The sequence below is a fragment of the Danio aesculapii genome, chromosome 14, assembly GCF_903798145.1.
Source record: "Danio aesculapii chromosome 14, fDanAes4.1, whole genome shotgun sequence".
NCBI lineage: Eukaryota > Metazoa > Chordata > Actinopteri > Cypriniformes > Danionidae > Danio > Danio aesculapii.
In genome coordinates this window covers 32,881,257-32,989,394 of record NC_079448.1, presented here as the reverse complement: position 1 = coordinate 32,989,394, position 108,138 = coordinate 32,881,257, and the positions used below count along the sequence as shown (strand labels likewise).

General features: G+C 36.2%; 4 protein-coding genes across 6 annotated transcripts; 3 read left to right on the top strand and 1 right to left on the bottom strand.

The window, feature by feature from the left end:
• Positions 1 to 1,578: 1,578 nt before the first annotated feature.
• On the bottom strand, positions 1,579 to 10,790 carry foxo4 (forkhead box O4). The gene is made up of 3 exons (XM_056471709.1): positions 8,883 to 10,790; positions 6,032 to 7,501; positions 1,579 to 4,865 (listed from the first exon to the last, which is right to left on the bottom strand). The coding sequence occupies exons 1-2, from the start codon at positions 9,312 to 9,314 to the stop codon at positions 6,056 to 6,058; spliced, it is 1,878 nt and encodes a 625-aa protein (XP_056327684.1). The 5' UTR covers positions 9,315 to 10,790; the 3' UTR covers positions 1,579 to 4,865; positions 6,032 to 6,055.
• A 3,077-nt stretch (positions 10,791 to 13,867) lies between these two features.
• On the top strand, positions 13,868 to 20,650 carry si:ch211-126c2.4 (uncharacterized). Of its 3 annotated transcripts, XM_056472793.1 has the most exons (9): positions 13,870 to 14,014; positions 14,635 to 16,939; positions 17,036 to 17,078; positions 17,466 to 17,621; positions 17,830 to 17,919; positions 19,993 to 20,064; positions 20,138 to 20,209; positions 20,302 to 20,369; positions 20,514 to 20,650. In XM_056472793.1, exons 2-8 carry the CDS (start codon positions 14,654 to 14,656, stop codon positions 20,367 to 20,369), a joined length of 2,787 nt encoding a protein of 928 aa, XP_056328768.1. In that variant the 5' UTR covers positions 13,870 to 14,014; positions 14,635 to 14,653; the 3' UTR covers positions 20,514 to 20,650. The 3 variants fall into 3 exon arrangements, with proteins under 3 accessions (XP_056328770.1, XP_056328768.1, XP_056328769.1); XM_056472794.1 differs by lacking the exon at positions 20,514 to 20,650 and having other exon boundaries at positions 19,993 to 20,058; positions 20,302 to 20,501; XM_056472795.1 differs by lacking the exons at positions 17,830 to 17,919; positions 20,514 to 20,650 and having other exon boundaries at positions 13,868 to 14,014; positions 20,302 to 20,501.
• A 2,428-nt stretch (positions 20,651 to 23,078) lies between these two features.
• On the top strand, positions 23,079 to 41,613 carry slc7a3b (solute carrier family 7 member 3b). The gene is made up of 12 exons (XM_056472269.1): positions 23,079 to 23,171; positions 28,813 to 29,225; positions 30,967 to 31,128; positions 31,920 to 32,091; positions 33,153 to 33,271; positions 33,355 to 33,577; positions 34,919 to 35,058; positions 35,141 to 35,243; positions 37,665 to 37,897; positions 37,983 to 38,149; positions 38,235 to 38,343; positions 39,211 to 41,613. Exons 2-12 carry the CDS (start codon positions 28,856 to 28,858, stop codon positions 39,354 to 39,356), a joined length of 1,944 nt encoding a protein of 647 aa, XP_056328244.1. The 5' UTR covers positions 23,079 to 23,171; positions 28,813 to 28,855; the 3' UTR covers positions 39,357 to 41,613.
• A 2,289-nt stretch (positions 41,614 to 43,902) lies between these two features.
• ubl3b (ubiquitin-like 3b) lies at positions 43,903 to 64,443 on the top strand. The gene is made up of 7 exons (XM_056472330.1): positions 43,903 to 44,198; positions 44,289 to 44,388; positions 44,709 to 44,865; positions 52,945 to 53,053; positions 55,101 to 55,187; positions 57,120 to 57,197; positions 62,854 to 64,443. Exons 3-7 carry the CDS (start codon positions 44,839 to 44,841, stop codon positions 62,904 to 62,906), a joined length of 354 nt encoding a protein of 117 aa, XP_056328305.1. The 5' UTR covers positions 43,903 to 44,198; positions 44,289 to 44,388; positions 44,709 to 44,838; the 3' UTR covers positions 62,907 to 64,443.
• Positions 64,444 to 108,138: the final 43,695 nt, after the last annotated feature.

Genomic DNA, 108,138 nt, shown 5'->3' with positions numbered 1-108,138 from the left:
GCTTATTTAACAAAATAACTTACAGTAACGATCCAAAATCTAGTACACCCAAATTTATATGTTATTGAAAAATATTTAAAAAAAGAAAAATTAACAGAAGCAAAAAAATCGAAACATTTAGTTAAAAATTTTGTAGTTTATAACGCTTGAATTTAATTGTATTGTCTTTCAATTTCTTTATTTGTTTGGTGACTAAAATCCTATTTTAATAAATATGTCTGTTTAATAAATCTATTTTGTTTAAATGTACCAAAATACATTGCCTATATTCACTGAGAAATGGATAAAAATAAATGGGGTGTCCTCAATTATGCTGAGCACTGTACATCTTCAATGTTAGTGAGAACTGTAATACTGAGATAGACAATTTTGCCAGTAGGCTATTATTATTGTTATATTATTATGTTTTTGTTGTTATTGCTGTATTTAAAGACATAACATTTTTATCTCAGATTTAAGCCGTTACACTTTTTAAGCCCTTAAGGTGTAAAAATATCAAACGTACAATTTAAAACTTGCAGAAAATCAAACTAGCAATTCAGACAGAACATGTAAACATTCCTAGTTCAATAAAACAATTTAGAGGTGTTTTAAACGCAGAAATATGAGCCTTATACAAAACCGCTTACATAAAGACTTCTCATATCAGACAGTTTGCCTGTTTTAGTTTTCGGCAGACTTGATTTCATGTTTCTGTGGGGCTGTTCAAATACGCCCCCTAGAGGTCGACTAGAGTTTAGAGCCAAACACCTGATCAAGCTCATGAAAATCTGAGATGGCCAATCAAATTTCTCTACAGGCGGAATTCACGGTTGAGTAGCAGAGCGCGAATCCAAGTGAAGCGTGAGAGAAACGTTGAAGATAAAATTAAGGTAAAGAAAAATATCGAACATTTAAACGACTACAGTTTTATAGTCGAAATGTTTAAATGACTGACAGTCACGGCAAATATGCTGTTTTCCCCTCTAACTTAAAATCGATTTTCCATTACTGACTGAATGTGAGAAGACGCCAAACGTTTTGTGCTTTCGACGTAGCTATTGGACGTGCACATGTTTGCAAATAATGCTTGAAATTAATTATTTCTTAACTAGAATTGCACCTTAAATGTATTTCACTGTTGTTTTTCTTAATATTAATGTAGTATTGTAGTTCGGTTATATTTTAACAGTATTGTTTAAAAAATAAGTTGAATTTATGTGAACAGATGTTTACAGCAAAAGTGTACAATCAATTTACAACCTTAGGGATTAGGCCTTTCTACAAATGTTTATCAGTTATTGTTAAAAAAAATCAATATCCTTATAAAGAAAATTAGGCTAATCGAGTGTTTAGTTCCAGAACCTGGCTGCACTCTTGTTTCTTAAAGCTGTGGTGTGGCCTTTGCATTTCTCATATAGCATCTATGCCTACTTGAAACAATTATTCCAACGTTTTGGGTTTCACAGGAGTGTAGTTTGGCTAGAAAAGAGAGATTGAAATGAATTAATCCACATTATGCAAAAGCTGATGTCTTATTCTGAACCTAAAACATTAATTAAAATGGGCCATTGACAAAATGAATGTAACAAAACAGTCTGCGTTAAACAGATTAGGTTTATTTCTATTATGCTGAACTGCTTTCAATGACCTCTGACTAACAAAATATGGGGGCAGACAAAATAAATTGATTAAAAAAAAGCAATCAAGTACATATACAGTATTGGCTATGCACAACTCGTCAGTCTTACATCCCGCCATAACCCAAAACAAAAGAGAAAAAACCCAACCCAGACCATAAACAAATGTCCTGTGTTATCAACTGGGATATTTAGCAAACTGTTGGAAAAAAATTATAGGAACTAAAAAAATGAGTACTATAGAAGGATAATATCAAACAAGGAAGGTGAGAGTGATTTGGAAAAGGGAAGGTGTGGAATTCCTGCATTTCATGCAGCAGCCCTGTGATGTCTGTCTGATGGGGCAGATACATTACTCATCATTTGTATGAAGCCACAGTGTTAACTATGAAAATTCAAATGACATTAGAAAAAGTTAAAGGTGACTGTCAGCTTTGAAGCTTTCTAGAAGATGTACCATGCAGGCATGACGATCACCTCAGACTTCAAGGAGCTGTTTTACATGTACAAACATAACATGAAAAAAGATGCCCCAAAAGACAAGCACATCGATGTAAACAGTTGATTGAAATAACTCATCAATCGCTGTATTAATCTACACACCACGCTGACACCATTCTTGAGGTGCACTGTTACACAATATGTGGTGAGACGGCCAAACCCCCTCCCTCCCCATTCACAGCTTCTTTAAAAATATACAAAAACTGAGATTCAGGGAATTAAAACACAGGTTAATTTCTCCTACTATGTTCTACATTAAGAAATTAACTCAATATGTCTTGCATAAAATTATCACAGGCCCGGATATCTACATATGCACCAATCAAATATGGCCCTCATTAATTCTCATGTTTAATATCTAGCACCGATGAATAGGATACGAAGTTATTCCTCTGTAAGAAAAGAGCGCTTTAATAGTTAATCTAACGCACTCGGACCATTAAAACGACGTCATGGTTGCTGATGACAAGCTCTCCAATTGAAGCCAATTCATACATCAAATAAAAGTCTTCAGAAAGCTGGCTTTAAATGAACCTACAATTTAATAAGTCAACCCTTCTGTTACAAAATCGGTACAAGTTGAATAAAAAGGGCATTAAAAACGGTATGGTTTGCTCTGGAGCGACATGCTATAGTGTTCATTGGCAGTTTACAAGATTGTGTAGGAGTTCTACAAATGCATACATTAGATAAATCTCTCATAATAAACTGCAGCATTAGATATATGTCTTCAAGGTTAAACTACATATGTGACATTGGCTTGCATAATGACTTCTATAATTTAGAAAAGGCCATGAGCATTGAAGTCAGAACATGATTATCTCATTACTTCCTTACAGAAGTTGTTTTAATTATTATTTTCCATAACCCTGAGTGAAAAATGCATTAATTGCTTTCGATTGGACCAGTCTTTTGTTCTGAGATGAAATCATTGCCTAGACATAGAGAAAAGCTCACGTCGCAACTATTAAAAACAACTTATTCTTATATCTTTTTTCTTTTCCACACAATTATAGTCAATTTCAACTTTTAAAGCCTATTCGGATAAATGTACCATGCAATCAATCAGTCAAATTAAGTTAATGATTCTTTTCCTTTTCATAAAGCTTATCCACCCCTGCAATGTGTCCATCCACCCAACATGTAGTTCTTAGTGTTCCTTTGGTTATTGTATAAAATCTATATGCATCTCATCTTTTACAAAAATAAAAGATTACATAGAAAATGACCGTTAAAAATGATCTGAGATAGCATCTGCTCGGATTAAAAAAAGCGAATTAACAGCATGTTTTTCCTCATATTAGTCTCTGTTAAGGATAACGATCCGATCTAAATTAGAATTACACTTGAGATATATACTATATATATATATATATATATATATATATATTCAACTGTTTTTGATCTTTTACAAAATACGAGTAGTGCTGGTTATGAAAAACTGTTCAGTGAGAAAAAATTTCCTTTCGTGCCTCTGTAGGCACAGTCAATCATGCCAGAGGAACAATAACATCTCAATATATCCACGTTTCTTCAAGAATCGCTTCAAGCTCACATATAACAAACTTTCACCTGCACTAAAATGAAATGATTCAGCATAACCTTGAATTCTGTTGTCAGTGTGTTGGAATCAAGTTTCGGGAGCATTAAACATATTTGCACGCACACAAATGTACACACGTACACACCCTCCTTTACACACACACACACACACACACTAAAGAAAAAACTTCAGGTATTGCATTCGGCAAAAGGGCACAAGTTTCCAACAATAACACTATACCATTTAACCTGTTGGCAGGAATATAAATGCATCAAAATGCCCTGTGGAAAATCACATTTCTTCATACTGTTGTTATCACTAACAAACACTTAAGAGCAGACAGTTAAATCATCATTCAGCTATCAGCCTCTTCAGCACGTCACAGGAAAAACACCTTCTTGAGAGCAGAGGTCATAAAAGCCAAATTAATTGCACATTGATCAACACAGCGCCGCCAAACCACTTTGAAACGTTCAACAACGCTTTGCTGCATTCGCAATACGCATGTGCTTCATACCACTAAGATAGCAAAAGCCATACAGTTCAGCTGTGCACTGGGGCTGGTGATACCATCGCCACTCAATGTTGTTCTCAACTTAACATTCCTGTGGTACCATGTTGTTTTCGTCCTCGGATGGGGGCTGAGAGCAACATCGGGTCAGCGCTGGAAGTAACACCATCTGTGCAGAATCGTGGCTGCTCGGTTCTTAACTTGCTGTTTAATAAACAACAAGTAATTTTTTTTTTTAAAGCTGCAAAGTTTGATCCTCCTGGCTGAAAGAGTTCCATTTTGAGGGTGAAGGAGATCAAGGAGTACCAACGTCTCCATCTTACACTACACATCATAGTCATCAATGTAATAAACATGATTAGCTGTTTATTAGTTGTGCTTCTTTAGTCCATGATTGGCCGAAAACGAAATATGCTGCATATACAAGACAAAAGAAAAAAAAAATGTTTCAAGACCATGTTTTCTGTGTCCAATAGCACACTCTTAAGTTGACATTGGCACTTGACATGTATGAGGTCGGATTTCATCGTCTAATTGAAAATTCTGACTTGAGGCTTCTTGGCCAAGTGTGTTCTTAGCTGAAGCCGTTTCTGTATTTGAGGTACAATGGCAAATGCAGAGGCAAGAAAATGAGAATATGTTCAGACATTTTGCCACATCGGTTTTGAAGTGTTAAGGATGGGGGACAATCCTGTAAACAAATGAATAAAGAGAAAAAGCAATTAACATGATGTAAAGCAATAAATGAAACAATGAGTATGTGAATATGATGGAAACAGGGTATCCGCAGGGTCTAAAAATGTCTTAAATCTTAAGAGATATTTTAGGCCCTAAAAAGTCCTTAAATCTACTGAAATATTGTGTTGTAGGTCTTAAATAACTTCTAACAATTCTTAATTTGTCTTTGTTCATGTGTAGCTACCCAATCTGGCCATTAACACCCATACAATCACCAACAATCCCAATCTCAGTTACACTTAACGTGCTATTTAAAAATAGCATTTTATTACTTTCTTTACAGTAACATTTGCTTAAAAGTTCTCCATTTATTTACCGCTGAGGATACTGACCTGACCTATATTTTTTATTATTAAATTATTATTATTATTGCATTAGTAAGTTATAATCACTTAAGTTATAATCACAAGTGAAGTTGTAATAGTAATTTTTTGATCGGTCAAGTGAAAATCTTTTCTAACTGGAATATTAGAAAAATACTAAGCATTTAGCCCTGTAGAAGTCTAAAATTTCATTCATAATGGTCTTAAAATGTCTTTAAAAATCTTACATTTAACTTGGTGAAACCCTGAAGAATGTACTAAAAGCTGAAAGGTTTTCCTTTGTGTTTTAGAAGATTTTCTCATGCATATGACAAACTTGTTTGACAAACAATCCCTATTTTGCGTGGATCCACAAAAACTTAAAAATGCTGTGTAATTCATATCAAACCAATAGTTGGCAATGCCATTATATAATTTCAGCAGTACAATCAAGTCTACCATTGATGTTTTGGTTGTCAAGAACACATAATGTCACGTTTTTCACAAAATAGATTTTCTGCTGTTTACATGCTGACAAAAACAACATAATTTCAAAGATTTTCAAGCCCGCAAAATGCCACTGATGACTTTAATTTTCCATTTTGAGTGTAAATGACAAGTAAAGGAATAGTTCATGCTAAAATGAAAATTCTAAGCATCAGTTACCCTCAAGCTGTTTCCAACATGTATGTTTACTCTCTAATGAAGATCACAAAAGATATGTTGAAGGATGGTTCAAACATGTAAATTTACAAAAAAAAACAAAATGGACCCTACTGTATTCCTTCTAAAACAAAACAAACTTCCGATACACTACCTGTACTCATCTTCAACAGTGGAGTTAGCTGGGCACCCAGTTGTGGGAAGAGCTCTGCGTGGTCGCTGGCCCAGTATAGCCCTGTCCCCCCTGTATGATGGGGTCAAAGTTGAAGTCAACCAAGTCTCCATCCATGAGATCACTGTTGATAATATATTCCACATCACAGTCCAGGTTTTCGGTGAACATGTCAATATCCAAGTCTGTAGGCAGACGGTCCTGTGAGGGCATGAAGCACGGCATTGTTGCAAATTGGCCCAAACCTTGCAGTCCCCCATTTCCAGCAGGTGAAGGGACCACTCCATGGTGCAGAAGCCCAGAACCTGGCACCTGATGCTGGGTCTTTACAGTTGAGAGCTGAGGTGGTTCCTGGCTCATGGCCACGTGCATCATTCCAAAGCCCATCTGTGAGTGCTGGAGTTGGGGTGGACGCTGGAGGCTCATCTGTCCCACCGTGCTTGTGTCAATGCCTTTGCTCAACATCATCTGCCCTGCTTTAGCTTGGCTGCTAGACATAGATCCTCCGAGCCCCAAAAGGCCACCACCTCCTTGACTCGGCATTAGAGGATCCATCTGGGTCATCATGACATCACTGGGTGGGGGTGAATCAGAGGTCAAGAGAGCTTCGAGACTGGAGGGCACATGAGTGCTAAAACCACTGTGACCTGGACCAGGCAGAGGGCTGAAAAGGGAGTTTCCGAAGTTTGATGGGCTTGTGCTGGATCCTGCATTGGGTTGAACTGAGCTCTGCGGCCCAGGTGGAGTGGATCCTTGAGAAGCCTTCGTTGGCTGGAGTTGCCTAAATGAGGGAAAGCTGGATCCTCGAGGCAGCAGAGTGGACGCTGAGGGCAGAGGCTGCGGTGGGGCAGGAGGAGCCATGCTTGGGCTTGCACCCCCTTGTGGACCCGTCATTAAAGTGAGCCCATCAATCAAATCCAGTTCTTCCATGAGGGTTTCAGGTAGTGTTGAAGGAAGATTCCCTGATGAATAGCCACCAAGAAGTCCATCCTCAGGTAGATCATCTTCATCCTCCTGCCCTGTAGCAATTGGAGAAAGCCTACCGCTCAGTGTACTGGCATTGGAGCTTGTCCGTGGCCTGATACTTGTCCAAATGTCCGGGTCATCCAGGCTGCCACGGGAGGAAGGGCTGCTGCTGTTCACTCCCCATTTTCCAAACTGACCCGGAGGCCCAGGACTGTCTGCACCACCAGTGCCAGAGGCCCCCTCACCCTGCAGGCCACCTCCTGTGCCACCAATCCCAGCTGCTCCAGCCTGCTTTTTAGTCTGCTTTGCCCGTATGCGACTTTTAAGCAGTTTGCTGCTGTTGTCCATAGAAGTGGCACGACGCCGATGGGCTTTGCCAGTCTTGCCCCCCTCAGGGTTAAGCATCCACCAAGAGCTCTTTCCTGTGGATTCATTGTGCACTCGCAGGAACTTGTTGTGGAGCGATAAATTATGACGAATAGAGTTCTAAATAGGATGACAAAAAATACATGACTAAAAATTTAACATGAAATGGAAACCATGCATAAAAAGGTGACAATATAAGTGTTTGAAATTAAACTAAACAAATCCCAAAACAACCCCTGTCATCTTTATTGCAGTGTTGCCTAAAAAATCTGTTATTTTCAGCTTGAAACTTTATCAGTACACTGATGCAAAGAACAAAATTACATTATTTGGTAACCATTATATTTTGTGGCATGATTATCATTATTGACAAGGCATTATTAAAGAAAGTCAACAAAAAAGATGCTTGAATTCTCTGTATATAATGTTGGTCAGGCTTGTAGCCAAAGGGAGGTTCGGGTGGTTTGAAAGACCCACCCCTTACTGACAAGGGTCCAGAATTTGTCCCACACATGAGCTCATTTATCCTATTCTGTTTGCTATGCCATGATAAAAAAAAATTGAAAAAGACCGAGTAAAGTCATCTTTCGCTACTGTATTGTTTTTAAATAGAGAAAACATTTTACTTTTTATTCTAAATCTTAGACCTTATTCTTGAAACAAACTGATCAATAAAAGTTGAGAGGTGCCAAAAGCAGCTCATATTACAATTAATTTAAATACTAATTTGTACAAATGTACTTTTTTACTAAATAAATATGGCTGGAAGAGCATGCACTGCGTAAAACATATGCCGGAATAGCTGGCGGTTCATTCCGTTGTGACAATCCCTGATGAATAAGGACTAAGCTAAAGAAAAATTAATAGATTATTAATATTATTATGTTTTAATTATTTTTTTACTCAAATGGCAAAATCCTAACCGAGGAAAGTTGAATGTGCTGGCCAGTTTGCTATTTGCCTAATAAATGACAATAGGTTACAGTTTTTAATTCAAAACTTTAACAGCTTCCTATTTTTTTCTAATGACATATATATTGTGATAAATTTGTAATTAAAAAAATAAGTATTGTTTACTTTTTTATTCTAAATCTTTAGGAAATGTTTTTGGTACATCAAAAAGTGTGGTTATGATAACCATCCAACAAGCTAATCCAGCAAAAAATAGTGCTTAAAATGTCACTAAAATGCAGTATTTAAACCTCATAATTAAATAGAAAATGAGGCGAAAAATGTCCATATTTTGAGAAAAAAAACAACCACTATGGGCCTGCTGGTACAAAATTATTAAATAAAAAATATATAATATTTAATCTATTCAAATTGTTCATTTGCTTTATTTTTTTTTTCCTACTACTTCTGTTTTGACTCCTTTAAGTCCTGATTGGTCATTAACTCAAACTTTGAACAACCAAAATAGCTGGAGAGTGAAAAGTTGATTTCAAATCCTTATTATTATCATCTTCAGAAAGGCTCTCAGTCAGTACTTCCTCAGACTTACCTTCCACCCAGCAGAACTGTTACTATCTCCTTTGTCCTTAAAATACGGCACCGTTTTTACCATCCAATCGTAGATCTGCGCCAGAGTAAGTCGCTTTTCTGGCGAGTTTTCAATCGCCTGGCTGATCAGATCTGCGTAGGACTGATTACCCCAGGCATTACGCCGGGAAGAGCCTTTCCGAGGCGTAGCTCCGCCCACTCCAGCGACGAGCCCGCCCTCCGAGACCGCGATTTTCTCAGGATCGCAGATGATTGGCTGAGGGTCGTGTTTATCTTCCTCGGCGGGCGGGGTCCCAGCAGCAGACTCGGAGCCGTCTGTCCCCCCAGCTTTGACAGCTGAGATGTCGGGTCTGGGCAGCGGCCATGTACATGACCTCGGTCTGCTCTGCGGCTCAAAATCTGGGTCAATCGGGGGTACGTTTTCTTCCTCCATTGTGCGATGCAATCCAGATAATTTTAATGGAAAGCTGGATTTAAGTGAACCAGTTTTTAGGCGATGTTAAAATACCAACGCCAACAGACTAGGAAATGACTAACACACGAGTTTAATAATCCTGTTTAGGAATCAGATAATTTCTTATGCTCTGCTTGATCTATTAGATCAGTGTAAATTATCCAGACTAAATTTAACCGTGTTTGTCTAGAGGGTAACGAAGCACATTCGTAATAATCTGAACACACCAATATAGCGTCAGTTAATCCTCAGATTGGAGATTAAAGGGGTCAAATAATCTCCTTAATAGTAACTACCATAAACCTTCTGATTTACATAGAGCAAACGAGGATAGAATGGGGGTCTCTTTGTTATCTATTGAGAACAAAGGAAATTCACTACACATCAAAACAGCTGGACTGTCAAGAGCCACTGCTGCAATAATCCACGCGCTGGAGTGACGGGGAGAGCCTCTCTTAAAATACAAACTACGAGACAGTTAAATTAGGGAAAACCAATCATAACACGCGCCTTAATTGCTATTTCTCAACAAGAAAACAAAATGAGTATATAGGAAAAATCTACCATTAACAAAAACATCGAATCACCCTAATAGTACACGTCGTACACCAACTCCTTTTGTAAACCGAGTGTGTTTCAATGCAAGAATACTGTAAACAAATTCAAGTGAATGGGGATTACTTGTTAGAGCTGCCTTCGAAAAGTCAACAAAGCCATGTTATTTTATTAGTTGGGATTCATTGTGGGTTTAAAACAAAGTCGAAAACAAAAATAAACCCAATTCAAATCCCCTAAAAACTGCCCAACAAAAATGCTATATTACTAAACTCAAAAACTGACTATTAATAAAAACCCTAAATAATATCTGACAGGAGTGCTCGCGCATTACGGCTTGTTTTATGGGGTTTTACCATAAAATAAACTATATTTGTGTCGCTATGGTTCAAGTTTGCTCGGTCCTCCACGCTGTGTGCTGGCGCGTGTCACCATCTGCCATGTTCCTCGAGACGCAGCTACACACGATGCTCGAGCGGGCACATCTGAGCCCAAAGCGTCCGTCCCGTCGAAGCCTTCCAAAATCTCCCCACAGTCGATGCTTTCCTTGATAAAAACCGAAAAGTTGTAGTCCGTCAGCGTCTCGAATTCAATCGCCGGCGCTTCGGCCTTCGGGACAAAACTCGAAAGCGTAGTTTTACTACTGGGAGAGTAAGTAGATGGCCACCTAGTTAGCCAACTCCAGTTTTTATGAGTTAAATTCCCTCCGGTAAAAGTCGAAGAAAGCTGCTTCTCCCTAACAACTCGGTCGTCCGTTGAAGTTAACGCGAAATAAATTCCCTCCTGCTGTTAATGGAGATGGACAACAGCTATTCATCGTAGATCTTTCTTGTTTTGTTTTGTTTTGTTTTGACTCGAGGCGAAGACTCCCTTCTGACGTCTGTTTACCACTGCCAGACAACGCGTCGTGCGCATGCGTCAAAGGGGTTGATGGGAATTGCAGTCAGTCATGTGATGAAGTTCTACACCGTAAACACTACCAGAGGAAACCGGGATCCCGAAAAAAGACCGAGCTCGCAGTCAGTTATGTAATAGTTTCTAAAGATGTGTGTGTGCGTGCCTGCGTGTGTGAATCCTAGCCGGGGCTAAACGGTTTTGTCATTTTAGGATCTCCAGGTTGTTATGGAGCGTGTCAACAATAATCCCCGAAGGATCTCCAGCAGAGCGCGGTGCGCGAGACCCCCGGTCTCACTGTCCCCATGGTGCCCGTTAAAACCACAATCTCTTTTTTTAATTACTAACAAGTGGATAGAAGCTATTCATACAGTGTATAATGTTTATGCCATAATAGTTTTTTATCATGTCGCGTCATTATTTGAAATCGTGCGTTTAGGGTTCAGATATAGTCAATAGCCTATAAAATAAATGGACATTTTGTAGACCCCGTCCAACAATGTTGTCCACTGAATTGATATTTTAAACGGACTTCAATGTCAGCTTGTTGTTCTTTCTAGGTCAGTTGGTCAGCTTGTGTATGTATATATCTATATCTATATATTTAAGTGAATGTGTCTCAAATACTGACAAGAACTACAATACCCAAAGGACCTTCCCAAGGCCATTACCCTTTTCCCAGAATTGCGGTGGGCGGTAGAGGATACAGTGTATGATGCAACTCCTCTCCAGGCTTCAGTACAGTAGGCTATAATAGTGAAAGCCAAGATAAAAGTTAAGTAATGAATGTATTTATATTCCAGTATTTAACAGAGCATGTATAATAACTTGGGTTTTAAAAGTAATAAAATGTCTTTGTGATAATTGATTTGGACTTTAAATCAGTGCTAAAGACCACCAAAAAAATCACTTCACATAAAAAATACTATGGTCTCTGTCCTTATTACCCTATGTCACAAACAATCAGAAACCAATGTGATTTAATACACTTAAAAAGGTTAAATTTTAAATTAATGAAATTTAACAAAAGTATTTTGGCATATTGAACTGTATCTTTGTATGACAACAAATCAATTTTAATTTGCATGGCTAAAGGGTTTTAAACTTTTAAAATGGTGCACAATGGAGTACTAGGGGGTCTGTGGAAATGTTTGGGGAAAATTATAAAAATGTAAATAACATAATGAGCCAATTTAGGGAGCAGCACGGTCAACTCACAGCAAGAAGGTCGCTGGTTTGAGTTGAGCATTCCTGTGTGGAGTTTGCATGTTCCCCCGTGTTGGTGTGGGTTTCCTCCGGGTCCCCTGGTTTTCCCCCACTGTTCAAAGACATAAGGTATGGGTGAATTTGCTAAACAAAATTGGCAATAGTGTATGAGTGTGTGTGAATCCGAGAATGTATTGGTGTTGCGACTGGAAGGGCATACGCTGCGTTAAATACAGTTGAAGTCAGAATTTTTAGCCCCCCTGAATTATTAGCCTCCCTGTTTATATTTTTCCACGATTTCTGTTAAATGGAGAGAAGATTTTTTCAACACATTTCTAAACATAATAGTTTTAATAACTCATTTCCAATAACTGATTTCTTTTATCTTTGCTATGATGACAGTAAATAATATTTGACTAGATATTTTTTTAAGATATACAGCTTAAAGTGACATTTAAAGGCTTAACTAGGTTAATTAGGTTAAATAGGCAGGTTAGGATAATTAGGCTAGTTATTATATAATGATGGTTTGTTCTGTAGACTATCGAAAAAATATATAGCTTAAAGGGGCTAATAATTTTGACCTTAAAATAGTTTTTTAAAAAATTAAAAACTGCTTTTATTCTAGTGGAAATAAAACAAATAAGACTTTCTCCAGAAGAAAAAAATATTATCAGACATACTGGGAAAATTCCCTTGCTCTGTTAAACATCATTTGGGAAATAATTAAAAAAGAAAAAATAATTCAAAGAGGGGCTAATAACTCTGACTTCAACTGTATATGACGCAGTAGTTGGCGATTCATTCCGCTAGTGGTAACCCCTGAAAAAAATAAGGGAATAAGCCGAAGAAAGTTAAATGAATAAATTTATTAACACATGAGTTGATAATAAAATAAAACATATTCGTAATAAACAAATATATATGAACAAGATTAAAATAATGTAATATAGAATAAAAATAGTTTGCAAATAATGTTGAATAAAATAAATTCTACATTTGATTAAATTACATGAATACAAATTAATCAACAATAAATATTTTTGTCAATAAATAATAGAAATAAATCCATTACTAAAAAACTTAATTTTAATAATATTTTACACCTATTTATAGCATTAATTAATAATTACAATTTCACAGGTTTAAAAAAAATGTATTAGATAGCCATATTTGGGTGTCTGTGCCATACAAAATATTAAAAATCTTTAGCCTAGAGCACACTTTTGACAGCTATTTATAAAGATTTTAAATGAAATCAAAACAGTACAGTGTGTGATTACACTGTAAAACATTATGTGATCGATTAGTCCTGATAGCATATGTTTTAGGTCATTGTAAATCATAATATGAAATTAACAATGTTCTAACTTAATTTTATAAGTTGCGCAAGTAGTTTTAAGTCAGTTTAACAAAATATAAGTTCAGTGGACTCAAAGTTAATTTAATTCAGCTTAAAAATTTTAGCCAACCAGCATTTTTTTTTTACAGTGAATGCGTTTTTTTAGTCCACATTGCTAGTTTTATGATGAATATTTCATCCGTGCTTGTCATTAATTCCTAATTAGTTATTCAAAAACAATTACAGAAATTACCATACGATATGATGAACTGAGAAAACATCACTGAGTTGTGTGTCATACAAATTGCCAGCACTTGGGGGCGCTGTGATATCTAAAATTTACCATAGAAGACCATCGCTCTGATAAAAGTAAGCAGTCATGCAGGAAATCTACATTAGAAAGACGAGATGGTATAGCACGGTACAATATAAATGTTTAATAAAATATCGGAAGTTGAATAAAGAAATCTTTGTTTAGATTCATAAAGAGGACTGGATTGACGAATATATTCAACAAGTGCTAGACAGCAGATGGCAGTAACGCGACGATTTGGATGACAACTGCCATTAACGGCGAAGAAGAAGATGAACTCTCTGATAGGCGAAGAGCCGAGAGTCCCGTCCAATGACTCTGTTGTTCCCGTTTAAAACTGACACGCAAAAACCAAATACTCAAGAGCTGGTAAGAAAGTCATAATACTTATTAAAGATTAGCATCTCTTTACTTGTTTACACATTATACAGTTTTTTGGTTTATTTTCGCATGTCGCCGTTCATATATATCGTTTTTTTCGCCCTGTTATCGTAACAAAACATCCGCTACAGTTGTCAGTTAGGCAAGGCAAGTTTATTTATATAGCACATTTCATCCACACTGGCTGTCTAATGTGCTTTACATAAACAGTAATAAAAGAGGCAAATAAATAAAAATAGATTAAAATGGGTTAAAACGGGTTATGAAAGAATGAAAAAGAAGAGAGACATAATAGTGCGATCTGTCGTACATGGCACAATGCTCATTTAGTTACAAAACGAGATTATTCTAGTATGTTTAGTTGTGTAATGTTATACACCCTAAGCTATTATCAGACGAGTTTATATAACATTTCTAGATAATATCTCTGCTTAATTATTAGTTGTGTGTTTAAAAATAGATAAATATTTAAAGAATTTGGTTTCAAACAGATTCTTCCTTTTGTAAACTCATGCCATCTTCTGTTAGATAATCTTCTTCCTCATTAATCACGGAGGTTCAAGGAAGGATTCAGGAAGTCACTACATATTTTTTGTTATTACTTTCAGGGACCCGCCTGCTATTGAAATGGAGAGCTTTTTTAGGCGGAAGCTTGGATCGTCTCTTCAGAAACCTGTTTCTTCGTACCAGTTCAAACTGCCAGAACTGTCCTCTAGTTTCTATTCAATTGCAGATGAACCTTTTCCACAAGTGTCTGGATTTCTTGATGAAACCGTCAGCCCATCTTTTATTTCAAACGAAACTGCGTTAAGCACCCCTGCTTGTACACCCTCTGAAAATCAAAGAAAAAGCAAGCAAGAAAATGTTACTAATGACTCTGGACTGAATGGCTCTTTTGCAGTGCCGTGTCATTTGGCAAGTGGAAATGCATCGAATAGATCAGTACAGAATGAGAAAGACATGACCAGTGTAAAAGATGGCAAAGTAGATGTGGATGCTGTGCCTTCACTTCAGGCTCTTGCATCTGCAGATACATCAGATCTCATGAGTGAGGACTTGAAGAACAGCACGTTTGATGTGACCCAAGACTTGAAAGAGCCATCTGACAATGGTATAATTGTGACAGTTGATCTACAAAACATTAAGGAGAGGAACGGCACATTTGATTTAACCCACAATGTAAAAGAGCCGTCTGACAGTGGCACTACTGCGACTGCTGATCTACCAAATATCAAGGAGAATAACAGCATCTTTAATTTGACCCAAGACTCGAAAGAACAACCTGATACTGGTGCAAATAAGACTGTAGATCTGCAAAACATCAAGGAGAAAAACAGCACCTTCGATTTCTCCAAAGATTCTAAAGTGCAATCAGAGGGTAATGCTGCTGTAACTGTTGATCTCCAAAACATCAAGGAAAAGAACGGCACCTTTAATTTGACCCAAGACTTGAAAGAACTATCTGATACTGGTACAAATAGGACTGTAGATCAGCAAAACATCAATGTAAAGAACGGCACCTTTAATTTCATTCAAGACTCAAAAGAGCAGTCTGACACTAACACAAATACATCCGAAGATCTACAAAACATCAAGGACAAGAACGGCACCTTTAATTTGACCCAAGACTTGAAAGAACTATCTGATACTGGTACAAATAGGACTGTATATCTTCAAAACATCAAGGAGAAGAACAGCACATTTGACTTGACTCAGGACTCGAAAGATCAATGTAACCCTGGTACAAATACGACTGTAGATTTGCAAATCAAGGACAACACTTTTAATGTGACTCCAGACTCCAAAGAACCATCTGACAATGGTATTAGTAGGATTAATGGTCTACAAAACGTAAAGGAGAAGAACAACACTGTTGATTTGACTCATGATTCTGGTACTAATGGGAATGTTGATCTACACAAGGGGAAAAACAGCACTTTGGAATCTCAAGAGCCAAAGGTGAGCTGTGACGCTAATTCAACGGTGGATATTGATGTCCCTAATTTAAATACTGAGTCAGGAAATGCCACTGTTGATCTGGTCCAGTCACATGACCCTAAAGAGGGACACAAAACCACTGTGGATATTCCTAATATAGAAATCACACACGCTAAAACCGCTTCGTCCTCTTTTAACAGTGCACCCTTAAACACTACTACAGAACAGCCAAATGAAAAGCTTGATGGAACTGTAGATATTCAAGATATTCAGCAAAACAAAAAACAAGATGGTAGTCTGCACTCCGAGGATGACAAAGGAAAAAACTCAGAGGAAGCTCATTTTAAAGTCGACATCACTGTTGAAGAGGAGCAAACAGGTAGTGCTGCTTTTCAACCCTCTGGCGACATCAGCAGAAACAGTATTTTTAGTTTGGATGAAACGCTAAACATGAAGACAAACTTCATGTTTACATCCACACCTATAGTTTTTGGCAAAGAGTCCAGATTTGAAGTTCTTAGAGATACAAAGCCCACCCCTATGAGAAAGAGGCTGTCTGTGATCAACAGCATTGAGGCCCAGTCGAATGATGAGCTCGTCTGTACCAGCAATCATGATGGAACTGACGCCATTCAGACGGCTGAATGCTCAAATCAGAAGGTCTTGACGACCTGCCCTCCAAATCACACTACATCAGAGTCAGCAAATGAGAACAAGCCTCCCGCTAAACCTCCCATGAAAAGAAGACTACCTCAGCTTTCATCTAAGATCAGCTATGCGAAGTCCAGCTTTCTTCCACCGCCTTCATCTATTAACTCCTCAGTGGTGGTCAAACCAAAGACTGTCAGAGGCCCACAGGCCCCGCATCCACCTAACACATCAACCACACCACTGCGTGGCAACAGGAGGACTATACAGATGAAGACAAGGAACATAGCACCTGTCAAAAACACAGCGCCAGTTTGCACTGTTAAGGTAAGAAGCGTAAGATTGTTTTCTCTATGAAAGATGTTGATCATGTGTCGGGTTTAATTATATTATTGGATTTTTCTTTTTTATTATTTAAAACAGACTTCTGTGGTATCATCTGTCCCCGGATATAACTTCACTGCTAGTGAGTGGCTTATATACTTTCTTTTGTCCCACAATTTATACATGTGCATAATTGTTACATTGCTGTTGGAATAATTGAGGTCAGAAAGATTCTTTTTGAATAAGTTACTCCGATGCATTCAGTTATTCAAGTCACAGTAAATTACAGTTGTTTTCAAAATGAGCATCAAATCGGGCTTTTTGTATGATGTGAAGGAACACCTGACACTTAAAATTACAGTTTATGTATTTAAATTTACAACAATATCAAAATATTACTGTTTTTAAATTCTATCAGATTTAACTACTGTGAACATATCTTTAAAGTGGTAATATACATTACTATATATATATATATAGTTGTATGTATTATGCGCATTTTGTAAACTGTCATGTGACGTGGTTGCAGTTGCAAAACCTTCAAACTCTGGTATACCACAAATGAAACCATCTGGGCTACAGCCACCGACCCGTAAAAGACTGGCTCTTAAGACACCACAGACTGCACTATCCTCTGTGGAATCTGCTCCATCTCAGCCCAGTAATAAATCAGCTGCAGTACCAGGTAAAGTTCACAGTGATTGTTTTTTTTTTTTCTTTCTATTTTCTTTCTCAATGTGTACCTTCAGATTTTGTCATGGTCAGGTTTGCTTATCTCACACTTATGCAACATTCATACCTAGAAAATAAATAAGAAAATGATTGTGTAATTGAAGGGCTCTGACATTATGTAATGCTTTGTTATTATTCAAATCATGTTTCCTCTATGAAAGGTATGAGGACGAGGAATTCACTGCTTTCCAGTGTGGGCCAAAAGCACTCGATCAATGATGGTTTGCCTTCGGCAAAAAGAAAACGAATTGGTGCGATTTAATTATTATTCTTACTATTTTTTTTTTTACACCAACTAGAGTAATGCTAAGTGTAAAAGTGAGACTTGATAAATAACAGTAGGGCTTTTCACCCTGCACTTAAGATATTGTCAATCTAAAAACAAATTGTAACCATTGTAAGGAATATTTCCTGCATGTAATTTTAGCAGCAGGGTTACTCTGGTCTGTTAACCCTGATCTGATTTTTCTGCTGGAATTCTTCATTGCTGTCCCAATTGTGCATTTTGAAAAAAATTGGTGTTGAATTTGTAATATTACCGCTAAATGCTTAGAAACTGATAACCACTCATGTGCTTAATATTCACAAGATTTGGATTGTCCCTGAAACGCCATTTATGCAAAAAAGAGCATCAGTTTTACTAAAGATATAATTTTATTCTTGCCTTTTAAAGTCTAAAAATTATATCAGTTGACAATATATAATATGAGAATTCAAATTAAAGACGTAAGCAAGGTAGCACAGGATGACACTGCGAATTAAGGGTTTCAAATGAAAGGGGGTTAATTATTGCAAATGTGAAAAGCGCTACTGTGTCTATTGTACTCTCAGATGGTCTGCAACACATTTAGACACACACATACGGTACTCAACTTTTGAAGTTGATCAAAGTTTTCAAAATTCTCCTAAGACAAAAAATGGATATTGTTCAATAATATTGTATGTGTGTGTACACACACACACACACACACGTATGCACAAACAATAATTGCTTATAGGGAAATCTTATTTTCTCTTGTGCTGGTAGGCACGAACAATAGTACAGTAATAATTGAAGGTTGTATAACATACTGCACTTACGAATGCTCACCAATTACTGTACATCACTTCTCAGACATTATACTACTCTACAAGCCCTGACCAAGCCAAAATATGCTGACATGCATGGTTAACAACATGTTGGGTCCACAACATGTCTGTTGCCGTTGGTGTGGTTTTTAGGTGAATTGGCTATTATACTTCTTAAGTCTAGGATTATTGTAACTGATGGTGGTTTAAGTATAATAGACATAATGTACAAAACACTGGGTGTATCAAAGTGATATTTCAGAAGATTATAGACTCTAAAATATGGGGAAATGCCACCCTTTCCCTCAAGCGCAACAGACACATCCCAACAGGATGGCTCCTGATATCTCATTATTGTAAAATATAGTTTTTGCTGTAATCCAGGTCAAATTGATATGATTCAGAAAATAAATTGGCATCTGTGCCACCTCGTGAATTGACTGTATAAATCTGAAATGAAAACATGATTATTATACCACAAACATTACATGTATACTACCATTTGGGTTGCAGGAAATTGATTAGATGCAGCTTATTTAATGCCTGAAACATATTTATTTGCTCATTAAAAAGTCTCGACCATCTGATGTTTTTGGTGGTTAATGAAGCTGCTAAATTAGTTCCTCAAAAGAGTCAGTTTCTCAACCTTTGATGTTCTTGTCCTCTTTTGTAAACTACTCTCTCTGTACCCTGGTTTGGTCAAGTTTGCGTTTTCCCAAGAACCAATTAAGAGCCACTTTTAACTGCCAATTTTTAAGGGGGGAAAAAATCCTTCCTTATCCAAATTAATGCAGGGTAACAGTAGCTAAATGTGTTTTGTGTTTTCTTGGTAGACCGGGATATTGGCAGTGGATATATATATATATATATATAGATATATAGATAGATAGATAGATAGATAGATAGATAGATAGATATATATAGATATATATAGATATATATATATATAGATATATATAGATATAGATATATATATATATATATAGATATATATATATATATATATATATATATAGATATATATAGATATATATATATATATATATATATATATATATATATATATATATATATATATATATATATATATATATATATAGATATAGATATATAGATAGATATGGAAGAGCAGGTGTTAAGAATGAGCAAACATTAGACACTGGTTTATCACCTCATAAAACAAACACTATGTAGTAAGTTTGTGATATGATCATTGATTCTCCATTCTGATGTATTTATTGTGTTTGTATTCATAGGACCTGCTGCTTCATCTACAGTAGAGTGTGATGGTGTTCATCCAACTGAAGGAGAGCATCAATCTGGTGAATGTATGTTTGTAATCATTGTAGAATCATTGTGGATAGGATAGTACTAAACGTTCATTTTAATCCTCAATCCTAGGCTGTGTAAATTGTTTGCAACATGAAGAAAAACTTGAAAGCGTCCTGCGAGAACTAAAGGTCTTGCGTTCAGGTATTTATTTATTTTTAGCTATTTTTTATGCAATGACTTTACTGTTGTTAGTCATCATGAGAAAATGTTTTGTCTTTTGTCTTTTTTCACAGATTGTAAAAACTGGGGACCACTGCATGAAAAACTGGAGTTGTGTATAAAGGAAATGAAGAGAATTTAAGTAGGTCTTCAAAATTTAGAGTCATTTGTTAAATCTTCATATCTTAATTGTTGGGATAAATGTAAGTTGTATTACGTTTAAAGTAATATAAGCTGAATTGTTTACTTCTGGCTGATTCTCTTTTTTTGTCTTTCATATTTACAGGAGTAAAAAAAATGAAGTTTTAACCTTTCTAGCAAATATTTAAATGCTTCTAAAATGTGACGCTGTTTGTTAATAAATTGTAATTTTTTATGATATATTGTCTGGATTGTCCTAATAAATTACAGTGCAACATTACACTCTAATTTTGTTGTGTGTATTTGTTTTTGAGGGAATGGGAGATTTGAAAGGTTAAATGATTTACATTTTCCCCTCATAAATTGCCTTGTTCATTATGTCACCATTATGTGTAAGTGCAATGCAGCAATAATTCTATCATGATTTTCAAAAATACAGCATCAAATCAATGCCAGTTGTCATTGGAAACAGTTTTTATTGTTATTACCATTAATTAAAATACAAAATGGCGACGCGGTGGCATAGTAGGTGGTGCTGTCGCCTTTCTGTGTGGAGTTTGCATGTTCTCCCTGCGTTTCCGTGGGTTTCCTTCGGGTGCTCCAGTTTCCCCCTACAAGTCCAAAGACATGCGGTACAGGTGAATTGTGTAAGCTGAATTGTCCGCAGTGTATGTGTGAACGAGTGTATGGGTGTTTCCCAGTGATTAGTTGCAGCTGGAAGCGCATCAGCTGTGTAAAACATATGCTGGATAAGTTAGCGATTTATTTCACTGTGGCAACACCAGATTAATAAAGGGACTAAGCCGAAAAGAAAATGAATGAATGAAAATTCAAAATGGCATACAAATAAAGATGACCATTGTTTAAACATTGCAGCATTGAGGTAAACATTGCAGCAGTGTTTAACTTATTTAAAACAATATTCTTTCTATTATAGCTTTATATATTTAAATATTTTTATTTTTAAATGCTTCAAATAAAGGGAGATCCCAATTGGTTACTTTTGTCGGATTGCTTTATTTATTCAGTGCCACAAGAATAAAAGACATTACATTTTTTGTTTTGTTAACGTTTATCTGTCAGAGACAGGGGAAAGAGGAAGACGTATAAGCAATTCCATACAAATGTCAACCATGCCATGAAAAAAAAAAAGTTTTCACCAAAATAGCGAAACCCTTTCTAGGTTTTTGTGTAGGCTTGTGTTTTACAGTACTTTAAAAATACTTCATGTTTCTGTCTGTTTTTAAACTATTATATTTGATTTACTAAAGTCACACAAGTGCTCATTTCACATCTGTCACATCGATAACGAAGCTTTTCCATCATAAATGAAATCAATAATATTTGTTCTATGTTTAGCCAACACTTATCCTTTGGATTAGCATGATTGATTATGCATTTTAAATTACAGAATTTCTTAGGGTTGCATGGTTTACTGATACTATGGTAGTATTGTGAGACTATGGCTCCAAAATGCTGCTGATGGCACTGTACTTTGTAAACGGTAGTATCGTCATTAACCATCTATCTGCAATACATAATGTTGCTTGTGGAAAAGTCACTAAATGCTCACACGTTTGTACAACAATAGACCATTTTATTTTAATAGTCTTCTAAGGTTGCAAAACTGTGTAGAATTTGCACCCTTTATGGTAGCCTATTGCATATTTTCTGATGCTTCAGTTTGAATCTGACTCCATTAATTTCTGCTCCTGTCAATATGATTTAATAGCTACAACACTTTGAATGACTGGATTCTTGCCTGATAAGACTGAAAGAAAAAAAAAACATTAGATGAAAAACCCAAAATAGCAACAGGAAAGATTAAAACTTCATATAGGTTTGTTGGAATTTTTTTCTTTTTGTAACTAATTTCGTTTGGTATAATTAGTATCTTTATTTGAATGTATTTTTTTGTTGGTACAAAAACATTTTAGGTAAAGAGACATGCAAATACTTTTGTCAATAATAAGGGAATTATTAATTCAAATAAAGTAGGCCTATTATAACTAATAAAATATAGTATTACTGACATTTTTACTTTATTTCAAGTATTTGAGTTATCAATTACAGTATCGCAATACTACTTGCTATCATGATACTTTAGCTGATATAGTATGGTGACCTGTATCAATATAACCCTAAAATTTCTACAGAGTATGTTGTATACCGTAAACTCAGTCATATCCATAACATACGTTTATTTCCATAACATATGTTACATATACATAACGTTTAGTTAAAATGTATAAAAAAAGTTTACAGATTGATATTTTTCTGATCCCACAACTCTGGTTAGTTCTTTTGGCAAATATAAAGAGATGATCTAATATAATGTTAACATTTTCTTTCTCTGTGCATTTATGTTTTAAGTTTTTACTGAAAATGTCACATCCATAAAGCTGGAATTGCTCATATTCAGAGTTTTATAATCTACAATCTTGAGCACACTTTTTATGTAATGATGTATTAATAAACCAAACATGTAAAAGGTTGTTCTTTATGTTTTTAATCTATATAATTAAAAATATTCACTTTAAATATACATGAAAACAAATGCAAACTAGTTCAGTTCAATGGAACACGTTTCTGTACAATGGGCTTTGTTTTTGACGTCAGAGAAACCCTACCCGGAGGGGGAAAAGTATTTTCCTTAAAAGGTTGGTATTTCCGGGTGACTTTAGTATCGCATGTCCTGCTCTATTGCTCATTTCTCTCGTCTGCTCCGTGAACGCTGCTCAGCTCGTCTGCCGTCTGTCTGTGTGCGAGCCGCTGGATCTTCAGCACATCATCTCAGTAGAGGGTAAGCTCTTTAACCTTTATTCTCCTAATAGTTCCTTCTAAGTCGTCAAATGTCTGAGGTAGAGATGTAAGAAATATTCATAAACTGAACGGTCTGGATTAATGTAGGTGCTTTATCTTAAGAGATTCGTTGTAACGTTGACTGTGAAGCGGAAATCCCGTATGTTTATCATCTTCCTCGTGGCAGAAATGGCGCGCGTGCTTGTAGATTTTGATTATAAATGAACGCTTGTTTGTAGTTATTTATTAATAGCCGCTTTTATTTAGAACACGACTATAGAAATAATATGTATGATTGACATTTTAGAATGTTTAAAAAGGAATATATTTACACTTCTAAATTATTGCTTGTTTTTTCTTCTCAAAATGAAATAAACTTGTCTCAGGGAATGTTTCGGTGTTTCTAAATTTGAACATGATTTCAGGCATGACATTACAGGTGAATTGTCGAAAAAACTATTAATACCAGTGCAAATAACTAATACTATACTCCAGTTATTTATGTTACATATTAATATACATCAATTTTTACATAAATCGAGTTTCTTGCATAAATATCTGAAGTCCGGTTGAAAATTCTTGTTTAATCTTTGTGACACATGAGTAAAAGGTTTTAACGCGGGGAATTTGGGGAATCTTTTTTAAATCAACACAATTTTTTGAAATATTGCAAATATATTCAGGAAAATAAAAAGGTTTAGGTACATTAGAAAGTTTTGTATATAACCAGCAAATTGTGTATGGATTTCCATCTGTAAATACAGCAAAACTGGCAGGTGCATATAAACTTTTGTTGTTGCCTGTAGTTATTACAGGGTGTCCGCGGGCACTTAAAAAGTATTAGAGTTTGATAAATCAATTTAGAGAAATTGAAGGGCCTTGAAAAGTATTAAAAAGTCTTAAATGCTATTTTACAAGGTAATCCATTTTGTATCAATATGCTAAAGCTTGCCTGAATTTAATCTTTCAGTATTGGGATGCTGTGTAGTTTATCAAACCAAACAAATCCTGATAGATTTGACATCACTCTGCTTTGTTTACTGCAGTAAACCAGATAAACACTGTTATTCCTGCTGTTGTAAAGGCTAGATTAACATTTTTATTCAGTATATAAATATAATTTTAGTTTAGGATTTGTTTCTTGCAATCAGTATTTATAGTCAGTAAATATATTGCAAGTTAAAATGTCGGCAATGTTACTGGTTGAAACCTGAAGTGGTGATGAGGTCTTAAAATGTATATTAAGAGTCTTAAAAAAGGTCTTAAAGGTATTCTATTTTAATCTCTGATTCCTGTATATACCATGTATTAGCCCTAAGTAAAATCGACTTGGATCCTCATTGAGCTCAAAATGAGTTGAGTAAATTATCATAGGCTGAACAAATATTATGTGATGTTTATCAAAACAATTTCATAAAAAAAAAAGACTGATCTGTAAGTGTGGTGTCGTGAAGACATAATGAAATCTCATTCATGTAAATATAGGTGTGTCATGACAGGTGCTGCCTTGTGCATTCCATTCCATGTGAATAGTAATCTCTAAATACCAACAGTCTGTAGTATTTTCAGGTCAACATTTCTCTTTCATAAAGAGCACAGCAATATTGCTAAGCCTCAATTAAAATGTCACTTAAGTTAAAAAAAACATGGGCTTTTAGTCATCATCTTGAATTTTTAATTGAGATTCTTGACCCAGCAAGCTTTCAATTGAATGAAGCAGACAATCCTGTTCACACTGCTGCCTGTGAATGGATCACATCCAACCTGTTTAAGTAGCTAGTTTATTTAATCTTTGAAATGGTTTTCAGGTGAATCGCTCATGGCAGTGGAATGTTTAGGGCATGACCACATCAACTGCATGAGTGCTGCTGTTTCCTCTTCCAGGAAGTGTTATTTAACATAACATCTCCTAGTCTGATGTACTGGAAAATAATGAATAATGAATCCTCTACGCTCATGATTGTTCAATGATATCAGTGTCCAAACGCAGTGCTTTACATGGGCTTAGGGGTAACCATCAGACTATTTTAGTGTGATAATAAGCCACTATTTAACGTTTTCATGGATTAGATTTTCTGTTTCTTAGTTATTAAGTAAATGTTAACGCCTTTATGCAACACCCATGAGAGGAAGTAAATATTTTCTGTGATCTTAATCATAAAGAGTAGACCCAACATAATCAGAAAATTCTAAAAGCATCCTTGTACTTTGAGGAAATGTTTTGAATTATCTGTTAAAATACATACAGGAATAGTTCATCCAGAAATACTAATTGCTTACCCTCAAGTGGTTTCACACCCAACCCAAACACAATCTCAAAAGAAGATACTTTAAAGAATGATGGAGGTCAGTGCCTCCCGATGTTCAACATTCTACAAAATATCTTCTTCTGTGTACAGAAGAAAAACTCTTTGAACCAAGTTGATGGTGAGTAGATGATGAGAGAATTTCATTTTTGATGAGAAGGATTGAGATGTTAACACTGTTAACCAAGTAAGCACGTCCAGGTTTACTTTACTGGTTAGTGCTATACACAGCATCTGATGAAACATGTATGACTACTCAAGCTACCAGACAGAAAACACACTAGAAAACCTTCCCTGCAAGTGATCCGTTTCCTTAGAAAAGCGTGTGATGGTTCTGCAGCTCATTAATATTAATTGCTAATATTTGTTGTTACGTGAACATTGTATTTAAATACTCTGGCTGACCTTTTGGAAATACTCACCAATCTGAATTAGCATTGCTATAATATTTTGACATCAGTACTTACTCCATTTCACCCAGCCCGCTCTTTTCATCCAGCCTGTACATTGTGATGAATCGCTTTGGTCTTGCCTGAAAATTGTTTCCGTCCACACAAACGTCAGCGCTCTTTAGCTGGGCTTTAGAGCGGTTGTGCTTCATGAATTATGTGTCTGTATTGAAAGGGCAATAAAAAGCTCTTAGATATGAATCTTTTTAATTCTCCTGATGGATTGAGCTGCCCTGTGGTCAAATGAGTTGTTCATAATGTGCTAAGTGAACGCTCTGTCTGTGTCTTTGGGTGTGATGGGAAACAGGCGCCCTTATTTTTGTCCTTTACATGCAATAACTTGTCTGAAGGGCTGTTCACATCAGGGATGATAACTATTAATGTTTTATAATCACCGTAATTCTACGTGAATTAAAATGTCCACCCCAACTATAATGATCACCAAGTAATTAAATCACTTTCAGAATTATTTATTTAAGGTGGTGAATGATTAAAAACTACAGCAAACTAGAAATTATAGCTTTCAAAATGCTTTTGTAAATGCAGATGCAATAGGATATACAGAACAGTTACCTGCCCGTTGTTTTTCTTTGTATTTTTCTAAAGATGTTGGACCCAATCACATACTTGGTGCAATAAGGCGCAAGATGTGTTTGGTGCAATTTGTTGCTATTTTCAGACCAGCGCAACCTTAATTTTCATGTTTTGCGCCACGTTGTTTAAATAGCAAATCTATTTGCACCACTTTATGGACTCATGGGTGTTTTGGTCTATAAAGGACGTATGTTAAGGTGCATTGTTGGAGCGTTGCTATTTTGAGGAACTGAAACAGACCATTGACCTACTGAAAGCTGTCCTAAAGTCCAGTGCAGAGCGCTTTAGTGATGTGCCTATGCAGGTCCAAGTGCTTACACATTGCTTAACTAACACACACAGGATGTACAGCAATATGCAAATATCTTTACACGTTAAAACAAATTAAAGGATTAAAATGGTACAAAAATTATTATTTTCTACACATAAAAACCACTACCTCCACTTCCTCTCGGGGGGCTTTTTTCAGTTTATTCGTGGCAATTTACATTTTTATTATAATGTTGTTGTTATTATTAGCAGTGTTATTTAATATATGTATATTCATATTTGTTTTAATACAAACAAGTTTACATTTGGAGACGTCTGCATCACCTTATGGGGCATAAGAATAGGACGAGTGTTTGATTATAACTCAGTTTTTTTGACTTCATTATTATTTGTTTGCTGGAAATTAGAACTGAATTTAGAAATAGTTTTGAAACAAATCTTTATGCATCACAAATTAAATGAAATCTGTAGGCTAATGGATGTCTTTAGTGGAGTGCGTACAAAACCGTTCCCTTATCCACGAAAGTAAAGGAGTAAAAAATAAAAGTAAAATATAGAGAAAGTAAAGAGGCCGAATGAAGGAGGCTATTTCTTTATGCAGATGGTTATGAAGCGTTTAGTTTTTGCACTTACAAAGTCCGCCATATAAATAGCGAATGTGCCATGGCGTGGCGTGACGCAACTGACTCTTAAAGGGAATGAGAGATGAGACTCTGGTTGGTATAATGCACATTATGCTCAAAACACACCCACCATAACTCATTAAGAGAAGCACAACCCTGTTAGACCATGCGCCAGGGCGCAGAGTGTATTTTTCTGTCCTTAAAATGGCAAAAGTGTATTCAGACAAGCCACACCATGTGCTTTAGGCATTTGTGCCTTGATCGTTTAAATAGAGCCCGTAGTCTTTAATTCAGATTTTTTTTATGATTTGCACTTAATGCAAGCTGTTACTACATTTTGTTTGTTTAAACACTGTCTTTATTAATTTTTAAGAAACTTTTAACATGTACTAACATGCCGGCACCTTTCTGCAACTCTGTCATGGTTACCCACTGAAGCTAAGCAGGGCTGTGCCCGGTCAGTACCTGGATAGGAGATCACATAGGAAAGCTAGGTTGCTGCCTGAAGTGGAGTTAGTGAGGCCAGCGGGGGGCACCCAACCTGCAGTCTGTGTGGGTTCTAAAGCTCCAGTATAGTGATGGTGACTTTATACTGCTCAGCAAGCGCCGTCTTTCAGATGAGACATTAAACCGAGGTCCCAACTCTCTTTGGTCGTTAAAAATGCCAGGATGTTCTTCGAAAAAGAGTAGGGTTTAACCCCAGCATCCTGGCCAAATTCGCCCACTGGCCTCTGTCCATCATGGCCTCCTAACCATCCCCATATCATAATTGGCTTTATCACTTTCTCACAATTGGTGTCCTCTCCACAATTCAGCTGGTGTGTGATGTGCGGTCTGGCGCAATATGGCTGCTGTCACGTCATCCAGGTGGATGCTGCACACTGGTGGTGGATGAGGAGATTCCCCCCAATGTGTAAAGCGCTTTGAGTGTCCAGAAAAGCGCTATATAAAATGTAAGGAATTATTATTATTATTATTATTTGCATGTTCTCCATGTGTTTGCGTGGGTTTCCTTCAAGTGCTCCGGTTTCCCCCACAGTCCAAAGACATGTGCTGTAGGTGAATTAGGTAAGCTAAAATTGTCCGTAATGTATGTGTGTGAATGAGTGTGTATGGATGTTTCCCAGTGATGGGTTACAGCTGGAAAGGCATCCGCTGCATATAACATATGCTGGATAAGTTGGCGGTTCATTCTGCTGTATATATATATAAAAATAAATAAATAAATAAATGCATACAAACACATACAATATAAAGGTATCCACACAATGGTAAGTCAACAGCAGGTGATACAAGATACTAAATTTATCCCTTAGGATATTTTCCACTCTCATTTTAATAAAGAAATGAATATTGTATTATGGTTTTTAAAAAATGTTTTGGTTTCCTCTCTCCTTTAGTGCCTTCATCTTTATCCCGGTCTCTTAAACATCATCATCCATCATGACCCAGAATAAACTGGCCTCCTTTGGGAAGATGCTGCTGAGGCGTCGCGTGCTGGATGACACTCCAGCGGAAAGCCATTTCTCTCGATGTCTCACCACTCTAGACCTCATAGCCCTCGGTGTGGGGGCGACGCTGGGCGCGGGGGTTTATGTACTGGCTGGTGAAGTGGCCAGAGAAAAGGCTGGACCTGCCATCGTGCTCTCTTTCCTCATTGCGGCCTTGTCTTCAGTCCTTGCTGGCCTTTGCTACGCTGAATTTGGTGCACGCGTTCCCAAGACTGGATCCGCTTATGTGTACAGCTACGTGACAGTAGGGGAAATATGGGCCTTCATAACGGGATGGAACCTCATTCTGTCTTATGTGATTGGTAAGTGGATAGATGTTATCTTTTGGATTGTATTTTACGAACATCTACTGTAAGTAGGGCTGGAAAATGGGATACATATCTCACATCATATGTCATCTCATATCACAATAACTATCTTAAACTTAATAAATTTTAGGCTTTAAATGTATTAAAGTCACTGACATTGTGTTGTAGGTCTTAAATCATTTTAAACAGGTCTTAATTTTGCTTTGTCCAAGTAAAGCTACTCAATTTGGGCCGACATCCATCCAATGACCAATAGTTATTTAACCTTATTTTTTAGATTTAATTTTTATTTATTGTAAAGACATACAATTCACAACAGCCCCCCCAAATAAAAAACAATTACACGCTTCCTCATAATACCAGGCCATTATAAAAAATCGTAACCCCTGTGTAACTGTGCGTTCACACTGAAGGCGGCAAGAGCATCAAAGTAGCCAGAAGTCATTCATTTTTAATGGGAGCTGGCAGCGAGAAACGGCATGGCCTGTCTTCGCCGGTGCGGGCATTGAGGAGAGTTGAAATCAAGTCAACTTTATGGTAATGAGCTATGATGCAGTTCGGCGGCAAGCAATCGGAATGTAGAAGTCCACCGCTTGAGAGGAGTCCAGAGAACACAGTCTTGTTGTTCCCAAGGGTTTTAGTATTGCAGTCTCTGGATTTCGAATTATTGAAATATAATTTACGATTTTTTTACAGACTTAAAAAAAGGCACTGGCGAGTAACTGATGTGCAGTAATGTACATCACAGTATTGCTGCTTCAGCGACTCATATTTCAGACATAGGGACACATTGGATAAGTGGAGCAAAGCCACACCACAAGCAACAACTGGATATTCTGTAGTTAAATGAATTTAATAAAAGGAACGCAACATTTTCACACTACTTGATGAAATCTGCAGAAACACTGTACATAAATATCATGATATAGTACAATTTGTCAATTAAATAAATTAATAGGTTATATATATTGATATTGATTGTAAAGGACTATTAATTTTATTATATGTACTCAATTTAAAGTTTTAAAGTAAAGAAACACTTTTGAAAAACGAATGATTACAGCTGAAAAAATATAGCTGCAAGCAGCGATTACGGGGCCCAGCATATAATGAACATCTTTTGCTTATTTTGGATTGTTTTAGGAAACTTTTTGAGCGTCGCACAATTTTATACAATTCAAAACTTTAAAAAAATAATAATTATAATTAAATTGTAAAATTAATTAATTAAATTAATAATTAAAATGAGCTTTAAATTAAGTGCAGAGCCTGGTGAGTTTTAAACGCAGTGCAGAGCCTAATGAGCATCAAGCGCAGTGTAGAGCCTGATGAGCTTCAAATGCTGTGCAGAGCCTGATGAGCTTCAAATGCTGTGCAGAGCCTGATGAGCTTCAAATGCACTGCTTTATTTTGTGGCACCACAAAATAAACAATAGAGTATAACATGAAATGACTTGTCTATACAATATATGTATTGTCATATCGCACAGCCCTACATTTAAGTGTAATTCAGGCTAAAAAGACGTTTGAATCCAAATATACTCATTAATCATCAACTCCCTAGTGTTAATTCTGAATGCAATTGAGCTGAAGTGGGTTTCAAATGGCTTGAAGTGTTTACTCCTCTGGTCTGAAGGGCTTTGGAGTGTCTGCTTAAGTTTAACACAACAACTGGATATTCTGAAGTCTTTTGCATCTGCTCATAGTGTCATATATTTCTTTCTCCAATTTAAAGGCACAGCTAGTGTGGCACGAGCTTGGAGCGCCACTTTTGACAGTCTTGTGGCAAAAAAGATCTCCACTTTCTTCACAGCCTTCATGTCCATTCCAGACACCGGAAAAGTGTTGGCACAGTATCCAGATGTGTTTGCCCTGATCCTAGTCATGTTGCTCACTGGTGAGAACCATTTTGTTTCTGTTTAAGACCCTGTTTACAACTCTTATTGAGATTGATTTTTCGTCAGTCCAGTCACAGTTTGATGACGGGTAATTGGTGGCCAAAATGTTTTGAGTTTGTTCATTGAATTTCTTCATTTGTTCATCAATGGCATTCAGAGTAAGTCAAGGTGCATTTCACCACATTACTTTTGTAGTGTAGACTCTTATTTGATTAAATAAATTGAGACTGCAACTTAAGACCACAACTTTCAGCCTCTGACCTCATTCTGAAACATCAGGGACTAAAAAACTAAACCAACAGTATTCTGTGTAGTTTTGCGGCTGATAAACCGAGCTGAAGCTAAAGCTGCAGCTCTCAGAATTGCTTTGCAATGTTTCCTTTTGCATTCGTATATTAATTTTGTATGTTTATTTCGCAATATTACATCAGAAAAAGCCAATACACATAAACCCTACCATAAAAAAATGAGGGAAATGGTTAATAGTGTTTAGCTCATTCTTAGCCAACAAAATGTTTCCAAAAATTCCATTATTTCAATTGAAGATTGTGTATCTTCGTTCTGAAATGATTCTTGTGGACTCTGCTTTATATCAAACACCTGGCTTTTGTGCATTTCACAACAATAGTTTCTTTGGTATTACCACATCAACTATAATTGAAAGTTTTTTTTATGCTTCAACGCCGCATGCATTAGTCAAAAGACTGTAACTCACACTTTCCTTTCCCCATTGCCGTGCAAATGACCATTAATGGTGTGAAATTGCTACCTTTCACCTCCCACTCTACAGGACTATTGGCATTTGGAGTGAGTGAGTCTGCACTTGTCAACAAGATCTTCACAGGAATCAACCTGGTGGTTTTGACATTTGTCATCATATCAGGCTTTGTGAAAGGCGACACTGCCAACTGGAACCTCACTGTGGAGGATTACATTAACAGCACCAACATATCAGGAGCACAGTAAGTTACACTGCATCAACTTTTATATTTGTGTATACATTATCATTATTATTATTATTAAAGCATTGAAAAGATGTGTGTATGTATAAGTGCTGTTTCATGATTAATCACATGCAAAATAAAAGTTTGTTTTGACATAATTTAGGTGTATGTATTTAGGTATATATAAATACACACATGCATATATTTGAGAAAATGTTTATTGATATTTAGATATGAAATGTATGTGTATATGACACAACTTGTATGTAAATTAAAATATCTATGCAACAAATGTTGTGTGTGTGTGTATATATATTTATTTATATATATATATATATATATATATATATATATATATATATATATATATATATTTATATATTTATATATACATACACACACAGTTGAAGTCAGAATTATTAGCACCTGTTTATTTTGTTTAACGGAGAGATTTTTTTTTAACACACTTCTACACATTATAGTTTTAATAACTCTCTTTTGTAATAACTGATTTATTTTATCTTTGCCATGATGACAGTAAATAACTAGGTTAATTAGGTTAACTAGGCAGATTAGGGTAATTAGGCAAGTTATTGTATAACGATGGTTTGTTCTGTAACTTTAAGGGTTAAATGGTTTGTTCTGTAGCCAAAAAAATATAGCTTAAAGCGGCTAATAATTTTGACCTTAAAATAGTATGAACATAGTCCTCCAAGCTCATGGGAGTCCTATTAATTCTTTTTCCACTGCTCCATGACTTTATATTCTTTACTGTAAATTATTTCTGTTAAGTAACAAGACTTTTTTCTACGCAAAGTCAGAGCTTACTGTCCTAATTCAATAATTAAAAATCAAGGCATGATCATGTTTTATTTTGGTAATCTAGAGGCCTTTGCCTTTCATATAAACCACTTTTGATACCAAATTATCAACCAGAAGTAGAGTTATTATTTGTTGTTCCTAAAACTTGGATAGGCAACAGATATAATAAATTGTAAATCTGTTTTTTTTTAATGATAACAGACTGTACATAAATAGTTGTCCATAAATGTAAATATTTAATCTCTTGTGCTTCCTAGGAAAATTGAAAAAGAGTTCGGTTCGGGTGGCTTTGCTCCGTTTGGCTTGAACGGAGTTCTCACTGGCGCTGCTACATGCTTTTACGCATTTGTGGGTTTTGACTGCATTGCAACCACAAGTAGGTTCAGCTAAATGCCTTCGGTAAAACTAGCATGTCCTACTTTTAAAATCAGTCTTACCTCAGCTCGTTTGATGTCACAGGTGAGGAGGCCAAAAACCCCATGCGTTCCATCCCGATCGGCATTGTGGCATCTTTGCTCATCTGCTTTTTTGCCTACTTCGGAGTGTCCGCAGCTCTTACGCTCATGATGCCCTATTACATGCTGGACAAGGACAGTCCACTACCTCAGGCTTTTGATTATGTGGGCTGGGGCCCTGCTCGCTATATTGTGTCCGTGGGCTCTCTGTGCGCACTTTCCACCAGGTATGTTAATGGAGCCTAATATGATGATTGTTTTTGTCTTGAAAAATGTTAAAATGATTCTTAGAGCAGATCTGGATATGAAATTTGCAGATACATGGATTGCTAATGGCAGTTTTGTTTACCACACAAATAATCAATTACACATGATGCTCTTTTCAAAGACATGCAGATTTAAACAGACAGGCTTACTCATAGACTCTAGTCTACATTACGTTTTTGTTAAGGTTTGTATAACTAATTTTGAAGTATTCATCAAAAACTTGCCAAAATATGCCTGAAATATTGATTTTTATTCATAGTTTTACACATCTTGGAATCCTAGAGGCCTTAAACTGTGTTAATTACTTTATAAAAGTGTGTGTTCCTTTCCATTGTCAACCTCCATTGCCACATCAACAACTTATGGCAAGATCAATATAAATAAAAACATTACTTGATAATAACAATTTCATAGTTTTTAATACACAGCTTTTGTGAATTTTATTTATTTATTTATTTCTACTTATATATTTGCTTGTGTATTATCTCTTATTGAAATATGAAGTTGTTCTTATCATGTAATGTTTTTATGTATATTGGTCTTGCTATGAAATAGCCATAAGCTGCTAATGTGGTAATAAATAATAATCTGCAGTAACATGAACACTTATTCTAGTTGTCTAATACTTTAAAGGAGTTTTATAATACTTAAATGAGGACCACAATGGAAACAAGCCCAGCGCTTTGTGTTTTTATCCTCGACAGTTTTTATTTCAAAATGTATGGGATACTTGTATTTTTGTACAGCTTGTCTAAAATCTGTCAAAAAAAATTCAATTCAATAAATAATGAGCTAAATAATGACACTTGTCTTCCTACAACTGCTTTAATGCAGAATTTGGATTCCCCTAATTTTTGCATTATTGATTTTAATTGTGTTAAGTGCTAAAAATAAGAGTCTCTTTTTAAACAAAAGGCAAGGCAAGTTTATTTATATAGCACATTTCATACACAGTGGCAATTCAAAGTGCTTTACATAAACAGGAATAAAAGAGATAAGTATAAGAGAAATAAAAAAAACAATACAAATGATAAAAATAAATAAAATAAGTATAAAAACAGATAAAATGTGTTAAAAGAATGAAAAAGAAGAGAAAAACATAATAGTGCGATCTGTCGGACGTAGCACAGTAAGGGCACAGCTAAACAGATGTGTTTTCAGTCTTGATTTGAATGTGCCTAATGTTGGAGCACATCTGATCATTTCTGGAAGCTGATTCCCGTAGCGAGGGGCGTAGTAGCTGAAAGCCGATTTACCCTGCTTTGACTGAACAAAAGAATTGTTTTGTTGTTATTCTTTAGTTTGCTGGGCTCCATGTTCCCTATGCCTCGTGTGATTTACGCCATGGCTGAAGACGGTCTACTCTTTCGATTCCTCTCTCGCATACATAAGAAAACCAAAACTCCTGCCCTGGCAACACTTGTGTCTGGTATTGTAGCAGGTGAGACTGCACTCTCATTAATTTGTTCATGCAATTAATGTCAATGGATAATTATTTTAATCTAAATTCTCCTTCGCTGTAGCTCTGATGGCCTTCCTGTTTGATCTCGACGCCTTGGTAGATTTGATGTCGATTGGGACCCTGCTGGCATACACTCTGGTGGCTGTGTGTGTTCTTATTCTCCGGTGTGTATATGTACAGTACTGTCCTTTCAAAAGTTAGGGCTAGAATAGAATATACTCATTTTTTGGACACCAATTGTCTGGTGGTCAGTGTGCCGCGCAACTGTCAAGTTTGAGTCTTTCACTGTTCCAGATGACATCTCTCTTCCACTTCAAAAGCAAAATATCAAAAATTAATCTTTAAAAGAATTTACTCCCTTTTTAGAGTGTTCGTATGTTGCTGGGTCAGTGTTAGTAGAATATGTTTGCCAAATTTCATGACATTCACATCTAGATGTTTATTTTTTTTATTTAATTTATCATTTTTTATTACATTTTATTTTTTTATTTTTTTTATAACCTTTATTTATTGAACACAAGTGGATAGCATTTGTTGTATACAAATGTCCAATTTCTGCTTTTTTTTTTTCTTTTTGAACACCTTTGTAAACATTTAACCCCGACACCCCCCGCCCATCCCACCCATACATAAACACAACCACTTTTCTTGTAAAACGTATAACAGAAGACGGAGTAATAGAAGGAAAAAAAAAAAAAACATTTAAATAAAATATTAACGATAAAACAAAAATAATGATAATGGTACAATTTGAAATAAATATATAAATCATTTCAAATAAATAAATAAAATAAATACATTAGCTTGTTACATCAATAATAATAATGTGCTACCTACTTCTTGGTTATTATAGCTTTAGTTGTGCTGGGGTTGAACTGATGCGTCTAGTTTAGGGCATGACCGTTCCGGAGAAAAAAAAAAAAAATGATAATTCCAACCATAACATGATTTCTTAAATAATCACCTCCAGAGGTGTTAAATCATCAAAATAATCTAGTAATGGCCTCCAATGAGTATAAAACTTATGAGACGAGCCTCTGAGAGAGAACTTAATCTTCTCCAATTTCAAAAGACTTAAGATGTCGTGTAGCCAAACTTTGATTGAGGGTGTTTGGTGCGATTTCCACATCAAAAGAATTCTTTTGCGAGCAACAAGGGAGGAAAAGGCGATGACATTATTTTGAATGTTTGTGACATGAAAATCATCTGGGGGTTTTCCAAAAATAGCGATGTAAGGGTTTGGGTTTAGATTAATGTCTAAGATATCTGAGATTGCCTTGAAAAATAACCGCCAGAATTCAGACAATTTGGGGCACGACCAGAACATGTGAGTGAGATTGCATGGGGTCTGTGAGCACCTATTACATTTATTATCTAATTTGTCCGGATAGAGCTTTGAGAGTTTCTCTTTGCTATAGTGTAGTCTGTGGAGGACCTTAAATTGTATTAGTGACAATGGCGCAACTACAGTAGATGATGAACTTACATTTTATTGTTGTTTCAAAATTGTATGAGCACCAAACATGTTGAAAAGCAATCAGCATACCACATTGACCATACAAAGAAAATACACTTAAGAAACAAATACAGGAATACAAGAAATATTTGTAAAAAAGAAAGGAAAAACTAGCCTGTTGGACTTAGAGTAAATGACAGAAATATTTAAAACAATTATATAAAAATAGTTTTATTTATATCTAATTGTAAAGGTTATGTAAATGTAATATTATTAGCCATAAATAAAAAGCTAACAATTGATATGAGACATTTAGAACAGTGCTGAAATAGGTCCACGTCAATTACAGAAGAGTCAATAAAAATCCCAACAAGGAACTTTAAACACAACTCAGAGAAAAAAACTTGTTTTACATGACTGGATTCAGCATTTCTATCCAAATTTTATAGAGCCTCATATTAATACGACAAGAAATGCATGTTTTTAATCATCAAATCAGCATTTTAGAATGATTTCTGAAGGATCATGTGACATTGAAGACTGCAATGTCTTTTAAAATACACCATCTATCACATTTCATTAACATAATCAAAATATAGTAGGTATTTAAAATTGGAATACACTGCAAAAATACTCTTCATATATATATATATATATGTGTGTGTGTGTGTGTGTGTGTGTGTGTGTGTGTGTGTGTGTGTGTGTGTGTGTGTGTGTGTGTGTGTTTATATATATATATATATATATATATATATATATATATATATATATATATATATATATATATATATATGTATATGTTTTTCTAGACAAGCAAAATATACAGTCTTAATTTAAGAAATAATAGGTCAAAATTAAGTGAGTTTTTCCATAAAACAAGCAAAACAATCTCCCAATAGGGTTAGAAAAATAATCTTATGTCAAAATGAAAAACAAGATTATTTTGCTTGATTTAAGGAAAAAACTGACTTAATTTTAGCATTTTATTTCTCTTTGTTGTTTTTTGCTATCTTGCTAATATTTACTTCACAATTGTACTATTATTTGTATCAAAGAAGTGCAGTCTTAGGACTTCAAAAACATGAATAGTTTTTATCTCAATTTAAGATTATTGTTGTTTAATCCACAGGTATCAGCCGAGCAGGCTTGGCTCCAGCAGCGCAAATGTGAAGCCAGTGGAGCTCCAGAGGCTGGAGGCTAAAGCAGCCATGATGGATGTGGATAGTGGAGATGAGTACAGTCAGGAGATGGAGACGATACCCCTTAAAAAAAGGTTTTCCATAAGGATGCTTGTGCAGCCCCTCTGTGATGTACCCACCAAGGTTTCAGGCATCATTGTTTACTCCGCGTGTGGCACCATATGTAAGCATTTCATTAGTTCAATTGAGACTTTAAAATGTTGTTGTTCAGGAAGTGAAAAGAGTGATGGTTCTCTTCTGCTCCTCAGCCATCTTGTTCACGCTGCTGTGTTTGGTGCTGTCGGTGTGCTTGGAGCAGGTGGCCATGGGTCACCCTCTTTATATCATTTTGGTTGTTCTCCTTTCGGTTCTGTCCACTGTCTGCATCGTCGTCATTTGGCAGCAGCCCCAGAGCAAAGAGGCTCTCACTTTCAAGGTACAGACTTAAATGTGAGGCTTTGTAAAATCAACAATGTGAGATCTTTAGGTGGTTATAATAATCCTCTCTCTGCATTTTGTAGGTCCCATTGCTTCCCATTCTGCCATTGATCAGTATCTTTGTAAATATTTACCTCATGATGCAAATGAATGGAGCGACGTGGATTCGTTTTGCAGTATGGATGGCAATTGGTGAGTTAATGCTAGTGGTGTAGCGGATCACAAATCTGTGGTTCAGATCACACTACGGTTTTTGAGTCACGGATCAGACCATTTTTCGACAAATGTCATTTGCTTTCCATTTAAACAAAAATATTACTGCAAAAACCATTGGTTTTAAAAACTGACCTGAGAACTAACATCTTGTGCAACATATCATATTTATTTGCATTTAATGAGTCAACAATTCACACATAAAACTTCATGTTTCATTATAGGTGTTTCATTTTTAAAAACCTATTCAGTGACATATTTTTGATGGTTGTTTGTCGCCACCTGTTGGTTACACAATGTAATTACTACAACATTCACCAGCATCAAGTTCCATTAAATGGTGATTTTAATCTTTACCATAAACATCAGTGTTTATATCTGAACTATAAACTGTCCTCCCAGTACTTCTGTGTAATTTAATTGTTTGTAACTAAATAGCAAAGTGTTAAAACTGAATCTCTCTCGATAAAACGCAGATTTTAATGCAGCGCTTTGAAGAATTAATAAACATGCAAATCATTAGATTGTTTTACTGTTGACATGAGAGGAAATTCAAATGATTGAAGTGATAGTGAGAACTTTTCTAAGGTTGTAACTTGTAAAATATTTCAAACAGTTGGCTTTTTTCAAAAAAAAATTCTGAGAAATATTTCTTGAGCTGCACATCAGTATAATAAAATAAAATATTGTTTCACAGTATTATGTTTTTTACTGTATTTTTCATCTCATACATGTAGTTCTCTTTTTTAAATAGTTGTGTATTTATATACTTCTAATAAGAATATCTCTTCAGTATCTTGTAATGTTACGATTGAAGGTTTGACTTTATTACTGTGTCTCTTTTAGGTTTCATTATTTATTTTGCGTATGGAATACATCACAGCTCCGAGGGCAAAAATAATTCTCCTCAGAAATTTGAGCCCATCCTTCAGGGAAAGAAGCCGATTTACCTTGCTGAAGATGGTAGTGAGAATGAGGGAGCCACACCTTAAGAACAGCAACTGGATTGGTATGGCAGCCACTTTACAACTGGTTTTGTAAAATGCTGCAGGCACTTTCATTTTTGCACCTTAAGATTTTGTTTCCATCAAATAATGCTTTAAACGAACCATTTTTATTCAGTAGGCAAACTGTGTATTTCTATGTGTAATGGTACAGTGACTGTGTCTCTGGGCTACAGTCTGAAAAGGTATGATCTAGTACTTCATGTACTTTTCTCACACCAGAACTAGGTCAGAACTGTTACACAAAAGTGTCTCGGCCTGTTTCTGGTCATTCAGCGTGATTCAGTCATTTTCAAACATGTTATTTGCAGGTTTTGTTCTGACAGGCTGGACAAATCTTATTGGGTGTTTCCAACTTAATTTTTTAGTCATGATGCAACATGAATGTCCAAATTTGCTCATTTTAGGCTTCCTATAGCACAATGTGTGACTTAGTAGGGAGTGTGACTGATTGCACAATGTCCTCTGATGTGCCTCATGAGTTCAGCACTGCAGTAAATTATCAAAATGAATCTAAACAAAGGTAAAAGTTTACTTTTCTGTCCACCTTTTTCACCTAGCATCCTGTTGTGTTGAGCATGAGTTCTTTTATGCTTTACATTAGCACAAACAGATTTTCTATATAAACCAATGTAGATAGTGACCATAGATGTATATACATAAGATGCCTCATTAACAGCTGTTTCTATGAGAACAAACTGGAATGGTCAAACTCTGTCCTTGACAGTGCATCTGCAACTGCAGTTCACAAGCAGTGATTTCAACATCTGCAATTGAGTTCAGATGATGATTGTTAAATTAACACAAGACATGACACTCTCAGTGGCAAACATTTTACATTTATAAACCCCAGGAAATGGTTTGAAATGTAAATGTTTTCATTCGAGATTTGATGTGATCTCAACTTAAAACTGAAGAGAGGCGGGGCATAAAGTAGCCACTCCCCTTTAAAAAAACAGCCAATAGCGTTTTTTATCACAGCTATGGCAGTGAGAGTGGTTGAGCTCAAGCGGATCAAATGAAAAGCAAATGAGAAGCGTCTTGAAGGGGGCGGGGCATGACAGACACTAGAAAGTATTTGATTGGTCAAGATTTGATGAGAAACTGAAGTATGAAGTGATGTGAAAAAAATGTTGATTCATTTAGGCGGTTACAAACTACAAGCTTTACATGTTTATATCTTCTACATGCAAATTTTGTCACTGTTTTGGTACCACACTATCAACACTTAAAGATTTTATTAAGGATTAACATACTGATACTAACTTCTAAAACACATTATTTTAATTTCACTGGATCTTTAACTATTTAAAGACACAAACTAAATCATTCTCACATGTGAATTGTTTGTATATTTCTTTGGTAATTAAAATCTATGCATAGTTTACAATTAGATGCTGCACATTGTTGTCACGTCTTGCAAAGTGACGACACATTGACTGTTTTAAGATAGTGGATTTCTGGAGGCATCTATGTACACACATCTATGGTATTGAATATTCTAGGTATTTGTAAATACTGTCAGTCCTACATGTGGTTTGTATGCAGTGTGAACCTACTCAAAATAGGCCAGAGACAACTGGGAGAGTATATTAAGTCAAAATGTTTTGAAATCAGACTGCCCTTGTAGCACTTCATTTTATGAAGTTGATACAACTGAAAAACGATAGTGGATTACAGCAGTAATTTTATATTTGTAAATGTATATTTTTGTAAATTGATGGATGTATTTATGTACCTGTAGGAAGAAGTGTATTTATTGTTAATGATATTTTTGGCTTTTTTTAGTAAGAGTTTAAGTTTTCTCTATTGAGCTGTACAGTAAATGTAAAAACTTAAGTGTGCTTAATTGGTAAATTGTTATTATCCAATTGTCTTTGTGAAAATGAGTGTTGTTTTTTTTACTTGTGTGGCTAAATTAGTAATTTCTCATCAGCATCAAAGTGCTCTTATTTGTCATGCAATTTTTGCCAGTGTCATCTTCTAAAGATGACCTATTTTCAGCTGTTTTCAGAATGTTTTTTGTAAAAACATTGCAATGTAAATGTTTTTTCTTTAAGGAAAATTATTTTTATTTGTTGCTGGGACGTTCTGTATGTATTTGTGAAGGTCAGAACGACGTATGACCTTTACACACACTGAACACAGATGCTTATCAGTATATTTTTAAAAGTCATTACCTTTTGCTGCAACTGTTAAGTCCCTACAGTGTGTTTTAATGTTTACACAATGCTGCTTTGTAGTGCGTCTGTTTCCTTCGCTTTATTGAAAGTCGTATTTTACAAAGTTTGAGCAGACACTGCCTTCTCTTATAGTACATGTAATATTGGTGACTAAATGTCCTCGGCAGTAAAGGCTTTACGTGGCTCAGTGCTGTGTCCTCAGTCTTTCAGAAGAAGAAAAAACTTTTTTGAAGAAGAGACTTTTTATAGCATAAATGTATTTCTGATCAGAGTTGTGTGAGGTTTGATTTAGAAGTAAAATGTGTTTGTTGTTTACAGTACTTGTGTGCTCAGGTTCATTTAACAATATTAACATTTATAAATTTAAAAGTGTTGAAATATCACAGAGGTATTTTTTAGTAATTACATTACCAAACATTTTAACTGTTACCATGTAAATGATACCTCAAATGTAAGATTTGAAGCTGCTATGAAAAAAACAACAACTTGAGGATTAGCCCCTTAGATTACGACAGCTCTGTTGCCATATATTGCTACTGTTATTGAAAAGACATCACTGTTTACAGTATAAAGTATCATATTCATGTACATATTTTCTGTTTAAAGCTGAAGTGTGAAAATGTCGTGCCCCCATTGTTACCAAATTAAACTCTTTTAGTTTAAGGTTTTATCATTTATATGTTAAATTTGTATTTATTTATGTATTAAAATGTGTTTCACGAAAACACCTCAATCTGTCAATAGTCAAAAAAGAGAGAGAATAAGCAAACAAATTTGGATAAGCCGCGTGTGGCTGATTGGTCTTGTTATCACTGTGAATTAGGATTTGATGGAAATATTTTATCAATAAGCAAACAACACACTTCAGCTTTATTTTTCCCATGTAAAAAGCCTACTTAAATGTGCCTTTATTATGTGCAATGCTGTTATCAAATAAAAGTGTCCTGTATTGTCATTCAGTTGTGCATGACTTTCTTTTGAAATGAAAGGAAAATGTGATATTATTATGTATTCGAAACAGAAGAGCAGTGGTGTAAGATAAACAAATTACAAATACTCAAACTACTGTAATTGAGAAGTTTTTCTCAGAAATTGTAATTTACTAAGTAGTTTTAGAAATGTGTACTTTACCTTGAGCACATTTTTAGTGCTGTATCAGTACTTTTATTCCATTACTTTTCTTCAAACTTCATTACTTTATTTTTTTCTTGTCTATGGGAATTGGCTGAGTAGTCCTGTGATTCCAGTCCAATCAAATCGCACATAGAAGGTAAATCGCATTATACTGAACTACCGGAAGACATGGGCGATTTATAATTGCAGCAAACTGTTTGGAAGCATTAAAAGTGTCCAAGAAGATGTCCAAAATCTTTACAGGCATTGACCCAGATACTGTTTAGATGCTTATCACTGATGAGACGAATGTTTACTGTCTGATGACTGAAATGGCCTTAAACACTCAGCAGGCACAAGATGTCAACATGACATCAGATTGACGTTGTACCCCAACGTCGTGGGGACATTGCATTTTGTTTGGAAATGAAAATCAGGTTGACATTAGAACCAACCTAAAATCAACTAAATATCAACGTCTAATGATGTTACAGCTTGACGTTGTGTGGACATTACCACTATGACGTCTATCAGATGTTGTATTTTGGTTGCCATACCTGATGAATAAATGTCAGTATTTGGCGTCAATATGACGTTAGATTTTGGTCACTTTCCAGCACAACCTATCCTTAGACGCTGGCTAAACATTGAATTTTGATCACCAGACATCACGACCTAAATCTAACCTAATATTAACATCTTATGATGTTGTGTGCCTGCAAGGCAATAACTAAATGCACTACAGAATATTACGTTTACACACATCCACAAATTACATGTAAATGTATCAGCTTTTTACAACGCAATACTCATTACTCGAGTCCTTTTGAAAGGGCTACTTTTTACTCATACTTTGGGTAATATTTACAACAGATACTTTTACTCTACTTGCACTACATTTTTAGTCAAGTAATGGTACTTTTACTTGAGTATGATTTTTCAGTACTTTTTCCAGCACTGCAGAAGAGTATTGTCATTCTAAAAGTTAAGTTGGCTTGCATGAGATTTAATATTTAGAGAAAGTTTAATGTTTACATTTGTCTATAAATTTAAGACAAATTAAAGCGAAAAAAATATATATATAAAGAACCCCCACACACACATTCCATCACTCAGCATGTGAAATGACTGCCGTTCCGCAAGGTGCGATCAAAATGGAGATCCGCCACAACACTTCAAGTCCCAGAAACCCTTGCGCTCAGTTTCCTGCATATATGGCCAGCTGACTTCCGGTGTCTTTAAATTCTCAGCCATTAATCTGCTCGAACGCTGTGAGTGATTTTTTTTAAGCTACATCTGATGTGATTGAACGATGGATATACCCGTCAGTTAATGTACGAGGAAAGTCCTGGGTCACCAAACGACCGCTCCGGATCCGACAGCCGCCCGCGACTCGATCAAAACGGTCGTTTTAGTTCCTCTTTATTTTGCCGCAGTCAAAAATTATTCCAGCTCAAGGCCAGCGGTCGCGCGCACTGTCTTCTCTGCTCCTGCTGCCGTAACCTCATAAACGAGACATATAGCTTGTTTTATGGTATGTGTATTATCGTTTTGATGTTGGACTCGTTCATGTTTTTCTGTGGGCAGTTGTCGAGCTTATACTGCTTTGGTGTCTGGTTCGCAGGCAGATCTGGATTTCTGACACAGATTCGCTCTCAAGCTGGTATATAATGCTGATCCAGTAACACAAACACCAGTTTGGCTTGAAGTCAAGTAGAGCAAAGGTATGTAATGTTTGTCGTTGTTGCATTTTTCAGCATTTTCAGCAGCCTCAGTCTGTTTGTTTATTAAGAGACTATTGTTTTTAAAGGCTGCATATGCTTTACTTTGTCACTTAGACAAGAGTTTTCTGTCTTAATTGCTAAATATCAAGCAGGATGTTGTGAATCAGCCTTTGAAGGAATGTCTTCTCATGCATGTTGTAATACTATGCAGTGTCACTTAAGATGTTGATTAATAATCTCGTGTTAATGTGGTGTTGACCACTGAACTGTATGGTAAACAAATCTGTGTGGCTTGTTGTGAATGGGTGACTTGGTGTTAGGCTGTGCGAGCCAGAGAAAGGCCAGTGGGAGAAGACATAGACTGAGTCTTTGTGTGCCAGGGGTTGTGCCCCCCTCTTGACTGCTGGCCACCCATCGATCTGTGGCTGCCCTCAACCTCTGACCACAGCCATGACCTCTCAGAGAGACCTCGACACGGTGAGTACATCAGGCCACATCTACACCCTTACACACCGTGTTTTTGGTTTCAGTGTGCAAAAGATGCTATCGGAATAATGAAATGAAACATGAAGAGGCATCACTTTGGCTGTGTGCGCAATATAAAGTTACTGGAATGAGAACTGCATTTAAATATGCAAGTGAATGCTTTAATTTATCTATCTCTGTGTGTATGAAATGACTCAATTTTAATATAGAGATGACTGACACCATGGTAACCATAGCAATGTGTGTTTCAAGTTTGGCATCTGCTATTTTTGACTAAAGTAATATTACAGTGACCAAAGACTTGCAGTTATACCCAAACCACTGTCAGGGCATCATGTTTTATTTATATTTGGATAGCATGTTAATGTATTGTATTGCTCATTTATTACAAGTGACGCTTATGAAGCATTTTTTGGCTTAACCGCTGTAGTTTGAGGTAATAAAGTAGTTTAAACCCAAATATTTTCTGGCAAAACTGAATAATAAAGACATGCATAATTGCCTGCAATTCATTGTAGAGTGTTTACAGAAAAATTATAAACTGGTAAACTAAAATATGCCACCAATGACTAGTTATTCTGTTTGTTTAACACCCACTGCATTGAATTGTGATAAATGCAGTTGCCACTACCTCTATTTTTCTAGAATTCAGTTGTTAAATAAATGTAATTGAGACTGCTGTAAGTTACAGATATAGATTAAACACTAACAGGTCTTACAGTTAGGTATGGGCCGGTATAAGTTTCTGACAGTATGATAACCGTGGCTAAAATTATCATGGTTTCACAGAATCGCGATATTGTGTTTACTGGTGTAAAATAATTTCTTTTTAAATGTCTTATAAAAAAAACTACTATTTCCCCATGTAACACAGTATATTACATTTAAGGGAACATTTATTATATTTTGGAAAAGTAAACATGTCAGGCTACATAAAGTAAACCATTGACTTCTGCTATCTTCATTAGCTTCAAAAACACTGATTTTCTTACAACACATAAACACTTAAAAAATAAACCTTTAGAAACAGTATAACAAAACATTTTTGTGCTTTTAATACCTTGATTTTTTTTATTTATTTTTTTTTTTTTTATCAAGGTATTATGAGTTATCGTCCCGTGCCTAGTTACAATCTTTTGTCATTGTCAAAATCATCTTTTTCGTCATTTTAATTTGGAGCCATTCTATATCTTTCGGTGACTAGATGCTGGCCGCATCTGTGATCCATTTGATTTATTGGCTTCTCTCAAAATCTTCTGAACCTTTTTTATGTCTTTATCTGTAATTCACATCTTTATTTGTTGGAAACATTCTGCCCTAGTTTTTGTTTACATCCTGCATTTTTAATGCACATTGTGAATTCCCTTTTTTAAGCTGTAACTATGTGCATTTGTTGGGAGACCGCATTGCATCTTTTTTCTCTGTGAAATGGAACAAATTTGTTAAAGCCCCAAAATGATTAAATCTGTAATTGTTGTAAGCTAATATTGAAGCTAATGGTGTATTCACACTTTTGGCAGATTTGGTTTGATTGAAACAAACTCTGCTCAGAGAGAGAGGCTCATTTAGCGCAAGTGTGAATAGTCTTGGCCCATTTCCTCTAAATATAAATGCAACAGGGACCAAAGATATCTAAACAAACGAAAGCAAGATATAGTGTCATAACATGAGCATACTTCTTTTGAGCGAAGCTTTGTTTATGTGTGCGACAGACCTTGTGACATTTTGATGAGTTCTTATCTAATTGGAGTTTTACACATACAAACATATGAGCATTATCAGCCAAGCAAACAGCATAGATTTTAATGTACGGTGACACAAATGTCATACATGTGGCTTTTTCTTAAGTTTTGTGTCTTTTTTGGTATTAAAAATGGATGCTAAGATGTGACGGTGTATCTCGTTCAGCACTAATCTTTAATTTTCTGCTCAAAACAAATCAAGAGAGAACCAACTACTAATGTCAGCACCTTATGCCGAGTTCAGACTGCGTGATTTTCAAAGTTGTCATGTCACAGATGTTTTTACACTGCGTGACTATCTGAGGTAGCGTTTCGTCACTGGTTTGTTTACACTGCAAGAAGGATCGGCGACATGGGGTTTCACACTGCATGACTTTACAATAGGAGAATCCCAGAACTTTGTCTCAGTTAGCAAACTATATCTCACAACCAAAAACAGGCGAGAAGTGACATGGAAACAACGTGACCTCACTAGAGCTGTAAACCTGCGATTATCATGCCAACGATTTGGTTCAATTCCATATCTCGGTGCGTCACGGTGTATTCCATACACAGTTTTATATTTTCTTCACAGCAGCAATTCTTGTATTAAAATGTATATTTATATTTATATACTATTTGTAATACAATTTTGTCATTTAATACATACAGTCAGATATATAAACTGTACCTTTAAACAACACAAGCCTTTAAAGAAAATAATATAAACAAATATATCCAGCTCTCTTACTGAGCCTTGTCTACCAAATTCTCCTACACCCCTTTGATTGGTCACACGCTCAACAAAAAGGGCTGCGATTGGCTCTTGCGCGCTGCGCTCTTCACAGATGAGTGACACTGATAAGCGATCACAGCTGATCCATGATAGACACGGTGGAGAAAACTCTGCAGACACGTGCTCATGTCTGTATCCAGAAGTATCACTGTAAAACAGCCGAAAGGAAAGGAAAAGTCACGCCAGCAGGTCAAATGGGCCACAGTGAGAGAGAGAGAGAGAGAGAGAGAGAGAGAGAGAGAGAGAGAGAGAGAAAGAAAGAAATGGAGAACTTTCTTTCTCTCAATCGCAGTGAAATAGGGGCTTCTGCTGTAAGTGTCAGTGAAAGTCTGATCCAGCAAACACACACGCAGTAAAATTGTGCACAGATTCTGAGTTTTTAAGTAGTTGGAGCATTGCAAATACTCGCGCTTGCCTCCCTCGCCATAGTAAGCTACGGCGACATGGCGCATATGAGATAAATGACGTCAGTACACTATAACCGGTTATGATTATTACTGAACCGATACCGAATTGTCCGCGTCTGCATCGCGGTGCACCAAAGAAACAATTAATTTTGACACTCCTTGAGGTCACATAGTATATATTTTGTTACTAAATATAAAGACACTTTTAGTAGGGTAGACAATGTACTTATTTTGCTCACCTGGATTTTGAAGGGAATTGGCAATTTCTTCTCAACTTTTTTCTTTTTGGATCTGGTTCTGATATTACTCAGATGACACGTCAAATGTACACCGGTGCTCCTCCCAAATTTACACTAGTTTTTTCCTCCATTTCTTGGGTCCAAATAGACTGAAAATGAGTGCTTTTAACTTCTCCCCAACCTCCCGCTGGCCTGCAGATGTCCATACTAATGGATGTTGCTCTCTCATTGGCTGTAGGTGATCGGCTATGTTATTTTCAATCAGGGCATGATTTCACAGGGCATGATTTTGAATCACAGACAGCTTTAGATATTTAGCATGGCAAAAATCTGACGGGTGTTGGCGACTCATCAGCGATTCTCTCAGGTCGCGTCTTTATACTGTGTGATTGTTGCTCACGTGACTTTCCTGTGATTTCAGGCATTTGTCTGCGATTTTTCAAAACCTGTCAACGAGTCAAAATCGGGGCTAAAATCACACAGTCTGAACTCCGCATTCGAAATATGAAACATTATCTGTGTTGTAATTTCAGTTTTTATTTGAGACTGGGGTATTTTACAAACGCACACAGACACATTCCTACTGTTGCTATAAAGTTTGTTGTTCTCTGATGTTGTTTGGATTGGATTTAATGCCGTTATTTGGAGATGGGCAAATGGTGATGGCTTTTGATTTGGGATGAAAGCTGTAAGATTAAAGATATTGCAGAAAATGTATAAGCCATGAGATTATAGAGGTGTTTACGCTCTGGTTTGGGGCATTTAGACAGATTTGGTGTTTTGTATTTGTCGAGGCTTTAAAAACTGGGACAGCAGGGAGTGTTATTTGTGCTTATTACCAATCACAGATTTTCTGATAACACCATTAATCCAGCAGAGAAGGCCGGGGAGGGGCTTTCTATGCCTCTGTCGGGGGCTTGGTGTTTGTAAACAGTCTGTTAGCGTGACGTCACAAATCAAGAGTTGACCTCTTTTGTTCTCGCTGCAGGTCCCCATAGGTGAAAGCCGAATATTTTCAAGTGTGTCTGAATGGGGGTGGGGTGCCCTACATTACTGATGCCCTCGGCACAGGCCTGATTTCACAATAGGTTAGGGCACTAGGGGGCCCTTCGCAGGGATTTAGGTGGCACGTGTTGTGTGTGAGGATGAATGCAGCTTTGTGGCGGGAAGAGGTCATCCTTTTCCTGTCATGTTAGTTGATTGCTGCCATTATTTGGGTCATGACCTGAACTCCCATCACGGTGGGATTGAAGGAAAACTCAGGGCCTCATGTTGCGACATGATTAGCTTGCGTTTATATTATGATTTAATGATTGTTTGATATAAATTGAGCATTTCTGCTGAACTGGACTTGCACTTAGGGGAAACGCAGAGGAACTGAGCATTTTTTCACTTCCACTTTTTCAGAAACATGTCACAAGTTGTTCTGTTTAGCTGATTGGCTGCAGTGTTTCTATGAAGCTTGTTTTCCTAGTTTGTGTGCTTTGTGTTGTGTGTGGCTTTAAACATGGCAGTGCCAAGACCAACTGGCTCACCTTCTTATGCCCCCTCCTCTTTCTCCATCTGATTCTGAACGAAGGCATTATGGCCCGGCCAAGCTCCACACACTGGCTGAGGGTGATGTAATGTTTAAATTGCAGTCATTGAAAGCCATGAAATGGAGAAAAAGGACTTTTAAACGCTTTGAATAAGAGCCCTTTTGGAATCTCGAAGTTACTCTCAAAATTCGTGGTTTGGAGCATATATAGTGGCTCTCTGCATTTTCACTGCACCCTATGAGTCTTATGATGTTCATTTGTAAAAAGAATGCTGCCAAATGTGTTGCCTCCTTTTTCCTGTTTTTTTGGGAAGTGTGGCAATTGTCTTAATATGCTGTGCTAATTGATCAAGGAATTTATTACTTTGCTCTAATAACGGCTATTAAAAATAGATTTTATACTATAATATAGGGATGTCCCGATCAGTTTTTTGCCTCTGAGTAAGAGTCATTTGATTGTGTATCTTCCAACACCGAAACTCGATTCGATACTTCTATAACACTTAATAAAAAGAATAAAGAAAAATTAAGAAACAGATCCAGGATGTTCCTTTTAACAAACAGAACACTTCTGTGAGGTAGTTTGAACAATCAAGTAATAAATAACATCAGTTTTTCACTTTTGGATTCGGGAGACCGCAAGAACACAGAACGCGTCCTGTGAGAAATGAGATGCTGCATTCTTCCTGATGGTCGCATGACCTTCACGCATTTTTAACGGAAAATTATTTAAACATTACAGCATTCATACAACGATTTATTATTGTCCCCTTTTTCAATATATATATATATATATATATATATATATATATATATATATATATATATATATATATATAACATGCACAAAAGCCTTACAAAAATACTTTGCACAATACAAATAACACAGATTTTAATACGAATTTCTGCAAATAAACACCCTTAATGTTTTTATGCCCTTATTAAGATTTTCATTGTGAATGTTTACTTTCAACGTCTAATTTAGGGAAACTCCTGAGGTAAATAAGTTATATCTCTGAACTTTTATAATAAACGGGTATAAAATGCTGTTTCCCACCTGCTTTTTTCAGAATCAGTCACAATAACTTCTGAGACTTCTCAACCGAGCTTTGCACTGAAGTCAGTAAAGTCTAGATTGGATATGCGGCTGCCTGGAAGTGCGATTATGCACATCAACATAGCAGCATTTTTTTATGATGCTGTATAACAATAATTAATATTTTTACAGCACTGTGACTGTTGGGGTGGGGGTAGGCATAAAAAAAAAATACAATTTATTGGGTAATTTAATTGATAACACAATACTATTTACAACTACTGTTTTTATGTTTTATGTTAGTATTTAACCTAATTAACCCAGTTAAGCCTTTAAATGTCACTTTAAGCTGTATAGAAGTGTCTTGAAAAATATTTAGTTAAATATTATTTACTGTCATTATGGCAAAGATAAAATAAATCCGTTATTAGAAATCGGTTATTAAAATGTTAATAATAACATTGTTTAGAAATGTGTTGAAGAAAATTCTTTTTGTTAAACAAATTGGGGGAAAAAATAAATGGGGGGCTAATAATTCTGACTTCAACTATATATATAGATATATATGCATGCATGCACACATTTACTCAATCCACATTTAAGGTTTTTTAATCATTAGAGAATGTTGTTGCCATTTTTCAAAAAACTGTTCTCCCCTACCTCTGATATTTGATTTTAATTTTCTCAAGTTTTAAAAAGAAGACCATATCTTTGAGCCACAATGAAATAGAAGAGGGTTGTGGGGAGGTCCAAGACAACAGTATTCTGCTCCTAGCGAGAAGAGATGTAAAAGCCACAATGTCAGTTTTGTCACAATATCACAATGTTTGGTTTAAAGTAAATAAAATGAATAAAAAAATGATTACCCATTACAAGAAATAGTTTTTGTATGCAGTAGTGTGATTCATGGCATTCATCTGAAAGATTAATTTCTTTTTTTGTAAATGATAACAGTTGGGCTATGTTTGAACAAATGACAGTTATGATCACATTAAACATTCTAAACCTTTTTACAGTTATTTTTTCAAACACAGCATCATTATTTGTGTTATAGAAATTAAAATGATCACTTACATAATGTGATAAATATTGTTTAGATATAAACTCTGATGATGGTAGTGATTTAAAATAGAGAAAGTCACATTTTGAAAGCAACTCAGTGCTTTAAATAAAGATGGTTGAAATTATGGTTCACCCAGAAATGACAATAGTCTTAATTTACCAAAACCTTTTTTAAGCTTCTGTTTTCTATTAAACACAAAATAAGCCATTTTGATATCTGGTAACCATTGACTTCCATTTTTATCACTCTATGGATGTAATTGACTATCTGTTTCCAACATTCTTTAAAATATCCAGTTTTGTGTTCAGGAAAAAATAAATTCTTAAAGGATTAGGATCACCTGAGGGTGAGTAAACATTGAGGAAATGTTCATTTTTGGATAATTTGTCACTTTAATGGCAGTAGGTAGTGACAAGTGACTGTTTAAAAGACATTTGTCTTTGAATTATCCATTCAAAATATTTGTTCAAAAAAGCTGATTCATCCAGAAAATAAAGTCTTTCAGTTATTTAATCTTCTATTCAGCGTTTTTTTTTGTAAAACCTGATTTAATTTAATACACCCTTTTTAAATATGCAACAATTTTTAAAAATGTGATTCGTCCAGAAGCCATGCACCTCTTGGTGGAACTACTAAACATATTTTCAGTAAGTCCATATTGTAGTATGATGATGATGATGATGGTGATGATGATAATGATCTAGAAAAATGAAAATTATCACAAAGCATGAGCTGTATTAAATACCGACTGCAGCCTCATTGTGTCTGTCTGTTGCTCTTCTAACAGGATGGAGCGCATTTATTGTGCTTATCAACCACGCTTCTCTCCTCCTGTGGGGGGTTATGCATGGGCCATGTAAATTTAATAACCCAGTCCGGGGTTGTCTGGGACACCTGGGGTTATCGCATTAGGGTGAAGGGGTGTATAGAAAAGGGGGGTTGAACTAGCATCACTATGTGGAAATGAAAGGCAGTAGCGCTTCCCCTCTCTCTCTCTCTCTCCTACCCTGTGTTTTGCTTCACCAGACCATTTCACAGGATCACTTTAAAGGGGATAGCGGCTAGTTTCACCCTTAAAGCTGAACATAAATCTAATTAGAAAGGAATGCCCATTTCAGCAGAGCACTCTGAGGGTCGGCTCGTGTTATGTGGGGTGAGCGCAGATTGAAGGGTCATTAAAAAGGTCTATTTGGTGGAAATGTCACCGTGGCTCTGGCTTGTAGGGCACTTCTTCACTGTTTAATGGTTTCATTTGCTTCGTCTGGTTACAGGTGAACCTACGGCTGATCCTCGTGAGTGGGAAGACGCAGGATTTCACTTTTTCTCCCAATGACTCTGCCACAGACATTGCCCGCCATGTTTTTGAAAACTGGCCAGCCGGTATGTTTTGTAGTGCATGCAATGTAAATATCTGCAATACTATTCATATTAATGTAAATATAGTAACTATTATAGTATTTGATTATTGTTTAGAGTTGTTTAAATTTTATTCGAAGTTTTTAGTTTTCTATTTTCCTTTCATTTTAATGCTTTAAAGTTCAGTATTTTAGTTGAATGTGGTAGTTCAATTGGTTTTCAGTTATATATTTAGTTGTATTAGCTTTAATGTAAACTATATGAAGATTAGTAATATTTATGAAATAATTGTAATATTTGGTATTAGATTAAAAATAACGATCCATTTTTTAAAAAAAATATTTGAATTTTATTAAATTTAGTTCTGTATTTTTATACTGAACTGCATTTTAATTTAAACTGCATGCAGATTATAATTCGTCACCTTAGAATTATAAGGTTCTATCTGAGATTTTTGTCAAAATTGAGTTATTTACATTGTGATGTTTTTTTTTTAATTAGTTGTTTACGTTTTAAGTTTTTTATTTAAAAAAAACAATAAAAGGTTTTATCCACAAATTTGATCTCTAGCTTAGCTCTATAAGGTTCTTTCTGTGAGCCAATCAGCATTTTGAATGCAGGCACGAGGGCCAATCAGTATCATCTTTTTGTCGTTTTGCCGGATTGCTCCGTTGACGGCAGGAAAATCAGAAAGAAACACAAAATCAGAGTCAACTAAATCATGCCGCACCACATAAAATTGAGAAAAAACCTGAAGTGTTTAAATATGAGGATTTAAAGCATTTTTTGACATTGAGAGGAAATGTGAAATTTTTACATTGTTGAAAAAGAAACCGTTATTAAAAAATTTAATACATTAATGTCTGTTTTCTTTTAAAGTCTTTAAATTTGATATTAGTCCTTGTAGGACTAATAATTTAATTCATGGAGCATATAATTCAATAAATCTAATTCAATAATTCATATAAAGTATATAATTCATATTAATTTCATAATTTATATCTGCACTGGACAAAATATTAAGGACAGTCTTGTATCTTAATTTGAACAAGAAAAAACATTCTAAAACATTAAACGTTTTAGAAACCAAAAAAAATAAAAAATTCTCAAACATCAACATATTGTTATGACACCAATTTTTAAATAATTAAATTAATAATCAGTCTGATTGGATTTATTGAAAAGCCATGCTTTAAATAATGTTCTGACAGACAGAATCTTATAATTCCAAGCAGAAAAGGACTTTTTAGAGTTAGAAGGTTCTATCTGCATTTGCGTTTGTTTAACCCCAACTTGCAAATTGAATAGAATTTTGATTATTTAGATTTAGAGTACATTTAGGGTCTCTGTCATACTAATGTATGAAAGAGAACTGTTACACACATAATGTTTGCTATATGGAATGCAAACACTTTAAGCTCAATATCTCAAAATCATTTAGAACGCAGATACAACCTTAGAATTCTAAAGCGACGAATTATCAAATAAAATGGATCTAATTATTGAATACCTAGACTAAATACTGAATGTTTAGAATTTTAGTTTTAGTAAACTAACCATGTTTGTAAATTGTATTTAACACTTTGATTGTACTTTCATGTCATTTTGATTGAACAGTCAATTCAGTTTTTTTTTAAGTAATATAGGGATAGTTCACGCAAAAATTAAAACTGTCATTTTCTCCCCTTTGCTTGTTTCAAACCTTTGAGAGTTTCTGTCTTCTGTTAAACACAAAAGAAGATATTTTGAATAAAGCTGGAAACCGGCTTTTGTTTTTCGTACAATGGAAGGCAATGGTTACAAGTTTTCAGCTTCAAAATATTTACTTGTGTGCAATAGAAAACTTAAACTTTGAAATGTTTAGAACCACTTGAGGGAGAGTAAATAAAAATTTGGGGTGAACTATCCCATTAATACTTTTAAGTGAGGATACATTTAATTGATTAAAAATATTAAATGTCAAAATGTTTTTATTGTACATAAGTTTTTCTTAAACAAGAATATCACTGTTTTCACCTCCGAAAAAAAAAAAATCATATTTCTGTATTGACTGTAATGAGTTGTTTTGCAGGCTGGGAGGAGGAGAGCGTGAGCAGTCCCAGCATCCTCAGGCTGATCTTCCAGGGTCGCTTCCTGCATGGCAATGTCACACTAGGAGGTGAGCACTAGACCTTGTAGTGAGCACTAGACCTTGTCCACATGTCTGTCACACTCAACACACTTCAACAGTCCTGTTGTTTCTCTCTGTCTTTGTCTGTTACTCTGCCCTGACACTTTCACACAGGACAGTAACAATCTTTACATCCAAAGCTGCAATCTTATCCTTTGTGCAGAATTCAAATCTTGCATAGACGTTTGTGAATAAAAGCAGCATTTCCGTATCATGTGAGCAAGAAAATAAAATTGTCACTTCTTGGGAAACTATTCCCAAGAATAATAAATGATTATTTGAATAATAAATATTAGTATGTATTGAAATCAGATTAGCACTTTTTCTAAAGTAGTAGGTGCATTTCCATTGTTGTTAGAGCAGCTGACTGTAGTATTGGTAACCTAGTAACCAAGGTAAACAAGGCAAATGCAATCCCCCCGGTCCTCACTTTCATTTGCGTCTCACCCATCCACAGGCAGTTCATTTTGCTCCGGCCCTGGCTACATCATAATTTATTCTGCAAATGAGTTTCCATCTCCCATTATTTACTAAAATGTTTTTTTTCTAAAACCACCTCAAACAAGCATTGAGCTTTTTTGGGGAATTGATGGAGTTTTATTTGAAATTTGCCATTTCCATCACTTGCTTCTCATGCGATACTTTAAAATGTGCATTAACACAGGATGAAGGAAACCCAGATTTTGAAATATAATATTGTTATATTATATTTGTTGCATATTCCTGAGCGTGCCTCACACAGGTGAGTGGGCTTGACAAACCACCTGTAGAAACACTCTTCCCTCTCCATATGCACCAGACACTTTACTGAAACTCCAACATACAAGGACTCAAGGGGGAAAGGATGTTTACTTGTGGCTCAGTGGCACTGTCGCCTCACAGCAAGAAGGTACCTGGTTTTAGTCCCAGCTTGGCCAGTTGGTATTTCTGTGGGGAGTTTGCATGTTCTCCCCATGTTTGTGTGGGTTTCCTCCGGGTGCTCTGGTTTCCCCCACAGTCCAAAGACATGCGTTATAAGTAAATTGAATTAACTAAATTGGCCATGGTGTGTAAGAGTGTATGGGTGTTTGCCAGTACTGGGTTGTGGCTGAAATGACATCCACTGCATAAAACATATGCTAGAATAGTTGACGGTTCATTCTGCTGTGGCAACCCCTGATAAATAAGGAACTAAGCCAAAGGAAAATGAATGAATGAATGAAGGTTTACTTGTGAAAAGACCACAAATAATGTTATACTAGTCCTCTTTAACCTTAAATACCTCACAGGAAATATCTTGCACAATATTGTTCTATCTAATGGAAAAGTACTTGTATAGTCTGTCTTAGGGTGTGTTTATAGCCAAGTATTTATAGTATATGTATAGTTTGATTACTTCTCTGGTATGTTAGTTATGCATGGGTTTAAAATAGCTTTTACGTCCAGTGTTGTGTTCATATTTATGATTGTTAATTTTTGTGGTCCTGAGAGACATGACATGTCCTTCCACTGTATGCCCACACATGTAGAGAAATGACAATAAAGCTTGACTTGATTAGATATTTTGTGCAAAATAGTTTTAGGAGATTAATTGTACGAAATCATTATAAGGATAAACTCAGGCTTTTGGAGAATTATTTAAGCAAAACAAAACAAAACGAGGGTCTGAGATCAGATGGTTAGTCTTATCCAATTCAACTGAGGTCAATTTTGAGTTGCTTAAGGAATTAGGTAAATGTATTCAATTGCTGTTTATGCACATCTCTATTAATCAGATGAAAATGCATCTTCATGTTTGCTTTGCATTTTTTTAACCGTGATACCTTAAATGCACATAATAATGGGTGAAAGGAAACCGTGAATGTCTTAAGTTGTCAATATGTTGTAGGTCAAGCGGTGTGTTCTTGTAGATTCTCAGTTTGCTACTCTTCTGTCTAATAGCACTGAAGTTGCCCCCTGGCCGAACAACTGTCATGCACTTGGTTGCGAGAGAGACTCTGCCAGAGCCCAACTCCCATGGTAAGTGCTGATATATTCCTCTGGCAAGCTCCTGCTGCTCTAAACATGGCTGAATGTCCTTGGCTTGTCCATCCACATCCACTTTTTGTTTTTAAGGACAAGGGCACAGCAGTTATTGGAGGACTGCTGCCAGGTAGCAATTGGCTCCAATCATCCAAACACATTATGATGATTAAGAGGCACACAGTTATAATAGAGGCCAAACACTGGGCTTTTTCATCCACTCACACAATGCAGAGTCAAAACTGTAATTCTAGATGTCCGTAGCTGCTTCCTGTCCGACGAGTTGTGTGGACTTTTATTGAAACAAGCTTCCAACTCACCATGACTGTCTTTGTTTGAAATGAGGAAGCAGGATATGCGTTATGAAATCATTGTCTGGCATAGGAGGGTTATTATTGTATTTGTTTACCAGGATACAAACTTTTATAGTAAACAGAGTTTACATGAGTCTGAAAAGGGTCTGTTTTAGCCCCAAAGTCAATATGGTTTCAAGTTGACTTCATTAGTGGTTTTGTGTTTCAGGTTGTGTTTTTGTTTCCAATTGAAATTAATTCGTTGCCACATTTTTGGAGTTGCATGTTTACCTGTAGCAACAGTAAAAGTAGCAAAAGCTTCACTTAGTGACATTGATAATAAGCTAATATTATTATAAATGTAATTTATATTATTATTAATGTTATTCTTTATTTAACAATGCGAAAGCTAACAAAGAGGGAAGCGAACTACTTGTGTCAGTTGGCTCTTAAAATGAGACCCAAACCATGAGGAGACTCGTGATTTTATAGTTCACGAAGTTATAATGCAAAGAAATAAACAGTAATTTAATGCCCTGCTACATATGTTATTACTAATTTCATATACACATAACCACAATTTGTTATTGTATTTGTATAAACGCTATAAATGAGGAGGACTTCTCTCCTCCTGAATCCCTGGGTCTGAATGCAGACACAGTAGATAGAGATGCAGCAGGTGTCTTTCCCTGTCTAGTCCAACCATTAACCCTGCTGGTAAGCTGGAGGATTTTAAACATAGGCGAACACAGCAGCACGGGTATAGGCGATGTGTCTGAATAGTAACAAACTCAACTGATAAAAGACAAAGTCCACCATTCTCCAATTCTCGTACAGCGCTCAGACAAAAATGCTTGCTGCAAATCAACAGCTTTGCTGTATCAGCCCTGACAGCATTGCAGGGAAAACATGCAACAAAACCCTGTGGATCATGGAAACAAACACAAACGACCCGTGCTGTGCGCGGACACTGTCTCACCCAGTCATTGGGTCTCACAGCTTGGCAGGTCTACCTTGCCTTCGAAAAGCACATGCTGTCATGAATAATTAAGAAGGGTCTACTCATAGGATAAGAAAACTCCGCTATGAGTAATAAGAAGAAACCGACGCATCATCACTCTACTAGCAGATTTGCGCTACGTCACCGATTTTGATCCCACCCCAAATGCTATTTTAAACCCAGAAGATGAAATTAGCTGACAAAAGCTCAATTATCCAGTTTTCCCAACAATTAAAGCTGACAGGTGCTAACGTTGACTAATGATGCTCAACACACACAAATCTGTTAAAATCTCAAAGTACTCCAGGGTGTCTTGAACCTTTAAAATGTGTTTTTTTTTTAATTCAAAGCTACTATAATTTTGACTTCAACTGTGAATATGTTTCATGAGTAATACCACACATGTTAATATTGAGTTAGATACATTTGTGTACATCTGAGCATTCTGAATACATCATGATGAGTCAATGATTCAGTGATCCATTCATAAATACTGGGCGAATTCGATACAGGTCGTTTGCACCCTTGGGAAGAGGGTAGTGAGGGATGTTCCAAGAATGAATAAACTACTGAATCTCTTCCTGAAGGGCCCTTCTAGACATCATTTAATGAGGGGAAAATTTAATGATCATGCCCTAGACACCCTTTAAAAACTCCATTCAGTTCATAGGGTATAGGGCATGGGAGTGTTCACATCCGTTGGAATTTGGCCCATAAATGAATGAGCCATTTTCAAAGAAGCATTTAAATGAATTATTCAATAAATCATTTATTAAAGGTGCTGTATGTTAGTGTTTGACTCTTCTAAAGCAAAGAAATACCATAATATGTTTGCTGATATTTAAGAAACCTACTAAGTGAAATATTCTTGTTTAACTGAAAAACAATGCTGAAGTCAAATACATAGCTTTGTAAATGTGCGTTTCTGGAACGTCTGTCTTTGTTTTGGGTTCTTTTAACCCACCCAATGCCAGTTTAGACCATTTTATTTCAGCACCCGAGGTTGCCTTGGTGGAAAACCGTATTTATTTATTCATTCAGTCAGGCTCTCAAAGCATGTGTCTGCGACTGAAATGCGACCTTCAGACAGTAGCAGCCTCTGAAATGAGACGCAGATTCAGAGTTTCACATGAGGTGGTTATTAATTAGCAAATAATATAAATATTACAAACTTAAACATTTAATGAGCAGGTCACATTGTAACCATGTGTCCTAACAACACGCCATGTGATGAAATTTGCAGTGATAAGCAATTTGGCTGTTGCACCAGATGAAACAAGACAGAAGTTTAAATACAGCCATTCAGAAGCACAGAATATGCACTTACTCATGAAATGGTAAGGTTTATAATTGAATTAATACATATTAAACCTCTTTTAACATTGTTAAATGCACATGCTGATTCACTGATAGGCCTATGTGTTGGTTATGAGTCACAGTTCTAAAGTTCTATTCAAATGGTTTATTTTATTTTCAAGATCTGAGGTGAACTATCTGCTGCTGCTTTCAGTAGGATGGAAATAAATGTCATGTAAAATGGCATTCATACTCACATTATTAGCATTTAACACCAAATAAAGCACATGAGGTGTACCTGAGCTGATCATTGTCAGTTTTCTAATGTTCAGCTGCAAGAAAAAGAAACCATTTCTAGAATATATATTTCAGGTGTTGGTTAGAACAAAAACTTCTTTTAATATGGAAAATATTTATTTTATCGTGTACCATTGCTTTTATTTATAATACAACTTAAATCAGTCTTGCTCCTGTTGGTCAATCTGGCAACATGTACTTGCATTTGTTTTGATCCAAGAATATTATACCTAGTTCAACCACTGGGTGTCAAACTTGCATACTGCACCTTTAAGACAGGTTTTTGCTGCCACCTACTGGTAGGTTTAATTTTCTAAATTATTCATCCATGATGGTCCACCAAGATTCATTCTCAAAAATGTACTGAAAAAAACAAACAAATGCAATTATTTTTTTGTGAAAAAAGTTACCGAAAGATTTGTTTTTCAGTATCTCACAGCCCTGGAATCATACAACATACAGCTTCTGTGCTACTTCTGCTAAACAAAGATGGATTTTGTTAATTTGTCTTATTATAAATGCATTTGAGTAATTCTATAATTCTTTTTAAACATAAACGTTGAGTTCTAAATCTAATACAAAAATGTCCTTATATAATGAAAATATCTCTGGAAATTGAAGGTGTCAAATTGGTCCGTAATTGAAACTATTAAACTCTGATACTACTGTCAACTGACTACCAAGAATATGAAAAAATTCAAGAGTCCACAACAGGCCTAAACTTGTTAACCAACCAGCTCAAAAACACCTTCAGCAAAATATTCTTATATTGATAAAGAAATCCCAGAAAACAGCAGATACCTCGTCGGCCATGCACTAATATTTCTTGTACTTTTTTCCCAATAGTCTGTAAATAGTCTGTTAACCAATGGTCTGTAAATATTTGTTGAGCCATTGCTTAAATATGTAGAATATAATGCAGGGTGACTGTGGGTTCTTAAAACATATTAAAAGTTCATAAATCAATGGGGTATATGCACACGGACTTTAAATTTTCAGCCAGCCAGCCCGACGGCTTCCATTTAAAAAATCACCACATTTCAGATCAGTTTTCTTTAATAATCAGTGATCTTCACTGCCTAATAGATGTTTGATATAGAAATGGTCTCAGACCGGACAAGAAGCACTGCATTAAATTACATTTTTTTTTTCCCCGCACCATGTCTCTAAAATATGAACGTTTATTTTACCCCAGTATTTTGAATTGAGATTCTATGCTAGCCTGCTGGTACTGACAGTGCTAGCGATTTACGTGGTCTATCATCTTGTTTTACGCTTGAACAACTAAATGAATGCTTAGGTTTATATAACTGATTGCATTATGATGTTGATGCTGTAAAAAGGACCCTTTATAAAATTGTAAACAGTCACTTTGTAAAACACTAGCTGTGCATAGAGCCCATTTAGAGAAATTTAAGGCCCCTGAAAAGTAAGTCTTAAATGCTATTTTTCAAGGTATCAAATTTTGTATCATTTTGATTATACAATGTATATTTGAATGCTGAAGTTCACCTGAATTTAATCAGAGAATATTGAGATGCTGTGTGGTTTATGAAATCGATAAAATCCTGCTACATTTGACATCACACTGCTTTATTTACTCCAGTAACCAAGGCAACACAGTTATTTCTGCTGTTCTATAGGCGCCATCTGCTGGATTAGCTTTTCATTCAGTATATCAATTGTTTATGAATAGTTTAATTTCTTACAGTCAGTATTGAGTGAATATACTGTAAGATAAAATGCCACCGATGTTACCTAAAGTGGCCTAAAATGTATCGAATGCGTATTAAAAAAGTTCCTTTTTAATTTCTGTATAGTGCTTAGCATATATGAGTACACACCATTTTGAAGATGAATATTTTTATCCATTTCTCAGTGAATATGGATAATGTTTATTAGTGCATTTGAACAAAACAGATTTATTAAACCGATATATTTATTAAAAAAATATTTAAGTCACAGGACATCTTTAGAAATGCAAAGATAATACATTTTAATTCATGCAAAACATTGCAAAAAAGAAATACATACTACAACATTTCAACAAAATTGTATATATATATTTTTTTCTTTAGATTTTTGCTATTTTTGAAAATGTATTTAATTTTTTCCCTAACATAAATTTGGGCTACTCATTTTCGAACCATTATCATAAGTTATTTTGTTAGATAAGCTCCAGATTTGGCTTCAGTACTGACTAATTTAATGTATATGCACAAATACAATATTGCATAGCTTCACATAGCAAATATTAATTTAAATGAGAGATTTGTGGGGCTGTGCTCAAATATGCTGAGCACTGTATATACCCTGTAATAACAGTTAATGCATTTTCATTCTAGTTGTCATAATGATGAAGTCCACAATAATCATAAACCAGGATTATCAATCGATTTAGATGTTATCAAAGTGGAATATAAGTTTGATCATAAACTAGGTCTTATCGCTACACATCACCAATTTTCAGGATCAAATCAATCTCTGGTAGATAATATCAAGTCATGTGCTGCACATCTCCTTTTTAAATGCATCATGTTGGTAAATGTGCACTGAATGCGGTTTCATGTTGACTAACACCTCAGCGCTCATTAATTACAGACTAGTTGCTCGCACTGTGTCTCCCAAAGACCCAAACAGGCCATTTTCTCCCCATAAGTCACCAAAATGTCCTCACATTCTTCAAACTGAAGAATGTTTCAGTGAAAGCCCCGTGATTGCATTTTGATTTATTAGACGTCACTCAGTATTTGCTCTCTTCACACAGGCCAGAGGAACAGGGAGAAAACCACAGAGAGCAGCTGCTGTCTACTGCTGTAAAACCCAGACCAATGGCCCCCTCCTCCTCCTCCTCCTTCTCCTCGTCCTTCTGCTCCCGCTCCGTCTCTCTGCTCACAAACCCGTGGTGCATTCTGGATGATTACAGAAGAGCTCCAGGGACAGTGTGACTGGGTTTTCATTCAGTGTTTTTTTTGTTCGCTCTGTAAAGTAGCTGGAGACTCTCTTTGTGCCAAGTATATCAAATCTCCTATTTGCCTTGGTTCAGTTTTCTCGTTTCGTTTGGTTGCCAAAATTGCGTTTTTTCTGTTTAGTAAAGTGGCCCTTTGTTTACAGGCCTCCCGCAAAAATATGAACTACTGTTTAAATTGCGTAACCAATATCTGAACAGGTTTTCAGGGGGACGTCCTGTTCTCGAGAGATCAACACCCGAGCGTCAGAGTTTTCACTTGGCATCGCACGTCTGACTCAGACCAAGCTTAATATGCGTCATAATCTCAAGACTTTTTGATTGCACTTAACACGGATCCTTATCTGAAGTCACTATGTGTGTGTTGTAGTCTTAATCCTCCCGCCTGCCTCAACAGAAGGAGCTTATGGAGAGCGAGGTGTGATGATGACACAAGCACCAGTCTGTTGATGTGGATGAGCGCTGGTGGATTTGACTGTGCCAATGGCCCGCCTACGTTGTTGTTGTTGTTTTTTTTTTGCCTTTTGTCTTAGGACCAATCGAGAGTGGATCTCAACAATTCGCCGGACTGCTCTTACTGACCAGTTGTGCATGACCCCTGTCTAGTGTTTCCTCACCCCGGGTGTGTACCAGCCGCCTTCGAACACCATTCACCCCCTCTGTGTCTACTTGAAAAGCTTTTTTTGGTTTTCCTCGTCTCCGCTGAAGAAGCATGAGGGAAGGTTGGCCATTTTGTGCTTGACGTGAAGTGACACAAACTCTTCTTCTTCTTGCCCAGTCAGGATGTATCATCTGTATGCTCTCCAGTGGTTGTCTAACGTGAATCCTGAGGGACACTGAAAATTAGGAAATCATCTGAAAGCCTGTCTGGAGCCAAAGGGCTGGGCTGGTAAAAGCCTGCATTGTAAGCAGTTAAGGATTCATGGACCCCCTGCTTGGCTGTAAAGGTAATAGACGGGGAAAGGCCGCCACTTAATGGCCTCCCGCTGGGCTGGAAGAAAAAAAAGGAGTGTTTTATTTCCTAATGTTTGTAAGCCGTCTCTTTTGTTTGCCTTTTGATTGTGGGAAATTAATATTATTAATAATGGAGTAATAATGGAGTCCTTTTTATCTTGTCCGAGTACAGTTGAGTTTTTATTAGTACACATCAGGTGTGAGTGTGTGTGTGTGATTGAGTGGATGAGGCTTTTGTTTTGAAAGATGCAGTTGTTGTGGAAAGAGTGCCCACATAAACTGTCTCCAATCTTCTTTTGATTGGCCAATTATTGCAAGAGTGTTTATCATTGTCACTGCTATGAAGATGAGCTACAAATGATTAAATGTAAAGAAAATAAAAAATAAATCCCTAAATCTTGTATTATAAATTAATAAAAACATTTCAAATAATAATCTGGTGTTTCTGTGTGTTTTAAAATGAACCAGAAAGACTTTGTACTTATTGTATGATGTTCTACACTAGGGCTGGCCATACTCGGTCCTTGAGGGCTGCTGTCCTGCATAGTTTAGCTCCAATTTGCTTCAACACACCTGCCTGGAAGTTTCTAGTATACCTAGAAAGAGCTTGATTAGCTGGTTCAGGTGTGTTTGATTGGAGTTGGAACAAAAATATGTAGGACACCAGCCCTCCAGGACCCAAGTTTTGGCACCCCTATTCTAGACCATTGTTTCCCAACTCTGTTCCTGAAGGCACACCAACAGTACATATTTTGGATGTCTCCCTTATCTGACTCATTCATGTCAGGTTTCCTCTGATGTTTTGAGGAGTTGATTCAGGTGTGTTTGATTGGGAAGAAAATGTACTGTTGGTGTGCCTTCAGGAACCAGGTTGGGCACCCCCGTTCTAAACTAATGATAAAATACACATGATATACCTCACTGGCCACTTTTTTAGGTACACCTGTCCAACCACTTGTTAACGCAAATTTCTTATCAGCCAATCACATGGCAGCAGCTTAATGCATTTAGGCATGTAGACATGGTCAAGACAATCTATGTTCAAACTGAGCATCAGAATGGGGAAGAAAGGTTATTTAAGTGACTGAATGTGGCACGGTTGTTGGTGTCAGACGGGCTGAGTATTTGAGAATTCAGATTGAGTATCTGAGTATTTCAGTAACTGCTGATCTAGCGGGATTTTCACGCACAACTCTCTCTAGGGCAGAGAATGGTCAGAAAAATAGAAAATATCCAGCGAACGAGAGTTTTGTGGGCACAAATGCCTTTTTGATGTCAGAGGAGAATGGCCAGACTGGTTCGAAATAATAGAAAGGCCACAGTAACTCAAATAACCACTCGTTCCAACCGAGGTATGCAGAAGAGCATCTCTGAACACACAACATGTTGAACCTTGAGGCAGATGGGTACAGCAGCAGAAGATCACACCGGGTGCCACTCCTGTCAGCTACAATTCACACAGACTCCCCAAAATTGGACAATTGGAGATTGGAAAAACGTTGCCTGGTCTGCTGAGTCTCGATTTCTGCTGCGACATTCGTATGGTAGGGTCAGAATTTGGCATCAACAACATGAAAGCATGGATCCATCCTGCCTTGTACCAGTGGTTCAGGCTGGTGGTGATGGTGCGGGGGAAATTTTCCCTTTATGACCACAGTGTACCCATCTTCTGATGGCTACTTCCAGGAGGAAAACGCACCATGTCATAAAGCGTTTTTCATCTCAGACTGGTTTCTTGAACCTGACAATGAGTTCACTGTACTCAAATGGCCTGCACAGTCACCAGAACACAATCCAATAGAGCACCTTTAGGGTGTGGTGGAATGGGAGATTTGCATCATTCATGTGCAGCTGACAAATCTGCAGCAATTGTGTGATGCTATCATGTCAATATGGACCAAAATCTCAGAAATATTTCCAGTAGCTTATGCCACAAAGGATTATGGCAGTTCTGAAGGCGAAATGGGGTACTAGGTGTACCTAATAAAGTGACCGTCGAGTGTAACCTGCAGATTTCAGTTGTAACCTTGACCAAACACACCTGTCTGTAATTATCAAGTGCTGCTTCAAGTCCTATTAATTGCTTCAAGTATGTTTGATCTGGGTTGTAGCTGAAATCTGCAAGAAGGTAGCTCTCCAGGAACAGGGTTGGTGACCTTGCTTATGACAAATCACAAGGTACTGTGTATATATTTGCTTAACTGTTTCAAATACCTTTTGTGAAATAAAAAGTCTGAGCATGAAATAATCTTCCATCACCACCATCCAGTGTAATAAATATGTTCCTGAAGAAATTAAACAATGTTTAATCTGATCCGAGCTTCTTAAAATCCAAAAGAGTAAGTGATCATGCTAAATTGAATTATATTTTAAATAATTTCAACCTTTTTTGCTTGTAAACAAATGATTTGAACAATACTGGCAAAGTTTTAAGATTTCAAACACATTATCAGTATTTTTGACTGCACTGCCATCCGATATTATTAATGTCATGAAATAATTCTGGTTAATTGTGCCTGACTGTTGGAGTTTATAATCTGTTGGCTCTTTGAATATCATTTTAGTTGGTATTCTCTCTTAAGCTATGGTGTAAATCCATGTCAAATGTACTAGAAGTTTTTTCTTTTCTTTTTTCGTCTTTGAACTTTTCGTCTTTCCCTTATGTTACTGCAGAGCCTATTATTGTTGTGTCTTCTAGCATAGTAGGCTATATGATATGATGCACTTTGTTTTAAGTGTCATTCCCTAAAATGAATGTACAAGATATTTTGTCACGTCGATGCTTTCATTAAATTGTAAGCAGCTCTTGTGTTTGTGTAGTGTCGTGGTTCAGCCTTTAGATGGCGACGTGGCTCCGGTGCTCTGATGTGTTCTTCTGTGACGTCATCCTGCACCGTGTGCTTTCCTATTCATTTTGTAGGCTTTACTGATCATTGTTGAATTAACACCAACTACCCCGTTTGTTTAGGAAAGCAGCAGTTTCTCAAATACTGATTAAATAATACGCCAGCATAAACATTATTATTACATGCCATTGTTTTCGTGATTGCATTCACCCTGGAATTCAAATAGACTTTTCATTATTATGACCATCAGTTTCCGTTGAACAGCAGGCTCAGTAGCGTGACCCATAACACTGCTTTCCTCTTTTAACAGTCGCAATGAGCCCTAATTTATTGTAGACCTTTTCTCGTTTAATAAAATTTCCCTTCTGTTTTTGAAAAGTCCTTTCATGACTTATTGTTGAGGCATGTCCAGCTTTCCAGTTGACGTTGGCAGGGAACTGAAGGAAGAAGAAATGTCCAGATCTTTCACTCCAGCACACGAACTCATAATGGCTTTATAGTGAACTGTTCGGGAGGTTTGGGCCTGTTTTTATCGCTCTGTGCCACGCAGTCACAATAAACATGAGTTACGAGACACAGAACGAACCACCATATATATTCGCTTATATCTGCTGAATATACAATATGATCAACTTACACGCGTGACGTTTTAAACCTTTCAAAATATTGTAACTTAAAAAAATTTTTTTTTGTATTCTCTAAGGTTCACAAAGCTACATTTTGTTAATAAAATGCAATTAATGCAGTATATCCTTATTATTTTCAAATATATTTTGTAATGTAGATTACTGCCTTCGACAGAAACATGCTAGTAAACTAATTCATGTTAGCATAGTCTTAAAAACATGCAAGCAACATAGCCTACAATACATAACCTAAATAAAACTATAGCCTACGTAACCTACCAAACATGTTATATTATAGTTAAGACATGTCATGTACAATTTTAGGCCTACTAAACAAGTTGATGTGTATATTTAAATAATGCTAACAATGCGTTAAAGTACAAAAAATAAAAATAAAAAATTCTTTTTTTTTCTTCCTTCCTGTTCTTTTGTTCCATTAGTTTCAAACACTGAACAGTCTGTGCAAACAAAAGTGTGTCCCAGTGAATGGCTAATTTAGGCTGTTTCTGTGGTGGTAAAAGTTCTTTAGAAACGGTTCATCATACTTAACATTCTGATTTGATGCTAATGAAACATTTATTATTTTAATGTAGAAACCTATTGTACTGCTTAGTTTGTGGAAACCATTATTATTATTATTATTATTATTCTTTCAAGACCCACTAAAATATTACAGAAGTTTCAGATTGTGTGGTGCAGTGGATAATTGTTTAATTTTGTCAATAGCCTAGTTGTTAAGTGCGTCGACATATAGCACTATGGTCCCCACAGTGACCCGAGTTCAATTCCTGGCTTGAGGTCCTATGCCGATCCTTTCCTTCTCTCTGCTCCCAATGCTTTCCTGTCTCTCCTCCACTATGCTATCCCCCAAAAAAGTAAAAAAAAATAATAAAGAAATAATAAAATTTGTAATAAAATGTATGTATGTATATATATATGTATATGTATATATATGTATATATATATGTGTATATATATATATATATATATATATATATATATATATATATATATATATATATATATATATATATATATATGTGTATGTGTGTGTATATATTAGTTGAAGTCAGAATTATTAGCCCCTCTTTTTCTTCTTTTTTTTTTTTTTTTTTTTTTTAAGTATTTCCCAAATTATGTTGATCAAAGAAATTTTCACAGTATGTCTGATAATGTTTTCTTCTGGAGAAAGTCTTGTGTTATTTCGGCTAGAATAAAATCAGTTTTTAATTTTTTTTAAAACATTTTAGGGACAAAATTGTTAGCCCTTTAAGCTAATTTTTTTTCGATAATCTACAGAACAAACCATCGTTATAAAATAACTTGGCTAATTACCCTAACCTGCCTAGTTAACCTAACTAACGTAGTTAATTAGTTGTTCATTTAAGTTGTATAGAAGTGTCTTAAAATATCTTGTAAAATATTATTTACTGTCAATAATATTTTACTAGATATTTTTCAAGACACTTCTATACAGCCTAAAGGGACATTTAGAGGGTTAACTAGGCAGGTTAGGGTAATTAGGCAAGTTATTGTATAATGATGGATTGTTCTGTAAACTATCGAAAAAAATATTGCTTAAAGGGGCTAATAATTTTTACCTTAAAATAGTTTTAAAAAAATTAAACCTGCTTTATTCTAGCCGAAATGAAACAAATAAGACTTTCTCCAGAAGAAAAAATATTATCAGACATACTGCGGAAATTTCCTTGCTCAGTTAAACATCATTTGGGAAATATTTAAAAAAGAACAAAACAAAAAAGAAAAAAAAAATCAAAGGGGGGTTAATAATTTTGACTTCATGTATATATATTACAGAAACCAACTTTTGGACAATATGTGCTTATCTGTCATTTTGGCCACCCAACCTCTAGCTGAAACCACAGCTTTTCATTTTTCACAGGCTGCTAAAACATTTTTACACATTTGTTTATTGACTTTAGCCACTGGTTATATATTTGCCTAGTCCTAATTGTGAACAGCACCACTTTACAGTCAGTCTGAATCCCGTCAATCTTCGAAGCCTTGGCTGTAATAATATACTTAACCTGCGTGAGTTCAGCCCTCTGTTGCTTGTTATGTGTGAAGGGATGGATCAGGTCCAGGGTACACCTAAACACAAAGCACCACTAATGGTTTAGCAGCAAGTCTCGTGGGGGATCGGAAAGAAACGGTGAGAGCAGCTGCCTCACAACTTAAACCTCTCTCTTCATCCTTCTGTTTGGTTTTAGGGGTCAAACACAACTATGTGCTGGTCAGTAAACTTGGTGTGATCTCTTTAACCTGTTTATCCAAGGAGCTTTAAATCATGATATGACAACTACAAATTTGTTTTGTGCTAGATCCTATAAGATATAGTGGCATTGATAATGTGTATATAGAGTAGTGGATCAAAAGAGTTTTTCTCAATTTTACTTCTAGGCAAGAATGTGTGTTGTTCAGTAGTTTTAGGACAACTCTTTGATAAAAGGTTTTGTTAAACTTAAAAACGTTGACTGCTGTAGAGACCCCTTTGAGTCAGTACACAAATAAGTTGTACACAGTGTTGAATAGGTCATACTCACACAAAGGCATTTGCTAAATGTTGAAGAAGCACTTAAATGTCAGTATATCTGCTGTAACTTGTCTAAAAAAATTATTTAATGCCCAATTGTTAATCTTATAAGATTCTTTTTATCAAGACGGGCTTTTAGGGCCAATTTCACAAACTTAAAAGATAGTCCACTAAAGAAATTCATTCACCCTCAAGCCATCCTCGGTGTATATGAGTTTTTAATTTTATCCTGGCCATTCCTTGCTGTTTAATGTTGTTATATAGTGTTTCCAATAGTGCATCAATTTGCTGCAAAATTAACCCATATGCTGCCAGGGGGTAAATTACGGGTTATTTTTTTTAATTAATAGTTTGTTTGAAGTATTTTTTAAGCCAGGACAGGGCCTTATTTAAATTAGGTTATTTAAGCAGCTTTTATAGAAAATAGTTAGAAAAACACATTGCTAGTGTCCATCTTAAGACACCTCTATGACAGCGGCACTGATGTATTTTAAAGGTGCTGTAAATTTTTGACTCCTCTAAAGCATAAAAATACCATAATGTTTATAGATATTTCAGAAACATGCAAGTGAACATACTTGCTTATCTGAAAACAATGCTAAAGGCAGATATTCTGCTTTGAAAATGTGAGCTGCATGCAAGAATGTCTGTCTTTGTTTTGGTCCCTTTAACCCGCCCAATGCCAGTTTGGCCAATTATATCTTAGCACCCTGGCTTGCCTTGGTGGGAAAGCAGTATAATTCATTCAGCCAGGCTCTCAAAGCATGTGTCCGCGACCGAAGTGTGACCTCCAGTGGACAGTAGCAGCCTCTGAAATGAGACGCAGATTCAGAGTTCCACATGAGGTGGTTATTAATTAGCAAATAATATAAATATTACAAACGTAAACATTAGGCGAGCAGGTTACATTGTGACAAGCAGCAAGGAATACATTTCTAAAATATATATTTTAGGTGTTGCTTAGAACAAAAACTTCTTTTAATTTGGAAAACATATTGCTTGTATTGTGTGCCGTTGCTTTTATCAGAACACGACTTAAATCAGTCTTTAGGCTCCATAGTCAGACTCGCTCCTGTTGTCGTCAATCTGGCAATCTGCGTTTGCATGCATTTTGAACTGGGAGTGCAGTACCTAGTTCAGCCACTGAATGTCAAATTTACATACTGCACCTTTAAAGAGGACTTATTATGCAAAAATCACTTTTTACAAGGGCTATAAACACAGTTGTGTGGCAACAGTGTGTGAATATAGCCAGCCTTTATGGTAAAAATTAATTAATTCTATTTTTTATAATCACACTTCATGAAAACATTCTGCATAAACACATTCAGCATTCATCAGAGTGGGAAAGTCCTGCACATTAGAGACAATCTCTCCCTCATTAGCAAAGAGAACCCTGAGTGAGAAGTCATCCGCTATTAGATTTTTCATGCTATATCTGCCGAAGATAATGTGAGACAGCAACTAAGAGGCAATATAATTGTTAAGTTTGAACACAGATGAACACAGCAGTCTTTATAGACCTTCTTTTGAGCCACTAATGATGCAGTTCTCACAAATAATTTCTTAAGGGAAATGTGTAACTGTAAGTTATTTTAAGACTGCTTAGACATGCTGTTTAATTTAGCCTTAAAGGCACAGTATGTCATTTTCAACACTAGAGGGCGCATTTTTATAACAAACAAAGGCATAGTTTTTGATGACGCCATGTCCATGTGGAATCATGGCAGTTGTGGTCTTTATCACATCCTATGGGGCTCATGGTTATGGCATGGGTGAGTTAAAGTATTCAAAACTATTATCATGGTAGTAGATAAGCGAAACAAGACTGCTGAAACAATTGCTGATGAGAGATGAGTATGGCACAGCATGAAAGCAGCAGAGCTTTTATTATACCACAGTTGACTGCTTCCAGTTCTTCCAGCCATGATCACGTGGACAAGCAAAGCAGCTTTATCAATCGAAATGCATTTTAGGATTCTGTTATTATGCTTTTCAGCACACAGTCTGTCACTAGTTAAAATTGCTTAGTTTTTGGTGCTTTCTATTTGTGAAATGTTGTTAATTTTATAAATATGACCATAGCATGTATTAGCAATGGAGCTGTATAACAGAAATACTACCACTATAACTGTTTTTGAGTAAAAAAATGAAAGTAAACACACTGAATGATGGATGTGTCACATTTAGCACCAGCAGGGGACTGTTTTTGCTTTTTTCCAGAGTCCTTGTTCTTCTGTCCTGCCTCCAGACTGTCATTACTGCTGATATTAAAACCAGCTGTGAACAAAGCGACCAGACTACCGTTAGCCTGACTGTCCATCCAGATCATTTGCCCTGAGGTATTCTATTGCTTATCAGAGCCCCAAGTAGTGATGCTTCTGGGAGAGTATTGAGTGTCAAGCCAATTTCTCTGTCACAAAGAGGGCATGAGCGTGTGTGTGCCAGCACCATCATTCTGCACGCATGCTTGAATCCTTTGCCAAGTCACTGCTCGAGGCCTGAGAAAATCTGTCTACCTTTTTTTTTTTTGCACATGAGAACTGCGTTTCAAATGATGAGCTGCTCTTCCGGTTAAGGAAACTTCCTTTCAAAAGAACCGAAACAAATCATTTTAAAGTCCTGCTGCGAATAATTCACATACATAATGAAAACTGAGGGAGGGGTATAGTTGAAGATGAAATTATTAGTCCTCCTAATTCAAATATTTCACAAGTGTTGTTTAATAGAGAGATGTTTTTCAACACATTTTGAAACATAATAGTTTTAATCACTAATTTAATGTCTTTGCCATGACAACAGTACATAGCTATTTTGCAAGATACTAGTATTCAGCTTAAAGTTCAGTTTAAAGGCTTGGCTATGGTAATTACGCAAGTCATTGGGCAACAGTGGTTTGTTCTGTGGCCAATTTCAAATAAAATTTCCATTAGACTGACACCATCTCTGTCTGTTTTTAAAATCTAAGTTAAAAGCTTTCCTGTTCGACATGTTTTAACACATGAATGGGTTTGATTGCATATTTTACTGGCTTCTGAGCAGGTAAATGTTTTTATTTTTTTTATTCTTGTATTTTTTTTACTTGTTGCCTTTGACTGTTTTTGTTTGTGGTTTTTAGTTATTGCGAAGCACGTTGTTTTTAATCCATTGTCAGTAGCTATTTTGCATATGTGCATAAAAATCAGTTGACAGAAATGCCAAGATGTGCATAAGCTTTGAAAAAACACATATGTGCATAACTGAGTTCGATAAACTTTTTATTCAATAAGAAAAGATGTGAATAAACTGCGATTGGAAACACTTTTAGCGAACAAATTCCAGTATGCGCATTAAAAGTCACGTGATTTTTGTAATAAGAATGATGAAAATGTGTGTGAATGAACAAACCAGCAGGCTGACTGCATTGTAAAACATCTGAAATGTTTTTTGGTCATTTCAAAACGCCCTAAAGCAATTAGTGTATAATAACACTAATACCTTGGTTCGAGTACAATGAAGAACGGTCCCAAAAAGCAGGCAAAAACAGAAGGCAAAAAATAAAATAAAATAAACAAGTAAATAACAGGGTGAGAATGTGGCAAAATCTGAAACTGTGGTAAAAAATCAGGCCAGGGCTTTTCTTATTCTGGATTGCTTTTTAAAACTGTCGGTTGGGTTTAGGGAAGGGGGTAAGTGGGTCTGTAGGGGGTGAGCGGTGCTTTTGAAAACACTATTGGTTGGGTTTAGGGAAGAAGAAGGGTGGATCAGTCAGTCAGTCGACAGCAGCGTCTGGTGGATTTACGTGAGAAAAGCAGGCGCAAATGGCACTCACGAGAGAAATTTGAGAACTCAAAAAGCGTACACAGCGGCCTCTGGTGGATTCGCGGAAACAAAAACTGCAAAAAGTGTACAGATACGTAATCAGAATGAGCCTGGGTTGAAATATTCGGATATATTTATTTATTCCAACAAAACTAAAATAATTAACTTTCTCCAGAAGAAAAATATTACCGAAAATATTGTGAAAAAAAGTTTAGGTTCTGTTAAACATAACTTACAATTTCACAGAATGGCTAATAATCTTTGGATTTTATTTTTATCCAACGTAGTATTACTAAGCATATCTGTGGCCAAAGCTCTATTTAATTCACTGTGTTTTGTTCCTCCTGATTATCCTTTTGCTTTGTATTCCCCATAATCCAGCAATATTCAACTTGTATGTAATATTCCTGCAGAAAGACTAATTTTGAGTTGTTAAAGTTTTATTTATGGCCTGCAGAAAGTAATGTGTTAATTCTAACAACTTCCGTTATAATACAGATGGATGAGCTGTGGGAATAATTCCACCTCATTGTCTTTAAAACACTCCACTGGTTGTTTACAGTTGAAAGGAAGTTACTCCCATAATTCACGCAAAGCATCATGGGGCATAGGAAAGGGTGGATACATGTCAAAACACTGCACGGGGGTCACCCATCACTCACCCCAACTCCTCCAGAAGTCATTTTCTCAATTATGAGACTGACACGAGTGCACCCGGCTGCGGTTTCACATAGGAAAAAAGTCTGTAAAATAAGAGCCGTGAGCTGAAGCCGCCTGACTAGTGGGAGGGAAAGCGGACACGCTTCTTTATTTTCACGGAGGAGGCACCAGGGCTTTGTTACATCTCCCTTTTTATTTGGATGTTTATTTTACCAGGTGGTCTCTGGAGTTCAATAACATGCCACTGTAAAAAAAAGGGAAGGTCGGATGAAAAGGCAGGGCTGTTTAATAACAATGTGAGTTCTGTGCCGATGGAAGAAGGAGAGAGACTGAGTGAGTCCAGCTCAACAGAGGATTTGCAGACATGAGCCTCAAAGCATTCTGGGTGGAGAATTTCTCACAGTTTTTAGGAGAGCAGTGTGATAAACATCAGCTGTTGTTGTTCGTTCTGTTAGCTTGTCGTGCAGCCAATTCAGTATTATCACTTTAGACTGTGTCCTCATGCTCGGTTTGTGTTTGATTTATTGGCCATATTTTGGGGGTTTAGAATGTGGAACATGCACAAATAAGGCAAAACTGAATATTTGGGTGAATTAAGTTTCTTAAGTAACTGTCTTTGTAGACTGATCTCATTGTTTATATGAAGGAATTAGTATTTTAACATTTATTTATTTATTTATTTATTTATTCATTTATTTTTATTTAAATCTTTCAAATCACAGGTTCCTAAATGTTTACAATATTACGTTAATATGATAATTTTTTGTTAGGACTGCAATACTTTTTTTTTTTTGTTGATGTACAGCGGTAAAATAGATTTTGAACACATGTTTTTTCCTGAGAATAATATTTCTAAAGGAGCTGTTGACATGGAATTAAACCAAATTTTGAAAACGCAAACAATACAAGCATAAAAATAAAACAACAAAAAAAACAAATCTGAAAAATGTTATGTACTGTATAATAACAATAGAATGGCACAAGGAGAAAGTACTGAACTACTTAAATGTGTCAGCTTAAAGACCCCTCTTATATGAAGAATGAAGTCACATGCTTTGAATGAAGTTTTCACCAGAGTGTTAAAATCTTAATGGTTCTGTGGGTCTCATCTATCAAATCTGATCTGTATTTTGTATTCTCTATTGTATTCAGGTCAGTTGATTGGCTGGGCCATTCTACAGCTTGATTTTCTTTCTCTGAATGCATTTGTGAGTTTCCTTGGGCCTGTTTCAGAAAGGAGGTTAAGTGAAAAACTCAGAGTATTTAACCCTGAAATGAGAGAAACTCTGGGTTTTCCATTTCAAAATGGCAGGTTTGTTAAACTGGAGAAAGCAGGGTAAGTCAAGCCTGTTTCTGAAAGAGAACTTTAACTCAGAGTCAGTTACTGTGGTAACTTACTGTGTGAACCTAACCTGGTCAGGAGCAGGTTTTATTCTCTAAACTCAGAGTTTCTGTCGGTCTCCTCCCCTTTTTTAAAGACGAAGCAGTATTTCTCGCCTTAGCCTTACGTTTCCACCCACCTATTTTAATGCTCATTTTGAAGATGATTTGGAAAAACGATTGATGGAAACATCATGATGCACATAACTTTTTAAAAATACACATAAAAAAATGCGCATAACTGAGGATAAACTTTTATTCGATAGAAAATATGCGCCTAAACTACAATGGAAACACTTTTACTGAACAAATTACAGTATGTGCATTAAAAAAGGTTTGTTATAAGAGATCATACGATGATGAAAATATGTGTGAATAGACAAACCAGCAGGCTGAGCACACTGTAATATATGTTGTTTTGGTCATTCATTCTAAAACGCCGTAACCATTTTAGTATTCATGTTTTATGTTATTAATGACCTCCGGAGCGTCTGTAGCGTGTCAAAAGTGTCTGTTCTCCACGTCTCATGGCTTCAAACGCCACCACGCGTTCATTGTGTGTCAGCATTGTCTTCTGAGGCACAGCGCAAGTACATTTATTAAATAAAGATATGATTGACGCAGCTTCCTTTACCGCAGTAAATTCTGTTTTTACTGTTGATATTTGGTGGCTGTTTAATCAGGAAGTTTAATCATAAATTTAATTAATATATTTAGATGGAAACATAGCTATTGCCTACATTTTAGTCACACAAAGAACAAAGTCATGTACGAGAATGGCTTGTCCTTTTTTAATAAATAAATAGCTTAAATTAACTGACCTCGACATGTACTGTAACTATTAATGGGTTTATTATTCTTTCTAAAAACTATTGTTCTGCTAACATTTATAAATGTCATATCAACCTCTATCATTTGATCAATAAAAAAGACAGACACACACAAGTGCACTTTTAAATCTATTAAAACCAGTATAAAAGTGGGAACGTGTGTAAAAAGTTTATAAATGTCACACATAACATTACTTATTTTATTATTATTAAATATTTAAATACTTTAAATGTAAAGTTACGCGTTAACTTGAGCAGCTGTTTTCCCATGCTAACTGTCTCTGTTTCCCTGATGCAGTGGTGTTGCTTTTTAAAATACATGGTCTTATTTGCTATAACTTTGCATGAGCACATCAAGTTCAGCTGGAGAACGAAACGGTGATCTCTTTTTTAAGACATTGCCATAGTCACTCGTAATATCTGTGCTCTATTGATAATGCCTTTTTATAGTTGCGGTGTGCACGCTTAACTGTGAGTTGGTCTACTCAAAGTTGATTGACCTAACTCAGATCCACTAGTCTGAAACCGAAAACTCTTAGTTTTTAATCTCTCTGTAAATCAACTCAGAGTTCAAGTTTAAGCTCGAAGTTGGTTAAACCTCCTTACTGAAACAGGCCCCTTGTCTGTGTTTTGGATCATTGTCTTGCTGAAGTGTCCACCCAGGTTTCTTCTTCATCATCCTGCTAATGTAGATGTTGGATTGAAGCAGCTGTAAATAATTTACAATGGCGAAGGGCAGAGGGTTGCTGAAGAACTACTGAGAGATTTCAGCTGCTGTCTGGACTTTCACTGCCTTTCTACACCTTCCTTTCTTCATGGGTTCAATACTTTTTCCCTGTGTCATTTCAGTCAATAACATAATTTGTAAACTAATTAGATGAGATTTTTTGCATATATGGATTTCTTTGGTTGTTACCAATATCTGGGGAAAATTTCAAGTCAACTGCACCTTTAGAAATATGTTTTCTGAGAAAAATGGTGACATATTTAATGCTTATTTTCCCCGCTGTAATGCTTCGCAGCATGCTTTGTGTGAGACTGCATTAAAAATGAAAGATGTTTAAATAAATGTTTTAATAGAGTTTCAAGAGGTTTGAAATTTTAAGGTTATGGAGAACAGAAGCACTAAAAGCTTTATTCATTACAATATTACTTGTCGTTTCACTCTACATTAACTGTCCTAATGCCAGTTCTGAGATCAGTCCCTTCATATTTCCAATATCTATATGTTACTTGTAAAAGCACTAAACATTATTGTAATTCACAGTCTGCGAAGTTGCTCTTATGTAAATAATTTATATTTTAGATGTTGATAGTTTATGTACTGCTGCTATTACATCCCTATTGCACATTTCAGTGTTTATACAAGTGTAAGTAAATGTATATTTGGTAGAACCACAGTTTACATGACATGCATGCAGATGCTGTCGAGATCACGTTAGTCTTTGCTGTAATTTGAAACAGATTTTTTTTCCCTGTCATTGCTGACATGACTGTAATGCTTTAGCACTTCTATTGTATTAGACACAAAGACGCTTGTTTTGAAAGATGGAAAACACCACATAAGTGTCTTGTTGTTGCATCTAAATTATTAAAGCCCTTCAAGAGCTTCATTGCCTTGTTTTCTTTACAACAGGCAATCAGGAGGTCTCCATCACAGGAATGGCACAGAGCCAGAATATTTTAGGGGGGAAAGAAATATGAATGCGTTTTTCTGTTCGCTTCCATGAGTTTACAAACCAAACAAACCTGATTTTCTCCTTGTTAAAAAGTTGTGAATAATATAATGAGAACTATACATTTTAACAAGTGGAGATAAGAGGAAAAGTGCTCTCATTTTACTGCCACGCAAATTATTCACAGATGATGTGTGAACGCTAGGCAAGTTGTTTTTATTGAGGTTTTGGAACGTTTTCTCCAGAATTGTCTTTCTTTGTGAAGTGAAGTAGGCATTAGGAGCTCTGGCTTCTGCTCAAACTCCTCTGGTTTCTTTTTCTTTGAGAATATGGTGTTAAGATGTATAAAGCTGATGAAAGGGAGCCAAGCGCTCAGTGAATAGCCTGCCAGATCACTATGGAGATTCCTACTAAGAGCTCAGTCACAAAAAGTAGAAGCTTCAGACCACAGAGATCAGTGTGTGTTGGTTTTGAGCTTTTATACTCTATTCAGCTACTTGAGAGTACTTGAGACATTGAGACCATTTTTGCACTTGGTTACTTTATTATTTATTCACACTGTTTAAAAGTCACATTTGGAAATCCTTAAAAGGATAGATCAGCCAAAAATGTAAGTTAATTTAACTCACCCTCCAATCCTAAACCCAAGATGTACACAACTTTTTTTTATTCAGCTGAACATTAAAGGGCACCTATTTTACCCATTTTGTAAGATGTAACATAAGTCTTTGGTGTCTCCAGAATGTGTCTGTAAAGTTTCAGCTCAAAATACCCATTAGATTATTTTTTTATAGCTTTCAGAATCTGTCCATTTGAGAGGGGTCTGGATGCAGACCTGGTGCAGTGCAATCTGAGGTACATTCAATGCATTTTAATGCACTCACCTAACCCTACCCGTTACAGTGATGTCACTCACTCCATTGAGTGCATTGTGTCGGACATTGCATCGCTGAGTGATGCAATCTCAGCTTGCACTATAAAGGCTGCATCGGATACTATTGGTCCATTTTGGAGTACAGTGTGGCTGTATTTGGAATCTGTAGCTTTAAATGTAAATGAGCTGCTTTTCCCTCCCCACCGCTCCCACGTGCATGTTTGCTTATCCTGTTACTAGTGATGGGAAGTTCGGATTTTCGCATTCGCATTTTACTGACTTGGACCTTTGAGTCTTGTTCATTGAGATATACGAATCTTTTTTTCGAGTGATTTCGTTCAATTTGTTATTAAAATGTTATTAAATATAATTAAAACGTTACGAGTCACTTCCAAACTCATCTACAACTAGCTCAAATGTTGATCACACTACAAGTCATAACTAGCATGCTATAAGATAGAGAAAATAATCATTTATTGTTTACCTGGTCTTTTGTCTATGACTATGTCAGCTCACCTCTTCTAACAGGGTCTTCAAATATGAGTAGTTCGTTCACATCACACTGACAGTCTCATATAAGCTTAACCAAAGCACACAGTCTGAACCGTGATCAATTCACCTTTCGAGTCTTCTGGTAGTGACAGCATGTAAAGGAGATGTTTCAAACCCGAGGACTCGACAGATTAAATGTTTTTTTTCGGTTCTAAATGCATATGATTGGCATCTGTGTTTTTTATGTGATGAACGACTCAAACCTCATAGAAGATTTGAAAAAAGAACTAATCTTCTAGTCCACCTGCTCAATTGTGCGTATTGCACAAATAAATGAATCACAAATCGTTTTCGTGTCATACAAAAGATTTGTTTAAAATGAATGAATCGTTCCAGAATGATCCATCACTACTTGTTATGTCAGATAAACAGCAGTCAGTAATACAACCGACACCAGCAACGCTTGTCAGAAACTGTGATGACGTCACTGATATGCAAATTAGTGCGTGACGTCATCTGGCAACATTTAGCTACTTTTCAAGCAGGCTTTAGCTACTTTTCATTGGAAATAGTTGGCAACACTGTGTGGGGAAAATCACACGTCACGTTGTGGTGGGCCTCAAAATCACTGGGATTTTGGTCCTATTTTAATGTCAGGAAATAAAAAAAAAAAAGACTTGTTGGGTTTATATCACTCCAATACATGGGCGCTGCTAGTGGGGAGGGGGGTAAAGGTGAGATGAATCTTAGGACTCACTGCGTTTTGGGGCCACCAGAGTTACTATTACGGGCCCCAATCAACAACGTCCACCACAGCCGACACCAGCACCCCACCCATAAATTTTGTCCGCAAACCACAACACAACTTATCCAGCATTTGTTTTACGCAGCGGATGCCCTTCCAGCCGCAACCCATCTCTGGGAAACATCCACACACACTCATTCACACTTATACACTACGGCCAATTTAGCCTACCCAATTCACCTGTACCGCATGTCTTTGGACTGTGGGGGAAACTGGAGCACCCAGAGGAAACCCACGCGAACGCAGGGAGAACATGCAAACTCCACACAGAAACGTCAACTGACCCAGCCAAGGCTCGAACCAGCGACCTTCTTGCTGTGAGGCGACAGCACTACCTACTGCGCCACTGCGTTGCCTTGAAATTACATTTTTAACTATAATCAAAAAATAAAGTTATTTTTACATTTTATTTGTTACATTTTCAGCTCACTAAAGCTTAAAATGCTTACGCTGAAGTCCATAAATTAATAAATTGGGAATTAGTAAAATCCACAAATTCTGTCTGGACTTGGTCATCAGGATACTGTTCGCCTCCTAGTTTATGAATACTGTGGAAATGCCATTTTTAACACACAATATAGTATGAAAGTATGTATATCTCTATGCTGCTTCGTCTATTTGAGTAAACTGATTTTGTTGAATGATTCAATGACTCACTCATAGACTTGTTGCCACACACTGCAGTAGTCAACATTTGAAATGGATCAAAAAGTTTTTCAAAATTGTCTCAAGGGAAGAATGGGTGTTGTTTAAAAGTTTTAGGACAACTTGGAAAGCTTTCAATCCGAATGAAATGCTGAATACCATAATGTAACAAAGTGTTCGGAGAAAAATCCCAGCCATTAATAAACAATTTGACAGTCTGGCGGTTACATAAACACAGACAAAAGATCCAAAGAGACAAAATTGAACGTTTTCTATCCTTCAATCTGTTACATATTTTGAAAGCCTCTAGAATAAAGCTGTTAAAAAGTTGGTTCATTTCCATGCCATTTTTCATTTATTGCAAACCAAAATCATCCATAACTCTCCTCTAAACTAAATATTCAGTCATGATTCTAAACCAAACATGAACTCAGTTGCTATGTTTATCTTAAGGTTTTTGTGTTGTGTGCATGTTTGCATTCCTCTCTCCTAATCTTTCTCAAGCATTTAAAGTGGATCCATCCAGTCCTTAAAAGCAGCGCGCCACACACAAACACACACTTATGACTTAATATGACGTCTTGCTTTTAGATGTGGTACGTGAGGACTAATTCCATCTGTGCGCAGGGTGATTTATAGCGGCCTGTTTGGAGCAGTACATTCTGACTTCAGCAGGCCTGCCGAATTATTTCTCATAATGTCTAACCATGGGATGTTTTTCGGGAACCAAGCGGACTGCCAATCCAGCAGTCCCTGGAGTCTGTCATGCCATTATGTCATTCAGCGCAAAAAAGTCTATGAGCGCTTGTATGTGAAAGTGTGTTCAAAAGGCGTGGATTCTGCATGTTGCTTAAGACGTTTAATATAACACCTCAATGATTTCACAGATGATCTGCGCTTCCAGTAAGTGTGAGATATTTAGGCTGTGCTGCTGGCCAATGGAAGTGTGAATCAGCTGTGTGCTCAATCACTTAACTAAAGGCGCATGTAGAGGTCACAAGACTGACGTTTGCCAAAACTGCAGGTCATCTTAGAGTCTAATAAAGCAATAATCCCCAAGAAGGCATTCTTCGCAGTAAATTTGAAACCACTTTTATATGGCCACAATGCAGAGGGAAGACTGAATCCATTATAAACCACAGCCTTTTGAGGTTTATTGCTTTTTGAAAACTATTTTCTTGTTGTGAATGATTGCTGAAGCTTTTTTTTCTAGTATACCTAGAAGGAGCCTGATTAGCTGGTTCAGGTGTGTTTAATTGGGATTAGAACCAAAATATGCAGGACGCCGGCCCTCCAGGACAGAGTTTGGACACCCCTGCTTTTAAAAAAACACTAGTGTATGGTTTTGTTGTTCATACTGTAAATTTCCATAATTTCAATGGTAAAAATCTGTAATCTCAGATTCACTATCCCAGAATTTCCTGCATGACACTCCTGTTTATGCCTTTTTGTTAACATTACTATGGTTCTTTTTTGTTATTTTTCACTATGCACATAAATAATGTTTATTGCATTACATTAATGTGTTGTCGTGATGGTGTTTATTAAGTGTGAATGACCATGAGCTCTATCGATATATATTAGTATGCTTCTCTACTTGTGGGAAAAGTTGTTTGTAATGAGCACTGGTTCATGATGTGACTTCCTCATCCACACCTGTTTATGGTTGTGGTTTTGTCTGTGTAACAAAGTTAAGTTGTGTAGATGTTAGTACTTCAAACATTGGTGTATGACAAAAAAATGTATTAAAGACAGTAATTTACAGTCAAATTTTAAAATTTCTTTTACATTTCAACTGCCTTTTTTACCACAAATTTTACAGATTTTTTTTGCACCATTCAGATTAAATAAAAGTTTCAAACAAATTCAATTTAAGTCAATTTATTAAAATGATTAGAGCTTTTTTTATTTTAATTCATTATTAGGCATTAACTAAGAAATTAACATTACCTGAGATATTATTAATAATAATAATAATAATAATAATAATAATGCAGTAACTTACTGTGACAAAAAAGTTTGAAGAAAGTCACAGAATTTTCATTGTAGTAGGCAAGTTTAATGTGAAAATGTTAATAATTGATAATAAATAACCTATTAAGACTTTGCTACTAAGCATTAGTTGCTGTGATGAACAATCACTTAAAATAATCTGAATATTCTTAAGTCACTCTAAAAGTTTATTCATTCATTCATTCATTTTCTTTTCGGCTTAGTCCCTTTATTAATCTGGGGTCGCCACAGCGGAATGAACTGCCAAATTATGCAGCATTTGTTTTTTTTTATGCAGTGGATGCCCTTCCAGCTGCAACCCATTACTGGGAAACACATACACACTTATTGACACATACATACACTACAAACAATTTAGCCTACCCAATTCACCTTTACCGCATGTCTTTGGACTGTGGGGGAAACCAGAGCACCCGGAGGAAACCCACGCGAAAGCAGGGAGAACATGCAAACTCCACACAGACATTCTCATTAATGAGCCATCCATTGACTACCAAAATCATACCTAACAGCCCTAGATAAGTTTTCCACTGCTCAGCATTTCGTCACTCCGATTGGCGCAACAAATCAAACATGTAACAATCATTGTTTAAAATCCAAGAAATATATTTTATACTTCAGAAATGAAAGGGGACCTATTATGCAAACATTACTTTTAGAAGGGGTTTAAACAGAGTTGTGTGTGAACATAGCCAGCTTCTATTGGTAAAAAATGTATTTTTATAATCACACTTGATAAAAACAGAAAAATATTTTGATTCTCCTTTTGTACACGTCATCGGAAGAGAACAACTCCGCACATTAATAATGATCTCTCCCTCATTAGCTGTAAATCTGTCACTCTGCTGACACACGGGCATTTGTAGCTTTGCCCTCTTTTGAAAAGAGCCCAATCTCATTAGAATTTAAAGTGACAGTCACCAAAATGGCACAATTATGATCAAAACCTAAAAGGGGCAGATTCAAAGAGTTATACAAACATTATCTGTGGGCTACTTTGAGCTAAAGCTGCACAAGGACATCAGAGAATTATTTTTCATCTTGTAAAAAGGGGCGTAATAGGTCCCCTTTGGTACAGAAAGAGAGCTATAGGTGCGGGTCATGCACATAAAACATCTTCAGCAGACACCCTAATAAAAATATTATGCATACTCTGCATGTAGTAATGTACAGTAATGGCATGGGTGTGGTTTTGTGGGTGCTTGAGGCCCAGTGCACCTATGGGATCAGTGCCTGTGTCAGGTTTAATGACTCATATTATGGAGCTGAAACAAAAACAAGAGACAGAAACTTCTTATGCATTCATTCATTTTCTTTTCGGCTTAGTCCCTTTATTAATCAGGGGTTGCCATGGCGAATGAACTGCCTTCGTTTGCATTGTATAATAATTTATGTTTTAACAGTGCATGCTATTTCCTCCCACAATCATCTGCATATCTCTCATCAGAGAGCTTTTATCTTTTAAACTAGACATAATTTAAAGCTTGTCTAAAAGAAGTGTAGTACAGTAACTAGATTTTTGTTTAACATGACCCAACCAATCAGAATCCAGGACAAGGATTTCACATTAAATGCATAAGATTGTTTGGTAATTATTCTGAGCTCTTTAATTTTTGTGTTATGTTAGGTATTTTTATAAATGATAATTCATAATAAATGATGGTTTACTCAATTACAAGGATTAAAAATATCTGAGCTGTTCTGCTGTTTTACCACAGCACAATATCTCTCACCACACTTGGTCTTTAAGATCAGCCATTAGGAAAAAACGCTGAAGGATTACAAAGTGCTGAGAGCTTTCTGGACTTGCTTAGGCATTCGGCAGATCCACGGATGTTCTGTACCTGCAGCTCCAGCCAAAATGAGAAAAACATTGGTTCAAGAATAAGGGGAGAAAAACAGCAGAAAACCATTTCCTTTAGCTCATATTACTAAACTCCCTATAAAAGGGCAGAGAGAAACACAGATGTTGAGAGAGATTCATTAATACACAGCTTTTCATTGACTCAAAGAATTAAAGTGGTCAAATTAAAGTATATTATACTTTTAACCTCCTTTAATGGAGGTTAAAAGTATAATATACTTCAAATAATTAAAAAAAAGATTAAGCACTGTTTCTGAACTCTTTAAAATGCATGGTTTGTAGTTTTTAGATTTCTTCCAGCGATGTACACACCACAATATGCTGATTTTACATATTTCAGGCAACAAGAGTTATGGAGGCCTAGTTGAGTTACATCTGTTTTGTCGCTGTTTCACAGATCTAATATGCCGATGCTCATGCAACTGTTTACATTAACAGACATTCCCAACACTATTTGAACAGTTAAAAAACTCTTTATACAAAAAATAAAATATTGTATAGAAGGATTTTAAACTGACAAGGTTTTATAACACATGTGGATCTTCTTTAGTTGTGTCAGTAGTAAACAATGCTGTAAAGGCACCGCCCACTTTTGGAAAGGGGGCGGGAAGAAGCAGCTCATTTGCATTTAAAGGTACAGAAACAAAAACTGTTTTTTTTTTTTGTGTTTTTTTTTTTTTTGCTTCCATCCAAAGTTTTTTTTTACTTTGGTCTTAAAAAAGCTGATGCATTTTCTAAAACTTCAGGTTCACATGCTCGGGACACCTTGGAGTAATATAACTTTTTTATAAAATAGCATCATATGACACCTTTAAAATAACATTAGTTTTTGTATTCACTTCACGGTGTGTCTGTGATTTTTAAAACTAGCCTCATCTGTGCTTAATATCTCCAACAGGCAGTTCATAAAAATCCCCCTATATGCAGTCAGCAGATGCTATTAATTCAACCTCTCCCAGCCCTTTCTGTCACAACAACATCAGCGCTTTCAGCTAGTCTCCTGTTATTTATATATTTATTTGGTTCCTGGTATTTGTCATGCAATTTCTCTGTGCTCATCAAAGACCTAACTGGTTCCTATTGTTTTTGATTTATATACCGAAGATTTGTACAAAGCCTCTTTGCAGTGTTCAGACTTTACACCCTTCCTGCTGCTCTTTTTGGTTAATGAAAGCTAAACAGCATACTGGAGTATTAACCCTTATGTACTGTTGGGGTTTTCATCGACTCCGGGGTGATTTCATGTCTTAATTTGGCCAAAAATTTTCTGTGTTTCACTAAGCAGAATGATTTTTGGTGACGTATCTTATTTTGACACGTATTTTGAGAAAATGCTTTGAATTTAAATGAAACTCAAATTAACTACCCTTTTGTTATGTTGAGGTTGAAAACATCCACATATATATAGTTAAACTGCTGTAAAAATGCATTATATATATATATATATATATATATATATATATATATATATATATATATATATATATATATATATATATATATATATATATATATATATATATATATATATATATATATATATATATATATATATATATATTTTTTTTTTTTTTTTTTTTTTTTTTTGTAAAAAAAATGTTTATCAACCTCAGTCCTGATAAAAACTAAATTGTTTAGAAAATTACTGCATTTTAACTATTTTATTGCCAAATTCAAATGCCAAAGTAATTGTGGACTCTTTTTTTTTTTTTTTTTTTACCTTTTATCAAAGTCTTGCACATGTGAAACAACATTGCCTTTGATGCATTGTTTCGGATTAATTGTCAATTTTTCTCCCCAATTTACTGTTATTGGCTGTTTTTGCCCCATTGATCTCCATTATAACCAATTTTTTTTAATTACAAAACCATGACACCATATAATCATGCATTTTTGATTATTGGTGGTTTTCCTTATTGGAAAGAGGTAAAGTTTGTAAGTTTTACTGTTGATCATCAGCTGGCACCATTAACCCTTTAGATAGGCCTGTGGAAAAAAAAACCTTAGTTTCTGGATTTTATATGCAGTGTAACAGCAAATTAAAGTGTGTGTGCGTGTGTGTGTGTGTGTGTGTGTGTGTGTGTGTGTGTGTGTGTGTGTGTGTGTGTGTGCGTGCGTGCGTGCATGCATGCATGTGTGTGTGTCTGTGAGAGTGTGGGAGTGACTTTTACGAACTTAAAGTATCCATCAAAAAATCTAAATATGCATCTCAGCTCTCAGAACTACATGGAGTGAATAAAAATAAAGACTGAGTATTTGTGCACCATTGAATGTGGTTATAATGGAAGTCAATGGGGCAAAAACAGCCACAACAGGAAATTAGGGAGAAAAAATGAAAATCGAACAATGCATCAAAGCCAGTGTTGTTACTAAACGTTCACATGTCCAAGACTGCAATGAAAGGTGAAAAAAATCCAGTCCAACTACTATTTATATTGAAAATACGTCATTTTGTGTGTCTTTTTTACCAAATCAGTGACATCATATGTGAACTTGGAAATTAAAGAGTTAAAATCCTGTCATTTTCTAAACAATTTATTAGTTTTGATCAGGATTGAGGTTGAATAACAGATTTATGCAAAAAAAATTGAAAATATATTTATCTGATGCATTTTTACAGCCGTTAAATTTAGTGGACGTTTTCATCATGAACCTAACAAAAGGGTAGTAAATTTGAACAGTGCACGAGGGTTTACTATAGTGAACTAATAATGTAATAAACAATGTAATGTACTTTAGTTTTTACTAAAATAAACTGTTGTGTGTAACACCCCAGTTAAAGAAAAATAAAGCATTGGGTTATTTTTATATAAATGCAGTTGTTGTGTTTTCATAATAACAATACAATTACCACAACAGTAAACAGTACAGCACTATATTTACTATACATTTTTGTGGGCCACCATATTCAAATTTATGGATAGAATGGATTTCTTGATAGTAATAGTAATTTGTATTTTAAATGAATATAAAATGTATATGCTAATATAAATTAAGAAATAATATATAAAGATATTTTGTGACGTGAACTTTGAGCATGGTGACTTTAAGCATGGTGGTTCAGTGGTTAGCACTGTTGCCTCCCAGCAAGAAGGTTGCTAGTTCGAGTCCCAGCTGGGCCAGTTGGCATTTCTGTGTTGAGTTTGCATGTTCTCCTCATGTTCGTGTGGGTTTTCTCTGGTGCTCCGGTTTCCCGCACAGTCCAAAGACATTCAGTATAGGTGAAATCAATTAACTAAATTGGCGGTAGAGTGTGAGTGTGAATGGGTGTTTCCCAATACCGGATTGCGGCTGGAAGGGCATACAACATATGATGGAATAGTTAGTGGTTAAATTCGCTGTGGCGACCTCTGAAATGAAGACTAAGCTGAAGGAAACCGAATGAATGAAATGTTTTGTTCTGCATAAATGGAAAAAGGTGCTGGTCTTTGAATATGATTGGCTGTGCAGTATTTGTAAAGTTTGTAAATGTCTTGCTAACTTTTTGATAGCTCATTTTGCACCTTCATATTTTGGACATTTGTTTTTTATTCTTAGTGGAGAGGAGATTTTTCTTTTTTCCACAGATTGGTTACATCGGTACACAAATATGTGGTGACATTCAGCTTTTTGGGGTGAGTCACTGAATCATTTGCTTCATTTTAAACCAGTGATTCATTTTTGAGCTAAATGACACTGTGTGTTTCTCAGAGATGCACAGGACAGCTCAGCTTTTTCAAATTTACTGCAATGTTCAGTGGTGGATAATATGTCTTGATAATCTAAGTTACTCATTTAAACGTGTTGGTTATTAACTGTAAAATGTCACGCTCCTAAATCATGCTGTTTCTTTTAACATCAAAATCCTTGCTCGCATGATATCTAATGTTAAAGATCACATTAATATAAGCGCACCGGGACAGCTTATTCTCCATCTGGGGATTGAGTTTGGGTGCTGTGAAACTTGTCCAGACCAGCCTTCTGACTGCTGTGGAAAACTGAGCTCACTTTATCATTTACTGGCAGAACATTCGCGACTCCTCTATTCAAAGAGCGTGTCAGAAGTTCATGTTCATCACCGTCCAAGAAGATGAGGAAAGTCCGTGCTTCACTCTAATGTTTCACGCTTTCAGGGGGAATTGTGAACCTGAAGTGAAGGTCAAAGATATAGAGTTCATCTTTCACTTTATCCCTTTGTGTACAGTGCACACACCTTCAGAGGAGATGTGATCACTCCCAGACAGGTGTTCAGTTGTGTTGCTTCCATCACGGCTGCCTGTTAAAAACCGCAGAGGAAGCTATTGTATTATGGACACATAAAGAGCAGAGACGCCCAACAGTAAATCACAGGCCGCTGTTGGATCATACAAACTTTGCTTCAGGCTCCATTCTGCAGTTTTACACTTTCTGATGTTTATTCTGTTGTAAGTGTAAACGTGTGTCAGTTTTTTTGCCAAGCTTATTATACTGTCAGATTTTACTGTCGATTTTTAAAATATCCAACAAAGCAAAATCCCTCTGGCCCAGATCTGGCCCACACAATCAGCTTTTGCTTGGCCCACATGCTGTGAACTACAGTACATGATTGGACCAAGTCTGGGCCAATTAATAACACATAACTGGGCCTGAACTGGGTCAGAAATGTTGGTGTGTCACAAGTGCAATGAATTTGATAAACCCAGGAAGCATTTCGCTTTATGGCTGTGCTTTTTTCTCAAAGTGACCTGTTTGGTAGAATTTTTTTCTTTACTCAAAAATAATTTAAACGTATTTTAAATGCGGATCAAGACCAAACTTATGTGGCCCACATATTAGTTTTTAACTTCTGGGCCAAATACTACATTTGATATGTGACCCAAGTCTTGTGTGTCACCTTAGATACGGTGCCACGTCTGGCAAACCCTGGCCATGTTTGTCCCACATGCCGTTTGCCAGTATTGGACAAATGCCTGCTGTGCCAGCTTTATGCCAAATTTTGGCCAGAATTCTTTGCTCCCTGTGATTTTAACTATTTTTGGCTTTGCGCTTAATGGGAAAAATGCAAGAATTTCAGTACGCAGCAATGCAATATTACAGGGTCAAAAAAGGGATTATCACAATTAACTGAGCCTAAACATTAGAATAATATTGGTTACCAATAACTAGAATATATTAATATAATAAAAATTGGGTTAATGACTTTGACACTTTTAATGTCATATAACTATGTGGCAAAACTTTAGTTTTAGTACCAGTTCTCACTATACATTCAAAAATAATTTTTGCTGTTTGTTCAAAATTATTTAAAATGAGCTGAAACAACAAAATCCTTGAGTTTGGTAAAACTTAATTGTTTTATGTTCAATCCACTTAAATTTGATTAAACACTTTGGCTAACTGAAGTGATTTGTTTTGGGACAACATGATGGAATCACGTGGAACCCAGCATTTTTTACAGTGTAGTAGTGGCTTATTACCTGCCTACAATCAAGATGTTGGCTGCTTATTAGTTATGTAAAATACATATTCCACATAATTTTATTGTACATCCTTAATCCTAATACCCAAACATAACTACTACAAAAATAACTATTATTAAGGAGCCCGTATTTTGCATTATAAGGTCATATTGTGGTTTTAGGCGTCTCCAACAACAGGCTGAAATGCATGCAAGGCCAAAAAACACTTTCATTGACTTATAATATGCATAAATTTTTACCCCAATCATTATCCCAATGACTCCCAATCTGTTCCCAAACCCCTCCTTAGCGCGATGCTAATCTACGCTGATTGGTCCGATGACCCAGTCTGTTGTGATTGGTTGACTGCGTTCAGCGTAAGACAGAGAGAAAAACCCACCATGGCTATGAAGTAGCACACAGAGTACATGTGAGAGCCCAATGCAGGAGTGCATTTAAGCAATGAAGTTAAACACCAGCATCTCATACTCTACTCTTAACCCTAACCCCAAGTATTAACAACGACACACATTCAGTATTAATCCACACAGTGGCAAACGTTGAACAATTGAAAAAATTTTCCCTGCCGTGCATGGTGGAGCAGCTGATGGTGGACATTGCAAAGACAAACGATAGAGGATCGCAAGTTCAGAAACTCATTTAAATCAGTAAAGAAAGAAGCATGCGCTAGGTTTTCAACATGGCTTTGGATGCAACATGTGAATAGCCTCAAAAAGATTTAACCTGAAAGATACAGTACAAGCACTGATCTATAATAGATCCGTGATTACAAGCCACATTACTAGTTACAACATACTACTAAAGACATATTTTACAAACTACAGAGCACGAGGCAACAATTTTAATGACACTTACATGAAGAAGGAACTGGTCCGTATGAACTGTAATTGTTACTGACAAAGTCCCTGTCAAAGTCTGACAGAGTCCCATACATAATAGTCTCTGCTCCTTCCTTTAATAACAAACGGCCAGCGAATCCCCCGTTGCAGCGTAGGTTATTGTATCAATCATCAGAAAAAGGACAGAAACAAATACAGCTCTAAGTTCGCCATACTGTAAGATTGTTGTGAAAATGAACTTTAACCCTTCAATAAAACCCTTTATTTCTTTATTATTATAAAAATGTAGATTCATTTGTCTGTTATCACCTCATTTATTTGATTGTACAACCGCTAATGTCTTTGTGAATAATTGTTGTAATTATATTTTACATTTTAACTTTCACTTCCATTTATGAGTGTCTTTTATAAAATTCTTCAAGCCAGAATTATATTTATTTATATATTTTTAAAAATTTTCTTTCTTTCTTTCTTTCTTTCTTTCTTTCTTTCTTTCTTTCTTTCTTTCTTTCTTTCTTTCTTTCTTTCTTTCTTTCTTTCTTTCTTTCTTTCTTTCTTTCTTTCTTTCTTTCTTTCTTTCTTTATTTATTTATTTTGATTATCATCAACATTCTGAACTAATGCGTCTTAAATCCTATTGAATCTGGAGTATTCCTTAAATCCGGAAAAAGTGAGCCATGACAGCTTTCAGAGTCCCCTTCACTCAACACCCTTTAAAACTATGCACATAAATCCCCAACACCTTCACTCTAGATTGGCTTAGGAAGTTTTTAGATGGGATTGAACCTGCGAGGTCAGTAGTTTACGGTCTCCCTAGGTTGTGCCAGCCACCCTGAGGCGATCCACATGGGTCATTGCGGAAGTATTGCGTAATAGCAGCTGCTTCACATTTGCTCCTCAGAACTGGACTTTCTCTGTGGCTCTGGATCATAAATCCAGACGCTGTACTGGCAGCGCTACATAATATCTAAAGTCCTGGAGATGATTCGTTTATCTTCATCGTTTCTCATATAGATGTCGAAGGGAGAGCTGGATTTTGTCCTTGGCCATGTTGGAGCTCCTGTTCTCCAATCTGCGAACTATTGGCTCTGGGAATTCCGTGTTGAGGACGTGCCAGGGAAAATTGTGAAGGAGGATGTATTAGCCTGTGCTTGGCAGAGTATTAGGGAGACTGGGCTCTCTCGGGATACTAGATCTTGTGCTCAATCGGACAAAACGGAGAGATAGAGGTTGAAGAAGAGGACACACAGCTGTAGCTCAGCCTCTGCATCATCTCAGCCTCTCATGCTTTTAATTAAAGACTGATCTTTGAGTCTGAGCGCTGTTTACAGCTGTGCCTGCTCTCAAATGAAGTTCGATACACAAGAGGATAACAGAAAGTCGGTGCGGGACATTTATTGCACACATTTGCATCATATAACTTTGACATTGCACAACAGAAAGTGTATTTTTCATATGTGTGGCTCATTTGAGTCTGTTGTTAACGACATTAGGGCCTTTTAAAAATCCAACACCTCACGCACCACTAGCCCAGATCACCGTTAAAAGAAAAAGTCCTGGAACTGTTTTCAGATCAAAGTTTCATGCGCCAGAGCTATAGCATGAAAATGTCACTGTGAATAATAACAGTTCAAGGATGAAGTCAGAACGGTCGAGAGGAAACAGCTCTCAAAGGCTTTCTCTGCATAATATCTTATAGTTGACTTCCATATTTCTTGTGCTTATATAAATGGGTTTTTAATATGTTCTTATATAAACTATGGCAGGAAACATCAGGTTTAGTGTTAGGAAAGCACAAATAACTTTGTTTTAATTGTCTCGGAGTGAATCTGTTTGTGCATTTAGAAATGTAGCATGCACCGTCCCAGGTTTGTAACAAAATGTTTTAGAAACCAGGTGTCAACAAAATAGGTTTTCCATGGGTTTTTACACCATCACCAACAACAAAAAAAATGTTGTTTAATGTTTAACAATTGTAGGGCTTGATCCGTGGATTCAAACAGCCCAGCAGGCACACAATGTCATAAGAAGTTAATATTAGGTTAGATTTAGGTCGTGATTTTCCTAGTGATGTGCTGCGGATGGACGGGCATCCGCTGCATAAAACATATGCTGGATAAGTTGGCGGTTTATTCCGCTGTGGTGACCCCAAATTAATAAAAGGACTAAGCCGAAAAGAAAATGAATGAATGAATTTAGGTTGTGATGCCAAGTGACCAAAATTCAATGTCTAGCCAGCATCCTAAGGATAGCACTACTTTGTCTTCCAATAATGACATCAAATTGCATTGATATTTGGTTGATTTTTAGGTTGTGTTGGAAAGTGACCAAAATACAACATCGAGCCAACATCTTAAACCAACATCATATTGACGGCAAATATTGACATTTTATTTAGCAGATATAGTGACCAAAATTCTACGTCTGATACTGACGTCATACTATGATATTACAGCTTGATGTTGAGTGGACGCTATCACTAGTGGACGCTATCACTATAGTAATAATGTCCACACATCATCAAGCTGTAATATCATTAGACATTGAAATCTGCTTGATTTTAGGTTGGATGTTGGCCTGACGTTAGGTTCTGACCTCAACCTGAATTTCGTTTACAAACAAAATGCAACGCCCCATGATGTACAAAGTCAAGCTGACATCAGGTTGACCTCCAGTGCCTGCTGGGATGGGTGAGAAATCTGGTAATTCTTACTAAAACCAGTTTCTGAAATAATAATTTTTTTTTGTAATTCTCTGCTTGTTTTGTGCATGTAAACACACTCACCCTTGACTTCTTCAAATCTGAGTTTCTTTTTTTAGTTGAACACAAAAGAAGATATTTTTAAAAAATGATGCTTGCTGAGACCCACTGACTTTCATACTTAGTTTTTTCCTCACAATAGAAGTCAATGGGTGAAAGCAACCAGCATTCTTCGAAATATCTTCAGCAGATGCAGAATCATCAAAAAACACCAACATTTTTGAGCTACTGATGCTGATATTTGGGCTGTGACATCCCAGCAGGCATATAATGTCAAAAGACATTATTATTAGGTTAGATTTAGGTTATGACGTCAGGTGACCAAAATTCAATGTCTAGCCAGCGTCTGAGGACAACATTATTTTGTCATCCAATAATGATGTCAAATTACGTTGATATTTGGTTGATTTTTGGTTTTGTTGGAAAGTGACCAAAATCCAACTTTGAGCCAACGTCTTAATATTGACGTCAGGTATGGCAACCAAAATTCAACGTCTGATAGACATCATAGTAATAACGTCCACACATCAAGCTGTAATATTATTAGATGTTGATATTTGGTTGAATTTGAAATGAATGTTGGACATTGACGTTGGCCTGACGTTAGGTTCTGACCTCAACCTGAATTTTGTTTACAAACAAAATGCAACGCCCCATGATGTACAAAGTCAATCTCACATCAGGTTGACCTCCAGTGCCTGCTGGGATTGGTAAGAAATCTGGAAATTCTTATTAAAACCAATTTCTGAAATAATCTATTTTTTGATAAATCTCTGCTTGTTTTGTGCATGTAAACACACTCACTCTTGACTTCTTCAAATCTGAGTTTCTTTTTTTAGTTGAACACAAAAGAAGATATTTTTAAAAATGATGCTTGCTGGGACCCACTGACTTCCATAATTATTTTTTCCTCACAATAGAAGTCAATGGGTGAAAGCAACCAGCATTCTTCGAAATATCTTCAGCTGATGCAGAATCATTAAAAAACACCAACATTTTTGAGCTACTGATGCTGATATTTGGGCTGTGACATCCCAGCAGGCACATAATGTCAAAAGACATTATTATTAGGTTAGATTTAGGTTATGACGTCAGGTGACCAAAATTCAATGTCTAGCCAGCGTCTGAGGACAACATTATTTTGTCATCCAATAATGATGTCAAATTACGTTGATATTTGGTTGATTTTTGGTTGTGTTGGAAAGTGACCAAAATCCAACTTTGAGCCAACGTCTTAATATTGACGTCAGGTATGGCAACCAAAATTCAACGTCTGATAGACATCATAGTAATAACGTCCACACATCAAGCTGTAATATTATTAGATGTTGATATTTGGTTGAATTTGAAATGAATGTTGGACATTGACATTGGCCTGACAATAGGTTCTGACATCAACCCGAATTTCATTTCCAAACAAAATGCAACTTCCAAATGACGTTGGGGTACAACGTCAATCTGACGTCATGTTGACCTCCTGATGAGAATATAGACCACTATGCAATGAGCAGTTTAGGAGTTGTGTTTTGGGTCACTGTGGCACCATCAACAGTGTGATTGGAGTGAGCTTTTATAATGGGGCAGACAGGGAGGGTGCTACCATAACCCTACCCCTCACCGTGACATCACTAGCTCCACTGAGTGCATTGTGTTTGACATTGCATCTCTGAGCGAAGCACTCTCAGCTTGCATTATAAATGCTGCATCCAGATACTATTGAAACACTATGACTTATGGTTTGGTCTGCCTAATTAAGTTTTAGAGCAAAAATATTGCCTTTTAACTTGCATGACTACCAAACAAAATTTCACCAAGTAGGACATGATCCTGGAACAACATTCTGATCAGCCAATCACAATTAAGCGATATGTTTACAGTAAAGTTTAGGCTTATGGTTAGGTTTAATGGTTATGGTTAGGTTTAACTTCCACATGATTGTTATCCAATTATTATTCCCCTGTGATTTTGGGAATAATTTACAATTATGATTGGGTTTAGGGGTAGGGAATAGATATGGATTCCATTTTTGAACAAAAATGATGTTCCAGGATCAACGTATATGTTAATCCAGGATCACATCCTAACTGGCATAATCATGACGTTCATGACAATATGGTTTTAATTCTAATCTTGAAGAAAGACCTCAGAAAGGTATGTAATCTTTGTTGTCTTTTGTCAGTAGCTGTCATTTTTGTAAAGCTGTTATACGTACAGTAGTCAACATACGAAGAGAAAATAAATGTCAAAAATCTTTTTGAAAATTGTCCTAGAACAAGAGTGGGAGTTGTTCAATAGTTTAAGGGCAATTTTAATGAAGGGGGATGATCTACTTCAAATGTTGACTCCTGCATATTTCCATTCGATCTGCTTAAGCATAACCCTTCATGCTTACCTGTTTAAAACACCAGCTTCGAATGTTTTCACTCCATTGAATGAGCGTTATCAGCCGATGTATTTGGGCCAGTAGGGGCCTTCTGCGCCTACTAGTAGATTTAGAAGGCTAGAATCAGCTATATAATAGAGAAGACTTTAGATCGAAATCTGCTTTTATATTACTGTGACGGTTGGGGTAGGTGTAGATGTTAATAAAAAACTATTAATGGGAAATTTAATAAATAATATAAATCATTCTCGTTAACTTCCGTCTGTAGCCATATGTGATCTATAGCTGATTAACCATGTGGATGGATGATAACAGCCTTCTGAGCCTACCAGTAGAGGTCAAATCGGCTGATTTAAAACAAAATGTCATACAGAATTTTGACAGTTTGATTTAGTCAAATTAAATTTTGGCATAATAAACCACACAAAGCATGTTTTAATCAGCCTAAGAGAGCCTTCGTGCGGTCTAGAAAAGTGCTCACTTACTACAGCTGTGAAGTATGGGAAGGCCCTGGACAGCTTTATTCCCATAGTCGCTGTATGCAAGTGTAACTGGTTTGCAAGCGGCCGCTCTCTTTGTACTTCATGTCCTGAATAGAGCACAGAGCTGGAGTCAAATGCGGCTGATTAATGCGAGGATGGGATGTTGGTTTTGTTACATGGTACAAACTCGCCGTCACAATCCGCTCTTTTATAGCAGCGTTGCTCTGTTTTTATAAGCTTCTCTCAGATAGATTCCTGCTGTCATGGACGGGGATGATGTTTTCTTTGGCCAGACACTAAATGTTTGAGATCTTCTGCTACACTGACGTGCATTAACAGTGCTGTGATGAGCCTGGTCTTGCTGGTGTTAATGCCCCAAAGGAGTGATGCTCGCTGAATCAACTTCAGAGGATGAAAAACCATGTCAGGGCAGGATTTACTCGAATATATTGAAATACCAAAGGTGAGATTAGTAAAGCAGATTAAACTAAATCTGGAAGAATATTATTTATGAGCTGTTTTCATCTGTAGGAGCTGTGAGGTTTCTTTGACCCAGTCTTACGGCTGTTATTTACGAATAAATGGAGAAGAGAGTTTGATTTACAGCTCAGTTTCATGCACCGTTATCCCAGTATTCTCCACACAAGCCTGTCCTTCCCCAACTGACGGAGATGGACTCCAGTAATAAAAGCTGCCTGCCAAAACCTCAGTGAATTCCTGATGAAGGAAAGAATGCAGCAGGAAAAGAAGCCACATTTTCTTTCCTCCATCTGACTCATTGGGTTTTTTTTTTCCTCTTGAAAAAACATAAAACTGTCCTATCCATTCTCTGCAATTGTCTTTTTTTTCCTGTTTCACAATTTTGGCAGGAAGAAGTCCTCCAAATGCTTCAGGCTGGAAGAAAACATTGTAGCAGAAATGAGTAGTTTTGCATCATTTTGAATGAAGTTAAATAACTCGGTCTTGTTATTAAGAGTTCGTTTGATTTGTTATTGGTTTTTAATGGCCTTTTAGTAAGGAGATTACATAGTAACTATTAACTTTGACATTTGTCTTAGTAAACTTTTATTAAGATTAATGCTTACCTCCTTAATTCTTGTTAATAGTAAGTAAAGATGTTGGGAAGGCTATGGGAGTTTAGCTATGGGACAGGATTAATGGTTATAAAATGTGGTCATAAATCACATATTAACGGCATTTTGCATAAGTATTAAAAAACAATTTGCAAGCTAATAAGCAAGTTAAAACTTAAAATCATTCCTCATACTAAAGTATTATAATTCTTTTGTTTTATGATGTCTGTTTTAGACATGCCGGTGCTTTGTCTGAGGAAACTTGAAAAGTTTGGTTTGATTAAAATGAATTATGGTGAAACTGATCTATTACTGTGGCTCATTTGAACAACTCTGTCACTTTGGTACACAAGTGGACCAAGACCTCTAAAAACATTGATCTCCATCTGTTTCCAAGTTAGCTCTGGTGTGGTTCAATTAAAATATAAACACAATATGGACTGGAGACATTTTAACAAACCAATATCAGGACTTGATGTCCCAAGTCGCAACATAAAGTGACAATTCTCTTTTCATAATTGCAGTGTGTCTGAAACAACTCCGTGCAGCAAATCTTTATGTAGTTCAATTTCTGTTTTGGAATTGTTTTGGAGATCTTTTAAATGGACTGATTAAAAATGCCATTACATTTGTTGTATTATGCCCCAAGTATAGGGAAAAACAACTACATAAGCATAATAAACGAAATGAGGTTGTGGTGGTGGATTTCCCAAGAGAAACAAACAAACAAACAAATAAAATGTATGCAAAATACCCCCTATGGTCAACTACCCAACGCAGACACTCAGTTGAGAGTAATTGAATGGATTTATTGTAGGTAAAAGTAGCAATTTAAATGAGCATCTCCACTGGCCAAAATAACAAACAAAACAATCTGCAAATAAACTAAGTAAATAAAAGTAAATAAACTAATTAACCTGTAAATCCAGCCTGGTCTCATGAAAAAACATAAGTATTTCTGGCTAATTGGCAGTGTGTGGCTAATTCATAGGAATTCGTAAGAGTTCAGTCTACAAAAATGCCAACTCCGACCTAAACCCAACCGTCATTGGGTGATGAGCAAATCATACTAAATTGTACAAATTAGATCGTACGAATTAGATACTAAATTAAAAAGTTACGAATTACTATGAGATTGCATTTGTAAATCTTTAAAATAAAAAAAACAGAAGCTTACCTTCGTCCCTGAACATAAACAAAGTCAAAAATAATCAAAATGAATAGCGAGGCCACCCCTACAAGCTCAAACTCTCAAAAAGTTGCATGAGGACATTTTGACTATATGTCCCGATCAGATTTTTTTGCCCTCGAGTCCGAGTCATTTGATTTTGAGTATCCGAAATCCGATACCAAAACCTGATCCGATACTTATATAATAATAAAAAAAAAAACAGATCCAGGATGTTCCTTATTTTTTATTTAATTCATCTTGTTTTTACATTCAACAACTCTGTGAACAAACAGAGCACTTCTGTTAGGGAGCTTGAACAATCAAGTAATAAAAAACTTATTCACTAATATAAACAAGTATAAAAAAAATCTATATAAAAACAAACTTAAAATACCCGGCAGGCAATCCCAAGTTTACATATCTCTGCTATGACAATGTTGTCATCATCAACTTTATAATACCTCCAGACCGCAGACATACTCTCGCTTTCTGCTTCAAGCTGCTTCAGTGTTTGGGATTTAACCAATAGTATCTCTGCAACAAAGTGATGTCATGCCGCACGCATTGCAGTTTCTGTGTGAAGTCAAGAAAGAGGTCTAACTGTGCCACCGATACTATTGATGTGCTAAAAAATTATGAGAATATATATATATATATATATATATATATATATATATATATATATATATATATTTACAGTTGAAGTTAGAATTATTAGCCCCCCCTGAATTATTAGCGCCCCTGTTAATTTTTTCCCCAATTTTCCCACATTTCTAAACATAATAGTTTTATTAACTCATTTCTAATAACTGATGTATTTTATATTTGCCATGATGACAGTAAATAAAATTTTACTAGATATTTTTCAAGACACTTCAATACAGCTTAAAGTGACATTTAAAGTCTTAACTAGGTTAATTAATTTAACTAGGCAGGTTAAAGTAGTTAGGGAAGTCATTGTATAATGATGGTTTGTTCTGTAGACTATCGAGAAAAAAACATAGCTTAAAAGGGCTAATAATTCTGACCTAAAATTGGCTTTTAAAAAATGTAAAACTGCTGTTATTCTAGCTGAAATAAAACAAATAAATAAGAAAAAATAAGAAAAAATATTATCAGAAATACTGTGAAAATTTCCTTGCTCTGCTAAACATCATTGGGGAAATATTTAGAAAATAAAAAAAATATTTCAAAGGGGGGGCCAATAATTCTGACATCAACTGCATATATATATATATATATATATATATATATATATATATATATATATATATATATATTCGAGCCCTGATCGGGAAGTAACATCCAATTCCGATCGAGTCTGAAAATGCGTGATCGGCCAGATATCCGATCATGTGATCGGGTCTGGACATCCCTAGTTTTGACAATAATAAAGTTTGGTCATCGGCTGGAGGGCTAGGAAATCCAGGAGCTCTCCACTCCCAGCAACAGTCGCACCAAAAATGTACTCCTTGAACTCTGCCGGAAGTTCAGTTTTATAGCTCTCCGCAAACAGCAGCCAATCAGAACCTGGACCACGTTAACATGAGAGCCTATAGCATAAGAAATAACAACACAAGAAGGCGAGACAACAACAAACAAAAAAAAGCATTCAACTCACAACAAAAATAAATAAATAAATAAACATTAGTCGCAGCAGTTGGCAAAAGTAACATTATTTTTTTGTTGTATTTTATATTTTGGTTCAGTCTTAAAAACAATGTGTGAATCGGTGCTGAATGATTAGCTTTTTTGATCCACATCAGCCAACAAGTGTGAACACTTTTCAGAGCTGTAGTGAATGTACAAGGGAAAGCAGTTGTGTTTGTTTTGCTGTAACGTGTCAAAGGGGAAATGTCTCATTACACAGTATCAGAGACAAAAGGCAGGCTGCAGTTTGTTTGGCTTGTGAAGTACGTCTGATAATTAGTTTGAGCTGTGGTGAAGGAAAACTGCGGTTGTGCAGACAACTGCAATGCACTGGGAGGCTCAAATGTAACTCTGTATTGGATTAGAAATCACATTCGAAAACACAGGAATCAAAAGCTCTTTGTTCTGTTTGTTTCTTTGTCGTCTTGCTAATTCACGAGCTTATGCTTGATGTACAGTTATATATTAATTCTGACAGCTTAGAAAATAAATCTGAGGCTATATTTTTGAAAAGTGAAATTGTGGCCACATACTTTGTTTCATATTTCAGGACGACCGCTCTAATCATGAGCAGTGGTTTATGTTTAGTGTTAGTCATTCGAGAACAATCCAGCTGTGGAGACAGAGATCCACATGAGTCTGTTCCCTCAAGTGGCTTTCAGCCTGTTTCTCCGGTCACTCCCAGCGTGCAAACTGCTATTGTCATTCTTATCTAATCCCAACACAACCCTGTTTGCTGTTCAGCTTAGCAGTGTGATTAAAATGCAGAGGGAAAAGAGAATTCAGCATTCACTTAAAGAGATAGTCCAGGCCAAAATTAAACTTATTTAATGTTTTGCTCAATGGCTAAAAAACATTAAAGAAATCTTAGGAAAAGAAGTCATGGCAAAGATATTTTATTATGCTTTTTCAATTTGACTTATGATGTTAATGGCATGTTTTGCACAAAAAGTATGCAAAACAGCCCAGGTTTATTGGAAAAATTTACTTTAGCCCAGTTTTTCTCAACCACGTTCCTGGAGGACCACCAACACTGCATGTTTTGGATGTCTCTGTTGTCTGTCACACCCATTACAGGTCTGCTAACCAGCTGATGATCTGAATCAGGTGTGTTTGGTTAAGGAGACATGGAAAATGTGCGGAGATGGTGGTTGTCTTGGATCGTGGTTGAGAAACACTGCCTTAACCTACATTTTTGCAACACAAAATATACATTGTTTGATATTTCAGGTGACAAATTCACTAGAAATACATTACTTAGGGTAATTTTTCAGAGTTTTGTTGTATGCTTCAGATACATGTCTTATTTGTACTTCTTGTACAAAGAGTGCTTATCATACAGATTACCTAGTGAACCACTGACCTAAACTCAAGCTTGTTTTCAAAAACAAGCCATGTAGATTTACTTTGATTTTACTTTGCTTTTGTATCTCCTTTGTGGAAGCATGCTTCACCAGACATGAACCTGAGCACTCTGGATAACAAGAACAGCATTGTAAAAGGTGAGCTACCAAGCACACTGACCATGCCAGAAAAAATGTCCATATAGAGAGAGAGAAATGATGAATCTTTTTGTTTACAAATCATCGATACTAAGTTGTTTTGTGGTATTTATTTGGTGTTGTGCAAAGAACTGCATGGAAATAATCCTTTATTCATCAGTAATTTTCATTTATTCATTTTATTTCAGCTTAGTCCCTTTATTAATCAGGGGTCACCACAGTGGAATGAACCACCAACTTATGCAGCATATGTATTGCACAGCGGATGCCCTTCCAGCTGCAACCCAGTACTGGGAAACATCAATACACACTCATTTACACACATACACTACGGACAATTTAGTATTCAATTCACATGTACCACGTGTCTTTGGACTGTGAGGGAAACCGAAGCACCTGGAGGAAACCCACGCCAACACGGGGAGAACATGCAAACTCCACACAGAAATGCCAACTGACCCAGCCAGGACTCAAACCAGTGACCTTCTAGCTGTGAAGCGACTGTGAAAGTCATGTGTGAAGTCGCCCCTCATCAGTAATATGTCCCAGTAAATGACATTAGTGTGAAAAGGAACAAAAGTATCATTAATTTGGCTTAAAATGAAAAAAATTTAGGACATTTTCATTTTTATGGTTTTGCTGTTTCCCAGACTGTAGGCTGTAGCACGTGTTTCCAATGAGTCTGTGTTTGTTTGGCATAATTCCTCAAAACAGAAAAAAATGCATTATTTAAATTAAAAAGATATATATATAGCAAAAATGGTTTCCCCACATAAGTACTCTCCCACTGTACTTAACATGGTAATACAGAAAGACATTGGATATCAAAACATTAGGATATTAAAAAGCACAATTTATTTTTGGAAAAGGCAGCATGGGTAACATGGTAAATACACAAAACCATCATGAACTCTAATGAAGCATATAGAAACGGCTCCTAATTAAAAGAATGAATATGATACCTTCATTCAAATCATTCCAGCAAGTATTAGCTTTTAGTATTTTCTGAGTATTTGACAGCATAACTGTTTGTGATTTATTCATGAATATTCATGATATTTACCACGTGCAGCGCATTGGCAAAACCATTATTCACCGGAAATGAAAATCCAGTACAACAACTACTTTATTTCGACAAAGGTTTCTTTGTGATCTCTCCACAGCATCAGAGATTAGAAGAGGTTCATTTGCTTTAGATTAAATCTTATGTTCACGTCAAGCATAGGCAAGTGTCAACTGTTGAACAGAATTATTACTTATTGGGCCTAAATCCTGTACACAGCAGATCTCACAACTCAACCTGCAATAAGAGGGATACAAAGTTAGCGTTAGCTCTACTATAAAAGATCTGAGTGTCAGCATTTAGACAGCAATTTAACTTTTGAAAATCATATATCTCATTTCAAAAAACTGCTTTCTTTCATCTGAGAAATATCGCTAAGTTACGAAGTATGCTATCCATCTCAGATGCAGAAAAACTAGTTCATGGTTTTATGACTTCTAGGCTGGATTACTGTAATGCTCTGTTCACTGGCTGTCCAGCATCCTCTATTAACAAACTTCAGCTAGTACAATATGCAGCTGTATCCTGAGTAGCTGCTGTGGTGGTCATGGAGGATTGGAGAGCTAAGATTCCTGTGACGCTCCAGGGACAAACAAGTCTCGCTGACATCCAGCACCTAGACTGCAGCTCTGCACAAGACGTTTGGCCACAGGAGAAATGGTCGTGCCCAACTGAGCCTGGTTTCTCTCGAGGTTTTTTAATTCTTCACTTTCGCCAATTGGTGAAGTTTTTTCCTCCCCGCTGTCGCCACTGGCTTGCATGGTTCGGGATCTGTAGAGCTGCGCATCAATGGATTTGCTCTTCAGTGTTTGGACTCTCAGTAGTGATTATCAAACCACACTGAACTGAACTTAAACTCTGAAAACTGGACTGACACTGTTTCAATTTACTATAATCTTCTATATGAAGCTGCTTTGACACAATCTACATTGTAAAAGTGCTATAAAAGTAAAGGTGAATTGAATTGAATTAAACAACTGAATGCCAGTGAGCAGGGCTTATAGTATAATGATGTATGATGTTCCTTGGGCCCAGGCACGATTCAGTTAGCTGGCGTTCTGTCGATATGTTCTACCTCCCATTCAAAAAGTAGGTTGCACACTTTGATGACGCAATATGCTACCCATCAGATTTTGCTACAACTGTAAATTTTAATGTGGAGTAGTGTGATATGAAGCTGTAATATCGCCCTAACCTTCCTAGTCCCTAACCCCATCCTTAGAACCATTCAAATATAGTTTTGGTTGCATAATCTGATAGGTAGGATAAAATATCAGAACACCTGCCCTGGCCCAGTTGGAAGAGGTGTGCCAAAATACAGTTCGGTTGGGCTTTGGCATGGTACACTTAAAGTGTGAGTGCAAAGCGCACCTGAGCACCAAACTAAAGACGCAACATAACTTTTAAGGGACTGTTTCATATGGATTTATTAACCATTCTTGCTTTTCAATGAAAATGAACTGCCATAGTTTATTAAAGACGCAAACCCCTCGCTGCACGACAAAAGTGGTGGATCTGTTCCTGAAAATATTTGACTGCGTATCACTGCATCCCAAATGACTAAAACGATATAACTTAAGCAATCTCCACTGTGCTGAGAGAGAACGCTTCTCTTCTTGTTAAACTGAACAGTCGCATCATCAATGATGTAAACGTGCTCAGGTTTGGAAAACAACATGCAGTGTAAGTGCAGGCCTTTGAGGGAGAGAGGAGTGGGACAATCCTTTTTATTTTCACACAAATCTATTTTGTAGCTTGATTAAATGCTTTGTTTGAAATGAGCAGAATGTTTTAAATCAGTCACAATGACTTTTATTCTGGCAGACACTGTCTGAAAATCACCTGTGCTTACAGTGCAAAAACACTTCTGAGCGTCAGAGAAGTATTGCTGAGTTTCACCACGAGGCTCACAGTAAATATTTGAGATTGTTTATGGAGAGCCTAAGAGCAGATTTTTCTCTGTTTTTTAACTTTGTGTGTTTCTGTGGCCATTTGTCTGTCATATCTGAACACACAGGTTTAGACAGCTTGATTTCTGCTCTCTTCCCCTACATGACCATAGTGCTGCAGTGTTAAAGCAGTAAGCTCAGTTGATTGCCTTTCAATGTGTTATCAGTTTCTGTTGCAGGAATGTGGTCAAGAACACTGAAGTCCTTGCCTGCTGTTTACTAAAGACTTTATGTGTTTAACACGTGAACACGAAAGCATTTTTCTTCCAAAAATTTAAGAAGGGTTTTGAGAACTTTAGATTACTAAGTCAGAATTTTTGGGAAATATTTTCTGTTATGCACACAGAGTTCAGATTTTTATTCTGCAGTTTGCTCCCAAATTCTGATTTTATATCTCTCAATTACAATTTCATGTCTTGTCATTTTTACTGCATCTGACATTTCTGACCTTACATCTTGCAATTCTGAATTTGCATCCTATAGTTGCAACTTTATTTCTTGCAAATGTGACTTGATGTGAAATCTAACAATTCCAACTTTGAAAATTGTGAGAAATAAATTTACTGCTCTGAGAAAAAAAAGGTATGAGCTCATTTTAAATTGTTCTGGCGATTCCAAGTTTACATCCTAGAAATATGACTTTACATCTTATAATTCTGTCTTCATATTTAAAATTCTGAATTGTGAGGCACAAACATTGAAATTCATATGCTATTTAATACTGATATAAAAAATAATTTCATTCATTTGTTAAATTTTGTGTGGCAGAATATTGTTTATTTTTTAAATGGACATCTGAATGAGCTGGATGTGGCTGAAGAAACTGACAGACTATTACTTTTTCTTCTTTTTCTCTCATAATCCTCCCTCCTCTTCATAGTCTGAACCAGAAATGAACCCTAAGTTCTAAAGTGGAGGACTATTTTCCCAAATATCTACATTAATCTGCCATGATTACTCCAAAATGTTCTATTTACTCAGCTGTTTGGGAAGCCCTTTCCCCAATTGTCTGATATAAAACCTCTCAGTGTTTCATTGCAATATTTATGGCACATATAAATGTTTCTCCTCAGAATGGCTTCAAAAACAGCACCCATTCGTGCAAGGCTGACGTGGAGCGCTTTAAAGTTGCCATTACTCCGGGAGTCCTGTCACGAGGTCAGGCGTCCAGATGAGTTTTGGAGTGTTGGAGTGTGTCTGTGGTAACATCTGCAAAGCAGTCACATCCCAGCTGTCTCTGTCTGCCAGGACTCACATTATCATTGTTCACACTCAAAACACTGCTGGGAATCTCCAACACTGCCAACGCTTCACTGAAACATAGATCTGAAGGAGATCTCAGATACATCTGTGAAATTGTGTTAGTGAGACCAGCAGGGGGCACTCAACCTGTGGTATGTGTGGGTCCTGACGCCCCAGTATAGCGAAGGGGACTCTATACTGCTCAGTGAGTGCTGTCTTTTGGATGAGACGTTAAATAGAGGTCCTGACTCTCTGTGGTCGTGAAAAATCCCAGGATGTTCTTCGAAAAAGAGTAGGGGTTTAACCCCGGCATTCTGGCCAAATTTGCCCACTGGCCTCTGTCCACCATACATTTTTTTTTTACATTTTTTTGTTGGAACGTTCATCAAGAATACAGAGATATACAGAAAGTGTATAAATCCTATAACAAAAATAGACAACAGAACAAACCAAAAAGAGAAATGAAAGGCCTCCTAACCATCCCGTTATCATAACTGGCTATATTACTCTGTCTCCTCCTTACCAATCAGCTGGTGTGTGGTGTGCGGTCTGGTGCAATATTGCTGCCGTCACGTTATCCAGGTGGATGCTACACAATAGTGCTGGATGAGGAGATTCCACTCAATGTGTAAAGTGCCTTGAGTGTCTATATATATATAAATATAAATCTATGCATATATATGCAAATATACTATATTTCCCAGTACTGGGTTGCAGCATGAAAGGTCATGCACTGTGTAAAACATATGCTATATAAGTTGGCGGTTCATTCCGCTGTGGCTCATTGCTGTGTTTACATTGTAAACCGGTCACTTCCGTTTTCATCTTCGTGTTGAGAGCAGCGTGATCATTGTTTGCCTAGAGCGCCAGTTCAGCTTGCTTCGACCTGGTTCCAGCACAATTTAAGCCCTGAGTATATCATATATACATTTTAAATGGATGGGAAAAAAATATTGAACAAACAAGAACATGGAAAATTTAGTCACCCCCATGTGTCAAAACACTCTTTTTTGTTCATGACATAATAGTTAAAGTTAATGGGGTTAACAAATAATTAGTGTATGGGCAAAAACAACCTGAGTCTCTGTTTACTCCTGGTATTAAAGTGGTCATGAACAGTTTTTTTTTTTTGTATCTGCGGTCCACTTAGAATGTTATAAAGGTTTTATCATAAAACATCTTAATCGAGAAGTATGATCTGTTTCCTGTGCTGTTTTTGAACCCTTATGAGAACAACCAGTTTGAGTAGGAGTGGCCAATTGTAGACAATGATTGGCTAACAATATAGCATATTAACAGGGCTAAACAGAAAGTGAAGCAGATGCTAATCTTTTGTGGAGGAGGAGCTTATCCACCATATTAAATCATAGAGTAGAACATTCCAGAACCTGTCGTTACAGGAGACAGCTTTCAATATCAGCTTTTTTTAGAGGAATGATGAAGTGTTGCATTCTGAAACTTACAGCATCTTTTTATAGTACTCTGACCTCTTCTATATCAAAATAAGAAGA

Excerpts from the sequence above, each read along its gene's own strand:
- ubl3b (XM_056472330.1), top strand. The coding sequence starts at position 44,839 with ATGACCTCTCAGAGAGACCTCGACACG. Across the intron at positions 55,188-57,119 it reads TGGCAATGTCACACTAGGAG|CACTGAAGTTGCCCCCTGGC; the intron begins GTGAGCACTAGA and ends TCTGTCTAATAG. Across the intron at positions 57,198-62,853 it reads GCCAGAGCCCAACTCCCATG|GCCAGAGGAACAGGGAGAAA; the intron begins GTAAGTGCTGAT and ends CTCTTCACACAG.
- slc7a3b (XM_056472269.1), top strand. The coding sequence starts at position 28,856 with ATGACCCAGAATAAACTGGCCTCCTTTGGGAAGATGCTGCTGAGGCGT. Across the intron at positions 35,244-37,664 it reads GTGTGTGTTCTTATTCTCCG|GTATCAGCCGAGCAGGCTTG; the intron begins GTGTGTATATGT and ends TTTAATCCACAG. Across the intron at positions 37,898-37,982 it reads CTCCGCGTGTGGCACCATAT|CCATCTTGTTCACGCTGCTG; the intron begins GTAAGCATTTCA and ends TCTGCTCCTCAG.
- si:ch211-126c2.4 (XM_056472793.1), top strand. The coding sequence starts at position 14,654 with ATGGAGAGCTTTTTTAGGCGGAAGCTTGGATCGTCTCTTCAGAAACCT. Across the intron at positions 17,622-17,829 it reads TAAATCAGCTGCAGTACCAG|GTATGAGGACGAGGAATTCA; the intron begins GTAAAGTTCACA and ends CCTCTATGAAAG. Across the intron at positions 17,920-19,992 it reads GGCAAAAAGAAAACGAATTG|GACCTGCTGCTTCATCTACA; the intron begins GTGCGATTTAAT and ends TTGTATTCATAG.
- foxo4 (XM_056471709.1), bottom strand. The coding sequence starts at position 9,314 with ATGGAGGAAGAAAACGTACCCCCGATTGACCCAGATTTTGAGCCGCAG. Across the intron at positions 7,502-8,882 it reads ACAGTTCTGCTGGGTGGAAG|AACTCTATTCGTCATAATTT; the intron begins GTAAGTCTGAGG and ends CATCCTATTTAG.